At 45.0% G+C, this 144,179-nt stretch overlaps 1 protein-coding gene across 4 annotated transcripts; it reads left to right on the top strand.

The window, feature by feature from the left end:
• Positions 1–38,994: 38,994 nt before the first annotated feature.
• On the top strand, positions 38,995–116,896 carry LOC110485974 (axin-2). Of its 4 annotated transcripts, XM_036940640.1 has the most exons (12): positions 38,995–39,360; positions 49,845–50,057; positions 84,084–84,143; positions 100,168–101,098; positions 103,932–104,072; positions 106,871–106,973; positions 108,907–109,047; positions 109,754–110,169; positions 110,487–110,915; positions 111,151–111,246; positions 112,094–112,261; positions 114,934–116,896. In XM_036940640.1, the coding sequence occupies exons 4-12, from the start codon at positions 100,275–100,277 to the stop codon at positions 115,058–115,060; spliced, it is 2,445 nt and encodes an 814-aa protein (XP_036796535.1). In that variant the 5' UTR covers positions 38,995–39,360; positions 49,845–50,057; positions 84,084–84,143; positions 100,168–100,274; the 3' UTR covers positions 115,061–116,896. The 4 variants fall into 4 exon arrangements, with proteins under 4 accessions (XP_036796535.1, XP_036796534.1, XP_036796532.1 ...); XM_036940639.1 differs by lacking the exons at positions 38,995–39,360; positions 49,845–50,057; positions 84,084–84,143 and adding an exon at positions 98,118–98,707; XM_036940637.1 differs by lacking the exons at positions 38,995–39,360; positions 49,845–50,057; positions 84,084–84,143 and adding an exon at positions 98,824–99,263.
• Positions 116,897–144,179: the final 27,283 nt, after the last annotated feature.

Below are 144,179 nucleotides of genomic sequence, written 5' to 3'. Positions count from 1 at the left end.
TGGACAGATTCAGGTTGGTCCCTTCCTCTTTTGTTCCATTTGCTCTGTTTGCTTCAGTTTGGTTCCTAGATTAAATGATAAACGGTTTCCATGAGCAAAACAAACAAAACGTTTTGCAACGGAATCCGACGACTGAATACACCCCCTGATGTTTGTTAATTATTGGAAGAGAACAGGAAGTAGTTGAGCTGATGCATGGCTGTGGGAGAGGTGTATCTTGTCAGTATATCAATCATCTTTGGTTTTGGTGCCAGTTTTTGCAGTGGGACCTCTTACTTGGTGAATGAGTTGTTGGTGAGTGAGAAGTTTGGAGGTATGACAGCCGAAATGGCGGTGACTATTGTGGATGATATGGAGAAAAGGTTGGAGAAGCAACAGCTGTGCAGGAATGCGAACAACATGGGTGTCAGTTCTGATGATATGGAGCGGGAGGATGAGAGTCAAGGACCAGAGTGGTCTGAAGTGGAAAGACATAGGAAGAAGAGAGATCATGAGACTGAAAGCAGTGGAGCGTCAAGTAAAGAAATCATAAAAGAGGGCCAAGGTAGGAAGCAAGAGTAATAATGTGTCGGAGTGGAAAGTGGTGATGGTGTTTGATGAGACCACAGGGCCTCATTTACACCCTATCCGACCAACCAATGTTGTACAGAAAGAGAGGTGAAGTGAAATTAGCCTGGTTCATTGGAAATGGTAGATTGTTAATCTGTTGTGGTATCCGGGCTCAGCAAGAGAAGATCCTGCAAATAGAAAAGCTTAAAGGGTAGAATCATTTTTCATATATATTTTTGTAACCTTTATTTAACTCGGCAAGTCAGTTAAGAACAAATTCTTATTTACAATGATGGCCTAGGAACAGTGGGTTAACTGACCTTGTTCAGGGGCAGAACGACAGATTTTTACCTTGTCAGCTCAGTGGTTTGATCTAGCAACCTTTTTTTGTTATTGGCCCAACGCTCTAACCACTAGGCTACCTGCCTCCCAAAGATGAAGAGCCATGTCCCTGATGCTTGTGCTAGGTTAAGGGCAGTCATCACTTGGGACCCCAATATCTATGTCCATAGATGATACTCAAGAAAATGTGAAGGGAGGCAGAGTGATTGAGGCCTAAAGTTTGATCAAGTAGGAAAGAGGGTCAAGGAAGTGAAGGCTTATCAACGCTGGTGAGGTTTGAGAAGGTTTTTTTTGCCTGGAAAAGTACAGATAGGATTCGTTAGTTTCAATGTCAATGTGTCCCCATCCCCGTGGCAGTGTTTCAAATGACAAAGAAGTAGCTGTTCAGTGTAAAAGAACGAAAAGATGTGCCAAGTGTGGAGGGGAACATGGTTGTTGTTGAGAGGGAACATAGTGAGAAGCATTTGGTGGAGAGGCTTAGAGAGGTTCAGAGATAAAGAATCAGTTATGTTGTATCATACTGTGTGCAGAGGGTGTAAGACTGATTGGTGGGACTACAGTGTGGAACAATGAACCTTCTATGGCTGCTCCTTTGCTAAGTGGACCTAATGGTGGTCTTCTGGCGGTTCTGGTATGGTTTCCAGACCTGTTCAGAAATCTGGCGCTCGTGAATGTGCCGGGTCAAAGGACACTTTGATAGTGAAATAAAGTTAACCTTACCAATGAAGCTAGGAAGCTATCAACATGACTTCGGGTTGTGGGAAGCAGAAATGCCAGGTTGAACGTTAGTGTGGATACGGTAAGAGTTATTGGGGGTAGCAGATGTTACTGTTGAAATGGTCGTAAACATGCAGAATAATCCTAAGGGTGGATTGTTTCAGCAGATCAAGTTTAATGAGTTGGGGCTTGGTAGAGTTTATGTTTATTAAAAAACATATTATGGGGGGAAGTTAGTAGGGATTTATTATTAGATGTTTTTCTTGTTCTTATTCTTTTCTTTCTTATTAATACAGAATTAGGCAGACCGTGACTGATCACACACTCCAGGACAGTAGGTGGTGCCATGCACCTTAAACATTTGATATCATAGAAGAAGAAAAGAAGCAAAGAAGAAGAAGAAGAAGAAGAAGAAGAAGAAGCATGGCTGTAAGTGGAGTCAGTTCTTCATTTAACACTGGACTAATCAGTATCCATCCAGTGTTTGTTTACATGGAGAATCACCCATCCTCCTTCAAAAGGCATTTTGGCATTTTGGCATTTTTCCTATTTTGTTGCCTTACAACCTGGAATTAAAATAGATTTTTTTGGGGGGGTTTGTATCATATGATTTACACAACATGCCTACCACTTTAAAGATGCAAAATATGTTTTTATTGTGAAACAAACAAGAAATAAGACTTGAGCGTGCATAACTATTCACCCCCCCCCCCCCAAAGTCAATACTTTGTAGAGCCATCTTTTGCAGCAATTACAGCTGCAAGTCTCTTGGGGTATGTCTCTATAAGCTTGGCACATCTAGCCACTGGGAGTTTTGCCCATTCATCAAGGCAAAACTGCTTCAGCTCCTTCAAGTTGGATGGGTTCCGCTGTTGTACCAGTCATACCACGTATTCTCAATTGGATTGAGGTCTGGGCTTTAACTAGGCCATTCCAAGACATTTAAATGTTTCCACTAGAGTGTTACTTTAGCAGTATGCTTAGGGTCATAGTCCTGCTGGAAGGTGAACCTGTCCCAGTCTCAAATCTCTGGAAGGCTGAAACAGGTTTCCCTCAAGAATTTCCCTGTATTTTGCACCCTCCATCATTCATTCAATTTTGACCAGTTTCCCAGTCCCCGCCGATGTGATGAGAGGTGTTGGGTTTGCACCAGTTTTCCTTGATGGCCAAAAAGCTCAATTTTAGTCTCCTCTGACCAGAGTACCTTCTTCCATGTGTTTGGGGAGTCTCCCACATGCCTCTTGGCAAACATCAAATGCGTTTGCTTATTTTTTTCTTTAAGCAATGGCTTTTTTTCTGGACACTCTTCCGTAAAGCCCAGCTCTGTGGAGTGTACTGCTTAAAGTGGTCCTATGGACAGATACTCCAATCTCCGCTGTGGAGCTTTGCAGCTCCTTCAGTGTTATCTTTGATCTCTTTGTTTGTTGCCTCTCTGGTTAATGCCCTCCTTGCCTGGTCTGTGAGTTTTGGTGGGCGGCCCTCTCTTGGCAGTTTTGTTGTGGTGCCATATTCTTTCAATTTTTTAAAATAATGGATTTAATGGTGGTCCGTGGGATGTTCAAAGTTTCTGATCTTTTTTTATAACCCAACCCTGATCTGTACTCCTCCACAACTTTGTCGCCGACCTGTTTGGAGAGCTCCTTGGTCTTCATGGTGCCGCTTGCTTGGTGGTGCCCCTTGCTTGGTGGTGTTGCAGAATCTGGGGCCTTTCAGAACAGGTGTATATATACTGAGATCATGTGACAGATCATGTGACACTTAGATTGCACACAGGTGGACTTTATTTAACAAATTATGTTACTTCTGAAGGTAATTAGTTGCACCAGATCTTATTTATGGGCTTCATAGCAAAGGGGGTGAATGCATATGCACGCACCACTTTTCCGTTTGACATTTTTTACATTTTTTGAAACAAGTCATTTTTAAAATTTCACTTCACCAATAAAAAAATCTATTTAAATGACAGGTTGTAATGAAACAAAATAGGAAAAATTACCAAGGGGAATGAATACTTTTGCAAGGCACTGTATGTGGGAAACAGACACCAATGGCCACTATCTGTCAGCAGAGCCCATTATGAGCACCATCAAAAGGGGGCCAAAAAACCGCAGAGCAACACCCCTGTTTAATAATTAACCAAGGTGTAGTTCAGGGCACATATGGATGAAGGAGCCGTCTGTCAGGGAAATAAGCCTTCCTATCGTTCCGTTATTGCTGTTAGTTTAGGCTGATCTTCTTCATGCACAGCTCTCCTTGCTCCACCTCCTCCTCATCCCCTCTGCTCTCCTCCTTCTTATCGTAAGTTGGTTGTCAACATGTCAATTAAAGTGAGACTGCTGTATGTTGCGTCATCGTCCACGAGCATATGATGTCTTGATATAAAAGTGCTTTGAAAATCAGTCTATTTTTCTCGCTTTCCTTTTTGGAGGCTGCGCTTTTCCCCTCCCTTATTGGCACGCCAACGGGCCGGTCCTATCTTCCACGCTGAGAATGAAAGGCCAAAATGCCTCCAAGGTATACAATGCAACAATGTGGATGATGTCATAGCTCACAGAGTCCTAATGACTAGGGCCCATAGTAGTGCACTACATTGCCATTTGGGGCGCAAACCCAGCAGTTAGTGTTAGCTGGAACATAACAAACCCGTAGCCTTATGCTTACATGGCCATTACACTTACGCCCAGAGAAATCACTGAATAAATACCATGTACCGCTGTGGGTATTTGTCCAGTGACACATGTAAATCACCTCGATGTCCCCGTTAACCTTAACCAATGATGCTACGCTAGCTGCTAGCACATGCCCATATTACGACGTCATTTTGTGATACTTGTGATACTGGCAGCTGAGATGCCAGAAATCCCATCTGTTATTTGTGCGGGCTGTTCGAAATGTACCCCTTCCCCTCCAACAATGGACATGGCCGGAGGTCCAAGGGCCTGTTTTTTTAATGACTTTTACACTATTTCTCTTTTGCTCTAGTGATCTATATTGAGCATTTGGCTGACCAGTGGGCAACGGACGGACGGTTTTCCGATTGGCTGAGCTGAAGTGGCGCAAATTCACATTCAAAGTCAAACACGCATCATCAAAGAGAACGAAACCCGTTCTGACTCTATCAGTCACTCTGGAAAAACAGGAAGTTGATGCTGAAGAAGTTAGAGAGACCAAAACAGAGCTCTTGTGGCCGACACTCCTAAATGTGTGAAATGAACTAACTTATTTGCTTAAAGTTCTGGTTAGAGTGCCGTGCCTGTGAGAGATATATTTCATACCTACAGTATATCGAATTCAATAGGAGAAAACGGAGAAGGGAGGGAGAGAGAGAGACTTCCAGTTCCGTAATGCAGCCATTGACTGTATTATACAGCCGAAACATTAAGGACATGGCAGTCTCTCTCTCTCTCCTTCTCTCTCTCTGTTTTCTTCTATTGAATTATATGTAGCCTAATATTTAAACACTTAGCTAAGTGGGCAGGGGGAACACTTGAAATGCACTAGTTTGCCATCTGTAGTTAGGCTGTTATAAGATATTATATAAGCCAATGGTAATCTATTCAGTGATTTTCTTCTTTGTCTAATATATACTGAACAACAATATAAACTCAACATGTAAAGTGTTGGCCCCATGCTTCATGAGCTGAAATACAAGATCCCAGAACGCATAAAAAGCTTATTTCTCTCAAATTTTGTGCACACATTTTTTGCATCCCTGTTTAGTGATGATTTCTCCTTGACAAGATAATTCATCCATCTGACAGGTGTGGCATATCAAGAAGTTGATTAAACAGAATGATCATTACACGGGTGCACCTTGTGCTAGGGACAATAAAAGGCCACTCTAAAATACACAATTCCACAGATGTGTCAAGTTTTGAGGGAGCGTGCAATTGGCATGTCGACTGCAGGAATGTCCACCAGAGTTGTTGACAGAGAATTGAATGTTCATTTCTCTACCATAAGCCGCCTCCAATGTCATTTTAGAGAATTTGGCAGCACATCTAACCGGCCTCACAACCGCAGACCACATGTAACCATGCCAGCCCAGGACCTCCACTTTCGGCTTATTCACCTGCGAGATCGTCTGAGCCACCCGGATGAAACTGAGGAGTATTTCTGTCTGTAATAAAGCCCTTTTGTGGGGGGAAAACTAACTCTGATTGGCTGAGCCTGGCTCCCAAGTGCATGGGCCTTTGCCCTCCTTTGCCCAGTAATGTGAAACCTATAGATTAGGGACTCATTTCCTTATATGAACTGTAACTATGTTGCGTTTATATTTTTGTTCAGTAAACGTGTTTATTCATTCACAACTAGGATAGGTGACACTTAATTTGAAGTATCTGTTATAAACCATTTATAAGGCATTTATAAATTGTGTGGTCACCATTAATCATTACTCCCACGTTAATAAACCATTTACTAATCATTACTAAAGTATGTTTGCGGTCCCTAATCTGAAGTGAGGGCTATTTATACTTTTTTTTGGAGTGACAAGTGTCATTTCTCACAACAAATGGGCATGCCATTGGTACACAATCCTGCAGTACCTGGTAAAAGAACAAGCACACAACACGGGATGTTTAAGGAAATGTATGTACATGTGTGAATAACTCACTTACTAACATTTACAAATGTGGGAGCAATGATTTTATGAATGCTAAGCATATGGTTTGTAAATGCCTTATAAATGGTTTATTATGGACCATTAAAATAAAGTGTTACCCTAGGGTGTTTCTGGGCCCAGCACAGGCAGTGTGGTCCCCTGGTCTTCTGGTACCAATGATGCTAGGCTTGGCAGCACAGACATCTCAGCTTCTGCAGCAGTCAAGTGTGGTGGACGTGGGGTGAAAACTGAGAGGGGGAGACACATGTACTGCCAGTTTATTGATATGTTGGCTCTGTATTATATATGTAATGGGAATTAACCCTTAGGATAGGGGGGAGGGACATGTATTAAAATCAGGCACCTATTTTTTGCAATAGAAGTAGTCCGGCTTTCATGGGGGGGGGGGGGGGGGGGGGGGGGGGCTTTTGTCCCAGTCCATCAAGGAACACAGTATACTGTATCCTCTCTGTCCATTGTTTAACTCTTCCATCAAGATTGCATGTTTTATGGAGAGCCTCTGTTGGTCCTGACTCAAAGATGAACAATGAGTAGCCTCTGATGTTTAGAATGCATGTGTGTGTGTGTGTGTGTGCCTGTGCACACTTGTGTGTGCTTGTGTGTGTTGAGGACATTTAACCCCTTATCGTGTCTTTTCATTAGAAAAGGCTCCAGGGTGTATTTGGGCTGAGTGAGTTCCCAGGCAGCAGAGCAGCAAAGCAAAAGCCCCAACTGAAAGGAATATTATGTGGAATTGTAAATCTATATATAAACTCTCTCATGGCTTTAGATGCTTTGAAAAACTAACTTCAAGGTTCGAAGGCTCTGAAAGTTGTGCTTATCCCCATTGGTATTTGAGTATTGGCCTTGAGGCCCCAACCAACCAACACAGTAAGTATAACTTATGGGTGAACATATTGAAGGCGGGCTGCTATATTTGACATAGCAAAGGTTATTGGGATCCTTGTACAGTTGGGGACTGTTCTGACTTCACCACTTCACATGGTTTTTCCTAAAGGGCCTAAGTAGCTGGGTTTCCATCCAATTCGTGACAGATTTTCATACGAATATTTGAAGAAGAAAAAATCTGCATCAAGAAAATGTCTCCACCGGTGGTGTGTTTCCTCCAAATGTACTTGTCGCAGATAAAAGTCGCGTGCGTGATGACGTGGTGCTTTTTCGCTTACGTTTTCATGTTCCCGAATAAAAAAAAAAATCTCAAGCTCAATGTGTTTCTAAACTCTACCGATAGTTTTGTCACAAAAACGGTTGTGTTCAATGGCAAATGTGCCCACTCTGGTCTTGGGACGCGCTCTCTAGCCAACAGCTCACAGATACAGTAGGCTAGTCGACATGATGACACTGTTGTGGGGAAGAGCGAGAATATTTTGATTTGACAAACGGCAGTCAAGCCTCGATTCATCACGTCACCAGAGTAAGACCCTCGATGTTTATTGGAAAAAGGAGTGTTTATGTTACCTTTATTTAACTAGTCAGTTAAGAACAAATACTTATTTTCAATGACGGCCTAGGAAGAGTGGGTTAACTGCCTGTTCAGGGGCAGAATGACAGATTTGTACCTTGTCAGCTCTGGGGTTTGAACTTGCAACAATCCAGTTACTAGTCCAACGCTCTAACCACTAGGCTACCCTGCCACCCCTGCCACCAGGCTACCCTGCCAGCGTCAAGATCACTGTGCACTTTCACCAGCCCGGGAAGTTCGTCACTTTAAAAACTGTGGATGGAAACGTGGTTAGTTATAGCTAAGACTTTATCTCAGAGTCCAGAATGAAAAAGAAACAAAGGAATGTGAGAGATTTGAGTTGGAGACATGTGTGGGCGTGACCGTGTGACACTGTTGCTCCTTTAAAAGTACCCGCATGAGAAATCTGCTGAGAGACATCATGCTGCGACGTGCAACGTTGATTTCACATGGAGGGAAAAGGTTCACAGAGACATCAAAGGGAGCGTTTAGTAGAGAACAGATCGGATTAGAACCACGTCCAAAATGGCGCTTCTGTTCCCTTTATAGTGCACTACTTTTTGAACGGGGCCCATAGTGCTCTGGTCGGAAGTAGTGCACTATATAGGGAACAAAGTGACATTTGGGACTCTTTCCTGGATCTGGACAGGATTCAGTGCAAAGGCCTGTGAAGTTGAACTAGAACAATATGTAGATATGAGACAGAGAGATCTTTATTATTTTGGAACATTTGTAAGTGTAATGTTTACTGTTTATTTTTGATTGTTTATTTCACTTTTGTTTATTATCTATTTCGCTTGCTTTGGCAATGTAAACATGTGTTTACCATGCCAATAAAGCCCATTAAATTGAATTGAGAGAGAGAGAGAGGCCGAACAGCAATGGAGCAACTTCTGTATAGTTTTATTTTCAATGGGGCCCTTGTGGCAACATTTGGCCCTTGGGGGCCCTAATTAGGACATCTTGGGATATTTTGAGAAAGGAAGGTGACAATCCTGATTCTGCAGATGAACTTAAAAGGCCGGGCATCCATGCGCAAAGTGCGAGAGGAAGCAACCCTGCTTATCATAATTAAGCCTTCCTCATACTCTTATTACCGTGAATTATGATTTTGCTATATGACTTGGAACTCAAAACCACATCCTTTCTGTTTGTAAGAGAGCAGCAGGCCTAATATGTAATAAATATTTGTTGGATTGCAGTTCTTTGAGTCACAATATGGAAATGAAACCGATGCTATTCCCGATGACATCATTATGGGTGGCATTGGGGAATTAGTGGGATGTTACATCGACTGTATACTGTATGTGTTGATCTTTATTTATGTATTCATGGTATGCATTGCAAATGTCTTTGTGGATGTTATGTTTTTCCTAAATGTATAATACATTTACTTGCATACTGGATCCTCAGTGTGATAACCATACACCATCGATCCTCATAGGAGACAACCATAACAAAGATATGTTCCAAATGGCACCCTATTCCCTACATAGGTCACTACTTTTGATAAGAACCCTATAGACCTTGGCCATAGGGCTCTAGTCAAAAGTAGTGCACTGTGTAGGGAATAGCGTGCCATTTGGGGAACGCAAGACACAGGGGCCACATTGAAATAATCATTTGGGGCTGAGCCTCTCTCTTGAGAGTCACTCTCCTCTCTGTCGTTATTGATGGTGCGAGGGTGTGCTGGTTAGCCGTTACCCCTGGGGGCTGGGGTTAAGTAGAGGGGAGGATAATTGGGAACGGATCAGCGTCCAGAACCCTATGGTCTAATACAGTAGTGCTGTTAACAGCCTCACTAAACATCAAATGCGCTGCGGACAGATCAAAGCAAACGCAGGGCTGTTTTAAAAGAGGGAAGAGAGGAACCAAAGCCCAAATTAATTAGGGCCCTCTATTCAGCGAGTCAGGTGGTGTGGGGGGACAGGTATGTGTGCAACGCAGGGTTGACACCTGGTGTCAAGGCATGGGCTGATGACTGAGCAGTGCGTCAATTAAGTTGTAAAAGGAGAGAGGAGGAAGTGTGTGTGTGTGTGTGTGTGTGTGTGTGTGTATGTGTGTGTGTGTGTGTGTGTGTGTGTGTGTACACCTATCAGGGTTCTTGGATTAGCACCAAGCTCCAGCTCTTAACCAGCACCTGAGGTACCTGCCTTGTTGGCCTGAATTTGAATGGCCCTGGTGGAATGAATTGACAAAACAGTCCTACAATTTAACAGGAATAGGAATTTATTCCATTTGTAGCAGTTTATAGGGCCAATCTGTGATATTAACAACAGTTTGGGATAATTTAAATTATTGCTAATACACATTAATTCTTTAAGAATATCACTTATAAATGCCAAGTGTTTTGTTGTTTTTCTTATTAATGTATTAAGGATTGAGCCTTTAACTAGTCAGATGCATTATAGGGACATACCTAAGAAATGAAAGAAAGAACAATGGAATATATTTGAATTGAAACCTTACATTCTGTATATTTTCCGAGATGGTCTCCTGCGTAGAGTGTTGGTTAGCCCAAACCGCTACTAGCCTTGCTCTGTCTATACTCCAACCTCCAAGTTTACCCGCTGATGTCATGCTTGATGAGTTCCCATGTATGATATCATCAGTGTTTACGCATGATGACTTGGCTGGGGCTTGAGACATATCACACCCGGCTAGCACGTAGTCTCTCTCTCAGCCAGCCTAATGAGTGTATTCTGTAGTCATCAGCTAAACAGGCTCATTTAGTCAGCAAAGCTGTTTGGCTGGGGAGGAAACAAAGCTGACGTCAGCCGATAATATCGCCGCCCCTATGTCAAGAATGGGACCTGGACTTCATCTGGGCATTCTTTCCCTATATAGTGCACTAGCTTTGACCAGGGCCCATAGGGCTCTGTTCAAAAGTAGTGCACTCTGTAGGGAATAGGTTGCCATTTGAGGCGCACATCCCACTTCTCCTTCTGACTCCATCCACCCATTCTGGGATATTCTCTCTTGGGATGAGTAGAATTCTGTCACCACATTCCCAAACATTCCTCTTTGTGGATTTGCCAATCTCCCCCATTGAAACTTAACCCAGCTAGCACATTTGGTTCCTTGGAAGTTGTGGAAATGTATGTTTTTGGTTTCCCATTGGTTCTGGGAACGAATCCATGTGTTTCCTGACCGGTAAAACAGAATGTTTATTTTTTATTGCTGAAAACTGAAGTTTTTAGGTTGCAGGGAGGTTATAAGAACATTTTACAATGGTTCCCTGAAAGTTTTCCTGGGAGGTTTTATTAACATTCTGAGAATGGAAATGAAAGGTAATTTGAAGGTAATTCATTAAGGTTCTTAGAACATGTTTCAATAAGTATTTTAATATCACTGCTAGCTTAGTTTGGGTTAATTGTTAAGAACTCCAAGCACAGATAGGACACATGGAAATTAATTTGGTTAGGCATTAATCATGCTAACACATTTCTTTTTTATTGTGGCATGGCGTCAGTGAGATTTAAACCTATGACCTTCTGTTCCCTATACATAGAATGACTCCACTGTACCACCATGAAGGTGTTAGCATTTTACTCATAAAAAGCTGTTCATTTTAGTTTATTCAAACAGACCCCGTTTCAAAGGAAACAAGCACTCATTGAGATCAGGTGTTAGTGGGCACGACAAACACACCTGAACACACTTAACAAGACAGAGCATAGAGATAATTTTGTTGATGCTGAGAATGGATTGTATATGTTTTTTAAATAATGTTCTTTGAACGTTACTAATGTTTTCGTATGGTTTTTAAGAAAACGTTCTTGATGTTTTGAGAACATGACCTTAAATAGAACCATGTGGAATCCTGCAGAAAACGTTATGCTGAAGTACTGAAATTCCCAGCTAAGAAACATATGGTTCTCACAATGTTATTTGCTAGCTAGGTATCCTTCACCATTCCCAGAACTTTGTGGGAATGTTGTATGCAAAATAAGCATAGGACAACCATGTTCTCACCAAGCTCTAAGAAACATATGGTTCTCAGAACATTATGTGCTAGCTGGGAAGCCATTTGACACTCAAGGGTCCTATGTTGCAACATGATGATGACAAAAAAAACTATTGATGTCACTACTGTAATAGCTCCCATACATCTCAGGGCCCTGTAAAGATTAAGAGTGCTAAGCGGAATCAGAGGGTGTTCTGGGTAATTACACGCCAGCCTTTAACAAACACCATGTTGCTTTGGGCTGCAGCCAACCTGGGTTAGTTTCATTCTCCCACATCCAAAATGGCACCCCTACTACCTATATAGTGCGCTACGTTTTACCAGAGACCTATGGGTCATGGTCAAAAGTAGTACACTTTCTAGGGAATAGTGTGCCATTTGGTACACAACCCTTTCGCACTGTGCTGTACTGGGTTAACCCCTTGCTGTTATACCTAAGGGGGTGCATGATGCAAGTCCTCAGTTATGTCCCATGTGGCACCCTATTTCATATATAGTGCACTACGTTTGATCAAAAGGAGTGCACTATAAAGGGAATAGGGTGCTATTTGGGACACAGCCTAGAAATGTCATAGCACTGGATTGTTTTTAATATCTAAGGGATTAGTGTGTGTTTTAATGAGTTCCTTGTCTTTCTCTTCAATCACAGACTGTAGTTTTGAATCACAGGCCAGAACTAATAAACGAATATGTAGGCCCACCCATTTATGTACTGTAGGTTGGGTCCCATCTACTTGTTCTACTTCTATCAGGATCTGTATGTGTCAAGCTTCTCAGATTAGCATTACTGATCTAGGATCAGATTAGCAGTACTGATCTAGGATCAGGTTCCTGCTGTTCATATAATCTTATTAGATCAGCACTCCTACTCCAAGAAGCTGATACATAGAGCCTCTGAGCCCCATCTCCTCTTTGTCCTCTTCCCTTCTCTCCATACTGCACTCCTCCTCTCTCCTCCAGGTAGAGGATCGTTCCGGGTACAAGTTGCCCGTAGGCACAGATCTAGGATCAGCCTACCCTCCCCCCAACGAACCTTAACCAGTAGGTGGGAGAAACACACAACTAATCTTAGATCAGCATCTAGGCTGAAGGCAATGTTATCCTTTACCCCTGATCACTAGCCTATATCCCAAGCTATCATGTACTGTAGTGAGACGCATTCGACAAATCGTCTGATGCATGGGTGCACACAGTCTTTACCAGAGCAGGAGCATAGCTGCTACCTCAAACGACAAACAGATTGGGGTGAATAAATTAGCCAGTTCATTAAGGGGCGCGAGGAGACTCAATCTGGAATTCTGATGTGGCGAGATACAGCGAGTGTCACGTTTAGGCACCGAGCTAATTACCAACTCATTAAGCACTCAGTAGGCTAATAAGACCAGCATCACAAATGGCACCCTATACCCTTTATAGTGCCATAGGGCCTTAGTCAAAAGTAGTGCACTATATAGGGAATAGGGTACCATTTGGGGACTCAGATGGAGATTCCGAGGCAGAAATATTAGAAGAAGCGCTTTGGTGTTTGGGATGGCTTGTGCTGCAGATACCAGTGTAGCTTATAGCTCATAGCTCACACAGCCTAGCAAAGTTCTGGAGAGAGAGGGGGGCTGTGTGGGGCAGTTTAATCATAGCCATATAGCCCTGTGCACAACTTCAAAGTCCAGCGATCGCATGCAGGGCGCATATCAAGTGAACGCTGCCTGGATAGGATGGAAATGAGGATGGCAGTGTTGGCGTTTCTACTAAAGCAGAGGAGCTGTCCTTTTGAGGGAACAGTGAAGCTACGTAGATCATACTTTGTGTATTAGTTCACTATAACGGGAAGCATCAAATCAAATTTTATTTGTCGCATGCGCCGAATACAACAATACTGTGAAATGCTCACTTACAAGCCCTTAAAACCAACAATGCAGTTCAAGAAACAACATGTAGTGTATTTGACAGTGTGGAGAATGTGTTTTCTCCACGTGTAAATATTGGTGGTAGTTCCTGTTTTTTTTGTTGACTGGTTCGTCAGTTGGAGATGGTGCACTGCAGAGAGAGATGGCATTGGTTTGTCCTCTCTTGTTCTCTTTTTTTTTGTTCTCTCTCTCTCTCTTTTCTGCATTCTCCTTTCTCTCTTTGGTCCTGTTTCAATTCTCCATTTCTCCATGCAAATGAGAGCTGGCACATTGATTTGGTTTCCAGTTTCAAGTTACTATGGCAACGACATAAAAACTACAAAGTGCTTAAAGCGCAGTACTTTCATCCCTCCGTCCCTCTGATCATCATAAGAAATTAGCATGCCGGGAAACGAGAGAGCGAGCCTCACAGAGCAAAGCAATTGTGCATTTGGAAGGCTGTCCGCGCTGGCTGCCTAAAATAAAAATGGGGCGTTTGGGCTTGGCAATAAAAATAAAAAATCACGAGGAGAACAAAAAAAATGAATGAGAGACAACATCCACACACACACACACACACACACACACACACACACACACACACACACACACACACACACACACACACACACACACACACACACACACACACACACACACACACACACACACACCTCTCTCTTTCTCAAAACCACAGTGTCTCAAAGTGCATTGATGCCCCACGTCCACTACTGGACTGGACAGCAGACCGCTGTACGGTGATGCAGGGCCAGTGGATGGATGCCCGGATGCCTAGACGGGGGTGTGTGTATTGGGGGATGGAGGTGGACACTGAGGGCCAAAGCACCAGAGGAGATTTGAAGGGCAACATCAAACGCTGCATCAGCTCATTAATGCATGTAGGAGTGACCCGGGTCAAAGCTAAACAACAGAGCAGGATCACATAACAGACAGAAACTGCGTCCTAAATGGCAGCCTACTCCCTACATAGTGCACTACTTTTGTCTTTGCCAAATGTAGTGCACTATGTAGGGAATAGGGTGCCATTTGAGACACAGGCAGACACATCACAAACCCCCTCCAGAGCCGACATCTTTCTTGACCATCATCACACAGCCAGAGAGAGGAGAGGACGGCTCTGAAATCCGCTCACAAGCTCACAGATTCTGACTGTGTCCCAAGTGGCCCCATATTCCCTATGTAGTGCACTGCTTTTAATCAGAGCCCCCATAAGGGCCCTGATCTGAAGTAGTGCACTATGCAGGGAATAAAGTGCCATTTGTGACAAAGTCTCTGTCTTCCGTTTTCCTCCTGTCAATCCTATTTTTCTGAGCTTCAAAAGAAGACAAAGCACAGAGATTTAGGCTTTGTGTTGTGTTGAATGGAGAAACCACAATAGTATAAAGTGTCTCCTTTCGCCCTTATACTGTAGAAACAAATGAAACACAAGCGTGCCTATAAGCGTCTATACACGCGTCCCCAGAGTGCAGAAAATACCAACAAAAAAAGTGATGCTTTTCACAAACTGCTATCTTAGCTTTTCAAGTGGTCAGATATCAATATTGTTTTCCAATCTTCTCCGCTGAAGAGGCTGGTTAGCCATGGATTTCAAAACAGTCTCACTCACGGGATATGTCTGCCTGACGGCTACCCAGCATGCAATTGTCTCCTTTTTTTATTTCAACGCAGCGTGACCTTTTTTGATTGGGTGAAATTGGTTGGCATGGAAATCACTATGGAGACACGAATTTGATTCAGCCTTATCTCTTCTCCACACTGTCTGCAGGTATAGACAGAGGAGGAGGTGTGTGTTTGTGTGTGTGTGTGTGTGTGTGTGTGTGTGAGAGAGAGAGGGGGGGGGGGGTTGATGCCTATTCACTGAGTAGTAATAGAATATCTCACATTGAGGGGAACTGCCCTGATAACAACATCCAACTGATAAAGCCAGTTCTACTGACCAAAGAGAATGTGGTCAGAAAATGAGTGGGTCAGAGAACATTTTGAATATGCTGAAGCCGGTATCACTGCAGTGTGTTAGCGTTCAGCTACACTATCACCTTCTATGTGGCACAGTCTGCAGGTGATAATAAGCTAGAACTATCTGCTAGCCTTTCCTTTGTGTTCAGTGGACGTGGTTTGATTAGTGTTGGGAGTTTAGCGGCGTCAACCCCAGGCAATGTAAGGAGGGGTCATAGGTGAACGGGCTAGAACTGAGCTCTGATTGGCTGTTCTCTCTAGGTTAGGAGGGTTCACTGTCTCACAGTATTACTCCTGCCGGCTGCTGATTCCCAGATTCCCCCCCTCTATGCTCCCACTGTGGGTCAGTCCAAGCAGAGGGCCAAGCCAAATGACCCGGAAGGAAATTTAACTTCATTGGAACTAAAAGAATATCTCTCTCACCTCCCCCTGAGCGCATGCAAAAGAAGAAAGCTTTGCAGTTGAGTACCTTGAAAACTTTTTTTGCTTAAAATGAATCACTCAATGAGAATAATGCATTGGAACCATCGTGAATTTAGGGGTACTGGCTGTGTCTGTGTTCTAAGATGACCCAAGGACACACTACAAACACATCCAATAAAAAGTAATTGAAAGTGTTTTTGAAGAGTTTTCAAGGAGGCACATTTAATTATTGTGGCAAATTCAGTGGAGGATAGAATTAATGCTCATTGTTATAGCTCCTTAAAGCTTTCATTTTGGGTTTCAAGTTTCACACTGTGAGCTGACGCCATAGCAGCTCTGTTTCCTACTAATAAGTACCGCAGTTGGTGGACTAATTGATGGACCCATGCAGTTAACATACAGGAAACGCATCTGCAACACATCAATAACACATCATTTCATGATAAGCTGATAAGACGGAGAAAAAGGCAGTGACTTTTCAAGGTCCTGCCAGTTTTTGAACCCGGGGAGACCCTTCGCTCTGTTCGTTTGTGCATATCAATAGCCGGAGCAGCCAGCTGTTTCTCGCTGCGTGCCTCCAAAGGCGCATCTGAAACCATTTAAATCAAAAGCAGTCACAGTTTCCACAGCGCATTATAGGCATTCCAGCAGGCCCCTTGCTCAGTGCTACGTAGTCGCTCTCCGCAAGGGGCACATTATAAAGTGGGCACACAGCAACAGAAATATGCAGCCCACTGTGCGCTCCCTTCAGGATCCTTCCATAAAGAAGGAGAGGAAGAGGCAGAATAGCCCTCCGAATTTTCCGGGGCCTGGCTCCGGGGTTAAAACCTTTCTACCGGCATCAAATAAGACCTCGTCTTTGAATGGTTTGTGTACCGCCTCGACGGGGAGGAGGAAGAAGAAGAAGGGAAAATTAGGCGGTAGTTGTGTGTTGTGTGAGCTCCCCTACCTGTACACCCCTGTGGTGGTTGCTCCACACTGTCTGCGGTATCAGAAGCGAGGGGGAGCAAACAATGGTGGACGGTCTAACCCTAGGAGATGGACTTCACCGGGGAAGTATATGGGCATGCTAACATCGCATGAAAGTGGAATATTGAGAATAAAGTGCACAAATACTTGAATAAAACTGAGTGTGCAAAGAAATACATGTTCCCTGTGAAAATGGGGGGGGGGGGGGGGAGGATCTTGTATCTGTTCCTTCATAGCACAAGTAAAGCATTGATGTTTTTAACCCATTTAATTGTACAAATTCGGTTTTAGTTGCCATTCTGTAGGTTGCCCTTGTTGCCAAATATGTACAATAAGGTGCTTAAGTGATGCAGTCTCGTTAGTTCATTGGTTAAGTGAAATTAACCTTGGAATGCCTTGGAATACTTGAATTACAAACTACCTGAACTCTAGGGAACAATATTATCCTGAAAATCTACCAGGTTTCAACACTGTGAGTAATTCATATTCATCCCTATAGTCCTGAGAAATACAGCAAAAAAAGTGCCCATTTTAAAGCTTTTAAAACCAAGATATATATGGTAACTATGCCAGGGTTCTCCCTTAATAAGAGGGGTGCTGCACCACCTTGTCGGCTTGGCTGGCTGTGTGACTATGTAACTGATATTTAATATTGATAGAGTAACTCTTTGATCACCAATGACGTTTCAAATTGCGAAGCAGGCCGTCCATTTTTTCCTAGCGTTATCCTGTTCCTCAATTAATTCAGCGCATTTCAGCAGTAGGCTATCTCGACACAGAGCTCTACAGAAGCTCTCATATGGGTAGTAAGTACAAGACAGCGCAGAGAAGCGGGTGTTGTAGCGGTATTTTCACATGCATAGGCAAGCGACGTACTTTGACTTTCATGCGAGAGTCAGGATTTTGGGTTTTAGTGGGATTGGATAGGAAAATAGCCTAGGCTCTAGGACAGGAGAAGATAGAATATTGTGCTATTTTATTTTTTTGCTAACCTGCTGCGCATGTTGTGTATTTTGTGGAATTGCAACATTGTGTAGACAGTTCATTTCCCTGGTCTTGTCATACATTTTTGGGGAGAAACGTGAATTGTTCCCGGGACAGTTAATCCCTACTGAACTTGATATAGCTCCAGCCCTGAAGAGAGAAATGACACATTGAGGCATTGCCATTGAAACTGATTGAGAAAGGCCAAGGGTGAAAGAGGTCAACCTTGTCACGTCCCTCCAATAACTGTATTACCCCCTCCAGCCCTCCAGCTCCATCTCTCAGCCCTTGAGCCAAGTTTAGGCCTCCAGATGACTGCAGTTGTCGGCCCCCGCTGTGTGAAGACATCCCTCCCTCGCCCGGTGGTCCGTTGTCATCTCGTCTTTCAATGAACACAGGAGGCAGCAGGAAGTGTCAGGGGATCAACACATGCCAGGGAAACCCACAAAATGGCTCCTCCTGTGCGGGACCTGCTGTGGCATCTTGGACAGTACATTTTTAATTGAGGACCCCCCAAAAGCTACAAAACAAGAACTTGAACTGTCGAAGAATGGAGGATGCCTCTGTGTCCCAAAAACTACTTTTTTAGGGATTTCAGGGTGCATTTTCGGGAAATTTGTGCGACAAAATGGAAGGGGAGAGTATTGGAGTTGGAGGCTTGGTGTGTATATACGAACTCTGCATGAGACAAGCTAACGGTGCAACTCCGGATGCGAGTGAGGCAATCAGCGCTAGTCACAGAGAATTTGACAGCATCTGTAGAAAACATTATGGAGTGTCCAATTGCCTATTCAACTGGCTAGAGAGCTTTTGGTAGAGCGGCGGCACAGACAGGAAATTATTTTGGAGAGGGAAGGGAGGGAGAGAAAGAAATCTGCTGAATGCCAGAGTAAATAAATAGAGTAAATAAATCGATGACTAATGTGAGGCAATTGTGGGGTGTGCATAATCAGGGATTTGGAGTGAGTTCACTCTCCTCCTCGTCTCTGACTACAAAACCAGGCCTCTCTCTCTCTCTCTCTCTCTCTCTCTACAGCCAGCAATAATCTGTTCTAGTGCACTTGCCATGAAATGTTGCGATGCAGTACTCGTAATGCCCTGGACAGGCAGAGCCTAACAGATAACATAAGCCCCCCTCCTCTCCATCCCTCTTCTCCACTCCCCATCCCCTCTTCAAATCAAGACTCTTGTTGATTGCAAACAACAAGCAGAAGATTGGTTCATTACAGTAAGGTCTGTTTTTTCCCTCCCTTCTCCCTTCCGTCAGCTGATGTGTGGCGAGCTGTCTCGTCTTTTCGTGTCGGCGCTCTATTTCGTCTTGGCTCCCTTGACCTCCTTTGGTGTGTGGGACAATGAGATGGGGGGGGGGGATTTTTTTGTTCCCATCTCTCGTTTGTATTGTCGTGATTGTCATTTTCCTAATGTATGCGTGTATATACACATGGGTGTAGAGCAAAGAAGCACAGAGCTGACAGTACTGTCTCTCTGTAGTCTCATAGGAGGAAGAAAGAGGGCTGTTTTGACGACGATGAATAGGATTTTTGCATTTCTCTCGGTGGCGCTCTCTCTCTCTTTCTCTGTCTCTGCCCCTCTCAATACTTCCTTTGATCTGGCTTTGGGTTTGGATGTCATTCCATTTGGATGAGTTCACTCAGGATGAGACTTACTCCCTCCCAGAATAATGGCATTTCCACAGATTCAGTATGTTCCTGCGCATCATTCTCCATATTTCCTCCTCCCACTGGGTGAATCACAAAGTTCACAAAGTTCTGTGTCTAATATAGACATTTTGGAACGGCGTTCAGACACCCCAGTTGGAACGGCATGCAACGCCCCAGCTGTGGATCACGCTGATCATCCACAGCTACAGTACGTGAGGCGATGTGGTCGGTCTGAGTATAACCAGGAAGTTGATGATCCTCTGTAATAATGGGGGGAACATTAAGGAATGTTTGATGTCATGGAGATCAGGCTCCGTAAATTGTGAATATACTGTGCAGTCGTTGTATTGCCTCTAATTAGCTGCATGCCTATGGAGCCCAGCTGGAAATACAAAGAGATGAGAGATTCCCGAGACACAGAATTGCCTATTTGAGTTGTAGTACAGAATAGATATGAATTAGTGGCAAATATGCTAAATTGAAGGGCTTTATAGCATACAACCCTGCGCAGCGATAAAGCGTGTGCTAAAATATTTTGACACAATTATGTTTTTAAACATAGACAGCATTGTCAATTTGAAATCAAACTGTAGCTTTGAGTATAAAAAAACATATTTTCCAACACCTTTCAGCTTAGAAGACTTTTGAGCTAAGCCACCATCTTGAATACTGCACTGAAAAAGTGGGAAGACGTTGTTGTTCATCTGAAGTGCTTTAACCAATTGGAATGATTTGAAAATGACGTTTTGGTTAGTTTTAAATGAATGAAAGCTTCTAAATGGTTTTTAACACCACACGCATATGCACATTGAATAGCGGTGGGGGTATGTAGTGGCGGCAGCCTAACAGAAGAGTTGGAGGCGTAGCTTATTGGGTACATGGTATTCAGGTTGTTCTTTCTGCCCGCCCGTCAGAGTGAATGTCATTCCAGTTAATGTTGTCTATTGTCTATTGTATTCATCATTTAACCTTAAACGTGTACACAGCCAGCATCTGTAGTCATCTTTGCAAAGGTGTATGTTTTAGACTGTAAAAACTGTTGTTCATCTTAAGTGCTTTTACTGATTGGTGTACACTTTGGCGAGGTTCGTTCAACCTATTCCGTTTGTCTGGAATCAAACAATGTATTTTGTCGGATTAATGTTTTTAAATTGCTTTCAACACCTCATCCACATGTGCATAGCGGTGGCGGCAGTATATCAGAAGTGGAGGTGTGGCTTATTTGGGGCGTGCTTTCAGTTTGTTCTTTTTAGCCACCCGTCTGTGATGAACACGGGGGGAGAAAGAGAGCTGGTTTCAAGCGCAGCAGGTGTTTATTGCAAAGGACCACAGCAGGAGGCAGGTAGCTGGGTCCAGTGACAGGCAGAAGGTCATACACAGGGGGTCCAAAAAGGCAACAGTACAGGCAGGGAAAAGGCTACTTACGTCGTCCGGGAGATCAGGCAATAGGTAGATAACAGGAAATCTGATAGGCTAAAGTACAGGCAGGGAACAGGCTAGTAATGTAGTCCGGGAGATCAGGCAATAGGTAGATAACAGGAAATCTGATAGGCTAAAGTACAGGCAGGGAACAGGCTAGTAATGTAGTCCGGGAGATCAGGCAATAGGTAGATAACAGGAAATCTGATAGGCTAAAGTACAGGCAGGGAACAGGCTAGTAATGTAGTCCGGGAGATCAGGCAATAGGTAGATAACAGGAAATCTGATAGGCTAAAGTACAGGCAGGGAATAGGGCAAAAACTGTCATACACGGGAGGAGTAAATCACAGGAAACCCAGCGCTCCGAAAGACATGTGTCACAAAACTACCTCACAGTGATGGAGTGCAAAGAGCTGAACTAAATAGTGTGTGAGAATGACATACAGGTGTGTGAGCAGGTGATCAGAATTCAGGTGATTGGGATCTGGAGAGTGAGCTGCGTTCACGGGGATCCACGTGTTTGAGGGTGTGAGTTGGAAGCAGACGTTACACCATCGGAGTGAATGTATTTACGTTAATCTGTTCTCTTGTATTCACCAGGCAAAGTTCTGTTTGTACACTGCCCGCACTGCATCTGCAATGATATTTCCATAAAAATATACAGTTTGTGATTACATTAAATATTAGTTTGTATTTATGTTATTTATTAGGTTTAACCAAAGGGGGAAAGCAAGTTGAGTGTTGAAAGAAATAGGTTGCAACTTCAAATATCGGTTTGTTGATAATATAACATAACTGTTGATATTGAATCATACTGTATTTGGTTTAAACACGTTGTTTATTCAATTGAGAACCTGATTTATTTACCTTTATAATCAATATATTTTTTAGGTCAACCAAAGAGTCATTTTTTACAGGGCATTTTGTGAACTAAAAATAGTTCAGTTAAGTTAAGTTACTCCAATCCAATAATTGTCTTTAAGCCTAATTTTTGTAATTGCATAGTATTTCAGTTTTAGGTAAAGCATATAATCAAGTTTGAAAAATATTTAAAAAAATTCAGGTTTAACTGAGGTAAATTGTGGATTTGATTGTAATCAAATGATACAAGTATCATTGACCTAATAATATCATGTTATCTAAAGTATTTGTTTGACCTGAAAAAACTCTAGGTGTTACCACTTGAAGTCATTTATTTACGTTTATCCCCAAAAAGTTTTTTCAGTGTGTAGCTACTTTGAAAAAGTTTGAAACGCCCTTAGCCTGGCAAATAAACAACAACTTACATCTCAATGCTGTGGGGGCTTGTCTCTCCAACCAACTGACTTGTTACAGAGAGAGCAAAACAGAAATCAACCCTGTGATCAATAGACTCTGACTGTCCGACCCTACGAGCTCTGTCTTCTAAAGTGCATTGTGGTTTCGGAGATTTTGGAAAATCCGCCACGAAGCCGGGGCCCTCCCGTTTCATCTGAACCAAACAACGTCAGGCGGCACCCACTCCCATGTCGTTGGGCCTGGAACGCCAGTGCTCCGAGGATGACAGGGTTTCCAGGGATCTGACGGGTTCCTCTCTAATTTGGGCATCTACTTCTGCCACTTCCCCTGACCAGAAACCACTTTAAGTCAGCAGGCGGCCACATGGGAGCTGGCATTCCCCTTTTTCTTTCTCTCCCTGTTCACTTCCGTGGCTCCATCTCTCTCTCTCTCTCTCTCTCTCTCTCTCCATCTCTCTCGCTCTCTCTGTTTTCTGTCTCTGTCTCTCTTTATCTCATTATTTTCTTCTCACTGTCTTTCTCTTCTTTTATATCTATATCTTCAGATACATTAAGTCATTTGTTTTGTGTCATTTCAGCACTCATCCTCTTAGACTGTAATGATGGTCATTGTTCACACACACACACACACACACACACACACACACACACACACACACACACACACACACACACACACACACACACACACAAACAAAACAACAAAAGTTCAACCCATGCTCTCTCTCTGGTTTCTCCCCAGCAGGTTCCTCCTGCCAGTGTGAGTGACTGACAGACTTCCCACCTGTTCTTGTTCCTGGTTCCTAATGTGAGCATGGCTTGGTGGGAATAGCACTTAATGGGATTTCCCTATCAGGATCTCAGAGGGGCCGCCGTGTCGTTTTTGCCTCTCTGCCACCTACATAGTACACTGCCAAGACCGGCAAGGCAGAAGAGCTCATTTCTCAATGGTCTTAATGGTGAAGACTGCTCAGGAAAGACCTGGTTAACTTAAATAAATGCATTGCAATTTAGATGTACATTAATTACATGCGTACATTCATGTAAAAGCATAATACTGTTTCAACATAGCTAAAGCATGTCCCTGCCGAAACCAAGGAGAAACTCTATCTGTCGAACTGGCTGTTAGGGTCCAATAGACACATTTAACAGCTATAGGGCAGGAGTCACCATCCACCTGAGTCATAGAGATAAGGATCTATGACTGCATCCCTAATAGCACCTTATTCTCTACATTGTGCACTACTTTGGACCAGAGCCCTAGAGGCTGGGGTTGGGGTCAATTCTGAATTGACCCCAACCCTGCTATATAGAGAGAATAGGGTGCCATTTGGGATGCAGTCTATGAGGAGAATGGTGTCTGGCTTGTCTAAAGCCAAATACTGCAGTGTGACATGGTGAAGTCATTCAGTGTAACGTTAAGTCATTCCGGTGTAACTTTGCCACAGTACACAGGCATGCAATCCACAGTGATGGGAAGCAGCAGAGCAGTGAATGGTGACTAATCTTTTCAAGGTGATATGAATAAATGTGTGGGAGATGAGTGTGTCTGGAAGAAGTAAGAGGAGCTCGTTACTGCATCCAGTCACTGTTGCTTTCGCATTAGCACTGTCACAACAGCACAGCTTTTGGAGCTTTGTTTTCAAGTCTATTTCTCTCTCTCTCACTCTCTCTCTCTCTCTCTCTCTCTCTCTCTCTCTCTCTCTCTCTCTCTCTCTCTCTCTCTCTCTCTTTCTCTCTCTCACTCTCTTTGCTTTTCAGTTTTTCTCTGCTTGTCTTCTCTCTATCTTTTAAAGTTTTACAACTGTTGTCAGAAAGTTAACACATGGGTTTGGTGGCAGAGTTCTGCTTTTCTTCTTGTCTTTTCTCTCTCTCTCTCTGTGTTCTTTTTTGTTCTTCTGTGTTGCTCCACATCAGAGAGGGGCCTTTTGTGTCTGACTTTGCCCCGAAGGCAGTCGTCTTGCAAGGCAGATTAATAATTACAGAGTACACAACATTGAGGGAAAAAAAATCTGGATCTTTGATGTCAAACATGAGACACTAAAATTACAAAGAAAAGGGTCTGAAGAGGAAAGGTCCTGAAGTTTTGGTATTTCTTTCTCTCGTTCTTGGCAGTATTTCCTGTTATTGTCGCTGTCTACTGTTTGGCAGTGCATTAAAAACACAAAGAGAACTATAAAGGGGGGGGGGGGTTGCCCCTTGGAGAGGGAGGGCACATTTGAGAGGGGCGCGGCGGCCATATTTGTGACAAATGTCAGCAAGATGAAGAGAAAGAGTTGCATTTCATGTTGTTAAGGTTTTTGATCTAAATATTTACATGGGTGGGTACATCAGCGGGATCACTCCCTCCCCCCTCTCTTCCTCCTCCCCATCCCTTGTTATGTATCTATGATATAGACAGGATTCAAGGCCAGATGTAGGACTGACTGTGGCTCCACGGTGTTGTGGTTCACAGTTACGATTATGCTCTGTAACTGAATGGTTGTTAGTGCTCTTTACTGTGCTTTAACATGTAAGTAACTTTAAAAGCATGCATCATTGGAATGAACATTTACAATCCCTTCTGTCCTTCGTGAAGTACTTTACCATGCCATTTTCTAACCTCTTACAGCTACCCCCCTACTTTTTTCAATTTCCGCCTGAAGACATACCCAAATCTAACTGCCTGTAGCTCAGGCTCAGAACCAAGGATATGCATATTCTTGATTTAATTTGAAAGAAAACACTCTGAAGTTTGGGTAATGACCCATCAGGTTTGGTTGTGTTACAAATAAACCAGTTGATTGCAATGAAACCAAACATGACTGGAAAAGTCACGTTTAGTGTGTGTATTTACATCGAATGTGTCGTCGAAAATGGAATGAGACGGAATTCACGACACAAGCGGTTCACAAAATGTTTCGTGTTAGGCTATAAAAATGGATTTTATCAAACAAAAGACCATTCATTGTGTAACAATGAGCATTGGGATTGCAAACAGAGGAAGATCGTCAAAGGTAAACAATTTATTTTATTGCAGTTTGTGATTTTGTTACGCCTGTGCTGGTTGAAATAGTTGTTTTTTATGGGGCTCTATCCTCAGATAATCGCATCGTATTCTTTCGCAGTAAATCCTTTTTTCAAATCTGACAACGCAGTTGGATTAGCAACATTCTAGGCTTTTGACCCATGTGAGGCACTTGTATTTTCATGAATGTTTAATAGGACTATTTATGTAGAGATCACAGTATGTTGTCGAATTTCATCCCGCGGTTCGGTGCGCAGAGGTTAATGAATCAGTGATGCCCCCCCCCCCCCCCCCCCCCCTCCTAGTACTATGTTGAGTAATTGGGGAGATGTTTTTTGATCCCCTACGTTTAGAGAATAAACATGTGTTGTCAGATCTTTAGTTCATGTTACTCAAGCCCAGTTGGACAGTTGTGTTATTATGCTGATCGAGTGTTCGACTACTCTGAGCGATAAGAACAACTTTTATTCTCCTTCATGGAACATCTTCCCAATGCGGTAGGATTCTATTTGCCGCCCCCGTGTAGGTAGGAGGGAGAAGCCTGGCAAAACATCAGTGACATGACGGCTGCTTTGTAGCAATTGCTTCTCAACGGCAGACCTTCTGGGGATGCAACAGTGCGCTTGACCAGTGTCAGTCAGGGCGAAGACTGTGTTCCTCTTCTATAAAAAGCTAAGAGGTGTCACACCGTGCCTGTTTGAACGGCGACGAACGGAGCTGCTGCGTCAACGAGGAGTTGCCACCTGAGACGGAAAACCGTATCCGGGAGGGAAATTCTGAAGAATGAAGCGCGTTTCGCTCAGCCGGGTGTTGTGTGTGTGTGTCACGCAGTGTCTTGTGTTCAAAACACGAGGGTCATCTTCTGAGACCACGATAGTTGATGCCTCCTCTGTTTACTTCTGTGTGTCCTGTTAAGGTGGGAAAAACTCAACTCAAAATGGAATTCACTGAAACATCCTGATACCATCATTGGAATTATAATCTCTCTGTCCCTTTTCCGGATTCAGTTCTTCATAGTTGTGCCACCACCATTCTACTGTCGTTGGTGCTAATGGATTGGAAATAGGGATTCTGGAGGTAGCCGAGCTGCTGAGAAAAACAGGAGTAGATCTGTACTCAACGCCAGTGATTGCTGATAACAGTTGACGGAGGATAACAGAGTTGACGGGGGGGTAACAGAATTGACGGAGGGTAACATAGTTGATATGGGGTAACGTAGTTGATGGGGGGTAGCGGAGTTGACTATAATGGAAATGTGGCCACTGTGTACTCAGCAGGTCGGAAGTGTGGTGAAACTGTTCAGAACAGGTGGGGAGACGCTCTGAGGCAGTTGACACGTAACATCTGGTGGAACCGAAAGGCTCAAAGCCCTACCACGAGGCTAGGGTTCGAGAACTATTCAGCGGCGTCACACTACACCGCTGCCTCTCGCTCTGGGATACATTTACCATGTCTGTCCCACTAGGGGTTCATCGAAAAGTGACGCCGTATTAGGACTGACGTGCCACCCATTTCCATGTGGTGGCCAAAAGTCATTTTGTTACAAGAGTTAACATGATTGACAATGAAAACAAGTCAACACCGTCATGAGCTCTCCTACCACATGTTGAGTGGATGTGTTACTAGTTTACCAGAAATGCTCAAGGAACAACACAGTGTTAAGGAAAGTGGGAGGGGGAAAGGGAGGCGGTGGGGGGACATTGACAATTGTGAAAGTTGGCATAAACAAGACAAGTTGTTTGTTTCCACTAGCTGCGTTTGGATATGGGGGGTAATGTGTAAATTTGTCAATGTTGTTACTCACTGAAGCCCTCTCACAGAGGCGAGGCAGATGACAGGGAGATCATCTTTTACTTGTGACGAAGTGAGTTGTGATGTCAGATGCCTCATGGTTGTGAAGACATGCCTTCCTTCACCATCATAGCTGACCGAGATGTTACAACCCCCTGCGACCATGCAGTGAGGTTTGGTGGTTTTGTGTCACCCAATCAGATCTACACAAACATATGCCAGACACCTGTCTTGCTGCTTGACTTTAACCTCAAGTTCAACCTTCAGCTCTGTTAGTTGAAGGTACCTCTTCCGAATCCTAACTTTGAGGACAAAATAAGGAAAGTTGTAAGAAGGGGTGGATGAACAACACAGAAACAAACAACGTGGGACAGCTGCACTCTATTTCCTCCCACATACTGTTTCTATCATGAGGTCTTTGTCAGACGCACCCAGATCAGAGGTTACAGAATGGCTGTGAATCCAAACTAGTCTCTCCTGTGAATGCACTTGATGAGGGCTCCATGCAGGAATCCCTGTTCGCACCCTCCACCACCTCCCAAGGCTATTTGATAATAACTAGGGGAAACTAAGGTATTTTAATGGGAAGTACAGCCCACAGCCGTTTTAGCATCTGAGAGTCAGTGGGAGTTTCTATTGATGTTCCGTTGAGATTCTGTTGTGTACAGTAGTGATCCATTCTGTTAGTACAGGGATCACTAGACAAGAATGCGGACGAAGAAATGTCCTATCTGTCCTAGCATTTTGAAATGATATGTTCCATCTGGTGCCGAGAAGAACGGAATTGTTTTGTAAATCACAAACATCCCCTCCGCCCCAGAATGCCGCAGTAATTATTTTTAAAAAGCATTCTGTTTTGAATAACGTTGGTTATGAAAGAAACGCCACACTCTCGTAAAAAACAACAGCCCCTTGGTATGGCAAAGGTCCTTATAGTAAGTCAACATGGTTTCAATCATATAACACTGGGGGTATTACCCTGAGATCGTCCATGAAGCTACACTCTTAGGAAAAAGGGTTCCAAAAGGGTTCTTTGCAGAGGGATAGGGTTCTACCAAGAACCGTTTTGATCAGAAGAACCCTTTTAGGAAGACAATGGTTCTTTGTAAGGCAAAGGGTTCTACCTAGAATCTTTAACATCCTAAGAACCGCTTTTGGAAGAAAGGGTTCTTTGATGATTCTTTGGAAGGCAAGAAGGGTTCTACACACAGTGGCTTGAGAAAGTATTCACCTCCCTTGGCATTTTTCCTATATTGTTGCCTTACAACCTGGAATTAAAATTGAGGGTTTGTATCATATGATTTACACAACATGCCTACCACTTTGAAGATGCAAAATATGTTTTATTGTGAAACAAACAAGAAATAAGACTTGAACGTGCATAACTATTCACCCCCTCAAAGTCAGTACTTTGTAGAGCCACCTTTTGCAGCCATTACAGCTGCAAGTCTCTTGGGGTATCTCTCTATAAGCTTGGTACATCTAGCCACTGGGATTTTTGCCCATTCTTCAAGGCAAAACTGCTCCAGCTCCTTCAAGTTGGCTAGGTTCCGCTGGTGTACAGCAATCTTTAAATAATACCACAGATTCAGGATTTAGGATTTAGGTCTGTGCTTTGACTAGGCCATTTAAATGTTTTCCCTTAAACCACTCAAGCATTGCTTTAGCAATATGCTTAGGGTCATTGTCCTGCTGGAAGGTGAACCGCCATCCCAGTCTCAAATCTCTGGAAGACTGAAACAGGTTTCCCCCAAGAATGTCTCTGTATTTAGTGCCATCCAACATTCCTTCAATTCTGACCAGTTTGGCAGTCCCCACCGATGAAAAACATCCCCACAGCATGGTGGTGGCAGTATCATGCTGTGGGGATGTTTTTCATCGGTGGGGATGGTGTTCTTGGGGTGAAGTGAGGTGAAGGGAGGTGTTGGATTTGCACCAGACATAGCGTTTTCCTTGATGGCCAAAAAGCTACATTTTTGTCTCATCTGACCAGAGTAGCTTCTTCCACATGTTTGGGGAGTCTCCCACATGCCTTGTGGAAAACACCAAACATGAATATGCTTATTATTCTTCTTTAAGCAATGGCTTTTTTTCTGGACACTCTTCTGTAAAGCCCAGCTCTGTGGAGTGTACAGCTTAAAGTGGTCCTATGGACAGATACTCCAAACTCTGCTGTTGAGCTTTGCAGCTCCAGGGTTACCTTTGGTCTCTTTGTTGCCTCTCTGATTAATGCCCTCCTTGTCTAGTCTGTGAGTTTTGGTGGGTGGCCCTCTCTTGGCATGTTTGTTGTGGTGCCATATTCTTTCCATTTTTTTAATAATGGATTTAATGGTGCTCTGTGGGATGTTCAAAGTTTCAGATATTGTTTTATAACCCAACCCTGTTCTGTACTTCTCCACAACTTTGTCCTTGACCTGTTTGGAGAGCTTCTTGGTCTTCATGGTGCTTCTTGCTTGGTGGTGCCCCTTGCTTAGTGGTGTTGCAGACTCTGGGGCCTTTCAGAACAGGTCTATATATACTGAGATCATGTGACAGATAATGTGACACTTAGATTGCACACAGGTGGACTTTAGTTAACTAATTATGTGACTTCTGAAGGTAATTGGTCGCACCAGATCTTATTTAGGGGCTTCATAGCAAAGGGGGTGACTGCATATACACGCACAACATTTTTGAGACAAGTAATTTTTTTCATTTCACTTCACCAATTTGGACTATTTTGTGTATGTCCATTTCATGAAATCCCAATAGAAATCTATTTAAATGACAGGTTGTAATGCAACAAAATAGGAAAAACGCCAAGGGGGATGAATACTTTTGCAAGGCACTGTAGAACCATACATAATATTTCCCAGCATGCTCTATTTCAGAATAGTTTGTTTTACTGTAATATCTGTGTTTTTGCATATATATTGATTGGTTGTTTACTTGTGTGCTACACAAATATAAATAACATCTAAACGAATCCAATCTATTAGTAATTGGATTCATTGCACCCGTTAGTTACTGAGATGGCTGTTCCAGTTTAGATGATTGAGGTAGTCTCAGTACTCCATTTTTCCTGGCAGTCATTCTGAATGCAAGTTGCGGGTGATTAATAATTCCACTTGTTGGATATCCTAACTCTGCCTGGATTCCAATAGGAATTGCAAATCACTTAACATGCCAGCATAATGTGATTTGCAGGCCTGATGTGGCCTGTAAATCAGAAGATTCCTAACACCAATTGTATAACTAGGCCTTCAAAGCAAGGCCTTATGATACATGCAATGTATTGTCATAAATAATTACATTTTAAAGGCTAATAAGGCTTATGGAACCTTTCATAGAGCGGTTTAAGAAGAACCCTCCAAAGACAAAAAGGTTTCTCGGTAGAACCCTTCATAGAGGGTTCTAGGTAGAACCATATATAGGGGGTTGTTTGCAGGACCCTACATAGTGGGTTTTAGAACCCTCTGCAAAGGGTTCTACACAGCACCAAAAACGGTTCCACTATGTGGACAAACTAAAGAATCATGTATGGTTCTACTTAGCACCTTTTTTTCTAAGAGTGCAGCTAGCTAGCGCCAGCTTAATAATTGTGTGTGTGTGTGTGTGTGTGTGTGTGTGTGTGTGTGTGTGTGTGTGTGTGTGTGTTGAAGAGTTTGAAATTAGAATATGAGTAGTAAAAGAACACGTCCTTCTTTAACCTTGAACAAATCTACTTTGAAACAAAAGTATACACCTCACACACATGGTTATGGGATAAAAAGGAAGAAGACTGTACCATGTCAGATATTTAACTTTTATTTAACTAGGCAAGTCAGTGTAGAACAAATTATTATTTTACAATGACGACCTACCCCGGCCAAACCCTGCGTTTAAAAAAATGATAACGTTTATTAATGATGAAAATGTATAACATGTATAACATTCCACCCATGAGGCAACTAGGTCATTTCCCCATCCAGGTGTCACCCATCTTCCCCATTATCCCCTGTGTATTTATACCTGTGTTCTTTGTTTGTCTGTTGCTAGTTCGTTTTGTTCATAGAACCTACCAGCGTTTTGTTTCCCTGCTGCCACCTGTTTCCTTGCTCCTGTTTTCTAGTTTCCCGGTTCTGACCGTTCTGACTGCCCTGACCCTGAGCCTGCCTGTCGTCCTGTACCTTTGCCCCACTACTCTGGATTACCGACCTCTGGCTGACCTGACCCTGAGCCCTCCTGCTGTCCTGTACCTTACACCCTCTCTGGATTATTGACCCCTGCCTGCCTTGACCTGTTGTTTTCCTACCCCTGTTTGACGAATAAACGTTTGTTTGCTCAACACTGTCTGCACTTGGGTCATACCTTAAAACGGGATAGTATGACCTAGCATTGGACACATTGCGGGAGCAATTCTGTGGGTTGTCTACTAGGCAGCCTACCACGACAGTAACCTCCCAGCCTCTCAGTAACCCGGCTGGTAGCAGCGTCGTCTACCTGGTTTTCCCGGGAATCCCGCTTACCTCCCATGGAGCGCTTCGATGGAGAGTCGGGCACCTGTCGGGCGTTTCTCCCTCAGTGTTCCTTCGTCATGGAGCTGCAGCCCTCCTCCTTCCCCTCGGACCGCTCTAAGATAGCCGTGTGCTTCAGTCTGAAGGGATTCTACTGCAGCTTCGGCAGGACTCCCTCAGTGTGGCAGACCATGCAGTGGATATCCGCACACTACCAGAGGAGGGTGCCTGGAACCCGGAAGCGCTGTTCGACACGTTCCTGCATGGATTATCAGAGGAAGTAAAGGACGAGCTTGCAGCCCGGGAACTACCGACAGATCTCGACTCACTTGTCGCTTTAACCATCGATGGTTGGCTACGGGAATGTATGAGGGAGAAGAGGTCTGATTGCGGTCCCAATTGCTCACTCAAGGATCCCACCTTGCATCTGATGAACTCCGGAAGTCCCCGGTGTCTACGTCCCCGAGAGGATCCGAGCTTACCCAAGTTCCACTATACAAAAACACAGGGTTGAAACCCAAACAAAAAAGCGAGGAGTACCTCGAATAAATAACACACACAAACAATGATTAACACACGGGACGGGACCCGAAATCATCTGCGAGATCCACAATGGCACGAAAGCCAAAACACACAGCACAGGTACTCACACGCACCAACTGACATAGTAACAATATTCGACAGCTCAATGGAAACCAAAGGGCACACTTACACAATTACTAATCAGTGGGAATAGGGGACAGGCGTCCGTAATGAAAGTTCCGGAGGGAACCGAGACACATATTTTCATAGTTTTATCATATTTGTACTGTGTACTTGAGCTTGTGTCCTCAAAAGTGACTACACCTCAGCAATTTATAACAATTTTTACCAGAAAGGTGAGATTTTAACCTTTCTTTGAACATAACTACTTCTAGCTATTGTTAAAGGCCCTCTCATGATAAAGAATTACTCTTGGGGATTACATAGATTACATTTTAGATTACATGTAATTACATGTAACTGTTTTTAACTGTCTCCACATATCAAAATAGTACTCAGCATTAGTTCTGCCACATAAAATTGGGCCCTATGGTGTCCATTGCATAGGCACCAAGACTAATTCTAAATTCACAGGTTCCTCCTGGCTCCCCAGGGTTCCACAGTCTCTTCCTCCATAGTGACAGAGACACGACAAACACCATGTCGCTGCAACTGAAATAGGTCAACAACAAAAAAAGAAGAAGAAGAAATTATAGATGAATTACTCATTCTCTTTCAAGGCCTTTGTAGATGGAGGAAGCGGATGCCGATGTAGAGATCAAACAGTGCCCCGTGAGAAACAAGTGTAAACTGCCATCCCGGCTACTGGGAGAGCTGATAAGACTGGCTCGTTCAATAGGTTGGTGGTGCTCCAACATCATAGCTGCTAGTTACTCCTTTTTGGAACATCATCCCACTGTTGTTACATTGGTAAAGTCATGATATCATGGCTACGCATCCACACCGCTTCGGCCAGCTGACGTTTTCTCTCCACAATGAGTCTGGATTTGCCTCCCTCCCCGATGACTTCTGGAATGGGAACACATTCTGATTGTTCTGATTGGTTCCCAGAATCCGAAGGGTTGGGCCAGAGCTGGCCTTCATGAGGTAGTTATCAACTTTGATACTCTGATTGGTTTCGATTGGTTGGACACGATCAAATCGCTGTCTAATTTGTTTTGTACAGCGCCCCTCACTTTGAACACCCAAAAACGACTTCTAGGATGGCAGTTTCATACTGAATGTATATAAGTAGCAATCGGTGGAGCAGGGGAATTCAATTTAGGGTGAGTCGTCAGGCAAGTCATCCTGAGCCGTTTGTTCATACTATTTGGCCTCATTTACATAACTTGTCCCAACGTTGTCATGTGGAAATGTCTGCCCCGGTTCCTATCATTGTGAAGCAGAATTCACCAAGCGTTGGATTGTTCACCCACTAACAGGGAACGTGAGCTGGGTTTAGACCGTCGTGAGACAGGTTAGTTTTACCCTACTGATGATGTGTTGCTGTAACACTTAAATTGGATTGTCCATCTGTAGATGTTACTGACAGGCTCCTGATGTGCTGTTGAAATGATGCTAATCGTCCACAGATGGTTTGTTAAGCATCTGTAGATGGACTGTAGACTGACCGCTGAGATGTGGACCGATAGTTTGTAGAACGTCTACTGACAAAGTGTTACCCCGTTTACACCCGACACAAAGTGTTACCCTGTTTATATGTCATCGCCACAACTGTCACCCTGCTTGCCCGACAGAGAGACAGCTGAGCAATGTATTTGCCGATCTACACATCAGCTCAAGACGATGGCTGCTACAGAACTGGTTCCCGTTGAGAATATGTCTCTCACGCAATGTCAAATAGATCAAATGGTGAGATCTCAATCTAAACCTCAAAAGCAGTTGTGAAAATCTATGAGGAATCCGCATTCCTTTGGACGAGTTACGAGTCGAGAGTTCTGCGTGTCTTAGGAATAGATGGCTGAAAATTGCAGATCTGACTTATTCTCCATTCATTATTGCAGTATCTTTGGATAATGAATCAAAACTCAACTGATAATCTTTTCCACTGGGTTTTTACTTAAACATGTAAAGCGTTGCATTTGGTGGAGGCTGACTGAAGTATGAGGGAAATAGGATTTCTGGAGACTGCGAAGGCTTAGTCCAATAATTATCATACATATAATTCACCCAAGTTTCGAAATATATGACATGCATTTACCACCACCCTTATCAATCATTTTATCTTGATTGGTAATCTCAACTCATTTCATTGTATGATTGAAACGTATCATGTTGATAATGATGTTGTAATTGGTGGAAAAAGCCATTCTTTTGTTTGGCCAAATGGTTATTTGATGGTGGCACAACTGCAATTAAAGTCCTTACCTGGACATTATCTCAAAGTCTGTGTGGTTTTGAGAAGTACACTGCTCCAATCCTATTGGATTAATTCAAATGAACCGTTCACTTCCATTCGCTTCAGGGCGAGGTTGCCCTGGCAACTCAATACCTGCAGGCCAATTTGGCTGATGGCATCCATTTTGAACTGCACATTCTCAATCAAATGTAGCAATTTCCCTATAATATTATAGCTTCCTTCAAGGTTACCAGCCTCTACCATTGACTGCAGAGAGAGAGAGAAGGAGAGAGAGAGAGAATGCAATTGAAGTTGTAGCTGTCATTTTAGCCATACTGGAACTAAGTGAGAAAACACATTTCGAAAAGAAGAAAATGAGGGACTGCCTTCGATGTGAAGGGTCCATCAAGGATAGAGAGACTGAATGTGTGTCAGATCTGTGGCAGCTGTAATTTCTGGTAGTATTCCTGCGTAATAAGTGTGTCAAAGTCGTGACTGAATTCCAGTCAAGGAGAGTGTCAGACATGTTTAATCCAGTTTGCTAGTATAAACCCAAACATAATATCTTCTTTATTCATACACACACTAAGCAAACAGCATTCTAAGAAATACTTGGAAATCTCATGTTTGTGTAGATTTGTGTAAGGTTTAGCTTCATCTTACCCACAAGGCCTATTTATTCAAATCAGCACATCAAAATACACGATTAATCAAGAAATACATGCTTTTAGATACAATAAATCAACTGCCAATAAACTGCCAGTGACTAATACACGATCCTCACATCTCCCAATCCCACAGACCGAAACTTAACCGTTAATACATCATCTGTACAATGTCATACTTCCCAGTCGTTTGTGGGCCGTCACTCATTATAGCCACTTACCAAATGAGCCTCTCCCATTTCCTCTTCATCCCGGACCCAACGTGACCCAGCCAGGCCCTTGTAAATTCTCCTCCCATCTGGCTTTGCCTTAAGCAGATGTCCAAGTGTCCATATTTAATCGCCTCTGTCAAAATGGCCTCCCGTCATCGTGCAGCAGTCTGTCGCTCTGAGGTAGAGCAGACCAGGTCTACATCCTAAATGGCACCGTATTCCCTGAATGGAGCACTACTTTTGACCAGGGACAATAGGACTCTGGTCAAACGTAGTGCCCTATATAGGGAATAGGGTGCTACTTAGGACACCGCCTGAGGGAGACATTCCAGTCTGAGCAGCCCTCCTTGTAACACGAGGAAATGAGATTGTGTCCGGACTATTTCGGAGAGCGCTTTGAAGTCTTATTTTACACCGCCTGGGGGGGGGAGGGGGCTGCAGCACAGAGAGGTAGGGGTATCAACTGAAACGTCTGAAATACCCCAGTAGCCCGAAAGACTTCATCTGTCTGATCCAGACACCACGTAGGTGGTCAGAGGGCGAGAGAGAAGCAGGGAGCAGTAACGCAGGGGTTGTAAGATCATATGTCACTTACTGTATGCCACTGGTTCCCTTGATTTCACATGGTGTTTCGTCTTACCACACCAGTATGATGTCTACATAGGGAGTAATGCTATACACATGCACGCAAAACACTGCAGGAAAGAAAGAGGAAACAAAGAAAGTGATGATGAGAGATGTTTTACTGGCTGTGTTATTCACTTACATTCGTCATTTTCAAGCATGGATACCTCATGAGATCGTCTATCTCAACGTCTACAGGCCAGAGAGAGACGTTCGAGGGTAAATATAATAACGATAAGAATAAACACGTCTCAGTGTCGCTGGGAAACATTTGTTGTATGATTTTTAAAAAATAAGAAAAAAGAGAGAACGATGTAGGCCTAGAAGAGCTAGTGGGAGTTGTCTCTCTTGATGAGTCTACCAAGTTGTTGTTTTTTCAACTACTTTTTTTTTTTTTTACACATAGTATATGGTATATTGTGTTTCAGGTTATGGCGGCAATTGTTTTGGAGGTATACAATGATGTGAATGTCATTAAATGGTCAGTATCATCTCCAGTGATTCTCAAGGACAAAGACTTGTTCCGACAACATACGGCAGCGATTTGACATTGACCTGACAAACAGAGGTGATGAATGGGGGTAGGAGACACACACACAGACAGACAGACAGACAGACAGACAGACAGACACAGACAGACAGACAGACAGACAGACAGACAGACAGACAGACAGACAGACACTCACACACATATCCAGGAGCCTCTGCTGCAATCAGGCAGACCTGACAGTGACCAATTGATGCTCTCTTCACTATAACACTAAAAGCCAAATTACACACACACACACACACACACACACACACACACACACACACACACACACACACACACACACACACACACAACAGAGAGGGAGAGACCCCCGGTGTGGATGGTGGACACCCTGGCCCCCCTCCCCTGCTGCGTCCAGAGCAGGCTTCCAGGCGAGAGGGCATCCCGTGGTGCCATTTGAGTGTCCTTGCCAGCTCCAGACAACTTCACTATCCCTGCACTAGCAGGGGGCGGTAATCGCATCAGAACCCCCTGACAAGAGGCATTCAATTCTGCTTCGGCTCCCTTAAGAGTCTGACACCCAGCAGTCTTCTCTTCTCTCTACAGCGTGGTGACGTTACAATCAGATGGTTGTGTGTTTGTTTTTTTTACCGCCGTCTAAATGTATTTGGAGACAGATTTATGATCCCGTGTCACCGGGCAAAATCTGAATTGGCAGAATCGAGCATTGCTGCCAGCCCCGGTTTTTCTAGATGTGTGAATGATGGAAGGAGTGGGCTTCTATATTCCCACTATGGTGAATTTCAAACACGATCAAACCCCCACTTCTGTCGGCCAGGACTGAGGAACAGTAATGAATAGACTTTATGGATCTTAGGAGGTTCTCATGGTGTCGTGTGTAATTTCCGCAAACATTAGCGAGTTATGGTCATTCTCGAAACAGTTCTAGTATATTCCGTGACGTTATATGAATGCATGTAGATGATAAAGGATGAGACAATCCATACAATTCTGTGACAACAGGGTCATGGTTAAGGTTGGTTCTGTGGCTTAGCTGGACATAAGTCGGTCCCCTCTTGCGTCCCTAAAAACAGTGGGGCGTTGGTCTTGAGAAAAAGGATGCTACCGCTTTAAGAGGTCCATCCGCTGTCCCTTACCACCCTCGATCAATTTTGGCCGGCTCCTACTGTTAGCAGCATTCTGTATTTTTTTTCCCCCTGTTGTCTTGAGTGTGCAGGTTTGTGTGCGTCTGCATGCGCGTGGTTGTGTCAGATTTGCCTTGGTGTGTCTGCAATGATGTGTTGACCAGTGTCTCCAGGTATACTTTGCATCTAAGGACGGCTGGTGACTCGTTGTTTACGTTTTTTCGAAAGCCTAACCACCGTTCCCGCAACCTCAAATTCAGAGAATGATATGCTTTCGCCAAAAGCCCAAGACAACAAGGACTACTTGGGGCATCTTTCTTCTTATCCCGAAATCCACCAAAAATGAGGAAAAAACGCTAGTGGCTGTTTTAAGCAGCTTTTGTGGCCTGCACTGTCACATGGGCTTCGTGGGGAGCCAGGCTTCCTGCAGCTACGCCTCCATTCATCACCTTCATTTCAATGGCCGCCCGCGCTGCCTCTAGGCTAGCGAGCCAGGTAGGGTGCCGTGCTAGCACAATGTAAGGGGATTAGTATCAAAGTAGCTCGGGCTAGGCCCCGCATCCCGGGCCGCCATTCAGCCCTAGCAGGGGAGCCATAGCTGAGGAGCGCTGTGGGGAGCAGCCAAGGTCACCGTGGAGTGAGACTGGGAAAGGAACCCTGGGAACCAGCCGTCTCCCCCTGCTAATCAGAGAGCTAGCCAGGCTAGCAGCACAGCAGGTGTCTCCCCCGCTAAATGTACATCTGTTTGGACCGCGGATAACGTGGCTGACAACGAGATAATGCCCCATGGCTTTACTTTTTTTCCCTCTCGCTCTTCTTTCTCTACTCTCTTTTTCTCTGTTCTCTCTTTTGCTTCGTGTTTTGTCTTTTTTTTGGTTTCCTTGGGGTTTTCATTCACATCTTTTCTTTTTGGTTGTTTCTACCGAAACATTAAATGTATGCTTACTTCTCAGACTTATGCATACTTACCGAATGCTTTGTACTTGACTGGAAATCAGTCCCAAGTTATTAAAGAGAGATTTGGGGGGGTGGTGGGGGGGGCGGAAAAGGTTAGGGAGGATCCAATTAGGGGGGGGGGGTAGAGAGCGAAGCAGAGTAACTTTTTTTGTCAAGTTTCTTTTAAACACAAGATATACAGCCACTGTAATGGTTCCATGGATATTATAAGCCCTATTGCATAATCCTCTGTATTATAACCAAGTTCAATGATGCAATCTCAAAGAGAGAACTGGGTTACAGGTGAAAGTGGCTGGTAGCGGAGTTTTTTGGCTCCTTCGTCCCTCCACCGAGTGATTGAAGCGTATAATAATGATTATAGGCATCATTTTTAAGCCGATTGGGCATTCTGGGAAGCGAGGAATAGGACTAAGGAACTCCGATGGGACATCTGCAGGCTTCAGTAGCACAGTGGCCTAGTAACTCTCAAAGAGAAGACCGACCGGGAAATTAGCAACGAGGTTGGGAAAGAAAATAAGAAATGAGGTAACGAGGATGTAGAAGTTAACTACCGTTGACGTCAGCCATGTTTTTTTTCCCCCGCCCCTCCACCCCTGTTGGGATATTGGCAAGTTGTCATGACGACAGGGATGTTCTGCTGATGAAGTCCCGCTCCTCGTTGTCCAATCAGATTGTGGAGTCTAAAACTGCAGTACGAAACAGGAGAGGACGCACCTATTCCAGTTGCACAATGCCGAGAAAGGACAGCCCGATCCTGGACCACCTACGGACGGAATGGACGATTTGGGGGAGAGCGTCAATGGGGCCGCCGTGGCTCGACAAAACACAGCGGGGGTCGAGGATGAGGGGCTGCCAGGTAGGGGGTCCAATATCGTGTCTGATGCTGTTCATGTCACAATTCATCATTGCTATCAACACGATGGTCGAAGCGTTGTTTACAATTCTTTTCATGACCGATGCAGATACTGGTCACTGTGTAACGCTATGAGTATTGGCGGGTATGTTTTTGTGAAGATATTGTTTCTGGTGGGGGTTTTCAGGTGTACTTTTCCCAAATTCGTAATCCACTCCTGCAGGTGGTTTTACGGATGCGAACGGAAAAAAGAAAACAAATGTTTGACACAATTCTGTATGTGTTGGTTTCGTGGTGGGTTGTAAGGCTATTGTAGAGTAGGTTAATATGCAGAAACCACAGGTAGCCAAATGAACAGAAAACTCTCCCAGTGAAGTGCGATTCAGGCCTTTTATTCAGAATCCTGGGCTACATTTTCCTATTATTTTCGTCTTTTGGCTGGCTTCAAAACTGGCTGAGCTGAAGCTGAGCTGTTTATAGCCCTGTAAAAGATGGAGCGCTTAAGGGGGGCTCCCTCTGTTTTCCTCTGAGCACTGCAGGTAGCCATTGCGGTCATCATCCTTTTAAAACGCGCCTCGTATTCTTCTTATTAAATCACAGCTGCCCACAATTAAATATCGGCCGCCTTGGAGTTTTTAAAATGGGTTTGGAATACGGACCTGGTCATAAGATGATTATAATTTGCTACTCTCCCCATCAGCAGGTCTGTTTAGCACCATACTGCCCGGCCTCCCCCTCCTCGTCTTCCCCCCTTCCCCTCGTTCATCCCCAATCCTTCCATCATGGGGTCTCTGTGGGAAGCCATTTGTCAGACTGACCCCCGACGGTGGATGTGTTTGACGCTTCAAACCTCCAAATGAAATGGATGTTGTCAGCATGGAGAAACCATCTTTATTGGCTCCTGGCTGGATATCAGCGGATATATTTGTTTAATGTTGCGGTGTTGGACAGTTTTGCAAATGGCGGTGGCTCCACACTGAGATGGTTCACCGTAGTGGCCGAGAGATCAGGATCACAGTGTTCTAGGAAATTACAGACAGACTCTTTTTGAAGTTGGGATTATGTTGAACATTTTGGACCACATAACCCCATTCATTAAGATCTTCAAAATGTCTCAAATGCTTTGAAATTATTGACAGATTGACGAGCAACAACATCTTGTGACTGAAGTGATTGTAGAGCGCATGTTCCTTAAAAGTTTATAGAGTTTGAAGAAGGCCACATTGCTGGTAGGATAGAGCAAGGGTAGAACTTTTTTTTTCTCCAATTCAGCATTTCTAAAACCGTGTGTTTTTAAATCTGTCACTTTTAAGAGCCTGTTCTCTTCAGCCTTCACAACAAAACACACCAAAGCAGCATGAGGCTAAGTCTAAGCTGGTCAGTTGGACCTCTGGTTGGAGATACCGAGGCCATTTGGACAGGGGAGATAATCTGCAATAATGGGAAGTTGGTTTTGGAGAAACAGCCCCAAAGCCATAGCGATCACTCTAAGCTGATTGCTGGGTTATTAAGTCGTTTTAGATGGCAATCACTGTCGCCAAGGGCAAAGTCAGAAAAACATGCTTCAACCTTGATTCAACCTCCATTCAGGTTCCATTCAGCCTCCATTCAACCTATTAACAGTTTAAAAAATAGTTCCACCCACCAGTGATTGACACATAACCTTGAACAGTATCGGAGAGATACAACAGAGCAAGTTGTAGATGTCATTTTGGAAAACGAAAGCGTGTCGGCCAGTAGTTGAAACTCATGTCCAGAATGTTTGCTGTTCTATAAAAGGATTGCTTCCTCAGCGTTATAACAATGGGAAATGGGTTTTCAACTGCTTTGATGCTGTGTGCCACATGTGTAATAGGTTTGGTCCCTCAACGTTAACAACCAATGACAGCAGTCTCTTACGATGGATGTTTCATAATGGTCTTAAAGGCTTCGAACTCTGAGCAGCAGGTCAATCACAACACGCTGAGGTTTTTTTTTTTACCAGGAAACCGATGCAGGGGGAAAGACCAGAGGTGTCTTATGATGCAGATTAGTAACACTAGGTTTGTGAGATTTGAGGTCAGGTGTGGTGAGCAGCTCTCCACAGTATGAACCTCATGACCTTGGGTCTGAGGAGGAAGTGAGTTGTTTTTAGAAATGTTCTGCTTTATGGACCAGTGTCCCCTTTTAGCAATGAAGAATGGTATGTCCCGGCCAGAACCAAGATGTAATAGGAAATATGGAGTCAATATGCATTTCAGTTATTCACCACAAGCTTCTTATAAGGCAAATGTCTTTTGGTTTGGGGAGTGTGAGATATTTGTACCCGTTTTACTCCCTAAGCCTTAGACCATAAGTCTTATGAATCCAAGCCTAGATGAAGCTGTCAAAAAGCCACAAATCCCGGAGAAAACCAGCGCAACCTGTTTGGAATTCCTTAATTTGCATCATGTAATCAAGCGACGTTGCCATCTGGATAAATCAACATTTGAATCATCTGAAGAGGAAGGATAATAAGCAGCCATTTCCAAGTCTGTCATCAATCGCCATGGACTCCATGTGTCAGTAAATGTCATCTTGAGGTTGATTGGACCACCCAGAGTTCGGCCCATTAAAAGCCATGCTGTTTTCATTCAGAACTTCCAGCGCTGTAGCCCGACCATGTTCCCCCCCACCCACCCACCCCACGGTTCCCCCCAGCTAACCCACATAAAGACCTCTGATCTAAGGCTGGGGTCCCCGTAAATTACTGTGTTTAAAGGAACCCGAACATGATCAGAAAGACCTAGGGTCCCCAGAGCAATGGGAAGCAATGGAAACATCGTGTTCCATACAGTTAGTGTACATTCCTCCCTGGAACAAACCATAACAAGAACACTTCAGATGATCCCAGTGATACCAGGGCACCTTGAAGGAGTTGGTTGGTTTCGGAGCCGCTGGCTTGACGTATGCCTGATGCGTCTTGCAAGTGGAGATTGCAGGGGAGGGGTTCTTCTGGCTCACTAATTGCTCATCAGTTGTCAGTACAGAAAAACTAGCGCTGTCTAACGCTGTCAGCAAAGGACAATGAATGCATACAGTACGATACTTCTTTCTTTTCATTTAATAGAGGGAGACCACAGACCGAGCTCAGAGAGAGCATGGTTAGAGCAACTATGTGCAATGTGTCCACATTGTTAACATAGCAGACATAAAGAGAAAGAGCAAGATTTCAAACCGGTTTGATCACCGTGGGGCTGCCCAGACTACTCTGACAGAGGAGGAGGAGATGGTGATGGTTGCCTCTTCAAGGCACGTTTCTCCTGTCAACTAATGGTTGCCAACAGCGCTGTGGTGTCCATTTGCGGTGTCCAGTCAGTAAAGAGACAAGCACTGACACCACAAAGACGGGAGCTACTAGACAATAGACGATACCGTCTCCAATTGACCAATGGTGTACCTGCTTGTTGCACCAATTATTATTCAGGGAAAGGCTAGAGATTTGTACTTTGTTGAGAAGTGGTGCATTGGTCTAACGAGAGTTCAAATTCACTTGCTCCATAATAAATAAGAAGAAGATAAAAAATAAAAATAAAATGAAATCAAAAGGAAGTGTTAATTGTAGTGGGGAAAAAAGGTACACGTAAAATGTAATGAAATTGGCTTTCCTTTATCTAGTCAGATTTTAATATTATGCTATTTGTTCAAATCCAATTGGTCTGGGACTGCTCAGGACAGGCAGATCATGAGATAATGGACACATTCTTCATTTCTGATGAGACTATAGATCTAGGATGACGCAGTTCTGTAACGTCTGCTCCCAGCTCACACTCTCAACCATGTAGATCCCCTGAACGCGGCTCACTTTCCAGCCCACCTTCCAGCTCACACTCTCAACCACGTAGATCCCCTGAACGCGGCTCACTTTCCAGCCCACCTTCCAGCTCACACTCTCAACCACGTAGATCCCCTGAACGCGGCTCACTTTCCAGCCCACCTTCCAACTCACACTCTCAACCACGTAGATCCCCTGAACGCGGCTCACTTTCCGGCCCACCTTCCAGCTCACACTCTCAACCACGTAGATCCCCTGAACGCGGCTCACTTTCCAGCCCACCTTCCAACTCACACTCTCAACCACGTAGATCCCCTGAACGCGGCTCACTTTCCAGCCCACCTTCCAGCTCACACTCTCAACCACGTAGATCCCCTGAAAGCGGCTCACTTTCCAGCCCACCTTCCAGCTCACACTCTCAACCACGTAGATCCACTGAACGCGGCTCACTCTCCAGATCACCTGAATTCTGATCACCTGTTCACACACCTGTATGTCATTGTCACACACTATTTAGTTCAGTTCTTTGCACTCCATCATTGTGAGGTGTTTGTTTTGTGACACACTTCTGTTCGGAGCTCTGTTTTTCCCGTAATTGAATCCTCATAGTTTTTGCCTGCCTCACTAACAACACCTTTAGCCTATTCCCTGCCTGTACCTTAGCCTATCAGATTTCCTGTTATCTATCTATTGCCTGATCTCCCGGAGTACATTACTAGCCTTTTCCCTGCCTGTACTGTTGCCTTTTTGGACCCCCTGTGTATGACCTGCCTGCCCCTGGATCCAGCTACCTGCCTCCTCCTGTGGTCCTTTGCAATAAACACCTGCTGCGCTTGCTCTTGAAACCAGCTTCCTGTCTCCCATTCTACTTCGTGAATATTTTTCATTGCCAGAGCAGACTAGATGGATCTGACTGTTTCTTTTTCGAGTAGTTGCAAGTCAGTCAGTGTAACACAGAGTTCAGTCGATGAATGTTATTTTAATTCCCCACATCCCTCTTGCTCATCAACATTCCTTTAATGCTCCATGACGGTTTCGATCTCCTCAGTGTAAAATAACAATTAGAATACTTATACCCTGGTTCAATTACTAACATGTTATTAGGCTAATTGGTCGGCCCAAAAAACTCGGCTGTGTAATGACTGCAAGTCAGTTATAGAACATGTGCATCTCTCTTTCTCTCTAAACCGACAGACGTTGAAACATTGGCATGCAACTCCCACCAATAAGGGCCATTCTTGAGCTGCACCAGGCATCCCTCCCACCCACTTTGATATGAACTGTGAATAATTCAAAACTTGGCTCAACTAGGAGGATGCTACATGGCTCCATGTATAAGGAAACCCTCTTCCTTGGTTCTACGGACGGATGAATTCCGTTTACTGTCCACGCGATAGAGCCGTTTGAAGTGAGAAAGCAGAGTTTGGTGGTGAAGGGTGATGACACCTGGTACACTACCCCGTAGTCATGTTTCAGTTGTCGTACCGTCATTTTACAGCAGAGGCTGCAACTGCGTCCTTAACGGCAGCCTTAATCCCTACATAGTGCGCTACTTCTGACCAGAGCCCTTCGGGGAACCGAGTGCCATGTGGGGTGCGGCGTAGCTTCAGGAGTGCGCGGGGTTCAGCTGTTATAACACTTTATCCAATGACAAGTGGGGGTTTCAAGGACGTGTCGAGCTGTCCAGGCGATGTGCTTCACAAAAGAGTGGCCCCCCATTTCGAATGACTAAAGACTACGGTGGAGGAGAAAAAGAAACAAGGGTCTATAGGGAGGCCATTCCCTGAGGTCTGAACTAATGACAGCTTCCTGTCTGTCTCTCTGCCTTGCCTCACACATCTGAGGGAGGGAGGGGGAGAGAACATCTGTGGGGTTCTGGACCACTGCTTCGGTTAAAAGAAGGGAACGGGGGGGGGGGGGGGGGGGGGGGGGGCTGCATGGCGGATGGATTGCTTTTCATGTATTTTGCGATGGTGCCCATTGGTTTTGATTATGGCTGCCTCTTTCAAGTTGGAAATAGGCCCGGTTCAAAAGACAGTGCTGTCTTTTTCTTGCGTTTTCTCTTTGTGTCTTTGCGACTGGGTGGGGATGGGGACATGTGTCTGTGTTTTGGTGTGTGTTTATAAATCACGTGCATGTATGTGTGTGAGTGCAGATGCTTGTGTAACGAAGGGGGTCGATGGGTTTTTGTGCTCCATACATGTGTGTGTATATGTGTGCATGTGTGTGTGTGTGTATATGCGTGTGTGGGTCTGTCTCATTTCCCCAGCACAGCTGCAATAGGAATAGATTGATGTGAAACACACACATGTTTAAAGGCAAAAGGCTGGACAGACGTGGTCTTGGTACCAGATGGGGGTTTGTAATGAAAAGAGTAATCCCTACCCAGGCATCACTTCCATCAATCCAGCACTACAAAGTGATTCATAGAGGTTTCACAAGAAATCTCTCTCTCTGCCTCTCTCTCTCTCTATCTCTCTCTCTCTCTCTCTCTCTCTCTCTCTCTCTTTCCCTCTCCCTCTCTCTATCGAAGACTTGCAAATGTAGCATTAACTAATATTCAGAGAGCAGCTCGCCTTTTTATGCACCAGGGCCCTTCTCTGATTGAGCTCCAGTTGACGCATTGCAAATGAGTTGCAGTGCCACAGCTAGCTAGTGAAGCAGGCAATGTCTCTGATTTGTATTCAATATACATGTCACTTCAGGACATGCTAGTTTGGAGACTGTGGATTTTCTCTCTCTCTCTCTCTCTCTCTCTCTCTCTCTTCTTTTCTTTGCCTTTTTCTTCTCTTAATTCCACTCCCCAGCCATAAAAATGTATTTCTTTGCCACAGTTCCTCGTTATTACAAAGACGCAGCAAATTGGACACAGAAGCAATTAAGGGAGCGGCAGCCTTGCAAGTGTGTTCATAAGCACAGTCCTTTTCATTCCTGTATGCAAGGCTCTTCCTCCGTCTCCGATTCCACACTCCCACCCTCTTTTTCCATCTCTCTCTTCCTCTCACCCTCCCTTTCTCAGTAAATCTATATTTCTCTCTCCCTCTCTCGACATATCTATTTCTCTCTCTCACTCCTGCGCTCTCTCGACATATCCCCCCCCCCCTTCTCTCTCCCTCTTTTAGTAATAGTGTATGTTTAGCTCGTTCTAAGCAACTCTATGCAGGGAGTATGGGAGGGAGATGGAGTTCTCTGTCGTAGACTTACATCACATTTGCACAATATGTCAAGAATTCAACATGCATTACCATGTGGTGGAGTGGAATGTTTAAAGTGCTGGTAAATGCAGGCGATGAGATTCTTGTGGGACTTTGAAGACAGCGATGTCTAAGGGAACACCTGAGTCTATGGGAGACAATGGGGGTATGTTGCCTCTCTCCTTTCTCAGCAGCAGCTTCCATCAAAATCAAAGCCTTGGGAAGGCAGATACCGTCCAAAGCTGAGAATACATATGGGAATTCATTTCCAGCTCTTTGCTGAAAAAACAACGAGCTCAAATTGTGAAGACAATACTGGCTGCTTTCTCTTCCTCTTTTTTTTAGGAAGACAACTTCCATGTCCTCTTCCCCTCTTCGTCTTCCCCTCTTCTCCTCTTCCTCTCTTCTCTTATCATGGGGAGTGTCTCCAAACACAAGTATTCCTGAATACCCAACGGTGAAATCCGAGGTGCCTTGATGCTCAGTGGAGCGTTTGGGTTAGAGGGAGGTTTGGCTTGGCCCTCCTCCAGGTGGGAGAACTGGGGTGTAAAACAGTTTACAGATCTATGTGTGTGTCTGGGTCTGGCAGGTTGGGGGAAGGCTGGGGCTTAGCCTGGAGGAATGTAACCTGAACACCACTTCGCAGGGGGAGCAGGAGTACGAACCGGCATTCATGCATATTGTCTGGCTTGCAGGAAACGGCCCTCCATGTTCAAGGGGAACCACGTAAACGGCTGACGTAGGCAGTCAGGGGGTTCTGTTGGCCTGTCGGAAGGACTTGGCTGTGGGCCGCCAGAGGAGGAGGAGGCTCTGGGATTACATAGTTAGTTTAGACCCGGTTCCAAAGAGGTAGTGTGTGTGTGTGTGTGTGTGTGTGTGTGTGTGTGTGCATCCCCTTCCATGTGTCTGTAAATCAGCGGACTCAGCATTATGCATGTTTAAAATCACCATAGTCACGTCACCTTCACTGCATAATGAGCAGGAAGCGGTAAGCAGGAAGCTGTTGCAGCAGAGAGCAGATCTGGCTGGCTTCAATGCAGGAAGAAAAATCAGGTGTTGGCAACAAAGAGGTTGGAGGAGGAGAGAGATGAGTATCTCCAAGGACACATACCACCCAGCAGATCAAAAGACCCAGAGGACACGATTGATGGGAAGCCACACTAGCTAGCTAGCTGCTGTATGGTTGAGGTTGAAAGCAGTGGAGGCTACAGCCAACACATGATAGAATTCCTAATGCTGTCCCTGTCTGTCAGTTAATTGAAGCCGTGTGTCTCTCCCAAGGGATAGTTTGGGGTTGTCTTTGTAGTGTATCTTTGTCCCATTGTGTGCTTAGCTAATCATTTTCCTCAGTAACTTCAACAAAAATACTGTCGTTATTTGCATTTTTCTCTTGTTTTGCGGTAGTCTTAGTCTAGCTACTGATGTTTGACAGAGTTTGTATCAAACCATATTCATTTACATGATGGTACCTTGTAAAAAAACAATGTTTTTCTATAAATGTTTTTGTCAACATCAGTTCACTTGGTCACATGGGAATCGATAACACCATCTCCATTGGTTGGACAAATAATTCAACGGAGACTTTAGCGCAAAGACTATTCATCATACATCCTTTGATTTATGGCAATTAACTATATGTGTACCAGCGCAATCACGACGCACACACGGTTTGAGGAAGCGGTAGCGGAGGTGTCCGCTAGTCATGTCCCCCCTAACACGTCCCCTTCCCCAGAGACGGGAAGAAAGTCACTCTGTCGTTCTGTCTGTCTGAGGACGTACAGGGTCTAAGTCAAAATACACACGGCTGACAGTCTTAAAGACCATGTGAATATCTGCACCTTTCTGTCTGGATTGATATGATAGAACCCGCCCATTTCAGGCACCTGTACTACATAGCAGCGACCTGCTTGGACAGTTATGTGCCTGTGTTCTGATGGGCTGTTGTTGTGTTGTAATTGGGGACCCCATTTATCTGTTTGCTCTGGGTTCTACGGGGTCCAGCATGCCAGTCCCCCTGCTGTCTGCCAATCACGTGAATGCCTGGAATGTGCTAGTGCCAGGTGTCCTTGTGGTTGGTGGAACAGGGGGGATGGGGGGAGGGGGTTGGGCACTGCAAAAGTTCTAAGACCAGGCCTTTTCTTTGTTCTCTCTCTTTTCTTGTGTTACATGTCGCTGTTCCTTTAAGGGCTTGTTTGGCGTGGGCTACTGCCAGACAGTAGCCTGTGAACGTTTGGGTTCAGTAAACCGTTTTCATTGGACAACTCGAGAAGTGTTGTTTCGAGGAGGGGTTTTAATTGAAGCGCTCAGACAAACAGACTTAAACAATGCTTAATAGGAAGATAAATAGCCCTTTATACTAGGGATAAACAGCACTTGGAACTCTTGAAAATGAAAAGTTTCTCTCACCGCAGTTCACAACCATGAAGCAAACCATTTCTATCGTTTTTTTTTCTTCTCTTCTTTATGGCACTCCTATCTCCGCTAACCAAACGAATGGGTCAGGGCTTTGAAGAGGAAATGGCATGCATTCCTCCGCAACTCTAAGAGGTATTTACAGATGCTCTCTGAGTGATTATGTGGCAACAGCGGATCGTCCAATGAATCTTTCACAAAAGCGCATTCTATTATTTACGTTGTCTCAAATGTCATGTGGTTCACGTCTGCAACTGGATGCCGAAGGAAAGCAGCCATTCTGTGAGGGAGTCGATGCCGGGGAAAAAAAGGGAAAAAAAGAAAGTTCAAAGCCGTGGAGAGGTCAAGCATAGGGGTCACAGTCTCTCTCGGAGCCTTTCGCCGCCTGCATGAATACATAACCGCCCGTTGACTTTCTAATGGGGGAGGGGGGGGGGGGGCTGATAAAATATGCTGTTCAATAACCGTTATCATGGGTCCTTTTTTGTTTCCACCCATCTTGTTTTGGTCCACCAGCATCTAAGCGGCGCTGCTGATTGATTAATGAAGAGCTGCCGGCTCCCTTTGGGACCCTTTTGGCCCAGCGTTCCACCTCTGAAATTCACAATGGCAGCCCACTCCTTCTCATGCACGAAAGGGCCTTGAGATTTCCTCTGATATGATCAAAGCGTTGACCTGTGTTGCCCGGGCGACCTTTCCATTCCCTTGCCGAAAACCCTTGAGTGGGGGGGGGGGGGGGGGGGGGGGGGGGGGGGGGGGGGGGGGGGGGGGGGGGGGGGGGGGGGGGGGGGGGGGGGGAGGGGGGGGGGGGGTCCTGGCTCATGGCAGACACCGGGGAATTGTGCGGCGGCGTCTTCTGCTGTCATCTTAGGCCTTGTCTATTTGATGTGACCTTTCACCCTCGACCGCTGTAGCGGTCATGTGGGAGATCTGACTATAGCCCTAGCAGGGTCTGAATAATAAATGACCTAGAATATTATCTACCTGGATATATGTCCCCAATGCTCCCTTTGCAGCTAAGATGTGTCCGAAGGTTCTTCAATTATACTAACCTCAAGGGGGATGTGCTCTCTTCCTTTGTCTTTCAGGCTATGGCACAAAGGACCACTCTAATGTTGACCCATGGAAAGGAGCTGTCAGAAGATTGGAAGCGGTCCAGTGTGGGCCACTGGGGATGGGTTCTGTCTGGAGAGGCTTGTCAAGGAACCAGGCTTGTGTCTGGATGACAATGGGACAAGGGGACATCTGGACCAGTCGAAGACTGACTTTTTCGGTCCAGACTGACATCGGCCATCTTGAAAGTGAGAGGCATGAAGATGTGACGTTCAGTGTCCTCCATTTTGTTTTTTTTTATCTCATTGTCCTGTCACTCTTTTGGCCCCGCCCCAGGACCCATTATTGAGTGCATGACTTTGCATGTTGTAATGTATGTTGTCAACATGTTGACGTATTGTGAGTGTTATTGTTCATATTCGGGTCATTATTGGCTTCTAAAGTTGAGCTTTTTCAGTTTTCTACTTCATATGAACCTTTTTTTTTTCTATTTTTCAATCATTCTAACCTCTTTTGTCAATGAACGTTACTTTGTGGGGGGCTATTCTTCAATGTTTGTTTATTTCTCTGTCAATGTTAGACCCCGGTCCTTTGACGGTGTGTTGGGCAAACTCCACAGTCCTCTAGGATTGAACATCCCCTCAGCTGTGTAGGAGGTCGATATTCCAACGTCTCCACACTGCAAACTAGGCCTGCGCCTCTGAGGATTTGGCAGGGGCGAGGCAGGGACGGCGGTAGGGTCGGACTGGGTTTAGTTTGGCTGCCGTGGGGGGGACTGTGGTTTGGACTGATGTGTCGCTGCTGCCTTGACCCCTGTCACTCTTCATATCAGCAGACCATGAGGAATGTTGAGATCTGTTGGCCACCGATGTGACATAACCCCTCACTTCCTAATCAATGTACCGTTACTATAACACATCTGGTTGTAAAGGGGTTACACAATTGCTCTGAATATTCATGGATACGTTGCAGGCACAGGGTCTGTAATCACTATAGTTACATATGAATAATCATAAACCAGGTAGTTTGGGTCCTGGATGCTGATTGGCTGAAACAGCAGTTCAGCCGTGTGTGTGTATCAGACAATATACCAAGGTGATGTAAAAATACTGGTTTTACCGCTCTAATCATGTTGGCAATCCGCTTAAAATATAAATAAGGCACCTCGGGCCAGTATACCACGGCTAAGGGCTGTATCCAGACACTCCTCGTTGCATCGTGCCTAAGAACAGCCCTTAGCAGTGGTATATTGGCCATATACCACACCCCTCGGGCCTTACTGCTCCAGTATAGTTATCTATAACTACCAGCACATGTACCTATGCTATGACATGTTTATTTATATAGGCTTTATAAACCCTTACTAAACAGTCCATAACAGTCATATGGCTTTGTGAAAGAAAAAGCAAATTGATTTGTGTGGCATTCATCAGGACTCGTGGTCTTGATTGGTTCCCACCAAAGCCATTGTCCTATCGATGGAACCCATGTGCCTGTGTCGCCACGTTCTCTCAATGCATCTGCATGGTTTTATTGTGCTTTGGGAATGTCTCGAAATCCAGACTTCATTTAGGTCCGTATGTATACCGTACAGCCGGCCCCTCCCATCCTGAAGGTCCGTAATGGATATTAATATGAACAGAACCTAATGCATAACGTGCACAGAGTGATCATTTCACAGTTTCGCCATCTCAAGCACTTTAAGGCCGACCGTGCGTTTGAGCGCCACGCCCAGCGTGTCCAAATGCTCCAATCTTTTCGTACTCGTTATCCAATCATCTCAAAGGTCAGAGTTCGACAAGGACACGGGAGAAAAGGCGAGACTGACGACACCACAGTGTCACACAACTGCCTGTGATGCACGTGGTACTTAGAGCTGAATCTACACTGGCAAATGTGCCAGGTTAAAGCCCTCACAATTTCAGCTCCCCCGAAATAGGTGCTCGCCTTATCCTGGTATTTCAGTAAGGGTGTGCCTCAAATGGCACCCTGTTTCCTATGTAAGTGCACTACTTTTGACCAGGGCCCATAAGGCTGTGGTCAAAAGTAGTTCACTGTACAGGGAATAGGGTGCCATTTGGTGTGCACCCTCGGAGGCCCTAATAAATGGTGGGTGGTGCTGCTGCTCCATAATGAGTTGGCTGACTGGGTAGACCGGAGTTCTCCTAAGCTGATCTGTAGTCCTCATTCCTTGAATGCAGACAGGAACGCCGGATATTCTCCGGTGTCAGCGCTTCTCAAAGTGGGCTGCCGGAGTTTCAGCACTTTCCCCAAAGCCTAGGAAAAGACTGGATAAAATCCGGTTAAATCCACACAACTCTGGAATGCATTTTCATTAAAAGGCGTTTGTTTGAAGGGATTGTGTGGTCCAGGGAGAGGGAATATCAGAAGAGATCAGATTGAAGGGCTGATTGCTACGTACTGTAGTCGGAGAGCTACTGTTAGAGACAGGAGGGTGAGAGAGGAGAGAAATGACCTGACCAAGACACATTTATTTGGCTGCCTGGTTGCCAACAAGGCGTGAGAACTGTAAAAAAAAAAAATGTATTCAAATCCCTGTTTGTGTGTGTGTATGTACGTGTGTGTGCATGTATGTGTGTGTGTGTGTGTGTGTGTGTGTGTGTGTGTGTGTGTGTGTGTGTGTGTGTGTGTGTGCGTGTGTGTGTGCGTGTGTGTGTGCGTGCGTGCGTGCGTGTGCGCGTGTATGTGTGTGTGTGTGTGCGTGTGTGTGCGTGTGTGTGTGTGTGTGTGCGTGTGTGTGTGTGTGTGTGCGTGCGTGTGCGCGTGTATGTGTGTGTGTGTGTGTGCGTGTGTGTGTGTGTGTGCGCGTGTGTGTGTGTGCGTGTGTGTGTGAACTCCTGGACCACCAGATAAAGCCACTGGCTGTCTAAATCTCCTATTACTCAGTCCCTACACGTCTCCTTATTTATTTCCCTGTGTCTCTCTTTCCTCAAGAGGTAATTACAATCCAAGGAGAGACAGGGCTTATCGCAATACTGCCTACCCCCATCCTAGAATGTGTCTGGCAAGGGGCTGCTGAAGTCATGGAACTCCCCCCCCCATCTCTCTCCACTGTCCACTGTGTGTTACTCCAGCAGTTTTTTGTTACTCTGTCTGTCTGTCTCTCTGTCTCAATGTTTTACACCAGTCACCCAACAGGTGAAATGATAACAGTTAGAATAGTTCAGTTCACACAGTTCCAACCCATAATACGTCCCAAATGGCACCCTATTCCCTATATAGTGCACTAATGTTGACCACAGCCCAACTGTATGTTCTGGATGACTGAGATGGAACCCACACACCAATGAAAAGGTCTTCATTTGGTCTTCGCCATGCCTCAATAAGCACTTGTGCCACAACACTGTCAGGCTCATTAAGATGAGCACGAACCACACACTACCTCTCCTTCCCGTTCCTCTCCTCTTGGTTGGTTGATTGTCCTCATGTTGGATGATTGTGGACCACCCCTGGATAAAAGAGATACAAATCCATCTTGTTTCTTGCAACCCCCCCCCCCCCCCCCACACACACACACACACACAACCCTCACATCCCAGTCAGGGTGTTCCATTAAAACCAGTTGTACCAGTGGTTTATGGTCAGAGCGGAGGGTAATGTAAGCTGACACCCTGATGCCTTGATTACTGAGACGTTGCTGCAATCTGCAAGCCAGATGAGCCCCAGCCTCTCGCTCCTCTTCTCATCATCCTCACATTCTACTCCCACCAGACCTGTGGGTTCCGTCCATCAATCTCAACTGCTGCTGCAGAGAGAGAGAGGAAAGGGGGGACGAGTTGTTTGAAGGAGGGGGCTGGTGCAGCCACTGAAGAGAGAGGAAAGGGGGGATGAGTTGTTTGAAGGAGGGGGCTGGTGCAGCCACTGAAGAGAGAAGGAAAGGGGGGACGAGTTGTTTGAAGGAGGGGGCTGGTGCAGCCACTGAAGAGAGAAGGAAAGGGGGGACGAGTTGTTTGAAGGAGGGGGCTGGTGCAGCCACTGCAGAGAGAAGGAAAGAGAGAGGGAGGGAGGAAGGGAGAGAGATATGGCGAGGAGTGGTGGGGTATTAACATTTTATAGTTGATATTTTTTAAACAGATATGGACACCCTCTGTGCTTGGCTGACAGCACTGGCACATGAACACACACACACGAGCACATGCACACACTCATACACACATGCACACACACACACACACACACACACACACACCCTCCCTATGCTCTGCATGGCAATCGCCATGGTAACAGAATGCACAGAACAGAACACAATCGGGCCAGGGTAATTTTAAGTTTCAAAGGGATGGAAAGAACAACAGGGTTGACAAAGGGAGGAAGAGAGGAGAGGCAGGAAGAGAGAGAGAGAGAGAGAGAGGGAGGGAGGCTAAGCGTGAGCAGATTGAGGTGTGTGTGTGTCCAAGGTTGTTGCCTAGAACCGTCTGAATAGGGGGAGGAGGGAAAGAGAGGAGAGGGTAGGGCTTGACAGGCAGGACCTACACCATATCAGAATATATCAGAATATATCAGAATGGGAAACGACCTTGGTTAGAGTGAACCAACTAAATCCGTATATCTGTGTATAAAAATAGAAACATTCAAAGCAATCTACGGTCAGGGGACGTGACAGTACCCCCACAAAGGTGTGGACTCCGGACGCAAAACCTAAACCCATAGGGGAGGGTCTGGGTGGGCATCTGTCCGCGGTGGCGGCTCTGGCACGGGACGTGGACCCCACTCCACCATAGTCTTGGCTCACTTAAGTGGCGCCTTAGGAGCGGCGACCCTCGGACGGGGTACCCTTGCAGCGGGCCCCGAATAGACGGGAGACTCTGGCAGCTCCTGACAGACGGGTGGCTCTGGCAGCTCCGGACAGGAAGGAAACTCTGGAAGCGCCGGACAGGAGGGAGAACCTGGAGGGAGGAGACGGAGAGACAGCCTGGTGCGTGGGGCTGCCACAGGAGGCCTGGTGCGTGGAGGAGGCACCGGATGGACCGGACCTTGGAGGCGCACTGGAGGTCTTGAGCACAACCTGTCCTGGCTGGATACTCCCTGTAGCCCGGCAAGTGCGGCGGGTGGAACAGACCGCACTGGGCTGTGCTGGCGAACCGGGGACACCGTGCTTAGGGCTGGTGCCATATAACCCGGGCCGAGGAGACGCACTGGAGACCAGATGTGCTGAGCCGGCTTCATTATTCCTGGCTCAATGCCCACTCTAGCCCGGCCGATACGAGGAGCTGCGATGTAGCACACTGGGCTATGCCTGCGCGCTGGGGACACTGTGCGCCTCACTGCATAACACTGGTGCCTGCCCGGTCAACCTCTCTAAGCATGGGGAGTTGGCTCAAGTCTCCTACCTGACTAAGCCACACTCCCCGTGTTCCCCTTCCCAATACATTTTTGGGGCTGCCTCTCGTGCCTGTTGCGCTGCCGTGCTAACTCCTCATATCGCTGCCGCTCGGCTTTAGTTGCCTCCAGCTCTTCCCTGGGGCGGAGATACTCCCCAGCCTGTGCCCAGGGTCCCTTACCGTCCAAAATCTCCTCCCATGTCCATTCCTCCAGATAGCTCCTCTCCTCCTTCTCACACTGCTTGGTCCTCTTTAGGTAGGTGATTCTGTAATGCTCCTCTTTCAGAGGAGGAGTAGGAAATATCGGACCAATGCGCAGCAGTGGTAAGTGTCCATGTTGTTTATTATAACCGGAACACTGAAACAAAAACAAAAGTAGACCAAAACGCAACAGTTCTGTCAGGTACTCACACAAAACAGAAAACAATCACCCACAAATCAAAATGGGAAAACAGGGTACCTAAGTATGGCTCTCAATCAGAGACAACGATCGACAGCTGCTTCTGATTGAGAACCATACCAGGCCAAACACATAGAAAACGAAAACCTAGACCTACAACATAGAATACCCACCCACATCACACCGTGACCAAACTAAAAATAGAAACTTACAAAGCAATCTACGGTCAGGGCGTGACAGGTTTTGAGTTTGCAAGAAAGGCGTTAAATGAAAGATATTAAAACTTGAATACTGAGAGCTCAAACACACACACACACACACACACACACGTGTGCAAGCAAGCAGACACACACACACAGCCGACACTGAGCCCCTCTGCCAACAACAAGCCATAAAGTCCACATCTGGCCCACTTCTCACCACCACTTTATAGGACATGCCAGTATCTCAGGCTATATCTTACTGTAACCTGTCTTTGGATGTGGGATGTAATCCATCAACCTTCATCAGTGTTTTTACTACATACCAGTATAGAAATAAATCCAGATGCTGACTGTGAAGAAATACAGTACACTACTCTAAATAAACACCATGCACGCACGCACGCACGCACACACACACACACACACACACACACACACACACACACACACACACACACACACACACACACACAGTCTACAGGACTCCACGTTCCCCATCACAGGCATGGCCATCATGCAGAGTTCAAAGAGTCACTAGGAAGACTAGGTTCAGCTGAGTTTGGACCAGACCAAATAGAGAAGGGGGGAGAAATCCAGAAACTTGCTCATAGCTAGCTTTGCACCATTTAAGCTGTGACAGAAAACCCCGTTGTTTTCTGAGAATGGTTGGAGCCAGAGAAGATAGGCCTGGGTAATAGGAGAAATGCAAGGCTGTTGTTCCGTCTGAGGTTGACTTTCTCCATACCGATATGCCTGACAGATGATTGGATGATTTGTCTGTTTTGCTGCCAGGTTATCCCCCTTCCTTCTCCTCCACCACCTCCTCCCCCTTTTTCCTCTCTCCTCACCCTGGTAACTTATTCATTTCTGTCAGCTGTTTTTCTGTCATTTAGAGATACAACAAATCACATTATTTTTTGGTCATGGATTATGTAGAGGCAATACACTTCAGCGAAGAGAAAAAAAATATCAAAGATGTTTCACAATCACCTACTAGTGGTGAAGGAGGGTGTGTGTGTGTGTGTGTGTGTGTGTGTGTGTGTGTGTGTGTGTGTGTGTGTGTGTGTGTGTGTGTGTGTGCTCACGCTTGTGTGAACATGCATGTGAATGTTTATGTGGCACATGTGTGAGCGTGTGTCACTCATTTTAATGATGAAGACCGTGTATTAATTAAGGGAGAAAGAGGTCTATGCTGGCAGATAGAAAATGGCTGATATGCCCAGAGTCTTGGTCAGACTGTTAGATATTATGTCTTCTACACCTATCAACTTCAGAGTTTCTCACTTCAAAAGAAACGTAATTGATTCGGTAAGACCCTTGGTCAGGTCCCAGGATTCACGACACCCAGTAAATGCTTCTGGAGGTCATCAAATAGGCTGACCTGCAGGGGGTCCCAGCTTCTTAAGACATGGGGATGGGGGGGATACACACTCTCTTACATCTTCAGAGAGGAAGAGAGGGGGAGAAAAGGGGGATGGAAAATCGAGAAGATGGAGTTCCCCCACAAATCTGCTGTTGAAGGCATTTTCTTTCTGTTTGTTGCCTTTCCGAGCTTCGGAAGCTTACCACAGATCCATGATACACACGGATGCACACATGCATTCCCCCCCCCCCCCCCCCCCCCCCCCATCCTCCACAAACACACACCAAAAAGGCCGTCCACCCTCTGCTAAGGGATGTAGGGCGGATCCATGCTCGACAGTGTCACAGTAGCAAAAGCCCCTCAAAACCAGTCACCAGCGGGGCCTCTGAAGCGGAGGTGGCTATAATGAAGAGTGTGTGGCGGAGGATTTGAAGCTGTCACTTTGTGATTACCTCAACATACACAGGCTTGGATAGGGAGGGAGACGGAAGGGGAGGGGGACCAGAGTGACTGAAGCCAGCTAAGAGGAAAGCTGTGGTAGAAAATTGGAAGTGACAGACCAAATAACACCGCGTGGGACGTAAAATCACTTCTTTTTTTCCCTCTTCCTCCGTCTTTAAAAAGAAATAAATCATGCGTTAGTGTTACTTCAAGGCTTTTCGCGGCGACGGAGGGAGAAGAGCTGAGCTCTATCCCTCTCTGAAACGAGAGAATATCCCTCGCTTTCATCTCGGGAAAGAATCTCTCACATCCCTTCCTTTGATGGGCTAGTCTTTGGTGTGTGTCCTTATCCTTTTACAGGAGGTGTGTGTGTGTGTGGTGTGCATTAGGTCTTAGACGTGACACACTGTGACATTGACACGCCGTGATATCACTTCCTCGTCGAGGAGGACGGGGCTCGGAGAGTGTTGACGGTGCTGTAATGGATCGTCTGTAGCCAGACAAACTCTGCACAATGAGGAACTGGGCCTTGAATGCGCATTGACTTAGCAAGTCTCTCGTAATGGACCGTCTGTAGCCACACAAACTCTGTAGCCAGAAATGTTTCTTCTGTCGCCAGGTTTAAAAAAGCACGGTGGACGAGAGAAACAAAGCCCTTGGAGGCCCGAGACTCGCTCAGCCGACGGGCACTCGAGGGCCTCGTTGCTCTTCCTCGTTTTTCCCCGCCCTACGTGTTTTTCAAGAAGGAAGTGAGGGATTCGTGAGGACGCTCTAGCCTAACGGCGATGCCCACTTAGATTCATTGTGTAGGCGATTACATCACCATCCTGTGCTTAAGCTCTTGGCAGTGTTGTGAAGGTCCTGGGACAATGCTCCTGTAGGACATGAAAGCGTGTTGCGTGAATGGAACATCAATCCCAAAGAAACGGCCTGTTTCCTCGTCTGTGGCCATATTTCAAATTCAGGGAACAATATGGCCCTGAGTGATCTGAGATGTGTTACTCAGAGCCCCATTATTTTCTATGTGTGTGCGGTGTTGTGTGAGTGTGTGCGTGTGCGTGTGTAGATTTACACGCGTGTGAGTGTGTGTGTGTGTGTGTGTAGATTTACACGCGTGTGAGTGTGTGTGTGTGTGTAGATTTACACGTGTGTGAGTGTGTGTGTGAGTGTGTGTGTGTGCTTTTATGCTTCACTAAACTTCCCACAGCTCTGTTCCTCCAACGTGTTTTATATTCTCCTCCTCTCTATCTCTCTCTCTCTATCTCTCTCTCTCTCTCTCTCTCTCTCTCTCTCTCTCTCTCTCTCTCTCTCTCTCTCTACCAGTGTAACCTCTACCACTGCGTGTCTGGCCAGAGTCCAGCTATAGATTGATTGTTAATTAAGGTTTGTAAGCGATGCATGGTCCTGCCTCCAAATACTACCCCAGTGTTCTTTCACATTCACCAGTGTCCATGTTCCATTCCATTGATATTAGTGATGGTAGTGTCTGATAGCGCCCCGGTCTGCCTGCACAACTGAATGCATGTGGCTGGTGCAGGTATTCAGGTATAATGTGCATTCACATGCACACATACACACCTGAATGTATATGAAATCACACGTGTGGACTTACATAAAGATCAATGTACAAATACTCAAACAGAGCTGTACACAGCCACACGTACACACACACACACACACACACACGCATTAAAACACAAATGCAGACGTATACAAACAGTACTGTTTTCGAGTGAGTGTACCCTTCACTCAACATCTCATCTAGCACCTCCCATGGCGAATTGGATTTTTAAACGGCTTCCTTTTGATCATTCCCTACGCCCTAATTGACTGACGTTTTTTTTTTCTCTCCCCTCTCTCCCTCACTAGAGAAGCTAATGAAACAGAGAAATGGTCTCTATAGCAACTCTAGCAGTGAATGTCTAAAAGGACCAATGACAAGTGTTTAAAGGGCTTGAGGGGTTTTTAATGTTCAGTTTTGTTTTCTCTCGCTCATCGGCTGAGAAGGGTCTCCGGAGAAACACAAATAAACAACAGCCACGGAAAAGAAAAATAAAACTCAGAGAGAGAGAGAGAGAGAGAAAGAGATATACATCTGTGGTGATCAATGTCTGAGCTATTGTCAGTTATTTTTCCTCACAACGACGAGAGGGGAGAGAAGAGGAGACGAGTACGATGCATTGCAGTTGTGCACAATGCTTAGGCCTGTGCAAAAGGGCCGTTTGCAGAAATGATAAATGCACTAGTCTTGTCTGTGAGGATATTGTGTCCTAGTGTAACCTACCATACCTAGATATCTGTGAGATGGAGTATTTTAGCTAACAGGTCATGCACTTTTGATAATTCCCCTTAGAATCTTGCTTCAGAGCTTCGTAATAGGAACTAGTGCTTGTCTATGAGTGTGTCTCTGTTGACATACAGTGGGGGAGAACAAGTATTTGATACACTGACGATTTTGCAGTTTTTCCTACTTACAAAGCATGTAGAGGTCTGTACTTTTTATCATATGTACACTTCAACTGTGAGAGAAGGAATCTAAAACAAAAATCCAGAAAATCACATTGTATGATTTTTAAGTAATTCATTTGCATTTTATTGCATGACATAAGTATTTGATCACCTGCCAACCAGTAAGAATTCCGGCTCTCATAGACCTGTTAGTTTTTCTTTAAGAAGCCCCCCTGTTCTCCACTCATTACCTGTATTAACTGCACCTGTTTGAACTCGTTCCCTGTATAAAAGACACCTGTCCACACACTCAATCAAACAGACTCCAACCTCTCCACAATGGCCAAGACCAAAGAGCTGTGTAAGGACATCAGGGATAAAATTTTAGACCTGCACAAGGTTGGGATGGGCTACAGGACAATAGGCAAGCAGCTTGGTGAGAAGGCAACAACTGTTGGCACAATTATTAGAAAATGGAAGTTCAAGATGACGGTCCATCACCCTCAGTCTGGGGCTCCATGCAAGATCTCACCTTGTGGGGCATCAATGATCATGAGGAAGGTGAGGGATCAGCCCAGAACTACACGGCAGGACCTGGTCAATGATCTGAAGAAGCTGGGACCACAGTCTCAAAGAAAACCATTAGTAACACACTACACCGTCATGGATCAAAATCCTGCAGTGCATGCAAGGTCCCCCTGCTCAAGCCAGCGCATGTCCAGGCCCGTCTGAAGTTTGCCATTGACCATCTGGATGATCCAGAGGAGGAATGGGAGAAGGTCATGTGGTCTGATGAGACAAAAATGTAGCTTTTTGGTCTATACTCCACTCGCCGTGTTTGGAGGAAGAAGAAGGATGAGTACAACCCCAAGAACACCATCCCAACCGTGAAGCATGGAGGTGGAAACATCATTCTTTGGGGATGCTTTTCTGCAAAGGGGACAGGACGACTGCACCGTATTGAGGGGAGGATGGAATGTATCGCGAGATCTTGGCCAACAACCTCATTCCCTCAGTAAAAGTATTGAAGATGGGTCTTCCAGCATGACAACGACCCGAAACACACAGCCAGGGCAACTAAGGAGTGGCTCCGTAAGAAGCATCTCATGGACCTGGAAGGGCCTAGCCAGTCTCCAGACCTGAACCCAATAGAAAATCTTTGGAGGGAGCTGAAAGTCCGTATTGCCCAGCGACAGCCCCGAAACCTGAAGGATCTGGAGAAGGTCTGTATGGAGGAGTGGGCCAAAATCCCTGCTGCAGTGTGTGCAAACCTGGTCAAGAACTACAGGAAACGTATGATCTCTGTAATTGCAAACAAAGGTTTCTGTACCAAATATTAAGTTCTGCTTTTCTGATGTATCAAATACTTATGTCATGCAATAAAATGCAAATTAATTACTTAAAAATCATACAATGTGATTTTCTGGATTTGTTTTAGATTCTGTCGCTCACAGTTGAAGTGTACCTGTGATAAAAATTACAGACCTCTACATGCTTTGTAAGTAGGGAAACCTGCAAAATCGGCAGTGTATCAAATACTTGTTCTCCCCACTGTATGTACTCATGTAGGTGTCATTATAGTGCGCTTTGACGTACTATAACAAACTGAAATGTCAACTAACAGGTGAGCATGTGTGAATACTAACGGACCGATGTGGTCTCATGAACAGTGTCGTCTGAAATGACAAACTTGGATATAATTATGTCTTCTGAATTGACATACTTGAATATAATGATTGTTTGTTTGCATCAGCTTCCCATACAAAAACGTGCAGTACATGAATGGCTATCAGGAGCGTTGCTAAAACCAAGGAGACGGCTGCTGAATTCGTACCACCCGTATGATTTACGACGTGATATTTATCTGTTCTTCATAGGTTGACAAATCTGTTTGGCTTACGGCAAACATTTGAATCCTCTCCACTGTTGTAGTGGCCATGTCCCTCATAATTTAGTGCAGTTGACACGCTTCAAGTCATAGTGGTTGTCTCGATGCTGACTTGTTTGTTTGATTATGTGTATATTGAATATGGATCAGATGAATGTGAGTGTGTACAGTATATATTCCCTTATGCTTTTATTGACTGCACACCAACAAAGAGAGAGAGAGAGAGAGAGAGAGAGAGAGAGAGAGAGAGAGAGCAGACCCATAGATATTGTAAAGGGTGCGTGTTGGTGGCAGGGAAGTCAGGAGCAGGAGAACGAACTTGGAATAAACAGAGTCGTTAAATAAGTGCTGACAAAACTCCAAAACCCAACATATACAAAATAACTAAAGTGGGTACAAAACCCGTCGCACACCAACACATAACTTGTACATCACATCCAATCAAACAATCTCCGACAAGGACACGAGGGGAAACAGAGGGTTAAATACACAACATGTAATTGATGGGATTGGAACCAGGTGTGAAGGAAGACAAGACAAAACCAATGGAAAATGAAAAATGGATCCGTGATGGATAGAAGGTCTGCGACGTCGACCGCCGTCGTGACAGATATATACACCTGTCCGTAATGACCTCCAGCAGGTCAGCCTCCCGATAGCCTCTATCACCAGAATCCTCCAACTAACACCAAGTCAAACTATCAAACCCTTTTTTTATCTGTCTTCCCTCTTCTTTTCTCTTTACACAGAGCAGACCTTGATGTTTTTCCAATAATTGGCAGCAAGAGGTAGCTTTTTTTCCTCCCTCTCTCTCTCTCTCTCTCTCTCTCTCTCTCTCTCTCTCTCTCTTCTCTCTCTCTGTTTTCTTCTCTTTCTCTTCCTTTGGAGAGATGAATAGTTGGCCGGGGATCAAAGGCGGACCCTTGCGCCACTCCAGCCACCACAAAGGGGCGTCGGGGGGTGTGGCATGGGGCCAGGTGCTGTACAGCTACACGAACAGGACAGACACACAGGACAGCCAGACAGGATAGTCAGATAGACAGACAGACAGACAGACAGACAGACAGACAGACAGACAGACAGACAGACAGACACTGGTGTGCATGGGGCAAGGGGTGGTCCTCACACAAAGGTCAATGGCAAAAAGTGGCTGAGTCCGGTTTCACATTACTTATACTCTCTCTGTCTCTCTCTCTTTCTCTCTCGCCCTCTCTCTCTCTCTTTCTCTCTCTCTTTCTCTCTCTCCATCTCTCTCTTTCTCTCTTTCTCTCTCTCTCTCTCTCTCTCTTTCTCTCTCTCTCTCTCTCTCTCTTCACCTTTCTATCGCTCTCTCTCTCTCAATCTGTCTTCTGTTTGTGCTCTAGCAGGTTGAAGGTGCAGACTGAAGCATAGACTGGGCTGAGGCCCACGCAGCTATGGGTAAACATCTCTTCCCCATGGAGAAACCCTGTTTAAATGTTTGAGAACTTGACTGGAGTTCAGTGGAACAACAGCCCTTGTTCAAATATATATATATAAATACATATATATATACATATATATATATATATATATATATATATATATATATGCTGTAGCCCCAGTCAGATGTGTGTAAGGCTAGAACAAATAAATTGAGGTTGTGAAGACAAAAAAAGCGAGGTAGGTAAAACAAATGAACAAGCCCTCGTAGCCCAAACATATCCCAAGACCCCTGTTAGTTTTCAACCCTTTTCATTTGACACGTTTGCGGAAATGTGGTTAGAAGAGGATGGGCAGGGCGCAGAGTAACTATTACTTCCATAGCCTTGATCTAAGGCTACTATTCTAGCATCTACAACATAACTGACTGTCACGGCTTCAATAAGTAGTGAGTGCAGGAGTCAGGCGCAGAGAGCAGGGTAGTTCAAAAGATGTGGATCTTTTAATATTCCAACAAAACCAGAGAGACGGTCACGCCACAGACACACAAGGGCGCGCAAAGTCCCAGTCCAAACAAACAGGACGAAACTGATCGGAAAAAAGAAACCACAAGAATAATCAAACACCACAAACAGAAAAACAAGCCCGCCCGAACAGGAAGAGGCACCATCTTCAGCGGGATTCGTGACACTGACAGAATGTACACGTATTATACAGTCTTCCAGAATGTACACATATAATGCACATGTATAATACATGTTGGCCAACATTTGATGAAAATAAAGTCTTGATTATGCTAGCTTACTCTAAAACATAGTATTTCCCATTTTAAGGCCTTAAAGGCCCAGTGCACTCAAAAACGTGATTGCCCTATGTTTTATATATATTTCCATACTATGAGGTTGGAAATAATACTGTGAAATTGTGAAGATCCATTTTAGTGTCATGAGCTGTTTGAAAAGACCGCCTAAAATTTCTGCCTGTTTTGGTGGGATGGTGTTTTGGCCTACATTTGTGACATCACCAGTCGATACATTTGTTAATAGACAAATAAGAAAGATAGTTCCAAACCTCTCTGCCAATTACAGCTAATTTTCTGTTTTCTCATCCTCACTCAAACTACTCCCAGACAGTCCTAGCTAAATTATTGCTTGAGAAATTACTCTTTGCTAAGAGGCAATTTTTTTAAATGTAAAACAATCCAAATAAAATCAAATAAAATTGTATTGGTCACACACACGTGATTGTTGAGGGTGTAGCGAAATGCTTATGCTTCAAGCTCAGACATTGCTGTAATATCTAACAAGTAACATCTAACAAATTACACAACATATACCCAATACACACAAATCTATGTAGGAATGAATTAGGACTATATACATAAATGGACGAGCGATGTCAGAGCGGAACGGACTAAGATACCGTAGAATAGTATAGAATACAGTATATACATATGAGATGAGTAATGCCAGATATGTAAACATTATTAAAGTGATTAGTGTTCCATTCCTTAAAGTGGCCAATGTTTTCTAGTCTATGCTTATAGGCAGCAGCCTCTAATGTGCTACTGGTGGCTGTTTAACAGTCTGATGGCTTTGAGATAGAGGTTGTTTTTCAGTCTCTCGGTCCCAGCTTTTATGCACCTGTACTGACCTCGCCTTCTGGATGATAGCGGGGTGAACCGGCAGTGGCTCTGGTGGTTAATGTCCTTGATGATCTATTTGGCCATCCTGTGACATAGGGTGCTGTAGGTGTCCTGGAGGGCAGGTAGTTTTCCCCGGGAAATGCGTTGGGCAGACCGCACCACCCTCTGGAGAGACTTGCGGTTGGGGGCGGTGCAGTTGTCGTACCAGGCGGTGATACAGCCCGACAAGATGCTTTCAAATGTGCATCTGTAAAAGTTTGTGAGGGTTTTAGGTGACAAGCCTCATTTCGTTAGCCTCCTCACCTCACAGTAATTGTTACCCAGAAATTATTTGATATTGGGATACAAACGGCTGCATTGGACCTTAAGTATTCACACAGTGTACAAAATATTTTGAAAACATTATGCTCTTTCCATGACATAGACTGACCAGGTGAATAGATGTGAAAGCTATGATCCCTTATTGATGTCACGTGTAAATGAAGGGGAGGAGACAGGTTAAATAAGTATTTTTAAGCCTTGATAAAATTGAGACATGGATTGTGTATGTGTGCCATTCAGAGAGTGAATGGGCAAGACAAAAGATATAAGTGCCTTTTAAACGGGGTACGGTAGTAGGTGCCAGGCGCAGAGGTTTGTGTCCAAAACGGCAACTCTACTGGGCTTTTCACGCTCAACAGTTTCCAGTGTGTACTGTATCAAAAATGGTCCCCTACCCAAAGAACATCCAGCCAGTGTATTGGAGTCAACATGGGCTAGCATCCCTGTGGAACGCTTTCAATACCTTATAGAGTCAATGCCCCAACGAAATGAAGCTGTTGTTGTTGGGGGGGGGGGGGGTCTCCATTGCTCAAAATACTTGGCATGTGACTCTCTCACCTGTAACACATTTGGTGTATTTGAAGTACGTTCAGAGCATATCTGGCCCTGTCTGATGACGAGTCCCCTGGTCCTCGTTGCTCCTCGTGCCATCTGTGGGAAATACTTCCTTTATCCTCTTTCTCAAGGTGTTTCATAAACGTGAGAACTGTAAAGGCATTCATCCACCTGCTGTGTTCGCGTTGCTCGTTCGGATATTTCTTAACATCTTTCTTTGTATTTCCTTGTACTTGTGTGTTATTTTTGTATTGTTAGGTATTACTGCACTGTCGGAGCAAGCCTTTCACTGCACCTGCGATAACATCTGCAAAATATGTGTACCCAACCAATAAAATGTGATTTGTCAGAAGTCAGAATGTCTGAAATCGTTTAAATGTTTTCCTCTTCAGACTGTGGACTAAGCATCCATTTTAGGAGGAGAAAGAAAGGACACCAGCTGTGTATTTTTTCCACATCTTGCATGCGGTCATGCGTGAATCCTCGGCTCCCGCCATATGTTTAACATTATATGTACTCTATGTCAGAGCTGAGAGCAGTCAGCAGAGTTATGCTCCTTCTTCCCCGCTGATGGTGAATCCTCCCCTCCTTATGGTTTGTTGTCGCTCCTTCCCTATTAAATGCTGAGCTAGCACTCATTGCATAGTGTATGTACATCCAAGATAAAGTATGATAGCATGGAATAGGTCTGCTGATCCAAAGTAAACTTGACGGTATAGCCTTGGTTTTGGTGTCATCACTTTCATTCTGAAGCGATACCTGAGTCAGTATTATTGGCTGTAGTTGTTTTATTGTGAAGCACTTGAATATTACAAGGATGCACCTGCGTGTTAGCATCCAGTAGCAATGCTAATCCAAAGGTAAACTATGCCAGCTAGCATTAAAAGGCCATGCTTAAAACTATGCATTCGGGTAGGTGTACACAACGTTTTGGATAGCATGCTAACTATGCTAATCCAATTAACTACACTAACGAACAGGTGTAGCATTCCATTTTAGCAGCAATCTATCTGTATGCTAACGTTGTGCGAGCACAAATGTGGCCTGTTGGCTTAGTGAGTGCCTAGAGCGTTACCACTATAAAGTTGTAATGATTTAACAGTCTCATCTGAACCTATTTCTTTGATAAAACATTATCTTATTAGGTTACATCACAGACAGAATGGCTAACATCAAAAGGTGCAAAAAACCTATTGACCAGGTGCCAAATCTTATTTTTCTTTTACTCAAATGGAAGATAAGAAAATGAGTCAAAGCCCTTGGGCTTTTGCCTATATAGTTATTGAGGCTCAATTTCCTCTCTCTCTCTCTTTTTATAGCTCTCTCCTCCCCCTCTCAATGGTTTAAGTTTTAAGAGGTATATTTTGTGAGGAAGTTAATTTTGACATAGTGTTAGCAGTTGGTGCATAGGTGAAACTCACTCCTGCTGGGGTAAGGCAAATATATTCAACTAAATAAAAGGAAGTTACAGACTTAATGTGGCCACTATGGAAAAAGTGTTAAGTTAAAACTCAGCTAATGGCTCAATCATAATAATATCGCTAATTAGCAATGAAAAATGCTAACACTATTAACACGAGGGGGTCGAACTGGTTTGCCTGTTAAGTTCTGAGTGGTTAGAAAATCATTCTAAGAGAAGTCTCATGTTGTTGCGTCATAATAATGGGCATTATTTTCACTTTTATGTGGTTCTCCTACAGAGAAAATAAGCCTGATCTTTGCCTTTGTGGTTGCTCCAACTGTTGACTCCCACCTCCCACACAACATATTATTCCCAGCAACACTGTTCACTCCAAAGTTTACACACAATAAATAATGATATGCCCAAAGCAGTTAGCAGTTAGCCGGCTCTCAGTTTCCTGGCTGGAGTTGAAATGAAATGGTAATTTTGACTTGAGGAGGATTTCAAAGGAATGGCGTCCACTTTTCATCTCCGCACATACCACGAGCTAGCTCTCTCGCCGACACATTCATGCTGGGTTCTGAATAAAAAAGTGGAAATGTACATTTTTCTATGACTTTTCTCTCCCTTTTCTGTTATAGCCCTAAAGACGCTAGATGTAAAGATGGAGGTATCTGCGGGACCGATAGACTGATGTGTCATTGTTATTGATGTGTCCTTGTTTCCGCCAGGCATTTGAATAGATAATATTATGCATTTGCTTTGAATCTCTTCATGGGGTCAAAGTTCGTCTTGAGTGCAGTTGCGGGTACAAAAAAATATTGTATTCTCTCTCCCTGCTATTGTTGTATCAAGCTTTTCAACGAGTCAAAGGATATTTTATGAAAAGTTTGTCAAAAGAAACATTGACCGACACATTTGATCCTCCCTTTTTGCTCCTGTAGTGTTTCCGTTTGTGTGTCAACAAGTTTTACGATTACAAGATCTCCAACCGCATGACGTTCTTTACAAACGTTTCCCACCTAACTGCTGCTCATTGTAGTTCTGTATTGAAAACGTTATCATCCTAATTGTGTCTTTTGTCTTAGAGCTACCATGCTGTCCTGCAGTGACGATGTGGTGAACCTCAAGTCACTTCACTACTATAGCAGGGGACAGAGGAAGATGGATGTTCAAACAATACAGACAAGGTGTGGAGACAACACAACAAGTCAGTCACAATAGCAGTCTGGGAGAATAACGCAGGAGTAATAACCTTTGGGGAATCTGACTGTTCCCCAGTCAGCCTATTTATCACATACCGTGCCTAGGCTTTAGCTCAGCAGGCTAGCACAGTCTTCTGGCACACAGGACACCTGGGTTCGAACCCAGTCAGTAAACAATAGCAGTCTAGGTAATAATGAGGGTGTAAAAACAGGTTACCCAGTCAGCCTATAGGTCTGCCTATTCCATTCCATTTGACAAGCAGCCATGCGGTTGTGTCACCTTAACAAAGGTTGGGTGGAAAAAGGCCTGGCTGTAGTCTAGTGTCTTCATTATCTCTGGGTGACCCGTCACATAAACACTCGGTGGGTTAATTGCACTTGTTTTAAAAGTGAGCAAGGAAGGAAGCTGCATTCGAGGAGAGGGAGAGAGAAGACATTAGGGACTTCTCTAAAAACCCATGTGAGAGAGTGATATTCATGCAAAATGTGTTGCACTTTCAAAACTTCCTTAAAAGCCTTTTACTGTTGTAGTTCTTCTTTTTCCCCCCCTTTGGAAATAATAATACACAAACTGAAGTGGAAACGGTTCAAAAATCCCCTGCCTCCTTAAATACTGTATCAAATAAATACTGTGTTTTATAGAAGTGGATGTGAATCACTCCTACTTCTATGTCTTTCAAGTGATCCTCTTAAAGGGGAATGATACCAACGCTGCGTTAATTTTTTTAAATTCCAGCCTTTGTTGTGTGTAAAATACTGTTACCGCACAGTTCACTCCATGTGACCACAATACTTACCTTACCTTACCTTACCTGACCACAATACTTACCTTGGTTCAAAGTTCACCTCTAAATTATGAAGTTAGTCTCTGATGTCTGTTTTCACCCTTTGCTGCTTTTTTAGCCCCCGATAATCTCCACTGTAGAAGTGGTTTTAGCTGGATGGGAGGGAGGGAGGGAGGGAGGGAGGGAGGGAGGGAGAGGGGAAGACTATAACCTTCATGCTTTTTGCATAGCGGGTCATGCTTTGTTTAAATTTCCCAGATCAAAGAGCTCAATGCAAATTCCTCCAGCTCCAAACCACCATTTGATGTTCTGGGAGCCAAATTATTGTGGTGATTACCGTTAGCCGTACACAACGGTTAGCGCCGGGCCAAACAATCTCCTTGTTGTGTCTTGCAATTAGCGCTGTGACTTTTTAGGCCTAGCTAGCGTCTGAAGTACATCCGCAATAAGACTGGCTGTTGGGGTTGATAAAGTGATTTGGCTTTGCAGTTCCTTTCATCCTAGCAAAGTCGGGATGTTGCAGGGCTCTTGCGGGTACCATATGCATATTCACACCTCCTCCTTATTCTTCTTCTGGTGACAACAGCACCACTGTGTTCTATAGTCTGAAGCTAGCGCTACGTGCTCTCAGTGTCTTAGAAATAGTATTACAGAACTAGAAAAGGTACATTTCTTTAACGAAAATGTGTGTGCTGATTTAGTGGATTTCTATTTCTAAACTGAACAAAAATATAAACGCAACATACAACAATTTCAAAGATTTTACTGAGTTACAGTTCGTATAAGGAAATCAGTCAGTCTAAATAAATTCATTAGGCCTTAATCTATGGATTTCACATGACTGGGAATACAGATATGCATCTGTTGGCCACAGATACCTTAATAAAAACGCATCTCCTTCGCATTGGATTGATCGGGCTGTTGATTGTGGCCTGTGGAATGTTGTCCTACTTCTCTTCACTGGCTGTGCGAAGTCGCTGGATATTGGCAGGAACTTGAACACGCTGTCGTACACGCCGATCCAGAGCTTCCCAAACATGCTCAATGGGTGACATGTCTGGTGAGTATGCAGGCCATGGAAGAACTGAGACATTTTCAGCTTCCAGGAATTGTGTACAGATCCTTGTGACATGGGGCGTGCATTGTCATGCTGAAACATGGTGATGGCGGTGGATGAATGGCGTAGCAATGGGCCTCAGGATCTCTTCACAGTATCTCTGTGCATTCAAATTGCCATCGATAAAATGCAATTGAGTTCATTGTCCGTAGCTTATGCCTGCCCACACCATAACCCTACCGCCACCATGGGGCACTCTGTTCACAACGTTGACATCAGCAAACCGCTCGCCCACACGACGCCATACACGTGGTCTGCGATTGTGAGGCCGGTTGGACGTCCTGCTAAAACAATGTTGGAGGAGGCTTATGGTAGATAAACTAACCTTGCATTCTCTGGCAACAGCTGGTAGACATTCCTGCAATCAGCATGCCAATTGCACGCTCCCTCAACACATCTGTGGCATTGTGCGTGTAAAAAAACTGCATATTTTTGAGTGACCTTTTATTGTCCCCAACACAAGGTGCACCTGTGTAATGATCATGCTGTTTAATCAGCTTCTTGCTATGCCACACCTGTCAGGTGGATAGATTATCTTGGCAAAAGAGAAAAGCTCACTAACAGGGATGTAAACAAATGTGTGCCCAACATTTGAGAGAAATAAGCATTTTGTGCGCATGGAACATATTTTATTCAGCTCATGAAACATGGGACCATGACTTTACATGTTGCGTTTATATTTTTGTTCAGTATGATCTGTTTAAAATACTTAACCTTAATTGGGGAACCTGTTGACATGTATACAATTGGTGCTCAACCACATGTTATATCCTAAGGCTTTATAGATACCTTTTGACATTATACATGATACATACAGGTACATACCTTTCACATACAGTATACCATTACACGCGAAAGCAGTAATCCACCTGACCTTTATTAACTCATACAGTCTCTAGCCACAAGATACCACAAGCTGGTAGAAGTAAACAGTAAAATAAACATTGATATTTACACACAATATATTTTGGTACTGTTTCATGAGCACAGAGGTCATAAGTAGGGCCAGCCTTAGCCTTTTGGGAGCCTAAGCAAAAATAAATGGTGGGGCTCCCCCACCTCAAGAGCAAAACATTTCTGTGTCCCTTCCCCCCTCTTGAAGGCAGAGAGAAACACATTTTAGAGTTCATTTCCTGCAATTCTACACATTTTGCCATGACTTATGCCATGGTAAGATGATATCTGAGTTAGAATGACTATCAAAATCAATAGGGGCCTCCTGGAGGTCAAAGCCCCCGGGCATGTGCCCTTTACGCCTGGTCGATAATTCAATCATGATTACTGCAATTTTAGATAGCTGGCTAGACTAACAAACAAAAAAATGTTCGCTGACATGGGCTCATTGACCGACTGTCAGTGGCTGACATAACAAGAGAAAAACGTGCACCACCACATTTTGAAATTGCACCTTGTGTATTCTACAATTATAACTCTCAACAGTAAGTTGAGACCCCAACTGAGTTCCCAGTCGGCCTCTTATGTCGCTTATGCCCAAGGCCGGCCCTAATCTTAAGTCCCGGAGAGCCACAAAGACAGTATGTATGCATGCCTTTGTGTTCAAACCTATTCAAACCAACACATCAGATCTGAATACACAAAGTCAATAATCAGTGCGTACTTCGCATTCTGACACGTTCGCCTACTCATCATCAGCACCCAATCCGTTTGTGAAGTTTTTTTGGCGCTGACATTATTTTTGTTTGGGGTTATTGAAGGCAGCCGGTTGAAAGGATAACTTTGCCTGTGGGAAGGACGGGCACAGAGGATCAAGTTCAGCTGTATTTCTGATAACACTTTCCATTCCAGAGGCACTAGCCCAGCTCTGATGCCTCACTCTTTGATTGTCTCTTTAATGTTCGAAGCCGCTGATGCCTCCGACAGCGGAGCCGTGCAGGGGTGGAGGTGAATGAATGGCCAAGGATTACAGCAACCAAAATGGAGATGGATTTCTTCCAAGTTGACAGACACATTGGAGGATGTTGGTTTTCAAGGCCTTGTATATGTAACAATGTTGTCAGAAAAAAAAAATGGCTGTATTTCTGAATGTGTCACGTACAATTAGCACTGTGACATAGATACAGTATATGACATAGCTAATTGTACGTGACACATTCAGAAATACAGCCGTTTTTTTTCTGAGTGGGGAGAACAAGTATTTGATACACTGCCGATTTTGCAGGTTTTCCTACTTACAAAGCATGTAGAGGTCTGTAATTTGTATCACAGGTGCACTTCAACTGTGAGAGACGGAATCTAAAACAAAAATCCAGAAAATCACATTGTATGATTTTTAAGTAATTCATTTGCATTTTATTGCATGACATAAGTATTTGATACATCAGAAAAGCAGAACTTAACATTTGGTACAGAAATCTTTGTTTGCAATTACAGAGATCATATGTTTCCTGTAGTTCTTGACCAGGTTTGCACACACTGCAGCAGGGATTTTGGCCCACTCCTCCATACAGACCTTCTCCAGATCCTCTAGGTTTCGGGGCTGTCACTGGGCAATACGGACTTTCAGCTCCCTCCAAAGATTTTCTATTGATTTCAGGTCTGGAGACTGGCTAGGCCCTTCCAGGACCTTGAGATGCTTCTTACGGAGCCACTCCTTAGTTGCCCTGGCTGTGTGTTTTGGGTCATTGTCTTGCTGGAAGACCCAGCTTTTAATGAGGGAAGGAGGTTGTTGGCCAAGATTTCGCGATATATGGCCCCATCCAGCCTCCCCTCAATACGGTGCAGTCGTCCTGTCCCCTTTGTTTCCACCTCCATGCTTCACGGTTGGGATGGTGTTCTTGGGGTTGTACACGGCGAGTGGAGTATAGACCAAAAACTCATCAGACCACATGACCTTCTCCCATTCCTCCTCTGGATCATCCAGATGGTCATTGGCAAACTTCAGATGAGCCTGGACTTGCGCTGGCTTGAGCAGGGGGACCTTGCGTGCACTGCAGGATTTTAATCCATGACCGCGTAGTGTGTTACTAATGGTTTTATTTGAGACTGTGGTCCCAGCTCTCTTCAGGTCATTGACCAGGTGCTGCTGTGTAGTTCTGGGCTGATCCCTCACCTTCCTCATGATCATTGATGCCCCACGAGGTGAGATCTTGCATGGAGCCCCAGACTGAGGGTGATTGACCGTCATCTTGAACTTCTTCCATTTTCTAATAATTGCGCCAAAAGTTGTTGCCTTCTCACCAAGCTGCTTGCCCATTGTCCTGTAGCCCATCCCAGCCTTGTGCAGGTCTACAATTTTATAGATAGAAATCCTGATCGAAATTCTGATTCCATGTGCTTTTTGAGCCTGCTGTCGTAGTGTAGCGGCCTACACTTAATTCAAGCCAGCAAACTCAAGTTTTGGAACCTGGCTATTTAATTTCCGCCGTTTTGAGTCTTCTCTGTTTCTCTGTGAGCGAGGCGTATTTGTGGCGACCTCAACAAAGAAGCGCCGGATTAGCGACAGAGAAAGAGCCTTGGAAACGCTCCTTTTTTTGTGTATTTCCGAGCAGAAATGTAACAGTATTAGATCGACTTTAATTACACAGGCTCGCGGATGGGCCTCTTTTCTCTCAGCGGTGAAAACGCTTAGCGTTTGTTGTCGTTTCAAGGCTCTCAAAAGGATGTGTTGGCATGTGCAGGGCCCTGGCAGAGGAAGCAGAAGGGGGAAGCATTGAACTGTTATTGTTTGAAAAGCGTGTAAGCGGCCTTCACAACGGCACAGCCACATCCACGAAACGGGCAAGAAAAAAATTGAGAAAACCCTCTTGACAGACGGCTTAACAGGCAAAACCGAATTTTGTCTTTTGCCGGCTAGACGTCAGATGCCTTGCCAATGAGAGGGAGCGAAAGCACACCACAAAATCTCTCTCCCGCGTCTTTCTCGCCCTCTCTTCTCTCCTCCGCTTGAAGTCGGTTTGGTGAATGCAAACATCAAAGGACGAAGCGCTCCGAATGTACATTGTTGTTCCCAGTAACCACATGAAAAAGGAGAGAGGAGTGAGGAGACTGGGATCCCCCCCCCCCCCTCTTCCCGACAGAAATAGGCAGCAACGGAGGATTGGGTTTGAAATGGGGAAAGATTGACTCTTTTATCTCTTCATTTCAAACGTCTTCCTCTTCTTTCTAACCACCTTCTTGATCTTAACGCCTGACCAGCTCTGCGACAAGGCAGAGGCCTCCTGTATGCTGTGTGTTAATCTTCCACAAACAGAGAAGCCGATGTGAGCAGAAAAAAACCACAGGGCTTATTAGGAGGAGGCTGATATTAGCTTCAACTAGTCATGCTCCCGACTCATTGTCATTAAACAAGCTCTGCGATGGGATTTGAACTTAGAGGAACACTTCTAGCTCTCTACGGCTCTACAGACCGCAGACGTTCCACCCGTGTTGTAAAGAGGGCGCCGCTGCTAACCTGACACAACAGCCCCAACTTGTGCTTCTACTTAACAGAGGGCTTTAGCAGAGCTCGCCTTATCTTTACACAAGGACCACCCAGGAGTGACAAATCACTTCTCACCTTCAGTCGTTGTGTGTGTGTGTGTGTGTGTGTGTGTGTGTGTGTGTGTGTACGCGTGTGTGGCCTAGGGTATGTGCAAGCTCATGTATGTGTGTTCCTAAACAACGGCAAGTGCGTATGACTGTGTGTCCCTAAGTAACTGCAAGCTTATGGAGTACGTGTGTGTCTGAATGTGTTTTATTTGTGTCACTGTCTACCTCCCACCATCTGGGACCTGTTTGGAGAGATTCTCTGTAAAACCCACAGTCACGCTGAGGAAGGATTACCACTGTGAAAGCAGCACCTGGAAGAAACTCTGCTCTCCTCTCTTCTCCTTGGCTCCTTCAGATGCTGAAAGAGTTTCTGGGTTCTCTGCTGGAGGCACAGGATTTGTGGCTGACCTACATGGGAGTCCTGGAGCGCTGTATCCTTCCATAAAAGCAACAAGCCAACATCTACCTAGCCAGCTTCCCCCCCCCCCCCCCCCCCTCTACCACCAAGATAGATTCAAGTGTGGAATAAACTATTGTTGTGTTGTACTGTACATTTCTTGAACATTGAGTGACTTTTGAGATCCCTAGTGTTGTAATCCTATACAAGGCCCAGTTTTTTTCTTGACCACCTGACCTGACTAGGAAAAACACTGGGCCCTACAGATGTAGGATCTTAATTTGAGCCAGTTTGCTACAGCATGATAATAATCCTGCAGCAACAGGAAATGTGAATTGTTTTGTGGATTCTAATTAATGGACATTTTTTACAAGGGGAAATCAAGTCTGAAATGTTTGTGGAAATTACAAACTTCAGAAGCCTTTTTCAACCTCCAATGCACTACAAGTTTGAAATGCAACAGGGTGATCAAATTAAGATCCTACATCTGTAGTTATAGGTCATAACTCGATGCCCTGAGCTTTTCCCTGGTCAGGTCATATAGCCAGGAAAAACTCCAGGCCCTAATCATAGAGTATTTCCAACTGTGATTGTCCCGAGAAATCCTGCTCTATTGGATGGAGGAACCCTGGTTGGGGAGCTGTGTTCGTATTGCCTGGCCTGGCCTGGGGTGTTGCCTCTGGGGCTGTGGCCTCTCCATGGTGGGTGGTGGATAGGGTGAACGCAGTGTGGCCCAGCATCCAGCGCTGTGTGCTGTAAGAAGGTGCTGAGTTATGCAGAGTTCCTGACCAACCCACACGGCTGGCTTATCGGACGTCACCATGCTACGGTTCAAAGGCAGGAGCCGGGCCTCTCTCTGATCCATGTCTGAAACATGTCTGTGTGTGTGCGTGTGCATGCATGCATGTTTATCTTTGTGTGTCGTCTTTGGACACACTGTCTCCACACTGTCTCCACTATCATGTACCACTGTCTCCACTATCATGTACCACTGTCTCCACACTGTCTTTGCTATCATGTACCACCGTCTCCAAAATCCTGTGCCACTATCTCTACACTGTCTCCACTATCACGTACCACTGTCTCCACACTGTCTCCACTATCATGTACCACTGTCTCCACTATCACGTACCACTGTCTCCACACTGTATCCACTATCATGTACCACAGCCTCCACTATATTGTACCACTGTCTCCACACTGTCCCACTATCATGTACCACAGCCTCCACTATATTGTACCACTGTCTCCACTATAATTGACCACTGTCTCTGCACTGTCTCTACTATCATGTACCACTGTCTCCACACTGTCTCCACTATAATTTACCAAGGCCCTTAATCCTTCCACCCCTACCCCCCTCCAATACCTCTACCCCTCTGCCATCTTCCTCTCCACTGTTCCCCTCCTCCCCCAGCCCTGCCCTGCTCCTATTGACCTCTGTGGTGCCTGGTGTTGTGAGGGGGGGGGGGGGGGGGGGGGGGGGGGGGGGGGGGGGGGGGGGGGGGGGGGGTGACATCATCTGTTACAATGAGTCCACTGCCTCCTCCAGTTCTACTGTGTACTGTTAGAGTCAATGTCACTGTGTACTGTTAGTCAATGGACAGTGTTGTTCTCTGCTCCCTGACATTGGTATGGCACGCTCCTACTGTCATAATGAAAGAGAGAGGAGCATTGTGTGGCTGAAGTCATTATAGTCCCAGTTCTTCTGAAGGGAAGCTTGACTGCTGATACTGTTAGCTCTCTGGATACTGTGTAGGAGGAAGGTGTGTTTTTGAGGCTTATATTAGATAGAATGTACAGAGTTCTAACTTCAAATGTACTGTTTTAATTGCACAATGTCTGTGCATTACAGAACAAATGTGTGTGTGTGTGTGTGTGTGTGTGTGAGTGTGTGTGTGTTTTTTGTTTTACTGTCCTTGAGGGACCAGAAGTCCCCCAAGGACTAGTAAAACTAGGACAAGTGGGGACATTTTGCCAGTCCCCACAAGGAAAAAGGCAATAGAATTAGGGTTAGGGGTTACTTTTAGGGTTAGGGTTAGGCTTAGAGGTTTGTGGTTAAGGTTAGGGTTAGGGTTAGGAAAATAGTTTTTGAATGGGAATCAATTGTTTGGTCCCCACATGGATAGTAAACCAAACGTGTGTGTGTGTGTGTGTGTGTGTGTGTGTGTGTGTGTGTGTGTGTGTGTGTGTGTGTGTGTGTGTGTGTGTGTGTGTGTGTGTGTGTGTGTGTGTGTGTGTGTGCGTGCAGGTGACTGCCCTTGTGTGTGGAGGCAGAGAGTTAAAAGTCAGTGTGTTTATGGAATTCAGTCTTTCCTGCGGGCCTATTTTTATGGCGCTGCCTTGTTTGTGTTGTCTTAATTAGTACGGGCCATGATTAGATCTTCACAGTAGCTAGAACAACCTCACGTAATTAAGGCTTTACTCGTAGAGCAAAATAACCTTTGAAGATGGTAGACAAAACAGATGAATCCTTGAAAAAGGGCAGTTGCCCTTAAATCTATGCAATCTAGGTCTATTTGCCTCCGCTGTTGTTCTTTAGGCTGATTCAGTTGAAGGAGAATACTCACATGGAACATGTTGTGCTGTTTATCACAGACTACTTTGTGTCAAAGTTTAACAAGGACTCTCTCCTCCTCACCAGTGTCATGATCAAAGATATGATCAAGAGCCTCACATACAGTATATCATTTGGTCATTGTGCTGCCACAGAATGAATTGTGAGCAAGGCCTCAAAAAAGCTTTATATACCAGAACATAAGTTAGGTGATAATATATGTATTATTATGATATATGTTTCCTAATCTGTTTTTTTGTTTGTTTTGACACATAAAAGACATTAGTAATCAATCCGGAGGGTGAACTGGGCGTATGTCACGGTCTTCCTCCTCTTCATCTGAAGAGGAGAGGCGAGAAGGATCGGAGGACCAAAATGCGGCGTGGTATGTGTTCATGATGAATATTTAATTAAAGAAAGTACTGAACACTGAATACAAAAACAATAAACCAATAACGACCGTGAAGCTAAAAATGAGACCTGTGCTGACACAAGCCACTAACATAGACAATCACCCACAAACAAACAGTGCAACCCAGGCTACCTAAGTATGATTCTCATTCAGAGACAACTAATGACACCTGCCTCTGATTGAGAACCATACTAGGCCGAAACATACAAATCCCCAAATCATAGAAAAACAAACATAGACTGCCCACCCCAACTCACGCCCTGACCATACTAAATAAATCCAAAACAAAGGAAACAAAGGTCAGAACGTGACAGCGTAGCAGATGGTAAAAACAATGTTGTGAAACGTTTGTCCCTGACCTTCGCATTGTCTCTCGTTCACTCATCTCCACTGCAGACAAAAGTGTCCATAGAATCAAATGAGAAGTATTGTGGACACATTTGAACCTTTATTTACCTAGGCAAGTCAGTTAACCCTACTGTTGTGTGTTGGTTTCATGTTAATTCATTCTGTGTTCCCGGTCCAAAATGACCACCCCATTACAGCTGATTATAAATCCACAATAATACATATATTATCACCTAACTTATGTTCTTGTGAACATTACACGTTTTTGAACTTATATTTGCTATTTATGGCCTGTAGGCCTCATTGACCTGAGCTCATACAACTCGCTTTTGAGTTTCAAAAAAAAGCATGATGTATGGATTATTTAGACTATAACAAATACTCATATGAAACATGTTGTGCTATTTATCACAGACTACTTTGTGTCAAAGTTTAACAAGGCCTCTCTCCTCCTCACCAGTGTCATGATCAAAGATATGATCAAGAGCCTCACATACAGTATATCATTTGGTCATTGTGCTGCCACAGAATGAATTGTGAGCAAGGCCTCAAAGCTTTACATACCAGAGCTGCAAGAAAAGTTCTATATAATTGAAACAATGTTGCGATTGTTTGTGAGAATGCTGACAGGTGTGGTTCCCGTGGGGGAAAGGTTCTATTGGGGAAAGGTTCCCGTGGGGTTGCCATGGAAGCCAAGAAGGTGTGTGTGTGTGTGTGTGTGTGTGTGTGTGTGTGTGTGTGTGTGTGTGTGTGTGTGTGTGTGTGTGTGTGTGTGTGTGTGTGTGTGTGTGCTCAAACACACATGCATGTGGGGGTCTGGGTGAGGAAGTGTGTCCATTTGATGAGTGGGCATGTTTCTGAACTCAATTTTAATTGTAGTCTCACCCATTCATGTCTAATGACAGGTCATTTTTGACCGGGAACACCACAGGTGTACAAAAGTTAAATGTAACACCCAGAATGTAATGAAAATCATCAAAATGTATTTTGTGTGTTCAGATGCCCTGTGTGGACAAAGTCATGGAACCTTATGACAATCAGATTTAAATGAACTACATTTTTCAGAGAGGAAACCCAGACGACGCTGGGGAAATTGTGCGCCACCCTATGGGACGCCCAATCACGACTGGATGTGATGTAGCCTGGATTCGAACCAGGTACTACGGTGACACCTCTTGCAGTCAGACTGCTGCCCAACTCGGGAGCCCACATCCTTGGAGACAATTCCTCAGGAATTTACCATAGGCGTCGCACACACTTATTGAAGAGAAAATAATTCCCCCTCCCTTGTCAGGAAAGATTCCCGCTACTTTCATTCCATATGGAGAATTGTCCTAATTTCCCTTTCCTTTACCTCAAATCGAACACTTTAGAAGTCAAACCCGCCTTTTTTCGTTGCGTTTACCTCGTGTGATTTGAGCTCCTTTGTGCTCTTCTGTGGCGACCTAAACATTGTGAGCTATGTGACTTCTTCATATCCAAGGGAGAGGTGTCTGGCAAGGTTTTGTTACGTTCCCCTGTTTCTGAGAGTGGGCATATTCTTCCCTGCGGGTTCATTAGCATACATCAAGCCCCTGTCGTCAAACCGCAAAGTTCATTTGAATCTTCGTTCGGGAACGGGTGTCTTTCAACAGGCAGCTGTCAGACACGTCAACCGCACGACACACGGTAGAGAAGGAGGAGAAGTTAAACCGAAGTACTCTTTCAAAGGCTATATTTAGATGACATGTCACTTTCTTTTTTCAAGAGAAGAAGCTCTTTCGAAGTCGTCAATACCGAGGGCTTTATCAGGAACCTAAAAAAAACTTAGAACAATTGGAAAAGATGAAGTGATTTTCAGTTTTTTTTTTGCTTGAAAGACAGAAAAGTGAGATTGTTCCCAAGTAGACAGGAGCGTTTAAGGGCCTTGCGTTTCGAGCCGCCCATCAGTCAAGGAGAAACGAGCAGCACCTCCCGTTGGCGTCTGATCGTTAGGTGTCCTCAAAGTGTCTCAAAGTCTCTTTGTTTTCGCTGAGCGCGCCGATTAAAGAGACAAATATAATTTATTCATCCTCGCCATTGAGGGAAAGAAAAAGGATTCAAGAGTTTGTGTTTCGTTTCCGTCAAATTCAGAGGCACCTTGATGAAGTCAGCTTTCTTTGTCAAGCTGTGTGGTGAGACGAGGCTGAAAGCTGTGGCCCATTTGAACATGTACATTTTTTTGGGGGGGGGGGTGAACGGTTTTTTGAACGGTTTTTGGTAAGATAAGCGGTATTTAAACTTTTTTGTGGAACTTTGAATTGTAGGGCAGCAATACTGAGGAGAGAATACCACTAAAACACTGCTCCACTGTTTGTAGAGCAGATGAAGCACGCTAACACGTAACAATAGAACAAGAGAAATGACCTTGTAAGACTATTATGTGTAAGTGTGTATATAGATAAATGTAAAAAAAATGGATTTAAGTGACGTGGACATTGTGGAAGAGTCAGCGTACACTGGATGGGTCTGGTTATCCTTTCAGTGTGGGACAAAAACATATTCATTTAAACCCCCCTTTCCGTGTGTGAAGTCTGATTCTTTAGCATCCTTGACAGTCTCAGTCCCATGTGTTCCGACCGTTTACATTTCAAGATTACAATCCTGTTGTAAAGGTTTCTTTTGGTGGTTGAAAAGTTATTTTCAAGCCGGGAAGTTTTGCCGTCTTCACTTTTCAACTGGCAAGATGAATATCGGTGGGACAAAGCAGAGAAGGGAAGGCTTTTGACTAGACTTCTAAGAGCCAGGAGCGAGTCCTGTCTTTCTTTTGCAGTTCCCCATAACTGGCTGCCTCGCCTAGCTGCTGAAGAGACACTATATCAAATGCAAAGTGAGAAGTCAAAGTCTTTCAAGTTACATCAGTAGATCCTTGTGGAAATGCTCCTCTGCTATGCTTAGGTTTTTCAGAACTTTTTTCCCATTTAAAAAGAGGAGATTGGTTCATTTTCTCCATGTTTTTGGATGGTGGCTTATGAGCAGTTATGAGCAGGAAATGTTATAATAAGCCGTTATAAGCAGAAATTAAGTAAGTTATAAGCAGGAGGTGTTATAATTAGCAGTTATGACCAGCTATAAGCAGAAAGAAAGTAAGTTATGAACAGAAAGTGTTATAATAATCAGTTATGACAAGTTATGAACAGGAAGTGTATGTTGTTTTTACTGTACTGCCATTAATGGTCAGCACTCTTGTTTTAAAGAGGGATAAAGGCCTCTGTCTGTATCATATTCACTAAAGTATAACCAAAGGACATTCACCTTAAAAACTCCCTTGAATTAAGTGCAGTGGCTGTCATCGGATAGCTAGGTGTCAACAGAGAAATGGCAGATGTTGTAATAAGGAGATAACACGATTTAGCAACAAACCAAAATGTGGATCTTTCTTGGGTGTGTTCACATTTTTTAGTTTTAAGTATTTTGGTCAATGATAAGAAGCAAACCGTTCTTTCATAGAGACGCTAACTCGATTTGCCCCTGACACTTGCAAGTATCTCAGATCAGTTTAAAGACCGTCCAACCACATCAAGATTGCCTTTATTTTCCCCCAAATGCAGTATGGTTTCTGTTGAGAACTTGATGTCGGAACATTCTGTGTTAGATATTTTAAGTCTAAACAGTCCGTGTCTTGTGTTCACCAAGGTCGGGTGGCCAGTGGGTAACACTCTGGGTTAGAAACTGGAAACAGCATGTAACTAGACCTCACTGCAAATAATCACCCCGGGCTCTTTCGATGTTCTTAGCCCGTTTGTTTACACATTGTAAATCGTGAACAGAAATGCTTGGACAGTGTGCGGCATGTATATTTCAAGGTTTGAACATTATATGGCATCTGAATTTCTGCCACATGACCGCAGGCTTTTGGTGCTTTTTCCTCTGAAGTCTTACTTAGATTCCTGAGGACAAAAAAAAAAAAAAAGAGTGATGTGTTCCGAGGTTTTGCAAAGAATGCATCTCCGACTGTTTCCCAAGGGGAATTTCCTCAGAGCGCAATATATAGGCTCAGACATTGGCTTCTACACAAACTGTTGTGTCCACATAACTTTCTGACCCTTTTGAGAAAGTTTATGAATCCGTTTTGGCACCGTGCAGCAGCCAAACAGGCACACCGGTTCCCAACACTGGTATTCACCTCGGAATTCTCTCCCTTTGATCTGATGTAGGTTCTAGTTTCGTAACGTCTTCCTCTACTCCCTGTTTACCGTCCGATAGACTAAACCTCTTCAATAAGCGCAGCCCCGGTGATGTCATTATAGGTGACACCACCACCACCGCACCTGAGAGTATACTTGGCCATTACATCATCTCCGGGCTTCACTGAGCGCAACCCTGTGTGTGTGTGTGTGTGTGTGTGTGTGTGTGTGTGTGTGTGTGTGTGTGTGTGTGTGTGTGTGTGTGTGTGTGTGTGTGTGTGTGTGTGCGCGTGTGCGTGTGCGTGTGTGTGTGTGTGTGTGTGTGTATGTGTGTGTGTGTGCGTGTGTGTGTGTCCCTCAGTGTCCTCCCCTGGTCTGCAGTATCACAGGGGGGGAACAAAAGAATCAAAAGCGTCCCATCACTCCATGCCCCCGGATAGTGTTACATGGTGTGTCGTGCCAAAACACAAGGGCATAGAACAGGAAGTCTATGAGAATCAAAGGACACTGAGGAGGGTAACAAACAAGGGGACTACCTTTGTACACTCTGACAGGGAGGTAGTGTGTAAAACAGGGGAGATTTGGGACTGGAAATATTCTAACCTGAAAAAAAAAAAAAATGCCAATCCCCCCGAAAACTTGGCATTTCGTCAATGACCTTCTTCCACTCCACATCAACACACACAAAACAAGTGACATCCTCTCTGTCGAGAGGCCAGGAAGATTTATATTGGGGAGAAAAGCAAGTAGGGTGACATTTTGAACCTTGGAGGATGATTGAGGCATTGAAAGGAAATATGATAAGGTATGCCTGTGGAATGTCTTTGAGAGTTGGCGCCTGGATCTGTTACTCATTTTGCATCCCAAACAGCACCCTATTCCCTATATAGTGCACTACTTTTGACCAGGACCCATATAGTTCTGGTCAAAAGTAGTGCACTATGTAGGGAATAGGGTGCCATTTGGGACACATCCCTCCGGATTCCTAAATGTAGTTGTTGAACTCTGACTACACTGGGCTGTGCATCCCTGATAATTAAGTGTTTGGTTGAAGCATTTAAACAAAATACTTATGCAAACCTCAAAGTATGTCACACATTATCGGGTTTTTGTGACACTGACACACGACTACTTGGATCAAAGAGTGGAACTGCAAACTTGCAGGGCCAGTAGAGCCAATTCACAGTAAAAGTCCAGTTCACAGTAAAAACAATGTCTCTTTCCCTGTCTATGTCTTCAATCTTTAGATCATGTCAACATCTAAGAGATTTTAGGCACTTATACTGACCTTTACATTTTTGGAGTTAGTGAAGACATTTTGTGGCTGTAAACATAGAGTATATCGTACTACCCAGATATTACTATGTACATATTGAGTAATACAATTACTAACTTCTGTATCTGGTTGCAGGTGGACTGTATCTAGAGGAGACTTTTGGAGAAGAGACTGCGGACCAACATACTGCCAGTGGTGAGTACCTGTTTACAAGTGATGCATCAAATAATCACAGATACAATTGGTGATACTGGCTAAAAAAGGCCAGTGACCAAGTCCCCATAGGACACCAATCCTGACATCACACACACATTTTCAAACACTGGCTCTTGCACTGGTTTACATGGACACACACACACACACACACAGACACACACACACACACACACACACACACACACTCAACACACACGCTCTAGAGTCCGAGCCAATCACTTCTCAGAAAGACACAATACAAAGAGAGGGGTGACCTTGCATGACCACACACACACACACACACACACACACACACACACACACACACACACACACACACACACACACACACACACACACACACACACACACACACAGTCTTGTATAACTAACCTTGGGGGACACACAATTCAGACCCATTCAAAATCCTATTTTCCCTAACCCTAACCCTAAACCTAATCCTAGCTCCTAACCCTAACCCTAAAAGCAACCATAGCTCCTAACCCTAACCCTAAAAGCAACCCTAGCTCCTAACCCTAACCCTAAAAGCAACCCTAGCTCCTAACCCTAACCCTAAAAGCAACCCTAGCTCCTAACCCTAAGCCTAATTCTAACCCTAACACTCATTCTAACATGCTGACCACACCACTCATGCTCGAGTTGCAAAATAAAATAAATGTACACATACATGTTATTCAATCATTGCATCCACACTGCTCGTGTGTGTCAATGAGTGTCGGCGTAGCCAGGCGCTAAAATAGAACTTGGTTCTATTTGTGATGCTTGACACGCTGCAAGTCCTGCCTCTCCCATCTCCTCATTGGTATGTAGGAGCATATACCCACGTGGGTGATTGAAAGATGAACTGAGGTCCACACTCCAGTGGGATGGAGGGATATCTTCAACCACCAACTTACCATCCTGAGACAAGGCTGAGTATAGCCCACAAAGATCTCCGCTACGGCACAACCCAAGGGGGGGCGCCAACCTAGACAGGAAGATCACGTCAGTGACTCAACCCACTCAAGTGAAGCACCCCTCCTAGGGACGGCATGGAAGAGCACCAGTAAGCCAGTGACTCAGCCCCTGTAATAGGGTTAGAGGCAGAGAATCCCAGTGAAGAGAGGGGAACCGGCCAGGCAGAGACAGCAAGGGCGGTTCGTTGCTCCAGAGCCTTTCCTTTAGAGATGAACGTACTTTGGTGTGAACCGTGCAAATCAATCTCAGAACAACAGCAAAGGACCTTGTGAAGATGCTGGAGGAAACAGATACAAAGTATCTATATCTACAGTAAGAACGAGTCCTATATCGACATAACGTGAAAGGCCGCTCAGCAAGGAAGAAGCCACTGCTCCAAAACCGCCATAAAGTGTTGAATAAAACTCTATAGGAGTTAAATTAACACTTTTATTTTCACTGTGTAGAAATAGCATATGACCTTGTGGGTACTAACAAATTGTCCCCAGTTGGTCAGTTTTATGTTTGTTTACTATTCTTAAGTCCCCACTAGTATAGTTAAACGTCAGCAGTCTTCACGCACACACACACGCACACACGCACGCACGCACACACACACACACACACACACACACACACACACACACACACACACACACACACACACACACACACACACACACACACACACACACACACACACACACACACGCACTGGCTCCACAACACTACAGCTGCCGTGGGGCGCTAAAGTGAGTTGGCCCAGTGTGATTGAAGGTCCAGCTGGTGGCCACCCTTTTGATCTTCTCCCTTTCATGAGAAAGACAAACAGCATCTCGTCGTCACTCACGCTGGCTGATTGATACATACACACACACACACACACACTAATGGACGTCCTTTCTCACTGTAATCACTCAGCTAATGACCCGATTGAACTCTGAATGGAGCCTGACGAGGATGGTGAGAACAGAAGGCGGAGTCAGAGGGAGAAAGGGCCCAGCGACGGATCAGAAGGGAGAATTTAGGGGGGACGGGATAGGGGAAGGGAGATCAGCGGGAGTGACCATGAACTTGGCTGGGAAAATGTTAGCCTGGATTTAAAACAAAGGATTCTGTTTCACATTTTCTTTTGTTTCACTGTTTGAAATAAGTATTTATCTTGCCATGGTTGCACAGGGTAGAGGTTAGCCTGAGTCTTGGGCCCAAATCAGTGTATCCTCATGGTCCATTCCATCAACAAAGTGTTTCCCTTTATCACAACAGAAGAGTAGTTCTACCGACTGGCCAATAGCTCTACCTATAGCTCGTCATGATTTATGAGGTAATCGCCACCCTGGTGTTTGAAATAGAGACTCAAAACTATTGGCTTTAAAAAAAAAAAGTAATTGTGGGTATTTTTCCCCTTTAGGCAAACAAGATAGTAAGACTGACAACAATGCTAGTGGAACAAGAGGGAGAGGAATGCTCAGCCGGATCCGAGCTTCCTGGGTATCCGCCTCCCTGGAGGCCATTGTGGGGCCTCTTGTTCCCTTGTGCCTCGTGCATTTCCAATGCATTTGTATTCCACTGGGTTTTGATGGAAGTCACTTCCCACTGCCCGTGCCCATACTTGATCACAAATGTTCTTATCCGCTTCTCAGCAGATGTTTTTTGTTCTCATTGGAAGTCGGCCTTTATGAAACATTTAGTTTGGTTTGAAGTGTGAGGATTGTCCCAGTGTAAAAAGTTCACAGACAAGAAGGACAAGAGGGAAGGCCCTTTTAGAGTGGCTGGTGTCATATTCCTTGTGCCACAGGGGTCGAAGGGCTTGAGTTGGTCCGGGATGTTAGAAATAAGGTCTCTAAAAGGGTTATCCCGCTGTCCCCATAGGACAACCCTTTTAGGTTCCATGTAGAACCCTCTGTGGAAAAGGTTCTATATGGAACCCAAACTTGTTCTACCTGGAACCAAAGGGGTTCTACCTGGAACCAAAAACAGGGTTCTTCAAAGGGTTCTCCTATGTGGACATGTAGGTTCTAGATAGCACCCTTTTTTTTAGAGTGTATGTATTTTTTAACCTTATATTACTGTCGTGTAAAATTGGGGGCAGGTGTGTGTGTGTGTGTGTGTATGTGTGTGTGTGTGTGTGTGCGTGCGTGCGCATGTATGCATGTGTGTGTGTGTGTGTGTGTGTGTGCGTGCGCGTGCGTGCGCATGTATGTGTGTGTGTGTGTGTATATATCTGTATATGTGTGTGTGTGTGTGTGCGAGCGTGTTTCAGAGAAAGATTCGTAGAAAGAGGTCTCTGTTACTGTAATCCCCGCAGTAGCAGAGAGCTGTTAGCCCCATAAACCACAACGTTTGTATGAAATACCAGCGGGAGCAGAAAGGTCAGAGGAGGAAATTAGCAGCTGTCTTTTCCTCTCCTTTCATGTTAGCCGCGGGGCTAATCGCCACCGAGCCATCAGCTCATTTCCACTTGAAAACAAACTCAGCAATGATACCGGGGAGGAGCTGTTTGCTCACATTTAATGGCACCGGATTTGATTCTGAAGGCAGGGGAGGGAACGATCCCCATGTTCTCACTCTCCTGTTCTGTCGCTCCCTCGCTCTCTGTCTTTATTTCCCCCACTCTCTCTTTCTGTCTCTCTCCTTGTTCTCTCTCTCTTTCTGTCTCTCTCCTTGTTCTCTCTCTCTTTCTCTCTCTCCTTGTTCTCTCTCTCTTTCTGTCTCTCTCCTTGTTCTCTAGCTCTTTCTGTCTCTCTCCTTGTTCTCTCTCTCTTTCTGTCTCTCTCCTTGTTCTCTCTCTCTTTCTGTCTCTCTCCTTGTTCTCTCTCTCTTTCTGTCTCTCTCCTTGTTCTCTCTCTCTTTCTGTATCTCTCCTTGTTCTCTCTCTTTCTGTCTCTCTCCTTGTTCTCTCTCTCTTTCTGTCTCTCTCCTTGTTCTCTCTCTTTCTGTCTCTCTCCTTGTTCTCTCTCTCTTTTTGTCTCTCTCATTGTTCTCTCTCTCTTTCTGTCTCTCTCCTTGTTCTCTCTCTCTTTCTGTCTCTCTCCTTGTTCTCTCACTCTTTCTGTCTCTCTCCTTGTTCTCTCTCTCTTTCGGTCTCTCTCCTTGTTCTCTTGCTCTTTCGGTCTCTCTCCTTGTTCTCTCTCTCTTTCGGAATCTCTCCTTGTTCTCTCTCTCCTTATTTCTATATTTTCCTTTGTTCTCTCTCTATCACCCCATCGCAGGTGCGGGAGGGTAAACATGGGAGCATACTCCTTTCAAACTGCTCTGTTGACACATCCCAATTCCGTTGGGGACTAACGGTGATTAGTTGTGCTTTGCCTTGGAGGTCTACCAAGTTGAAAGAGGCCACTAGAACGAGTACGGCATGAGTGTTATTGCAACACGGCCTTTTGAACGCTGTTGACCTCAGCAATCAGGAAGCATAATGTACATTTGTTTCTCCATTTTATTCTATGTTACTCTGCCACCACATAGATGGTGTACTATCGTCAGACTTCTGTACCAAAAATCCTTATTTGCCAAGAGATATATACGGTAGCCACAATAGAGCATGGATCTAATCATCGTGAGGTTTACAGTCCTCGTCAAAAGTTTTTTTCCCCCACATCTAATAGCACGATACGAAAGGAATTTGAATGTTTTCCCAGCATGCTTTTCTTTACCCTCTCTCTCTCTCTCTCTCTCTTTCTCTGTGGGAATGTTTTCCCTATCTCCTGTCCTACAAGCACAGAGAGAAGCACCGCACCAATGCCTTTGTTGATGTTCCTTGCCTATCTGTGCGCACTGTTTTTGAAACACTGTTTTTGAACCCCCCCCCCCCCCCCCCCCCCCCCCCCCCCCTATTCACACCTGTGGAAAAGTCTGACACAAAGCAGGGAAGGCAGCAACATCCCACAACACTGGTCTCAGAAGCAAAGCAAAGCTCCCATATTCTCTCTCGTCTTGGACTTTTACCTCAGAAGAAGAGATACTGACGAGATGATAAATCATTTGCAGCTGGCCCTGACCGAGGTCACAGAAGCCTGCTCTGGCCCTCTCTTCTGTGTCTGTAGCTCCCACAATTCCACTGGATCCACCGAACGTGTATCTACTGTTTAGAAAACACGATAACCTTGTGGGGACAGAATTATTTATATACCGTATGCAGTATAGCAGATGTTTAAATGGAAATCAACTTTAAAAAAAAAAAACTAAATTAAACCGAAGGATTAGGGCAATAGGGTAAGTTAAGGGTATGATTTAAGTTTGGAGTAAGTTCAAGTTTAGGCTAAGTATATCCTATTACCAAGTTAAGAACGGAATAGGGCGTATGTGTATTAAAAAAAAAACGGTCACTGAGATATTTAATAGGTTTACGATTAATACACAGTGGTGTGTTTGACTTTGTCGGAGGAGTCACCAACCCCGTGTAGACATTTGATAGGTGTATGACTATTACACGCTGGTGTACTTGACTTGAATTACTTTTCCGGGGCATTCGACACTGCGTATAGACACTGTAAATATGATAAACATCTCCTCCTATTCGGTGGTCTGGTTAAGGTTTGATGTGGTTACTTCCAGGTAACTTCCCAGCGCAGGACAGCCAACTGTAAACATTGTACTTCTACAGGTGTCGGGGTGTGAGTTTGATTAGGTCAACCTCATTGTTTTAGCTCCCTCTCTTTTTACTCTTGGACCCGAAAAACCTGGGTCTAAATACAATTTGATATCTTTCAAATACATTGTGCGTTTGCTCGTCCGCCTGGAGTGGCAGGATGGGTGGGGTTTGCACTTTTGAGACTATTCTATTGGTTACTTTGTACCAGGCAAGCTCAGTCCAGCACAGATCAAGTATCTGAAATGATTTCCAATAATATTTGAACCCAGGTCTGTGGAGAACCAATGCTTGTGCAGTGGAGTTAAGAATGTACCGTAGCTTGAAATGTAGCCGATGGCGCTGTCCAACTGGATCCTTTTTGTATGGCTCAACATTTGGTACGTTGTCACAGGAGGGCGGTCACGTGTGTTGCGAAGAAGAGGGTAACTGGTTCGAGCCCGGTATGGGGACAGGGGCAGTGGAGGAAGCTAAACTGTTAGCAGCACACTGACGTCCGTTTCACTTGTCACGGCGCCAACCGTCATTGGACACTCATTTGATCAATAGGGACATCGCCTCATTGACTTCCTGTCAGGACTTAGCCTCAGAAGCACAAGACGTGGTTAAACATGGTACTTTGTCACTTTAGCAGAGCGGGCAGAACCCAAATGCTGTTTCCGTCTCATTTGTCCGGTTGTTATAGAAAATGAGTCACTGATTGGTTTGTTTGCGCTTAAGTTAACCATGTAGCACCTTTCCACGCTACGTGACCAGCAACCCAACAAGTACTGTTCTAGAGCTGAGGCCTGTGGGTAGCAGCATCCATGCCGGGACTGCATGCTTATTAATACAACAGGGGTCATATTGCTGTAATAGATGGACAGTGGATTTGCAGACACCCTTTTTTCACACAATATGCCCTCTTTAGTATATCAGGATTAAAGGACACACTTTTTTTAGTTCCTGCTCTAAAAGACACCTCTATGTTTTCAAAAGGACACATGAAGGACACACAGGTGAGACTGCATGGACAGAGAGAAGAAAGAGAATGAGAGAGATAGAGAGATAAAGAGCTAGAGGAGAGAGGGAGAGGAAAGAGACCGAGAACGGAAACGAATGCCTCTGATGACCCCGTACCAGACCAGTCTGCCTCCCTTGGCGCTCCCGGTCCTCCACATCAGAGAGTTTTGGCTATTCAAAGTAGATCAGCATCGGGCCAATAATCTCAGTGATCTTTCCAGGGGCATCTGCTGAATGCTGAAAAGGATGGACCTTTCTCCAGTTCAATTCCATCACCCCCACCAGGAAAGAGGAGGAGGATAAAATGGATGCCATATTGTAGGCACACACACAAAGGTTTCCTTGGCCAAACGGATTAGGCTGAACATCAGACATTGTTTCTATACATTATTAAACTTTTAAGCCACTGCAGAACAGGATTAAAACCCCCAAAAAGAGAGTGGGAGAGAAAGCAATTATTTATCTTTGGTGCCAAAAACCCACCCACATGTCCTACCCACGTATGTACCTGCACAAGGACAACCAGTTTTAATACAACCACCATCAGGTTTCTTTCTGTCATGCCAGATATTGTTCACATGTCCACATGTCGCCCACTCTCAACTTATTTGGAAATTAAAGTTTATTTTCTCAAATTGGCCCTTGAAAGAGAATCCTCTTAACAAACCTTAAGGAGGGTATGAATGGCGGGCTTCTCTAAAAGTTAAGGGTGTTATGCACCATGTCCAACTTCAAAGACCGTCTTAACGCCACACTCTAATTGTATCTTCGTTGAGCTAGCTGCCTCGAACGCCATCTGATTCCACTGACAACTTCTCTCCTTCTCTCTTCGATCTCTTCCCCCTCCTTCCTTCTCTCTTTTCGTTTATCTGTCATTATGGATGGAAACTCGTGTCTGTTTTTTCTCTTCTTTCACTCTCCCTCACTTTACCCCAAAAGACTGCCACCAAGAGTCCTCATCTCTCTATTCTTCCTCCTTCAGTCTCTCCCTCCTTCCGTCTTTGTCATTATGGATAAACCCCTCTTCTTTTTTCTCTCTTTCACTGTCCTTCACTCTTTACTTCTTCCTTCCATCTATTCCTCTTTCTCACTTTCCATCTATCCATCATGATGTCTGTCTGTCTGTCTGTCTGTCTGTCTGCCTGCCTGCCCCTACTTGCTATTCCTCCATTCACTTTCCTTAAATTTTCACACACAAAACTCTGTCACAAGTGTCAACTCGGGCACGAGCCATAACATATTTATCTTCCATAGGTGTTGACATCACCCCCCCCCCCCCCACCCAAAAAAAAACAACAGTTTAGGTGTTTCTTTCTCTTTTTCACTCTTGTGGCCCTATATAAACAGACGTTCACGCTCTTCTACATATGGGCTTTCATTTTCCATTGTCCTCCAGATATTACTCCTCGGTCAGGCTCGAGATAAAGGGATAATCACTTCAAAGGGAGCCAGCAGAGAGTAACCCCCCCAGCTGAAGTGGACAATGAGCTAATTGAGAGGGGAACCATCACAGAGCCTGTTCAAAGGGAAGCCATGGCCACGCCCCTTTCTGATACACTTCATTTTATTAGTGTTTACGGGGACGCTTCAGCCAGAGTTATCACTCCTCCAACTGCCACACTCTTTAAACTAGCAACATCGGGGTTATTTATAATGATACAACCCCCCCCCCCCCCTCTCTCTCTCTCTCTCTGTTTCCGTCTGTTCTTTTGGGGCTAGGGTGTATGGGGTGTAGGAATAAGAAGGATGACATGAATGTATTGTTGTGCAATTTATTGTCGTAACTGTTCATGAACATGCAATGTCGGTTAACACCTGGCAAGAAGTTTTCACATTTTATTGCAGCTCGAAGAAACATATAGTCTACAGCTTGACTTGTACCACTTGCAACCTTAGAGTATGCCTGAATAGTAAACAGTGGTGGAAAGAGTGTTCAATTGTCATATTTGATTCAAAGTAAAGATACCTTTCCCGAAAAATACTACTTGAGTAAAAGTCTAAAAGTATTTGGTTTTAAATTTACTTAAGTTTCGATGGTAAATGCAATTGCTCAAATATACTTAACTATCAAAAGTACAAGTAAAAGTGTAAATAATTTCTTATTCCTAATATTAAGCCAACCAGACGGCACAATTCTCTTGTTTTGACTTATTTATGGATAGCCAGAGGCACACGCCAACACTCAGACATAATTTACAAATAAAGCATGAGTGTTTAGTCTTCCAGATCAGAGGCAGTAGGGATGACCAGGGATGTTCTCTTGATAAGTGTGTGAATTGGACCATTTTCCTGTCCTGCTAAGCATTCAAAATGTAACGAGTACTTTTGGGTGTCCGGGAAAATGGAGTAAAAGTTGTCAAAAAATATGAATAGTAAAGTAAAGTACAGATACTCAACTACTTAAGTAGTACTTTCAAGTATTTTTTACTTAACCTCTTAGTTAAGTACTTTCACCAGTGCTAGTAAACCTCTGTTGGTTGTTAGCTACTGTTTTCCATACAGACAGTATGAGCTCTTTCTGTAGGCCTAAATACTCATTTCCTATTTTGAGTACCACCTGTATTTACACCGGTGAAGAACTTTCCTTATGTTGTTCAATTCAGCACCTAATTAGAGGCATTATTTCCAGTCTGTGGTGGTGCAGCAGTTGCTTTTAATTTGACACCGTAGCACGGGGCCTCAATTGGCCCCTGGGTCACCCCGTTTTATTGGGGCTTAATAGCAAGACGGTGGTGGTCTCATCCTGTATTGTGCTTTTAAAGCATTGGGGTCTTCCTGTGAAATGGTTAGGGCCCCTACAAAGGGGTCAGGGTAGGGTCAACATTAAAAAAAAGGGCCACTGCCCCTTTCACAGCACCCTCCTTGGCTGCCACAGCTAGATAGTAGTGTGGGGCTGTGGGCACTGAGTGGTCAACTGGTGCGGTCACATGGTCCTACAATGCAGTATGTCGAGTCCTATTTCTGTTCAATCATTCCAATATTTTGGTTCACACATGCTTAAGTTAATAAATGGATATTTTAGAAACAATGCCCCCATTGAGAAATATTGAGAGAAGAAACAGACTAAAGAATGATACTCGCAAAATGTGCTTGAGCATCTTGGTTTTTCAGTTCTAGCAAGTTCTGTCTGTAGTGCCAACTACAGTCAGGTCCAACATTATTGGCACCCTTCATGAAGATGAGAAAAAAGATTTGATCAAATAAAGAATACAAATACTGAGCTTGATTTGATATTGTATGCAAAAAACAATGGGAAAATCATATTATTATATACTAATACAATTACGTAGAGAAATAGATTTAAAAAGGACACAGTGCATTCGGAAAGAATTCAGACCCTTTGACTTTTTCCACATTTTGTTAAATAACAGCCTTATTCTAAAATTGATAAAATTATTATTTTCCCTCATCAATCTACACACAATACCCCATAATGACAAATCAAAAACGGCTTTTTAGACATTTTTGCAAAGGTATTAACATTTTAAAAACTAGAAATACCTTATTTACATTAGTATTCAGACCTTTTGCTATGAGACTCGAAATTAAGCTCAGGTTAATCCTGTTTCCATTGATCATCCTTGAGATGTTTCTACAACTTTATTGAAGTCCACCTGTGGTTAATTCAATTGGACATCATTTGGAAAGGCACACAACTGTCTATATAAGCTCCCACAGTTGACAGGATTGTGTCGAGGCACAGATCTGGGAAAGGGTCAAAAAAATGTCTGCAGCATTGAAGGTCCCCAAGAACAGTGGCCTCCATCATTCTTAAATGGAACAAGTTTGGAACCACCAAGACTCATCCTAGAGCTGGTCGCTGAAACAAACTGAGCAGTCAAGGGAGAAGGGCCTTGGTCAGGGAGGTGACCAAGAGCCCGATAGTCACTCTGTCAGAGCTTCAGAGTTCCACTGTGGAGATGGGAGAACCTTCCAGAAGGACAACATCTCTGCAGCACTCCACTAATCAGGCCTTTGTGGTAGAGTGGCCAGACGGAAGCCACTCCTCAGTAAAAGGCACATGAAAGCCCAATTGCAGTTTACCAAAAGGCACATAAAGGACTCCCAGACCATGAGAAACAAGATTCTCTGGTCTGATGAAACCAAGATTTAACTATTTGGCCTGAATGCCAAGCGTCACATCTGGAGGAAACCTGGCACCATCCCTACAGTGAAGCATGGTGGTGGCAGCATCATGCTGTGGGGATGTTGTTCAGCAGCAGGGATTGGGAGACTAGACAGGATGGAGGGAAAGATGAACGGAGCAAAGTAAAGCGATACTTCATGAAAACCTGCTCCAGAGCGCTCAGGACCACAGACTGGTGTGAAGGTTCACCTCCCAGCAGGACAACGACCCTAAGCACACAGCCAAGACAATGCAGGAGTGGCTTCGGGACAAGTCTCTGAATGTCCCTGAGTAGCCCAGCCAGAGTTGAACTTGAACCCGATCGAACATCTTTGGAGAGACCTGAAAATAGCTGTGCAGCACGCTCCCCATCCAACTTGACAGAGCTTGATAGGATCTGCAGATAAAAATGGGAGTAACTCCCCAAATACAGGTGTGCCAATCTTGTAGCATCATGCCCCAAGAAGACTCAAGGCTGTAATCGCTGCAAAAGGTGCTTCAACAAAGTACTGAGTAAAGGGTCTGAATACTTACAGTATGTAAATGTCCTATTTCAGTCATTATGGGGTATTGTGTGTAGGTTGATGAGGGGGGAAACAAACTATTGAATCAATTTTAGAATAAGGCTGTAACATAACAAAATGTGGAAAAAGTCAAAGGGTCTGAATACTTTCCAAATTCACTGTAGGTTTCAAAATGATTGGCACCCCTGTTCTCAATACTCCAGCACTCTTCCCTTGTGAGGATAACGGCATTTAGCCTTTTCTAAAAATGTTTTATGAGATTGTAGAACACATTGGGGAGGGATCTTAGACCATTACTTGATACAGAATCTTTCCAGATCTTTGATATCCTTCGCCTGAGCTTATGGACGGCCCTCTTCAATTCAAACCACAGGTTTTCAATGGGGTTCAAATCCAGAGACTGAGATGACCATTGCAAAATGTTGATATTGTGGTCAATTAACCATTTATTTGTGGGTTTTGTGTGATGTGCTAAATGTCCTGGTACTTGGTAAAGTTTATGATGCTCTTGAACTTCACAAGAGCACCAAGACCAGTGGAAGCCAAATAGTCCCATAATATCAAAGATCCACCACCACATTTTACAGTAGGCATGAGGTACAGTATCCGCATTTGCTTCCGTTTTTCGAAGCCAGACCCACTGGTATGTGTGGCCTCATACCTACTGTAAAATATGGTGGTGGATATTTGATGGTATGGGTCTATTAGGCTTCCGCTGATCCTGGGGCCCTTGTTAAGGTCAATGGCATCATGAACTTTACAAAATATCTTTATCTGTGCAATTGTATGAGTACAAAACAATATAATTTCCCCAGAAAATGTACAGTAGCATACAATTTAGCTCAGTATTGGAATGATTTATTGTATAGTCTTTTTTTGCTCATCTTTATATGTACATGCCGTAGGAACACAGTCGATCATCAAATTCATTACATGCAACTTGTGACAATTTCTCCATGTCAGCAGAAAATCCCACAGCAATCTTTATTCAGAGAGGCATGGCATATAATTTAATTTGACTGAAGTTAAGCATCTTATCCTACAAGTCAAGTATCCCACTTAAAGAATATACTCCTATTCAGAAAAACCCCTCTCTATCTCAATCCTCCTTTCATTACTGCCGCTGGAGAGAAGCCACTGGCCGATAACGATGCGGCTTACATGTTTCAAATATCCCATTGACTTAAATTTAGACTCCCAGATCACTGAGTTGGTGCTTTTCACTTCACAGTGTCTGCCAACGACCTCATTTTGCGTTCCGTCGCCCAGACAAGACTGTAGGCACATCCCATTTAGAAGTGATGGAAACCATTGTGTGTTTTGGGCCTGGGTTGTTTGTTTTACAGAGCTCTCTCTCGCATAAACAGTGGCAGTAGATGACCTCCTATGACATTCATCCAGACCAAGCAATGTGGCTATTGTTGTTGGGTTTGAGGAAATATGATAGGCGAAACACTTTCTGGTCATTTCTGGACAATATTTTTGTAATTCTATTCATTTAGGGAACCCATTTAGAGGACCCTGATTGGCTCAGGAGCACCCCTAGAGGCTACAGTTCCGTACAGCTCCTTTATTAACACAGTGGCTGTACTGACTTTGCTACTAAACTTACACAGATACTAAACCTGCACAGAGCTGAAGGTTTAGTGTCAACGGTGGAAAATACTATGGGGGGCAGACTGTGGGGGGCAGACGGCCCAAAAGGTAAGCGCTTCAATTCAAAATGTCCACATGCGAAATTAAATTCTGCTGCAGAGGACAAATTGCTATGGAAATGCTTGGACATTACATCCTGACTCAACATAGAAAAAGTGACCCTCGTCTACAGTGCTTTAGCCTCAAGCATCTGTGTGGGGTATGGAACTAAATACATTTTAGAAGGTCTATACATTCCTCTGTATAGGAGTGACTGGACCAAGTTGAGATGTGATTGTGATAGGAGAAGTAGGGGTTATAGATATTTATATTGGGACCTGACATGGCCAGCTGTCACAACGTATGCAAAGTAGGTGTACTATAGAACCTATAACCTATAGAATGCATGATTGTACAGACTAATGAGTGTCAATGGACGAGTAATATTTGAGTAATAGTATGTTAGTTCTCCTCTCCTGCGCCATGATTCAAGTGTTGTGTGGCTGAATTTTCTTGTATAATTATATTTTTTCCTTCAACATCAAAGGGACAATATAGTCTTTGAAGTACCATGGGATAGGATCACTGTCTAACCCTTCCTTTAAGATGCCTTCACATTGACATTAGTGAAAGTCATCTGAATTAAAAGCCCAGGAAGCATGTCTTGTCTGTCTTCCATAGCCAATTTCAGCTAATGTCATAGTAGGCTATGGATTCTCCGTGTGTGGGAATTTACATGTATGTTATGCTGGTTCCTGAATAGATATGCTAATACAAACAAAATATGTTGAATTATTTGTCAGTATCATCACAGTGTCTCAATGAAAATATTGAAATATATTGCTCGACAACTACCTTGTGATTATTTGATATATTATGATTATTATTTGATATAATATGATATATTATATTATATTCCTTTGGCATTTTAATGGCAAAAAAAAAAAAAAAGAATACATTTGCTTTTGAGAAATCCAAGTGAAATGCAGGCAACTTTGTTTACATAAACGGTTTACAGGAATTTACATGCATTTTGCATTATTGTCTACCATGCAGAAACCAGGAGGTTAAAATACCAAATATTTAGGAAAGGAGGCATGTCTCTTTAAAGTGTATGTAGCAACAGAAGGAGTGCAGGGATAATGCTATTGGGGCGGTAGATCACTTACTTCAGACGTTCCAAAGCCTCGGGGAGTTGGTTCGAGATTGCCAGTCTTTGATAAGGTCCTTACAACCTCACAACTTTGTCGTTCCAGAAAACCTACTGACAGCTTTCTAAATACCACCGACTATTATTCAATCGTGTGTTTTGGGATCTATATATTGACTCGAGCGTCTGGCGATGTCATTCAGTGAATTTGATTTGCTTCTATGTTGTTTTTTTTTTGTTATCGGAAAGATGTTTAGATGTTTTTTATGTATCTTCCGGGACCAGGCCGGCGGTTCTTTACTTTGATGTCCACTGTTAAACAGTCAGCCGGTTCGTTTTGAAATAGCCTAGAGGAGATCTGCTGCTTGCTATGACTGCTTGAAACAGTACCTGGGGAAGGGGAAACGAGCTTTCATTTCAGGGTTGCATTTTATGTTCATCTTCTTTCTGAGATAAAAATCAGAGCGGAGTAGACTAACACCAGCAATCTGGTTGCGTTATTGTAATAATTTCTGGGGTTGTTACTTTGTTTCTGTGTGAACCATTTCTGAGCAGACGGGAAAGGACTCGTGTGCATCGATGGTAAGTTGCAAGAATGCTGTTCTGCAACCTTAACCAAGCCCCCCCCCCACCTCTCTTGGTCGCTTTGATGTGTTTCTGCAATGCTTTGAAGTTGAGAAATGTAGGCTACACTTGTTGTTTGTGGGCGAGAAAATACCGTAGAATGGCTAAGTAAGGCCACTCTGAGACCGGGGATCAATGCTTTCGTGATTGTGACGGCTGTAGAAGAGACTAATATTGGTTGATGTAGTCGACCGTAGTCTGAAAGAAGGGGAAAAGTGGGATGTAAATTCGGCAAGGTCCCCCCCTTCTCCCGCCTCCTCGAAATGTCGACCCCCCCTCTCTGATCTACATAGAAGCAGTGCCAGCGTACTTTGGGGTCAGTTGTTGAATGGGACAGGGTACATTAGACTATTCCTATTGCATCAAGGAGTAAATCTAGTCCACCGTCGGATTACCACTGTTTCCATCGAACTTTTTGTTGGATCTATATATACCACTAAAGAGGACGGGGCAAAAGCAAATGGGAATAGCTTTTTCTTCACTTTCTGCTGGACTCGGGTTTCGTTTTACAATGGTATGTGATGTGGCGAGCTGTTTTCTTTTCGTATAGCACGATGTTCATTTCTGAGTAGTTGGGACACATTGGTTGTTTATGCAAATCCTGCAAACAGACTTAAGCGCTAGTAGAGATGTGACAATGTAACGTTGTTTTTATTGCGCAAAATAGTTTAGTGTAGCGTGGGTTTATGGCAAATTTGGCACAATATTGACAGTTCTACTTGAAAATGACGTAAAGTACTTAATCAAAAAACTAGTCGCCTAGTAATATTTTATTGTGCAGGGTAATCATGTCGCGTTGTTCAGACACGTTGCCTAGTGCTCGCTGCCGCGATTATGTGTTGTAGCCTACATGTCAACTGACATTTAGTGGGCTAGCTTCAAATCATTTCAGGAATTATAAACTACTGTTGATCGTGGTCATTGTACGGGGGGCTCTTACCCTCATCATTATAGGAACCTTAGGCCATTGTGGCGCATAGGATGTGTTTTCACTGTCTTGGATGGCTGGCAACACTGGATGTATGAGGACAAGTGGTTCGTGGGAACGCAATCCTTATGCATAATGCAGGTAACAGCATCGGAAGCACATTTAGACTGATAATTCATTTGAATTGAAAGCGGTTTCAGGTGATCGTTTTGATATGCGTAAAATATATTTCTGGTGCGTACTTGGTGAGGAGTGTTGGCGATGTGAAACGATTGTTGTTGTCAACGGTCGTTTGACGTGACAAATCGATGCAGACTGTAAATATAGGTTGCTAAACCCCCATTTAGATTATAAATAGATTGATGAGACTAAACCTTTCATTTTTCTTTCTTTGCAAACCGGCGGGGATCTGAAAGGGACTGTTTACTTCATGTCTCCCTTTGAAGTTAGCTGGATCTGGCTTTGATTAGATCAACACTTTCTGTTTCAGAGTGAAAAGGAGCAGAGAAGCTCCCCCGCGGATTTAAGAGAGTGAGGAGGATTACAGTGGAGCTCATAGCAGGCACAACGGTACACACGGCAACCGGAGCTGGAGCCATGAGCAGAGCGCTTACAGACCATATCAGCAGTAGCTTCCGAGAAGATGCTCCCCGTCCCCCGGTGCCGGGGGAGGAGGGAGAGGCGTCATGCCATACTCCCAGTAAACATGCCAAAATGAGAGCCCAAAATAAGGCTAAAGCTGTCACCGTCGCGTCTCCCTGCTCCACGCCGAGGAGGAACGAGGATGGACTCGGGGAACCTGAGGGTAGCGCGTCGCCGGATTCACCCCTCGCCCGGTGGACCAAGTCGTTGCATTTTCTCCTTGGTGACCAAGACGGTGCTCACCTGTTCAGGACCTTTCTGGAGCGGGAGAAATGCGTGGACACTTTGGACTTTTGGTTCGCCTGCAACGGTTTTAGGCAAATGGACCTCAATGATACCAAAACGCTGCGAGTTGCCAAAGCTATTTTCAAGCGGTACATTGAAAACAACAGCATTGTTGCCAAGCAGTTGAAACCTGCCACTAAAACCTACATAAGGGATAGTATTAAGAAGCAACAGATAGACTCTGCGATGTTTGACCAAGCACAAACGGAAATTCAGTCAACTATGGAGGAGAATGCGTACCAGATGTTTTTAACTTCCGACATATACCTTGAATATGTGCACACGGGGTGCGAGAACACGGCTTATGCCAACCATAATGGTCTCGGGAGCCTCAAGTTGATGTGCGGATTTCTGCCACCTCTCATTGAGGAAGAGGAGTGGAGATGTGACTTGAAGGCGAAAACGTTAGCCTCTGTGGTTGGACTATCTGCCAATGCGCTACGGGCCACTGCTTCCATTCGGACTGCGGCGGAAGTGCTGGAGAATGGGTACAGGTAAGAAAATGCCTTAATTTAATTGATTATGTTGACTGTCTATCGAGTAATTGAATTGTTCGTTTTTATTATGACTGTTTATCAACAGGCTTATGTCGAATAGAGATCCTAAGGTTACTTAAGTGTATAGTGTTAGTGGATTGATTAGTTATTGGGCGTGTTGTCTGGTAGGTAATAGCATATAACTTACATATAATTCAGTTATTAACGTGTTGTAAAGAGCAGATATGCATTTGAACTAGTTATTGCCCAGCTATGGTAAAACAACGTTTTTTTTCCCCCCTCAAATTCCATTATGAGATCAAAGATGCTTAATGGACAGAAAAAAAATATGGAAGTTTGAAACATGTCTGTTTCTCCTCTCTGCCCTGCTGTTAGTCAGGGGGTGCAAAACATCAACGGATCTGGCCTTTCCTGTCAAGTAAATGGTGTATTGCAGTCAGCCCTTTGTTGGCTTGCTCAAGTTTCCTGTGCTTTGAAATTTCTCCTCCAGTAGAGGCATGAATTCAGACACTAAGCCTGCCTGGCTGGCTGTTGCAGCTAGTACATGAAACTAGTGATTCCATTGTGAAGTTATGCAATATTTCTACATTTTTTTCAGCCTATTATTAAGTAGTCCTATTATTACAGACTAGAATGTAACACAGACACACACACACACACACGCACACACACACAGAGAGAGAGCAAGAGAGTGAGTGAGTAATGCCCAGAAGAGATATTGGCCTCTTTGGTCCCGAGATCAAAGACATTGTTTCTGCAAAGCATTTTTGGGTTAGTTTCTTTTAAGATCTCGTCCCACATATTGTCCAACAGCTGCAAACTCTTCCAAGTCAGGAACATTGTGAGAGTGTGGATTTGTATGCATGAGTGTGCATCAAAGAGAGCCATACCAAAAAACTGTTCCCCTAGTTTGTCCATACAATAAAAACAACATCTGGACACAATTATCACAGAGTGGTTAGAGAGGGGTCCTGTTCCTTTCGGTGCCCATAGGAGAGGAGAGAACAAAAAGTGATTTTGAAAAAGGGGAAGTTTTCAAGGAAACACATTTGTCCTCTTAAACGAATCAGCAATGCTGTGAAGCAAGAGACGGAGAAATGTTTGTCGAGAGGAGGGGAAAAGTGTAAGTGTAGTGTAGATAGTTTCACGACAAGTTTTACATGACTCGCATTTTCCTCTTTAATTCATATTCAACTTTCATGCTAAAATGGTGTGCCAGGTAATTTGACCAGAGTTTTGCAGTGGGTTATGGGTTGACCGTCAGGAATATTAGCTCCTATGGCATGATACCTCGACACGCCACAGCTAGCGATCAGGCTTGGGGACAAGTGTTGCTGTGGCAGATATGATGTTCAGACGGGGGCCATGTTGGGTTGGGAACTGATAGGGGGGACTCGGGGGTTGTTGACATGAGGGCATCTCCTCAGCTTCCTGGTGTGATCCGCACATTCTTGTGTTTCGCTGAAGAAAAGGGATAGCCCCCACCCTTCCCTCTTCTCTCTTCCCCACCTTTCCCCTCTCATCTCTTCTTTCCCCTGCCCCTCACCAACTGTTTAGGTCAACACATTTCCATCTGAAACATGTGGAACTAATTTCGCTACTGCACTCAGATTCAATTCCCCCCCCTTTCAGAAACGTAGCCACTCTCCTCCGAAAATAACGTGAAAAAACATAGCCGGGCGCAATGTCCATCCCCCGTTCTCCCTTTCGCTTGTGGTGTCTTTTCCTCGTCCTTTCTACCCACTGCATTTATCTCGTCTTTTAGAGGAATCCCTCTGACAGAGCCTAAGCATGTGCTTTGGAGGGAGACAGACGCGGGGGAATCATGAAAGAAAGGCAAAAGAGGGGAGGGGAACCGAGAGCCCAGCTGCGCTAAATACCTGACTCTTTGCGCGAACCTCCAAAGGTCAGGCTTGAGCTGGGGCCTACGGCTTTAGTCATCCTCCCGGGCAGTAGGCATTCTCATAAAGAAAGAGGCCCTCCTTCCCCCTTCCCTCTCTCTCTCTCTCTCTCTCTCTCTCTCTCTCTTTATTTTGCGCACTCTCTCCCCCTCAAGCTCAAGGTCTCTCCTCCTTCCTCCCTGTCCACCCCCTTCACTAGTGGAACAGGAATGCAACACAGCAGGAGAGAGTAGAAAGAGAGAGAGGGGGAGAGAGAGAGACTTTAGAAGGATGGGAGGGGGGGTTCGGTTGTAGGAGAAGAAGGAGGGGGTATACAGAGGGGCCTGGATTTAAGGAGAGAAGACGTGAGAGGGAGGGGGGAAAAACACTCTAAGAAAAGAGTACACTGCTTCAGAGAGTGGAAAAGTGCGGGAGTAGGGGCCTTGCCCAAACAAAAGGGTAGAGAGATAGTAGGAGAGCAAGGGGAAGTGTCCATTCACATACAGCTGAGCTGCTCACTTCACTCACCCCCTCCCTCCCTCCCTCACCCCCCCTGCCTGCATGATGGGGGAGGGGACATGAAAGGGAGAGAGAAAATCAAAAAAAGAAAGAAAAACAGCTCCTCAGAGACGGTTGTCACATTCCTGAGGCCCCAGAGTCTTGCGAAAGTGACTCTAATTATTCAAATCTGTTGGAACTCGGACTCTAAACACTTCAAAACAAACTTCAAACTTTTCCTCTAGCTCCAAAGCAAAGACTCTTGCTAAAACATGTACACAAGTCAAAAACACAAACTCCATTTACACAGCTAATACAGGTTCACCAATGTAAGTCTCTGCATGGCACCGACACTCTTGTTTGAGGGTTTCCGTAAAGAAATGCTGGAATATGTCGTGTGAAAAGGACTGTGTCAAGGGCTTCAAGGACAGTTGCTGTTGTGTTTTGAGCAGGTCACACAGACGCGGAGACGCGGCCAGTCCCTACTTTGTCAACTCGGGCTATGTGTTCGCCCCCGCCACCAGTGCCAACGACAGCGAGATCTCCAGCGACACCATGACGGACGACTCCATGTCCATGACCGACAGTAGTGTGTAAGTGTTCTCTCAGCATTCCCTTCCGGGGTTTTCTCTCTGGCGTTTCTCACCGTTTGACCTGGGTCAGGGGGTCAATTCCATGTCAACTCCATGTCCATGTCCAGCCATTCATGAATAGCCTTCACGGATACGTATATGCGGGAAACAATTGGGCTAAATATTAAGTTTATCTGGGAAGCAGGCGCTTGTGTTGTGAAACGGAATGGGATGTTTAGGTTTGAATGATTCTTTCAGATTGAGTTCAGGTAATTCTATTAATGTATAAAGCGCCTCGGGGGAAGGGGGGGTGTGTGTCTGTGAAAGTCATTATGTTGAAAAATCTTTTGATGTCTATTCTGTTACAGGCTAAACTTCTTCATGGGGGGGGGGGGGTGGAGTTGTGGAGTGTTGCCTCAGTTTTCCTCAAAGTAGAAATGTATCCATCCCACCCACCCACCATTCTGCCACAACAGCCTTGATTTTTTTTTTTAAAGAAGGGAAAGAGAGGGGGGGAAGGGAGAGAGAGAGGGAAAGAGAGAGAGCGAGAGAGAGTGAGGGGAAATAGCCATTTGGACCTTAAGACAAACTCATTGAAACATTTTGGCAGCAAATGAAAGGGAGCTTACTCACATGGTGGCGCGGCTTCCTGCTCTGCTACTGGCCCTCTCTCTCTCTCTCTCTCTCTCCTGCAGTGCCGCTGCGATCATGTGTCAGCGAGGCTTTCATGGAAGTTACTCATTCCTGAACCCCAGGATAGGGTCAGGAGGGACTCCCACTGCCCAGATTAGGACACCCCCAAAAATCCACCCCCATCCCCCACCCTCTCTCCCCAACCTTCCTCCAACCCCAACCGTCGCCCTATTTCCCTCCACTCCCCTCTCTCCCGTCCCTCTCCTCCTGCACTCGGAGCCAATAGCAGGGGAACGGTGAGGGTTTGCCGTTGCAAGGGAGTGAGAAAATAAAGTGCACGGAGGATAAAAGGCTTAACCGAATCGCTTTCAGCCTATTGTTAGCCGAGGGGAGCTTAGGGGGATAAGAGGGGTGGCTGTCTGCTTTGAGAATGACTTGCACAACTGAATAGGAGATCCCCATAAAGTAAGGGCCTGTGAAAGAGTGCACGGTCTGTTTTCTTCTTCTCTGCCCGTGCATCGCCACCACAACCGTCACAAATTGCCTCGGCCATCGCGTAGGGCCTGGCTCGCTGGTGACGGGAGCTGGGGTTGATTAAAAACGCAACAGGGGAGAGGGAGAGAGAGGTGTTTTTGTAAGGAGTTGGGTGTTTGTTTGGTACGTTGTTTCGTTGTGGGGAAGTATCGGTTTTGATACTTGTAAGAAGTGCGGCGCTCGTCAATGTGCATTATTAGCAGTGCTATCTAGGCTCCATCTGGTAACGCCAGTGTAAGTAGAACCCCGAGGCATACAAACCCAGAGTCATTTGACCAAATTATCTATTCATTGGGAAAAAATAGATCCCACTTGAATTCAGTCACGTCTTTTTCCTGCAAACGTCTTCAGGTTAATTATTAAAACATCTTACGTTACAAAGTGTAGCGCCTCGCAATGGCCTGCCCTGCACAGAGTTCTTTGAGCCTTTGACAATCTCATGTCCGCCTGCTCACTCTCGCTCTCTCACCCTCTCTCTCTCTCTCTCTACCCCTCACCGATTTGTAATAAAAACCACAGCGTCTTCCTCCTCATTGGGGGGAACAATTTGATTAGTGTGTCCTTTTATAGTTTGTTGTAAGGCACACTGCAAATTTGAATCTCATTTCCTGATAAAGAACAAGAGGGGGGGGGGGGGGGGGGCAAAAAATTCTCTCTCTTTTTGCTTATATCTTATTTATGGATTTACTTGGACGCTAGGGAATGCTGCTGCGCTAACTTCAAACATTACCTTATCTTACAAACCAGCCTTTTGATGTTGCCGAGATCAGAGGCTTACTGGCGGAACACTTGCCAAATGAAGATGGCAGCGGGTGCATATGTGCATGAGTGTGAGATTTCAAAGAGGCAGTGGAAAAACTAGCGCTTGTGCTAGGTCAGACACTTCTGAGCAACCAAAAAGGCCAAGATAATTGGCCAGGCTTAAATGGCAGCGGACTGGAAAAGCACACATTGGAGGGCGAGAGAGGAAAAATATGTATTTTCTTACCCCTTGCCACTGCCTAAAGGATGAACTGTCCAGAGGCACTTTTTTTCAGCTACATTATGGCAATCTTTCTTTATGTCAACCCTGCATGTCTTACACCGCTTTAAAGCAAGATCGCTAGCCCCTCGCTAGCCCCTCGCTAGCCCCTCGAAGTAGCAGCGTTCTAGGCTTCTCCTCTTAGCCAGCGTTCTCAAGGGAGTCCCGGCTGCCATTTTGAAAAATCAGGCCCTTCCAACGTTGACAAGGACTGATGGGAACTTATCAGTGGGACACTTTTGAACCCCAGCGCCGGGATTTTTAGCATATTCCCCCCCCACCCCTCCATTGTCCCGGTGTGTTTTTGTTGCCTTGGCTTCAAGGCCCTTCAAGGGCTCCTCTGGTCTTTGATTTGGGCTGTGATGTGCCCACCCTGGGGGAAAGGGGGGGGTGGCAGTGAGGGTGGTGCTGTGTTGTTCACTTCAGTGATGATCAGCCTCCCCTCACGGTTCTGTCCACATCGCTAGGCTAATGTCTTTCACGCCGCTAATACAGTGTGGGTATTACTTGGCTCTAAGCAAAGAGAAAGGAAATTGAAATGTTTATATGGAGATAGACATGCAGGGGACATTTTGAGTGACATGCGACTGTGTTTATTGACCCTGTTTCCTACCTGTGTCCCTCCTGGCAGAGATGGGATCCCTCCATACAAGCTGGGCACCAAGAAGCAGCTCCAGCGGGAGATGCACCGCAGCGTCAAGATCAACGGCCTGGTCTCGCTACCCCACTTTCCCGTGAGTCCCGCTTCCTGTTTACTTCCTGTTTCTTGATGTCTGCTGTCTTTATACACAGTGTCTTTATGTCTTTAAAACACCACAGACTTTTCTCAATCCCCGTTTTACAAGCGGTTCCCTTTCTCCCCGGTGGGAACTGTGTTTTCTTCTCCTTCTTTTTCTGCTGTTGTGATAGAATACTATATTCTTTCTCCCCCCTCCCCACCTGCTCATTTTCCTATAAAAAGTCAGGGTAAATGAAAGGGGGGATTTGCATATCACTTATTTTCTCTCCTGCTCAACCCCTCCCTTCCTCCCATCCAACAGCTGACATTTTTATAGCTGTCATATATAGACCCCTGTTGCTTTACTTCCTCGTGTTTCACCTGTTGTGTTGTAAATGCATAATATTAAAAAAAAAAACATTGGTAATAATGATGATGGTGGTGGTGATATTGAGGATGATTATCATTAGAGGCCAGGGGTCACAGAACCGAGCCTTGTGATGCTCCCTAAATCAGCCAGCTTACTACTCAGCCCTGTGCTTTGATCATGGCGATGAATGAATGGGACCCAGGTTGCCTGGCCTCTTTATTGACAACCTCCAACAGAGCCCTCCCCACACACACACACACACACACACACACACACTCCCATTTTGTGACAGTAGCCCCCCTACCCCCAACCCCCATATGGCTCTCACCACCCCCACTGCCTGTAGTGTCATGTGCAAGCAGGGGTCTCTAAATGCTTGGTACTTCACGGCACAGCTCCAGGGCTTTGGAGTGGTTAGATTGACACTCAGTCTTGGGGCACCCGTGTCTGAAAACAACCAATGCAAATAGTTTTGTCCTCTTCCCTTCACAATGTGTTTGTGTACCGTCTTGGTGCGTAGGGAAGGCTTTGTGTGTGTGTGTGTGGGTGTGTTGTGTTGTGTAGGGAGGGTTGTAGCCAAGTAGAAGGGGCCCTTGTTGTCTGTTCCTCGCTCTCTCCCTTCCCCACTTGCTCTCCTTTTAATGTCTCCCTCCTGATTTGGAGATGGCTCGGGCTCCCAAGATGCACCAGCCCCAGGCAGCGGGGAGTGGGGGGGGGGGGGGCTCTGCGCGGCGCCGGCGCGCCTTTGCCAGCGGCCCCTCTCGCTCCTTTCTTCTGTCTTCCCTTCATCGTCTCTACAAAGAGATGAGAGGAACAACAACAACAAAAAAAGAAAGAGTCAAATCAAGAAAGCTAGTGCGCCACATAATAATACAGAACGGAAGATGAGAGAAGCCGGCACATATAGTTAGAGAAAAATAGGATAATGCGTCTACGGTACCTCGGAGGTGCCCTGTGTGCAGTCAGGAAATAAATGACCACTTCCCCCTTAGATCTCCCCGGTATTTGACTTCTCTATCCTCCCTCCCTCCCTCCCTCCCACCGCTCCACACATCTCTCAGTCCCCCTCCTTTTTTCTTCTCTCTCTTTTTGTTTTAATATTGTCTCTCTCTCTCTCTCTTTTTTCTTCTTCTTTTTTTCTCTGCCTCCTCCTCTGACTGTCGATATCTGTCTTTTTTTATTTTATTCGGGGAGATTTAAAGCCGCGTGTCCGTCCCACCCCAAGGGTTGGAGTGTTTGATGTTTGACAAGGGCCCCTTTTGAAGTGTGCTGACTTCAGAGGCTGCCTCTGCTGATGGCTTGGTCGGAGTACAGAGGGAGCGGGCGGGGGCCGTCCTCCTCGGAGCCAGGCCAACTGCTACCCCGCCGACAGGGCATGCGGTGCCAAGGACAGCGGGCATGGGGGGGGGGGGGGGGGGATCGGGCTAGGGGTTAGCCCAGGGGCAAGGGCATCAAATGAGGCCTATAGAGTTAGAGTAGAGGGCACTGGAGGAATTGGGGGGGAAAACTAGGGACAACTAACTCACACTCACTCAAACACACACTCAAAAGTGTCCTTCCTCCCATCTCTCCCCTACAGAGGACACACAGGCTTCCTAAGGAGATGACGCCGGTGGAGCCCTTGGCCTTCGCCGCCCAGCTCATCTCCAGACTGGAGAAACTGAAGAGGGAGCAGGACACCATGAGCTCCCTGGAGGAGAGGCTACAGCAGATCCAGGAGGTAAGAACCCCCCCTTCCCACTACATTGGTACATCCCACCTCACCTGCAATGAGCTTTGGAACGTTCCACTGCAACCTAGTTTAGGTGACTCTCCAGTCCTGAACCCTGTCTTTGCTACCTAGAAAGACAATGTAGCTAGGAGGAGCCATGTGAGAAGTTAGTGTTGGAGCTAGCTAGCTGACTCTTCTTCCTTGATTCAAAGAGACTTTGCTTGCGGTCCTGCTTTGGAAAGAATTGAACTGACTAAGGCTCTGCCGTGCAGTTTAGCGACTTCTTCTCTGAAAGTCTCTTCTTCCGAGGAAGTTTCAAACTTATGTTTCTTGACACACTTGAAGTCTATTCAAATGGTTAGCGCTTAGCGCTCAACTCTCCAGTGGCGTATTGCTGAGTGTGTGTCGTGCCGGTCTCTTTGTGTGTCTGGGCTTGCTGTGCATTATAGATGAAGAAAGAAGAAGCTAGCACAGAAACCGAGAGTCAATTCAAGTTACGCCGTAGAGTTTCTCTCAGCTACTTCACAAGGCTATACAGTACATGGTGTTCGTCGCAGCGTTTGCGTTCTCCGCAAATGTCATTTGGTTGGGTTTAGCAAGCGAGCAATGTTTTATATTTGTAATGTTATGGACTTGAGTAGGTTATATTGTCCCTGTTCTTCTATACTGCGTCCACATTCTAACGCATTACGTCTTTGTGTGTGTGTGTGTGTAGGAGGAGGAGAGGGATGAGAGTGACCTCCCCAGTGCCGTCCCGCTCCACCACCCCCTGCTTCACACCTCGTCCGGCGCCGACGAGGACGCCCAGGCCATCCTAGACGAGCACCTGTCCCGGGTGCTCAAGACGCCCGGATGCCAGTCGCCCGGCGTGGTCCGCCACTCGCCCCGCTCGTGCTCTCCCGACCGGCCCTCCGCCGCCTTGGTCCCCTTCCTGGGGCCCTCCTACCCGGGGGCCTCCAAGGGCCCGTTGGCTGGGAGCAGGCAGTCGACCAAGCACATCCACCACCACTACATCCACCACCACACCGCCACCGGCCCCAAGAGCAAGGAGCAGATCGAGGCCGAGGCGGCGCAGCGCATTCAGTGCCTCTGTCCCCCAGGGGGCGCCGACTACTCAGACTTCACCCTCGGGTCAGTTCACGTACAATATCACCTGTACCGGGGTCCGTTCCCCATTCACATCAAGTACACTACATTTACTTTAGAGTTGCTCTGGGGTCATTTCCCCTACACTTCACATACGACCACATTTACCTTAGGGCTGTACTTGGGTCAGTGATGTAAACTGTTCACTTATCTCATGGATATGTCTCAGCATAGCGAGTTGTGATGGCTTTCCGTGAGTTTCATTTTAGCGTCATCGTTCCCGTCACTAGTGCTTGTTGTAGATGTAGCCTCTCCTCCTGGAAGAGTCCCATGTAAACCCTCTCCTCTTTGTCTCCCTCCAGCCACTGCAGCAGTTTGCCCAAGCGGCCGGGGAAGCCGTGCGAAGGAATACGCCTGAGCCAGGCTAACGGCGGCGACGGGGTCACGTCCCCGCCCCACCTGCCCCTGGACGCCACGGACCGCTCGCAGAACGTCTGGCAGTGGATCCTGGAGAGCGAGAGGCAGGGCAAGAACAAACCTCACGGCAGCACTCAGGGGCTGAAGAAGATCCACCTCCCGGACCCCTCCACGCCCAAGACGCTTCCCGGCCGAACGCACTCTTCCTGGGGAGGCGTGGGCGGCGTGGGGGGTCACCTCCGTGGAGGTCACCATCCGGCCCACCCCTTCATCCAGGACCCGGCCATGCCCCCCCTGCCCCCGCCCAACACTCTGGCCCAGTTAGAAGAAGCCTGCAGGAGGTTAGAGGAGGTCTCCAAGCCCCCCAAACAGAGGTAGGCATACACACTCATATAGCCTATCTTTGTCCTAGCTTGCGATGCATAGTCAATTTACAATGAGCCAAATGACTCTCTCCAAATTAAGTGAGGGGTTTTCTGAAAATGTTTGACTTCAGGCGACTGTTGAAGCCTACACCTGTTTTTCCAGTGTTTCCTCCCTCTGTGTCGTGAACACTGATGCCGTCTATCTCATTCTATTGCATCTTTTGTCTTTCTCTCTGGCTGACAGGCATTCAACGTCCAGCCTTCAAAGAGACAGGAGTCACCCTCTGCCTTTCCCCAGTGGATACCCGCCTCTGATCAGCCCCGCACTTCAAACAGACGAGTGAGTTCACCTCTCTCTCTCTCTCTCTCTCTCTCTCTCTCCTACTCTCTCTCTCTCTCTCTCTCTCTCTCTCTCTCTCTCCTACTCTCTCTCTCTCTCTTTTCCCCCCCAGTTGCTCTCGCCGTCTCTCTTTCGCTCTGATTTCCCCTCGATAGGGATATTGTGAGTCAGCATGTCTCTCCCCTTTGAAGTCCTCTGTTCTCCCTCCGCTTTTAATCATTTAAGATTAAACATGATGGGTGTAGTCTGAAACAGTCCTCTCGCATACACACACACACACACACACACACACACACACACACACCAGCGGATGCACAGACGTACACATGGAAGTTAACGACCCCTGGTTGTTATTTATGCCCTCTCTTCGCTACCTCGGCCCTGTGTGTGTGTGTGTGTGTGTTTTTTTGGGGCAGCTTGGTTGTGTTTGATGATAGGGCCGTAGCCACCTGACTACCAGGGTCTTTTTGAGATTTAATTGGCTGACCTTCAGTGGGCCAGCTGTCTAGGGCTAGCAGGCGCCCGCGTCTGAAGTATAGGACCCGAAAAGGCCCCCTGGAAGTGAACGAGGTAGTGTGTGTGTGTGTGTGTGGGATGAAACGCACAGACACACACCTGTAATCGGGTCAGGTTCACCTTACCTGAGCTAATTCCTCACTAAATTCTGCGTATTCAGTTCTGCCTAACTTCCCAACCAACAGTTACACACGGCCTGTGTTAAGAGTGTCCGTCGCTCTGGATAAGAGCTTCGGCTAAATGACTCAAATATAATGTCAGCGTGAAGTCTTGGCTATGGCTACGGTTATGCTTTCTCTATCTAATGTGTTGCTTGTCTCTCTGTTTCCAGGTGGAAAGAGCCAAAGAAGTCGATTAGCGGCGCGAGCGTGTCTGGCTGTGACCTGGTGGTCACCTACTTCTTCTGTGGTGAGGAGATCCCCTACCGCAGCATGATGAAGACGCACAGTCTCACCCTGGGACACTTTAAGGAGCAGCTTAGCAAAAAAGGCAATTACAGGTGAATGCCTAGACTAACACACACACCTGTAATATACCTCTATGGGTAAACACACAGACACACACATCTTTCCTGCACAACACACCTTTAATGCACAACTATAGGTGAACACACCCCTTTCAAACACACATTTCATGCACGGCACACGCTCTCTTTCTGAAGAGCAAGTGTGTGTGTTGTCTATGTACATGTGTGTTTGTGTAGGAACTAAATGTGTGTGAAAAGCTGGAGTTCCCAGCTTTGTATGTGGAGTAGGGGGAAAGAAGAGTAAGGCACTCTTAATAAGGATGGCTTTGAAGTCCAGGCCTTTTATTCTGTGCACAGACTCAACACGCCACTGCGAGGCCCCCAAATTCCTCCGCCTCCCAAGGATTACATCAGGCAGAATCACGGGCACCTTTTTTCCTTCTTAGATTCAGTTGTGTGTTGATTTAACATTTTGAAGAAGGGTTTGCACGAGTTGTCGAAATGACCGGTGTTTTGTTTCGTTGTTGAAACGTGGCTATGACTTCATCAAGTTAAGAATTCGAGAGGGACGGAATCGTTTCGCACAATGTCTCATTCAAGGAACCTACACCTAAAGGGGACACTAGAGTATAGGTTGTAGCACACCAAAGAGACAAACTATTCCCGAGACATCAGTATCTCGATTCTAAAAAATAAAATAAAAAAACATCCACATCTGCCTGTCAGTCCGAGCTGAACCCATCCAGACAACTCATCACACCCCTCACTATACCGTAACTCTTCCGCGGGGAAGAAAGGGCGATTTTGAAGCCGATGGCTCTAACGGCTCAGAATGTGTGGAGTTGGTTCATTTCAACATGGCAGGAGAACAGTACTCGGCCACGCTGCCAGACCATATCGGTGCCAGATGTTGCACAGAGAGAAATCCTTTGCCATATATAACACGATCCAATGGAAATACTCCTTTTCTCTCCCTCCCTATTCTCCATCTTCACTTCTCTCGCTCTCTCTTTCTCCCCCTTTCTCTCTTCCCCCCCCCCCCCCCCCTTTCTCTCGCCCGCTCTTTGAAAAGAAGCGCCAATGCCTTGGAACTGTTTGTTTTGTGAAGATGGAGCCCATTCCTTTAAAGAGTAGGGGTTGTGATTTTAAATGGCAGGAGACACAGTCATCTATTTCGATTTGATAAAACGCCGCGAAGACGCACTTCACTAAGGCCTCTCTGCCTCGTTAGATTCCGTATCTGTAGTTTCAGCGTTCAGGCTTTCAGAAAGGTTGTGAGACCCGTTCTTTCACTACAGCCTTCAACCACGTTGAAAATGCATCATGCCAACAAAACAAAAACATAGCGACACCCAACCATCCAGACCACACCCTAGCAGCTGTACGACGCTTCCTCAACCCTCGCCATTAACCCTCCGTTTTCCAACCCTCTCTTTAAGTACCACTAAAAACACGAAGAAGTGGAGGGGGGGGGGGGGGGGGGGGGGGGGGGGGGACGTGTTTTCCAGGAGATTCCAGGGCACAGGCATACATGCGTAAAGTGAGGCATTTTCCATTACAAAGCTTATCATTAAATCTCCCCCGCTGGTCATCGCTGCCTGTAAGCTAGGGGAGAAGAAATCATTAGGAAAACTAGTCAGTAGACTTCATAGACCTGAGCCGAATCAACCCTGGGACTTTGGGGGGAGGCAGGGGGATATGAGGGGGAGGTGACTCCTTGACCTCCCGGGAGACTGTCTGGATTGGTGTCCTCCTCCTCCTCGTCGTGGGGTGTCGGCCTTCGGGCCCGGCCTGCGTCCAATTTATCACACCCACGGAGGGGGTCTGCTCCCCTCTTCTCCTCTCTTCCTCTCTCGCGCCTCTCTTTCCCTCTCCCTCTTTTCTCTGCTGGTGATCGGAAAGCTGCCCAGAGTTTTTGTGTGTGTGTGTGCGTGCGTGCGTGCGTGTGTTTTATTGCCTCTCTCTCTGTCTTTCTCTCTGTGTGTGTCTCCATAGTTGTCTCTAGCAGTGTGTTAGTAGGTGTGTGTGGGGCGTGCAGTGACAGGCAGACTCTCAGGCACCTGAAATGTCAGCCCCAGTGAAAGGAAGGCCCTTCATTTGACAGTAGGGCACAATTAAAAGGCCAGGCTAGACAAGGGGAGCTCAGTGCTAGGGGTGGGGGGGGGGGGGGGGGGCTTAAGACAGGAGAGGAAGGGGGGGGCTTAAGACAGGTCCTAATTAGCCCTTCAACTTTAATGAGACCTTCCAAGACAGATAGGCATCTGTACAATGGCCGGCAGTCAAGTTCCTTTAGCTCCCTCTCTCTCTTTGGTCCCCGCTGCTGCTGCTAATTCTTTGAAATAATCACTGTCGAGCTCAACCCAACCTGGCAACCCAAACTAGTTGGAGTGGTTGGGGTTGCCAGGTTGGGTTGAGTTCTGTTTGTTGGTGGTGGTGCGTAATGTAGTCAATCATTTGTTCTTTGAAGTGAGAGGGATGGCGCTGAACTGTGTGACCTAAGGCAGTTTGGTTACGGGTTTGAGTCATCGTGTGTGTGGAGTTGGATGTGTAGGTGTCGAGAAACTGTTCTCATGGTACAAATACTATTTTTAGCACTTGCTCGTCCATAGTGTCAAGTTAAAGAGGAAGACACCATGCTAGTTATTTTTTTACTCTCAAAAAACATTTTCTGACCATGCCCCTCTCTCTCTCTTGTTTCTCTCCAGGTACTACTTCAAGAAGGCCAGCGACGAGTTTGAGTGTGGGGCCGTGTTCGAGGAGGTATGGGAGGACGGCGCCCTTCTGCCCATGTACGAGGGCAAGGTCCTGGGTAAGGTGGAGAGGATGGACTGATGCCACCCTTATGCCCACCCTTACCCAACCCTACCTTACCCATCAACCAAATACACAACCTCCAGGGCACAGACTGTCGCGAGGAACTGGAGTGATTGACTTGATATTTGGCGGAAACGCTCCAGACTTTCTTTCCTACTATTAAGCTAAATAAGAGTTAATATATCCAGCACAAGAGGAGTGTGATTGAAGGAACACGAGCCAATGAAGTATGCCGAACCCAGAAGAGCCCCCCCCCCCCCCCCCCCCCCTGACTGTCTTAACCAATCAGCCTTAGAAACACAAGGGAACGACACTACAGACAGAGAGAGACGGCGGCTGGAGGCCTCTAGGCTCCCTGAATTTAACCACTGAAGATGCAGATGACTGTTTGTCTAATACGAGAGACCAACGTTGCGATTAAATAGTGGTAACGTTGTGAGAACGTTGCGTCGCTCCCTGGTCGCCTGCAATGGACTGGCGACAGCGCCACCACCTGCTCTTATAACGTTGTGCGAATGTTGTGCAAACGTTGTTACAACATGAAACGTCTATACGTGTGCATATACATACCTGAAAATATGTGTGTATATACATGTATTACATTATATTGATGCGTTCTTGTCATGATTTGAAAGTTTGTGTATTTATTGAAAAAATGTCCTCTCCCTCCCTCACCTTCAACTTGTCTACCCATCACCCACCCAACCCAACCAACCAACCCAACCCACCCAACCCAACCAACCCAACCAACCCACCCAACAAACCCACCCAACCCAACCAACCCAACCCACCCAACCAACCCAACCCTGTCCCCTCATGTCCAGTTGATGGACAAGCTGCTTCGAGTATTGGGAGAATACTGTGGTGATTTTTTTTTAAATGTACCTTGTAATGTCACAAAGGTCATGATACTAGTCTAGTGCCCCCCCCCCCCCTTACCCCTGTCCAACCTCACTGTACCAGGGGTCTGCTGAGACTGAACCTTCCACTGTCGTAGTAAACCAACCAACCAACCCAGTCTTAATATATGCTGCTGCTGATGTGTTCTCTTCCATTTGTGAGCCAGAGTAAGAGAGTCGTTGGTTGTCTCTCACTCCAGCACCGAGCTCTATCCTTTTTTTTTTTTAGGTTGTTGTGCCTTTGTTTGTGGACCAGGCACCACACAGGGAAAGACGCGAAAGAGAGATGAGAAAAGAGACGCGAATTAGGATGAGATGAACAGAGAGAGGACCTGGAGAAAAGAAGTGTTTACAGTGAGCACACCAAAATAACCTTGTCGCGCTTCTATTGAAATGAACCACCTCTCCAGGAAGCAGCGGCTTAATATCGCCACGTTTCAAAACTGCTTCCGTTCCATATTTATTAGCGTTGGAGAGAAAAGAAGAAAAAAACGTTTTTAAGAAATGTTTCTCCAATAGCTTTTTGAATGTTGTGAAAAGGACATCTTCAAAGACGGAGTTCCTTGTATACATTTGTAATTATGCATTTCTTTTGAAGTCTGGATAAAAGGACACAAACACTGTGGCTAGTGTTTTTATGAGTACAGCACCTGTGCCTACATGGATGCCATACCATGTACTACCCTGAATCAGGGTGTTAATAATTATTCCCTTGGTTTTCAGAAGGGCTTTTTATGTTGAAAATATTATATTTTTAATGCATTTAATAGTATCCTGTAATCATGTCATTTGGTTTTTACGCCCCGGCTTTTGTGTTGTTGTTTTGTTCCATCTAAACTGTAAATTATACATTATATACAGAGTTTCATTTAAAGATTTACATGGACCTATAATTATTGTAATTATTAAGAGATTGTAGCCTTTATTAAAAGTTTTACTATTTTTCAAATGAAAATGGCCGCTTTTGCTTGTCTGCTCATTTCTGTTGCTCAGTTGCAAACGAGAACGGGGGATGCTTGATTTACGTGATAATGCATATGACATTAACGACAGAACTCTCCTCTTTTGGAGAAACATTCAAGACACAAGTTGACATTTCTACCTATTTCTTCAGACCACTCCGGTTTGAGCTCTTCATTCAAGTTGGGATTCCATAGTTCTGTACAGGATTGGAATCTGTCTGATCCAAAGAGTTTGTACAGGACAGCTGCAGAATGAAGGGGCTCAATACTGACGGAAGTGGGCATTGCGTACTCATGGCCCATGGGGTAGACACATGTAACTGTGTGTCCCAAATGGAGCCCAATTCCTTATATAGTGCACTACTTTTGACCAGAGTCCATAGATTTTTACATAGGGAATAGGGTGCCATTTGGGATTCAACAGTAGCCTGGCATTCAAAACGATTTTTCTACGCTTCAGTGAAATGTTCAGTTTGGACGCCAGGCTAAGACAGATGTCTGGGTAGAAATAAACTGCCCGAGTCCTAAATGGTATCCTATTCCCTATATAGTGCACTACTTTTGACCTGCGCCATGGTAGTGCACTATATGGAGAGAAGGGTGCCATTTTGGACGGATCCCGTGTTCAATCCCTAAGTCCCCTCTAGTTACAAGGCAACCGTTGCCTGTTGTGAGATCCCCATGGGCTCTTCTTTATTTTCCAATTCTCTCCATTAGAGGAGAGGAATGGCAGATCAGCATGGCAGCTGGCACCTCACAGGGAGAACCCCCTAGGAGAACCCTACCCACTGGGCACAGACTTCAGTTCAACGTATCATTTTGATTTACGTTTGGTTGAGTTGTCAACTAATGTGAATTCAATGTGAAATTCAATATTTTTTTTAAATTAAAAGTTGGGTGGAAAAAAAGATGAAATGCCCTTTGACCTTTTTGCAAATCCAATTTGTTTTCCACTCATTCTATTTCTATTCATCACATAGATTTATTGGGTTAAAATTAAGTGGAAAAAAATATTATTCAGCCAGTTTTTGCCCAATAGGTAGCTATCCCTTTTCTACTGTGGTCTTTAATCCCTCTTCGCAGACTTGGGTCATGTTCAATAGGGCGCAACCTCTTGTAACGATAAACACAAAGCTGTGCTCTCATTGGACAAGATCTGGTCGTACCTCCCCGTTGGGGGAAAAAAAAAGTCCTGCTTATTGAACAGGACCCAGGTACACTCTGCAGTCTCCACTATGGCCTAATGGGAGACATTAGTGATCAAAATGGGGCCATTGGGCTAATTGGTAGCCTAGAGAGCAGAACTGGGAGAACTGCAGTCAACACAAACATTTAATGAAGTACCCCAGATCCCAACGAGACGGCTCAGCCATATTTGCGTCAATTATCTGTCTTTTATTTGCAGGAAATGATTAAATACCCTACAGAATTAATTCAGCCACCGCAGTCCTGCTACATTAGCGAATCAGAAAGACGTTGTCCAAGCCAAGGCGCACTGACTCAATTGAGCTGAATTTGAAATCACTTAAAATAGCCTTAATGACATGAAAATAGATTTTTCATTGCCTCAAGCAAATGTGCCTGGTGACACACATTCCTGACAAAGTGAGGATTCTATTCTATTATTTTCAACAGATCTAGACACACAGGCACAGGTTGCATTACATGGCATCTTATTCCCTATATAGTGCACGACTTCTGACCAGAACTCTATGGGTCCTGGTACAAAAGTAGTGCACTATAAAGGAAATAGGGTGCCCTTTGGGATGCAGGCAGGCTCTACAGGAAAAAATGTCAATGGTTCTGTTGAAATGCAAGTTTAAAGGGGGCAGATGGAACCTTTCACCCCTCACCCCTGTGCCCTTTCCTCCACCCCTAACCCCCTCCCCTGCTCCGAGCTCTATATTTATAGCCTCTCTGGGCTGTCGCTTTGAAGGGAAACCTAAATTGCTGGCATTTTTCCCCACAAAGGTGTTGATAGACAATGACTGTTGCATTCCCCTCTCCCCACAACAGGCCCCAGACCTTCCCCCATCTCCCATCTCATCTCTCTGGTGAAGTTTAGAGTCCTTGGACAACTCCATACAGGTGCTTTTGTAGTAGAAAGGTTTTCATTTATTAAGAATGACGGAGAACTTCCATTGACTTTCATGTTGACCCTTTGAAACGTTTCCTCATAGTTTGTGTTCTTTCACGTTCATAGTACGAGAGAAATGAATGAGACGGGTTTTTACATTGATTCCGTTGGCAGCGTTCACTTTCCTCTCTCTCTCTGCTTCTCTCTCTCTGCTTCTCTCTCTCTCTCTCTCTCTCTCTCTCTCTCTCTCTCTCTCTCTCTCTCTCTCTAAACAGTGTGCTAACTGTGCCATTCATTTCTCCTTGTGTTGTGGTAATTGGCATTTAGCATGGTTGAGGCTATTGTAAACATGCCCGTGTGAGACTGTTAAAAGCGGCACCACTCGCTCCACGGGCTACGCTAGCTCGCGAGGCAGACGAGGGGGTACTATTGTACTGGTGAGCCTTTGGGCTTTTTAATCGCCTTCTCATACCGCAACCTACTCCGTTTACATATTTAATTGCCAGGTAAAATCATTTGTCAGCAATCCGTTTAATATTTTGATTGTACAGTAACCATAAAGAGTGAAAGAAGAGAGAGAGAGAGAGGGAGAGAGAGAGAGAGAGAGAGAGATAGAGAGAGTGGGAGCAGCAGGCAGCAAGAGGAGAAAGAGAAGGGTCTGCCGCCAGAATACACATCAAAGGCCTGCCTTGATGTTGATGTTGAATAGGCATTAATGGTTTCTGAAGGCAAGAGATTGCATGGAAAAAAATGAAACCTCCTCCTCTGACAATCCCGCCAGCAATCTGAGAAAATGCATAAACATTGGAACGCTGTGCCAGAGAGAGAAAGAAGGAGAAGAGGAGAAAGAAAGAAAAAAAGGAAGAGAAAATAAATGGGTTGGGAAGTTGAACGTACATTCTCATTTACAGCAACGACCTGGGGAAGAGTTACAGGGGAAAAATGAAATGAGCCAATCGGAAGCTGGCCGGTCATGGCTGCATGAGAGGACAGGTTGATCATTTAACCAGGACAACGGGGTTAACATCTCCAGTCTTGCAATACGTCCACCGGGATCTTTAATAACCACAGAGTCAGGACCTCTCGTACTCTCATCCAAAAGACGGCACCCTTTGCAGGGCAGTGTCCCCAATGACTGCCCTAGGGCATCGGGGTTCTCCATTGACCAATCACAGCAGCGTCTGGTCTCCTATACTAACCAAGCCCAAACCTGCTTAGCTTCAAACGGAAGCCATCATAGAGATGCAGAGTTGTATAGCTACCGACAGGATAGATGTAATAGTTCCACAACAGTGTTTATATCAGGAAAATGTTAACGCTATGGGCTGTGAGACCTATTTCAAAATGTATATGCATTTCCCATGCTGTTTTTAGAGTCACATTGTTGTGAACAATAGCAACCGCCGTGGTTATTTTAGGACTTCTTCTCTGTGTGGGAATATGTTGTCTCCATTTTTATAGGTAACATTTCCTGTATAAAAATACCAAGGGCCTCAAAGAGCGCCGGGATGACATCATATCGAGAAAATGTGTTGCCCATCAGACTTCATTAGGTCAAAGTGTGTGTGTGCTTTGTGTTTACATGTGCATATGTGTGTGTGTTATAGTCCAAACTAGTTCCTATTGTGCTCATGGTCTTGCAAGGAGCAGAGCTGGTAGACGGCTTTAGAAAGCTCTGTGTCTTCACCTGCCGTAGTGCCCTTGGTCTCAACCTAAACGCAGTCTCGTTTCATTGTATTTGTGGTGGGACTAAGCTTTTGCGTGTGAATGGTCCAGGCTGGTGGTTTTAACAGGAGCTTACGTCTGAAACTCAACCAAAACCCCCTTTATCCTCCACCGGCGAGCACAGAGATGTTCTCTCGCTCTCTCTGGTTCTCCCTCTCTTCCTCTCTCTCTCTCTCTCTCTCTCTCTCTCTCTCTCTGGTTCTCTCTCTCTCTGGTTCTCTCGCTCTCTCTGGTTCTCCCTCTCTTCCTCTCTCTCTCTGGTTCTCTCGCTCTCTCTGGTTCTCCCTCTCTTCCTCTCTCTCTCTGGTTCTCTCGCTCTCTCTGGTTCTCCCTCTCTTCCTCTCTCTCTCTGGTTCTCTCTCTCTCTGGTTCTCCCTCTCTTCCTCTCTCTTTCTCTCTCTCTCTCTCTCTCTGGTTCTCTCTCTCTCTGGTTCTCTCGCTCTCTCTGGTTCTCCCTCTCTTCCTCGCTCTCTCTGGTTCTCTCGCTCTCTCTGGTTCTCCCTCTCTTCCTCTCTCTCTCTGGTTCTCTCTCTCTCTGGTTCTCTCTTTCTTCCTCTCTCTCTCTCTCTCTCTGGTTCTCTCTCTCTCTCTCTGGCTCTCTCGCTCTCTCTGGTTCTCCCTCTTCCCCTCTCTCTCTCTATATATATATATATATATATATATATATATATATATATATACAGTGCCTTGCGAAAGTATTCGGCCCCCTTGAACTTTGCGACCTTTTGCCACATTTCAGGCTTCAAACATAAAGATATAAAACTGTATTTTTTTTTTGTGAAGAATCAACAACAAGTGGGACACAATCATGAAGTGGAACGACATTTATTGGATATTTCAAACTTTTTTAACAAATCAAAAACTGAAAAATTGGGCGTGCAAAATTATTCAGCCCCCTTAAGTTAATACTTTGTAGCGCCACCTTTTGCTGCGATTACAGCTGTAAGTCGTTTGGGGGTATGTCTCTATCAGTTTTGCACATCGAGAGACTGAAATTTTTTCCCATTCGTCCTTGCAAAACATCTGTAGCTCAGTGAGGTTGCATGGAGAGCATTTGTGAACAGCAGTTTTCAGTTCTTTCCACAGATTCTCGATTGGATTCAGGTCTGGACTTTGACTTGGCCATTCTAACACCTGGAAATGTTTATTTTTGAACCATTCCATTGTAGATTTTGCTTTATGTTTCGGATCATTGTCTTGTTGGAAGACAAATCTCCGTCCCAGTCTCAGGTCTTTTGCAGACTCCATCAGGTTTTCTTCCAGAATGGTCCTGTATTTGTCTCCATCCATCTTCCCATCAATTTTAACCATCTTCCCTGTCCCTGCTGAAGAAAAGCAGGCCCAAACCATGATGCTGCCACCACCATTTTTGATAGTGGGGATGGTGTGTTCAGCTGTGTTGCTTTTACGCCAAACATAACGTTTTGCATTGTTGCCAAAAAGTTCAATTTTGGTTTCATCTGACCAGAGCATGGACAGAGTCTCCCACCTCAGCTGTAGATCTCTGCAGTTCATCCAGAGTGATCATGGGCCTCTTGGCTGTATCTCTGATCAGTCTTCTCCTTGTATGAGCTGAAAGTTTAGAGGGACGGCCAGGTCTTGGTAGATTTGCAGTGGTCTGATACTCCTTCCATTTCAATATTATCGCTTGCACAGTGCTCCTTGGGATGTTTAAAGCTTGGGAAATCTTTTTGTATCCAAATCCGGCTTTAAACTTCTTCACAACAGCATCTCGGACCTGCCTGCTGTGTTCCTTGTTCTTCATGATGCTCTCTGCGCTTTTAACGGACCTCTGAGACTATCACAGTGCAGGTGCATTTATACGGAGACTTGATTACACACAGGTGGATTGTATTTATCATCATTAGTCATTTAGGTCAACATTGGATCATTCAGAGATCCTCACTGAACTTCTGGAGAGAGTTTGCTGCACTGAAAGTAAAGGGGCTGAATAATTTTGCACGCCCAATTTTTCAGTTTTTGATTTGTTAAAAAAGTTTGAAATATCCAATAAATGTCGTTCCACTTCATGATTGTGTCCCACTTGTTGTTGATTCTTCACAAAAAAATACAGTTTTATATCTTTATGTTTGAAGCCTGAAATGTGGCAAAAGGTCGCAAAGTTCAAGGGGGCCGAATACCTTCGCAAGGCACTGTATATATATATATATATATATATATATATATCCTGTCCTTTCTTTCTCTCTCACACACTTATTTTCTCTTCTGTTTCCTTCCTTTCCTCTCTTTCTCTCCCTCTCGCATTCCTCTCTCTCTCCGCATCGTTCTGTTTATCTCTCACTTGTCTATTCTCTCTCTTTCTCTCCGCATCGTTCACTCACACACTCTCTTTTTGTCTCTCTCATGATATGTATATGCCACCACGAAGGGGGAGTGTGGTGGGCGGGGTCTAGGTTCAACACAATCTTGTCTGTGGTGTGTTCTATTGAGTGTCCTTAACAGCACTCCTCTTCCTAAACTTTAGGAAGTGAAGTAAGCAGACCTTCTGTAAGAGGCTCGCCCAGTATTTGAGACACAGTAAACATATCCATATGAGACAGGACATACAGAACAGGGTGGATCTGCCCAGTCCTAGATCTACATAGACCAAAATAGAGAGGGATAAAGAATACTTTCGGGCTTTGTCGATTAAAGAGTTACGTGAGTGCCATGAAGGCGAGCAGAAAGATAGGCCCCATTCGGATCGCTAAACAAGTCCCCCGTGGAGAATTGATAACATTTAGAGTAACGCTGATCACTGGTTCATGGTTAGGTGGTCTCTCCAAACCACACAATGTGACATTGCATTTCAACGTGCTCGAACCGCAATATCTTTAAAAATATAAAGTATTGTCACGCTCCTATGATTCTAGTGAACCCTTTTTGGACGTTCGTCTTCCCTCTGTTTGCTCTCTTTATTTTGGGGCGCATCAATCTTCTCCCTCCTTCTCTCTCTCTCTTATTTTTACCCCTGTCAGTTCTGAAATGAGCCTTAGGCCCAAAACCACTGTCAACAAGGGGGAGCAATTTGGCTGGCAGAGTTAGTATTCACAGAGGGGTGAACCACAGCCGTATTTAGCAACGCGCTAGCTCCGTTCAGCTAAACACCACCGGTCGGTGTGTGTCTCTCAGATCTGTGGATGCAAGCGGAGAAGGGACAGGACTCGGCGGTCGCCGCAGACTGCCGCTTAGGACTCCATTGTTTGGAAGACCGGAGTGCCAAACTTCAGAATGTCCCAAATGATCTGATAACCCAAGCTTTATGGCCCGCAACGAACCCCCAGCATTCCAGACCGAGCCATCGGAATGCGCTTGTCACCAGAATCGACTTCGCCTGTGGCCTCAAATTGATTGTTTTGTGTATTTTAAAACCTACCACCCGTCCGTCTTTTCTCAGACAATCCCAGATATCGAGAACGACCTTGCCGAGAATACGACGATCAAACCGCTGTGGTTTTCCCCTTAAATACGATGTTCTGAGCTTTGCCGGCGTTGTCCATACATTGGTATGTTATGTTAATGTGTAAAGATATCTCAACCTGGTGTCGTGTAAACACCTTGGCCCTACATCACATTGTGGTCAGGCTGGTACGCCATGGGGATTTGGAGTCAAAGCCATAGCCTTAGAAAGCAAGCATACAGTGCTTTGTCATGAAGTTACATAAAACCAATCGAGTCAGATGAGACCAATAAAAACAAGTCAAATGGATCAGAACCGAAACCAGCATGTACTATGGTCCTTGAGGACCAGTTGTGAACCCCGGGCCTAGATCAATAGTAGATGAAATAACAAACCTTGATTGAGTAATACGAGGAGCCACACTTTTACTGATTGATGAACGAAGCACAAAGAAACATAATCTACACGTCCACACCTCAATTACGACTAGTAACATGGGAAATGCGGATCTCTTTGAAGGCCCGTGACCTTACGTTGACATCATACCATAGCAGAGTGATCGGGCGTGGCTGCAGAGGAGAAGAACACGGTGAACACCCCGGGTTCCTTTTGGGAAACAACCAGGGACTTTCTATGGTACGTATGAGCCTTAATCTATGGAGACTCTGAGTTGTGCTGGAGTACTGCGGCTCGCACATACGTACCTCTGGGCCCACAGTCCATTCCCCAGACGGCTGTGGGAGCTGTGGTGAGGCCACTCTGGGTTTGGAGGCCTCCCAGGCACCACAGGGATAAAACAAACCCCTGTCATGTGAGCTGCTCATGTGACCCGCCGGCGCTTCGGGAACTTGCCCTGCAGCTAAGGCAGTATGGCCTTCTTCAGCCAATCGTGTGGGTTAATCCTGCGGTATAGGAAGATGCATGTTCATCGGTCAGAGACAGAAAAGGGTACAAAACCAGACAAAGACAGCGTATTCTTTTTTAGGTAATTTTTTTCAGGACTTCTAGTTCAAGTAGAAGTTTTCGTTGGATGTGCTTTATCTTCAAGATATCATTTCTGCTCATACAGCAGCAGAGCAAACTGACGGCAACCAACCGTCAGTTAAACACGAAAGGACGCGAACTCAGAGTGATTTTTATTGATTCTCGCCATCTAGAAATGCTTTGAGTCAAACGAGGCCTGGTGTTTACACACGGCTAAATTGATCCTCTCAAACCACCTGGGTTGTGTACGTGGGAGTCCTCTGCATCTGACTGGTCCTCATCATAGGCACTCTTCTCTCCGCCCGAAAGACTACAGGCTCTGCCTGCCATTGTTTACACAACCCAGCTGCAAGCCATTTCAGCTAACACCCAAGAAGATAACTACCTCCAAAGCACTAACGATCTGACTAATGAAGAAGTGATCCAGCTTCTAAAAAGTCCAGAGCCTTTTTCAACGATGGGAAAGCTAGGGGACTTAGTAGGGGGCAGACAGTGAACAGATGGATCCACCACACTGTGATTTGGCAGGTAGGAAGGGTGTTAAAAGGAGGGTCCCGAAAGACACTGGGGAGAGGGGGTTACAGACAAGAAAAGGGGGCCTCTGAGAAAATCTATCCATCTCCATGCTATGGGGACTGACCACAGAAGAACAGTAGAACACAGTTGTTCTGAAAGGAGGACTGAAGCGGCATTGTCTTCCCTGTTTGTGTTTGTTCGTCCCACACAGCACTCCCTGCCGTGTGCCCCCCCCTGGCGCGACATAGCCGGGCATTGTGAGGAAACTGCATTGGAGTCTCAGAGTCCACAGCTCCTTGTCCTTTACTCTCCTGCCTCTCTGTCGCCAGTCCTTCTTCGCACACATGCAATTAAGTCTGTTTCCCAACGCTGTCATTTCCCCACGTTCTTTGTTCTCTCATTTTCGTTGTTTTCCTTTATCCGAGCCCTATTTTTTCTTATTTTTTTATAGTCTTGCTTTTGCGGGTTTGTTGCTTGGGCGAAGGGTCGGGGCTGGAGGTGGGTGCGTGGGGGGGGGGACGAAAAAGTACAATTTGCAGGCTTTATGACTCACCACATGTGTTTCTGTGTCCTTGTATTTACATGTTTCTCATGGAAAAGAGGCGGATGGTGGAGAATGAGGGGAGGAGGTAGTGGATAAAGGGGGGGGGGAGAAGGGGGTGGAGAAGAAAGACAGGCATATGGTTCTTGTTTGGTGGGTTAGGACAGAGCTGGTCTGTTTGTTCTCTGCGATGAGCAGGGGATTACGTTCTCATAATTATCTTCGAATATGACTACTCCCGTTCAGAGATGAGACTTTTTCCTTTAAATAAGGGATGTAAATACATCAACAGAAGCTTTGTTTTTGGAGTTGTGAGAAGTCTCCGAAAAGTCTGAATTTGGATCTTTAGGTCAAAGGAGGCAGCAGATTCTTCCGTTATTTGAATGAAACGTTTTGGTAGCTTAAGAGGTTAATTTTTTGGCTTGTGAATCATGAGAATTCTCAAACTCAGAGGTGGGCAGCCTCCTGCTGTAACAGATTCACCCTGGATGCCCTGGGGCACCTAAACACTTGGCACTGAGTTGGCTATTATAAAGTGTTCATGAGAACCAGCACCAGGTATTATGCTCCCCTCTGCCCCCACATTTCTGAGATGGGCCGGTCCAGAGCCATAGAGTTTTGGGCCCACCCAAAAGCCCTGTAGGGGTGAACATTTAATTCCCTTTCGCACACATCTGGCTTGTAATTCTCTCTGAAAGCTCATACCTTCATGTGGAAAAAGTGGGGGAAGCAATCGTGTTTAAGAATCTATAAGTTGTGTCACACTACAGGAAGTAAGGGTCATATCAATTAAGTAGATCACTTTGATAGATGGCTCAAACATACATAATACAGACAAAGGAAGAGCATGAAAACATTTCTAAATGAATTCACAAATGCATATATCAATATGTATGTAAAAACAAAATGTGATAATGATGGATAGAAAGATAGATTGCCCGAAAGAGAAGTAAACCCACTTGTCAGTTTAGCGTTGTTAAATGGCATCGGAGGCCTTCCCGGTTTCCTGAAGAGAGGGGAGTCCCCGGGGCTACTGAAATGGGACACTGGAAAACCAAACAGATCATTAATTTATACTGTAAGTTGCTTTGGTGGTTGTTTGTGTCTCCAATGTCACACTCCCATTTCAAATGTCAAGAGAACTAGGCTACATTTGGTTTGTGTCGAAAGAAGTCACCGGAACCTCTTCTAAAAGAGGGCTGTTACTGATGGAAAAGTTTTGAAGGTGGCGATGATGAACTCTTTGAGTCACTTCCTGAATTTCCTGAAAGTGGACCAACTTGAGAATAGAGGAGTGCGGGTTTTAGCTGGCAAGATGAGATCTCTTTGTCAGGTCTCGATGTGGGGGCGTTTCTTGGAAAAAGAGTAAGAACAGGTACAGTGAGGAGGTGTAAAAAATAGGGGAGGGGGAGCTCATTTGAGACGAGGAGGGACACGAGCCAAAAAAGTGAAGGGGAAAGATAATCAGTGTGGCTTTCTGCTGGGGTGGAGGCTGATGTAAACAAACCCAGAGCTTATGCGAGCTTTTGATCTCGTGAACCGTGAAATCTTCCCAGCAAAAACAGGAAAATTAGGCCTCGCTGAGGGGAGGAGGGGCACCCGGGCAAAGGCTCATGGGGAAAAAAAAGATATTTAGCCTGACATGGAGAGTTTCCTTAAGCTATTAATTGAGCTTTTTTTCCCAACATAATTTTCTGCTACTTAGTGTTTTACCCTGTTTTTCCTCAAGTGTTTAAGCCCAAGGTATTCCAACTGGGTTGGTTTTTAGATTAGAATTTATTATTCCCTGATGCAAAAGTGGCGGACTTGTAATCGGGCCCCTTTGTAGTTTAATTGTCTTTATTCAATGTCAAGTCCTTACTGCTAAAATACCATTGGGCTAGGGCATATTGAGAATAACGAGCCAGATGCCAATAACTAGAAGATTAGTTCATTTTCACTATAGAAACGGCTTATGATAATGATAGTTGGGGGAATCTGTTTGTTCTCTGGCGCTGTTCTTTTCATGTGAGAACCCCATTGAGCAAGCTGATTTTCATCAGAGGGCCACATTCCCACTCCCAATTTTGTTGACATTCCAAGGGGGGCTTGAGGGGATGGGGGTGATAAGAGGAATGGGGGGGGGGGGCAGCGAGAGGGAGAGAAGAGAAGAAATCGACTGCTTTGCCCGTGAGCTGCACTTTTAATTCTTCCCCCCCCCCTCGCGCGGTTCCCTGGTAGGATGTGAGTCGGTACAGAGGTGAGGTAGCTTCCCTCCTACCCCCCTGCAATGCTCGTGCCCGAGAGCTATCCATTTGAACTTCAATGAGAGGCTGCCTTCTTGTGAGGACTTGAAACGGACGTCTTTGGGAGGCTGATAGAAGTGCCCGGGCATGCCTTCTTTACCTGATGTGATGTGAAGCTTACTTTTGTTTGATGATTTGATACATAGATACAAACTGGTAGACCAGGCTAAAAAAAAATGTGTGAAAGGGAGGGAGGGAAGAGATGGATGAGAAAAAGAAGGAGGGAGAAGAAGGGAAAGTGGACAGAAAGATTGACACTTGCGCCACCACACCTGCTATTGAGTTGTGACCACGATGGAAGGGTGTTTCTCGACATATCCCTCAGATCAGTGGTTTCCAAACTTTTTATAGTCCCGTACCCCTTCAAACATTCAACCTCCAGCTGCGTACCCCCTCTAGCTCCAGGGTTAGCGCACTCTCAAATGTTGTTTTTTGCCATCATTGTAAGCCTGCCACACACACACACACTATACAATACATTTATTGAACATAAGAATGAGTGTGAGTTTCTGTCACAACCCGGCTCGTGGGAAGTGACAAAGAGCTCTTATAGGACCAGGGCACAAATAATAATATAATAATATTCAATAATTGTGAATAACTCACCATAGGTTAATGAGAAGGATGTGCTTGAAAGGATGCACATAACTCTGCAATGTTGGGTTGTATTGGAGAGAGTCTCAGTCTTCAATAATTTCCCACACACAGTCTGTGCCTGTATTTAGTTTTCATGCTAGTGAGGGCCGAGAATCCACTCTCACATAGGTACGTGGTTGTGTCGGGCATCAGTGTCTTAACAGTGCGATTTGCCAAGGAAAGAATCTCTGAGTGTCGCCCTATCCCGAAATCTGGCAGTGGCTTCTGATTAAATTCACTTTTCACAGAAACGCTTGTTGCAATTTCGATGAGGCTCTCTTGTTCAGATATCGGTAAGTGGACTGGAGGCAGGGCATGAAAAGGATAATGAATCCAGTTGTTTGTGTTGTATGTTTTGGGAAAGTACCTGCCCACGTAGCTCACTCAGGTGCTTCGCTATATCACATTTGACATTGTCCGTAAGCTTGAGTTAATTTGCACACAAAAAATCATACAATGATGGAAAGATTTGTATGTTGTCTTTGTTAATGCAGACAGAAAAGAGCTCTAACTTCTTAATCATAGCCTCAATTTTGTCCCACACGTTGAGTATAGTTGCAGAGAGTTCCTGTAATCCTAGATTCAGATCATTCAGGCTAGAAAAAACATCACCCAGATAGGCCAGTCGTGTGAGAAACTTGTCATCATGCAAGCGGTCAGACAAGTGAAAATGTTGGTCAGTAAAGAAAACTTTAAGCTCCTCTCTCAATTAAAAAAACGTGTCAATGCTTTGCCCCTTGATAACTAGCGCACTTCTGTATGTTGTAAAAACGTTACATGACCATATCATAGCATAATGCAGAAAATACACAAGAGTTCAGGGGCCTTGCTTTAACAAAGTTAACCATTTTCACTGTAGTGTTCAAAATGTCTTTCAAGCTGTCAGGCATTCCCTTTGCAGCAAGAGCCTCTCGGTGGATGCTGCAGTGTACCGTCGGGAGCAACTGCTTGCACGAGTGTTACCACTCCACTATGTCCCACTGTCATGGCTTTTGCACCATCAGTACAGATACCAACACATCTTGACCACCAAAGGCCATTTGATGTCACAAAGGTGTCCAGTACTTTAAAAATATAGTCTCCTTTTGTCCTGGTTTCCAGTGGTTTGCAGAAGAGGATGTCTTCCTTAATTAACCCACCATAAACATAACGGACAAACACCAGGAGCTGTGCCCGCCACATCTGTTGACCCATCCAGCTGTAACGCATATAATTCACTGGCTTGTATGCGAAGCAGGAATGGCTTCAAAACATCTCCTGCCATGTCACAGATGCGTCGTGAAACCGTGTTGTTTGATGAAGACATTGTCTGTATAGTTTTTTGGGGTCCTTTTCCCCCAGCATTGTCCCAGCCATATCCGCGGCAGCAGGAAGAATGAAGTCCTCCACGATAGTATGGGGCTTGCCTGTCCTAGCCACTCGGTAGCTCACCATCTCACCTCGACGCTTCTAGCCCTTTCTTATTAATGGTATCTGTTGCTTTTATACATGTCTTACTACTCGTCTTTATACTCACTCCAAAAAATCTCCTGTGGAAAAGTGTCATGTTTCGTTTCTAAATGTCTGTGCAAGAGTGAAGGTTTCCCACGAGAGAGTAACGGTTAATGTGATTGGATGTTAAATATTTGACTAGGCTACCTGTATTTGACATTGTGTTGTTATTTCGCTGAACACTAGATGGCTTAGTTTTATTTTTGTCAGTGAATCAAGGCTACTTAGGCGATGGAAAATATAAATGTACTGTTTGAAAATGTAAAAAATATACAATTAAAATAAATAAATACTAATAATATATATTTAAAAAAAAATGTGAATCACATTTTTAGTTGGTGTACCCCCGACGGCATTGCGCATACCCGTACCCCAATTTGGGAATACCTGCCTCAGATCCTGCTGAGAGGTTGAACGAAGGAAGTGGGGTAAAATGTATGTAATAAACCTCAGACATGGTTTTGTAACAGGTTTGAACTGCTGAGATTGTTGTTCTTGTCAGTCCCAGGTGTGGCTTGTTGTAATTAAGGGCGTGGCCCAAGGTATAAATGCTTGTCTGTTTCTTTGGTGGTTAGAGCGTTGGGCCAGTAACTGAAAGGTTGCTAGATTGAATCCCAGAGCTGACAAGGTAAAAAAATCTGTCATTCTGCCCCTGAACAAGGCAGTTAACCCACTGTTCCTAGGCATCATTGTAAATAAGAATTTGTTCTTAACTGACTTGCCTAGTTAAATAAAAATTAATTCAGGGGCTCCTCTTACTGTGCTGGTCACCTTGCCTTGGGATGACGGGAGTGGTGATGGTTGTTTTTTTTTTAAAACAAAGTTAAATAAGAGTATGAGAAATAGGAATTATTGTACATGTAGTGTTTTTAGGCGTTGGCGCTCATATTCCACCTAGACCTGCTCTCTTTCTCTCTGGGCACTCCCTCCCTTGAGGGTTGCAAAACATTTATTATTGTCTGTTTTGAGTATACAAACCCTATTGACCTAGTTTGTTTGAGAAATCTGATGTGGCTATCTGTTGCAGTCTATTGTAGGACAGTTTTATGGAGCTCCTGGAGCCGATGTATGTCAGTGATGTAGGCCTATGGAGATTGTGCCTTTTTTTTTATGCTGAGAATTCAAATAAATTGTTGCATCCTGGCATTGTCTGATTCCCATGCTCCACTCCATAATGCAAATAACCTGTTATGTTTAGCTTAGTCTTGAGTACCTCACCTCGCGTATAAAAAACAAAAAAGGTGGTGTATTACAGCTACAGGAAATTGATATTTATGTGTAAATCCCCCACGTTATATTTAGTGTAGTCGGCGGGATCAGGGACCTGAGCATGGGGAAAATGTTAAGTGTTTATTTACTTGGCAAGGGAGCGTGTTACTATATGTTTTGGTGCACTTTGTTTTAGTATGCAGCCCTGGTTGGCCTTGGTTTTGGTGGAGCCTCTGAAGCCTGGTATATGCAGCTGTGCCCTGTGTTTTTTTTTTTTGAGTGAGTGTAACGGAGTTGCCCTGAGGCCCTGTTGGGGCCACAATGGCTGTGCCTTCTGCTGCTGTATATGTGCGTGACCTGACAGCTGGGTGAGTATGTGTGTGAGGTTTGCAGTGTCACTTCCATGAGTGAAGTCGGATGGGAATGTGCTGAGAAAAGTGCGCATCCCTTGGCACCAAGCTTACGGCTGTCTCGGTGATGGTGAATCATGGCTTGTAGAGGAGCTGGGTTCAGTTGCTCTAGTGTTTGTTCGGCTGAGGGGTGGAGGACTTCAAAAGGCAGTACAGCCCAGTCCAGGGTCCTTGTCATGAGAAACGTGTAAAAAAGCCCAATCACTACACCCAAAAGGGGAGGGGGTGCAATGCGCCCTGGCCAGTGCCATGAGTGTACCCGTATGAGTTGTTCTGTGAGCATGCATGTAGTTGACAGGAAGTTCCAGGTATGTGGCAACTGATTTAATTGCACCAAAAATACTGAACCAAAATATAAACGCAACATGCAACAATTTCAAAGATTTGACTGAGTTACAGTTCATAGAAGGATATCAGTCATTTGAAATAAATTCATTAGGCCCTAATTGATGGATTTCACATGACTGGGCAGGGGCGCAGTCATCGGTGGGTCTGGGAGGGCATACAGTAGGTCCACCCACTGGGGAGCCATGTCCAGCCAATCAGAATGAGTTTTTCCTCACAAAAGCGCATTATTACAGACAGAAATACTACACGTGGCCGGCCTATGGCTGTGAGGCCGGTTGGATGTACAGACAAATTCTGTATAACAACATTGGAGGTGGCTTATGGTAAAGAAATTAACATTCAGGTAGCTGGCCACAACTCTGATGGACATTTCTGCAGTCAGCATGACAATTGCACGCTCCCTCAAAGCTTGAGACATTTGTGGCATTGTGTTGTGACAAACCTGCAGATTTTAGTGGCCTTTTATTGTCTCCAGCACAAGGTGCACCTGTGTAATGACCATGCTGTTCAATCAGCTTCTTGATATGCCACAATTATTTTGGCAAAGGAGAAATGCTCACTAACAGGGATGTGCACAAAATTTGAGAGAAATGAGCTTTTTGTGCAAATGGAACATTTCTGGGATATTTTATTTCAGCTCAAGAAACGAGGGACCTTGTTGACATGTTGCGTTTTATATTTTTGTTCAGTACATTGTAATGTATTTTCACATTATTGTATGGAGAAAGAAAACACTGAAAAATGTATGAATTTTAGAGGTGATTAATAACAATGAGTGAGACATTTGTGCAGTGTGACTATCCAAGTTCATATGTTGCAGAATGGTGAGCTGTGGTGACGGTCCCCTGGTAAAACCTGAAATGGCAGTGTGAGAACCAGTGGAGAAGCCATGCTTCCCCCCCAAAATTTACAACAACAAAAAAATGATTAAAATGTATCGTTCGTCTTTCTGTGTTTCATCATTTTCTTTCAATTTGCAAGATGCTGAATGTATCTCACAGGAGAAAGCATCCAAGCAAAGAAAACAGAGCCCCTCTGTCTCTCTACTTGTAGGACATCTACAATGCATTCGGAAAGTATTCAGACCCCTTGACTTTTTCCAAATTTGTTACATTACAGCCTTATTCTAAAATAGATTCAATTGATTTTTTCCTCATCAATCTACACACAATACCCCATAATGACCAAATAAACAAGTTTTTATAAATGTTTGCAAATTTAAAATACTGAAATATAACATTTACATAAGTATTCAGACTTTCTACTCAGTACTTTGTTGAAGCACCTTTGGCAGCGATTACAGCCTCGAGTCTTCTTGGGTATGGCGCTACAAATCAAATCAAATCAAATTTATTTATATAGCCCTTCGTACATCAGCTGATATCTCAAAGTGCTGTACAGAAACCCAGCCTAAAACCCCAAACAGCAAGCAATGCAGGTGTAGAAGCACGGTGGCTAGGAAAAACTCCCTAGAAAGGCCAAAACCTAGGAAGAAACCTAGAGAGGAACCAGGCTATGTGGGGTAGCCAGTCTTCTTCTGGCTGTGCCGGGTGGAGATTATAACAGAACATGGCCAAGATGTTCAAATGTTCATAAATGACCAGCATGGTCGAATAATAATAATAAGGCAGAACAGTTGAAACTGGAGCAGCAGCACGGTCAGGTGGACTGGGGACAGCAAGGAGTCATCATGTCAGGTAGTCCTGGGGCATGGTCCTAGGGCTCAGGTCAGTTGAAACTTGAGCAGCAGCACAGCCAGGTGGACTGGGGACAAGCTTGGCACACCTGTATTTGGGGAGTTTCTCCCATTCTTCTCTGCACATCCCCTCAAGCTCTGTCAGGTTGGATGGGGAGCTTCGCTGCACAGCTATTTTCAGGTCTCTCCAGAGACAGTCTCAAGACTGGGCTCTGGCTAGTCCACTCAAGGACATTCAGAGACTTGTCCCGAAGCCACTCCTGCGTTGTCTTGAATGTGTGCTTGTAGTCATTGTACTGTTGGAAGGTGAACCCCAGTCTGAGGTCCTGAGTGCTCTGGACTAGGTTTTCATCAAGGATCGCTCTGTACTTTGTTTCGTACATCATGGTGGTCACTGTGTTCTTGGGGACCTTCAATGCTTCATACATGTTTTGGTACCCTTCCCCAGATCTGTGCCTCGACACAATCCTGTCTCGGAGCTCTACGGACAATTCCTTCGTCCTCATGGCTTGGTTTTTGCTCTGACATGCACTGTCAACTGTGGGACCTTTTATAGACAGGTATGGGTCTTTCCAAATCTTGTCCAATCAATTGAATTTACCACAGGTGGACTCCAAGTTGTAGAAACATCTCGAGGATGATCAATGGAAACAGGATGCACCCGAGCTCAATTTCGAGTCTCATAGCAAAGGCTCTGAATACTTATGTAAATCAGATATTTCTGTTTTTAAATTGTTACAAATGTGCAAAGAATCTACAAACCTGTTTTCACTTTGTCATTATGGGGTATTATGTGTAGATTGAGGAAAAAAGTGAATTTAATCCATTTTAGAATAAGGCTGTAACGTAACAAAATGTGGGAAAGGTCAAGGGGTCTGAATACTTTCAGAATGCACTGTACCTGATGCTGTCTGGTCTAAATGAGTTTGACATTGTTGCCACCCTTAAGGGAAGGGGAAGCCAGCAAGCAATTGGCCTACCTTGACAAAAAAAGTTTTAAAAACTAACTAACAATGTTGAGCTAAATTGAGCAAGTTCAACTGTGAATGGTCCTGCTTTGATTTTGGTGTCACTACTATCAAATCGCATTTAGAGCATACAGTACATCATTAACAGAAACAACTTAAATTGTTACATCCCCTTGTGTTGTCCTCCGGTGGCTAGCTAGCTAGCTAAAATTGGCCCTTTCCTAAATTAGCCATAGATTGAGATAGGGATTTGGACTTGTGGTTTAACTTAATTCTCTGTACTGCCCAATGATTATAATGGCGATTCTGATCCAACCATTAATTCATACATTGTTGTGCCCCTGGCCGGAGAGTATGGGAGTTCAATATGTAGCTAGATGTAGAAGGCTAATGTTAACTAGCTAACGTTGCCCATGAATTGAAGTCAGGCTAGCGAGCAAGCATTTTATCCAGGTAGCATAGGACAAAAAAAAGTGTGTACTGTATGACAGTGTGATATACCGTTTCGTCAACATGAAAGAGAGGAGGATGGCATTGGCATTTCTCTACAAGTAGGTTCAACATGTTTTTCTACTAGCACAAATGCGCATGCACACACACACACACACACACACACTCAGACAAAAACAAGAACCATGGACAGCCACATCACATTTAGCTTACGTTGATTGGACTAAATTGTTTTTGGTGTACTTTATTTGTCACTGTATTAGACTATGCAGAGGTGATTTGATGTTGAAGTTGAAATGGTACTGGAATAGTGGAGGCTGTGGTAATGGATGCTGCGGTAACTCTCTGTGGTTCTAAATCAATAGTTTTTCAGTGGTCTGAAAATGTCTGAAACACTAACTTACTTGACATGCTGTAGGTTATGTAATTGTCTGTTACATGCAATATGTTTTCTGGACTTCACTGGACAGGGGATGCTATCCGGTTTTGTGATGAAACACAGGTGTGGTTGAATTGATTCCACCACTGTCTCTTCTTGTTGTCTCAGCAAATATATCACGGTCGCAAGGCATATGAATTAACAGGTTAAAGAGCAAACAACGCAATGATCACAAAATATAGGCTGTAATTTGGCTTTTTTTTTGGGGGGGTGGCTTCCCTAGTTGTTTTTTCCCCCTCCACGCACCGCTACTGTGTGCATTGCATGTTTAGTCTCACTTATTTTGCCAAGGCCTTTTGTCTTTTTTAAAAATTGTGTGCCATTGCATGGTTTGCGCAGTGGTTTGATTTATTTTCTGTCAAGTGTGAGGACACCATTGAAATTAGGAGGGAAAGTAACTGGGTAGAGCCGTCAACCCACTTTGAACGCATGTATGTGATTGTCAACGAGGGTGTGGCCTTTTTATAAAAGACTTCCCGTTTGTAACACTTAAGTATGACAAATAGGAATGATTGTAAATGTATTGTTTTTAAGTATTTAGTGCCCGTATTCCACCTAGACTTGCTCTCCTTCTCCCTGGGCACGCTCTCCATAAGTGTTGAAAAAAAACATTGTCTGTTTGAGTGTGTATGAGTAAACCTAATGATGTTTGGTTGTAAGAAATCTGATATTGCGATCTCTTGAAGTCTGTCGTGTAGGACAGTTGGATAGCACTCCCGGCCGGAACTGAAGATGATGTAGGCCTGTGAGCCTTTTTCTTTTTACGCTGAAAATAAATTGTTCTTGCATCCTGACATTGCTGTCTGATACCCATGCTCCACTCCTTGACGCAAAGAACCTGTTATGTTTAGCTTAGTCCCTTTTAGTACATCACCTCGCATATTTGATTTGATAAGGATTTCCCGCAGCCGACGCCAATGGCGACAGCTAGTCTTAATGGGTCCGACGCATATCGAAAAAAAGACACTTACAGACAAAATACTTAACATGTAGTGTGCATGTGTTTGCATCTATCAGTTACACATGGAGGTCAGTGCATGCACACAAAGTAGGTCACATGGGGAGAGGCGTTGAGTTGCTTTGTTAAAAAAAAAAATTAAAAACAGTTTTGCTGTTCACTTGTGCTATATGAGATAGAAGGGAGCTCCATGCAATCATGGCTCTGTATAATACTGTACGTTTCCTTGAATTTGTTCTGGACCTGGGGATTGTGAAAAGACCCCTGGTGGCATGTCTGGTGGGGTACGTGTGTGTCAGTGCTGTGTGTATGACTATGCAAACAATTTGGAATTTCCAATGCATTAATGTTTCAAATAAAAATAAGTGATGCAGTCTTTCCTCAACTTAGCCAAGAAAGACTGGCATGCATATTACTGATATTAGCCCTCTGATTACAATGAAGAGCAAAACCTGCCGCTCTGTTCTGGCCCAGCTGCATCTTTACAACCATTGAATTAATATGTGTTGACCATGACAGTTTACAATCGAAGGCAACACCACGTAATTTAGTCTCCTCAACTTGCTCAACAGCCTCACCGTTCATTACCAGATTTAGCTGAGGTTTAGAATTTAGGGAATGTACTTTAATTAATTAATTTATTACTGGCCACCCATTCTGAAACTGACTGCAATTCTTTGTTTAGGGTTGCAGTGATTTAACTAGCTGTGGTTGCTGATGCGTATAGGGTTGACTCATCAGCATACACGGACACACAGGCTTTGTTTAATGCCAGTGGCAGGTAATTGGTAAAAGTTGAAAGCAGTAGAGGGCCAAGAGAGCTGCCCTGCGATACACCAAACTTTACATGTTTAATAGAGAAGCTTCCATTAAAGAAACCCCTTTGTTCTGTTAGATACTGTAGAAATATCTGAATCCACAATACAGCAGAAGCTGATAAGCCATAAACTTGTTTTAACAGGTTTGGTCCATAATATCAAGGCTGCATTGAAATCTAACAGTAGAGCTCCCACAATGTTATACATTTCTTTTAACCAATCATCTGTCATTTGTGTCAGTGCAGCACATGTTGAGTGCCCTTCTCTATTAGCATGTTGAAAGTCTTAATTTGTTTCCATAGAAATACCATTGTATTTGGTCAAAACATTTTCCCAACAGTTGGCTAAGAGCTCGCAGCAAGCTGATAGGTCAGCTGTTAGAACCAGTAAAGTCCGCTTTATCATTCTTGGGTAGTGGAATGACTTTGGCTTCCCTCCAGGCCCGAGGACAAACACTTTCCTCTAGCTCAGATTAAAGATATGACATATAGGAGTGACTATAGAGTCAGCCACCATACTCGGTAGCTTTCCATTTAAGTCATCAATGTCAGGAGGTTTGTCATTATTGATTATTAACAATAATATTTCCACCTCTCCCACACTAACGTTACAAAATTAAAAGTTACTATGCCTTTCTTTCATTATTAGTTTTTTTTATGCTGGAGTACGATGGCTCACTTTTCAAAGTTTGCCCACTTAGCCACTGAAGTAATAATTAAAATAATTGGCATCATTTAAATGGTTTTGTGATGAAAAAGCCATCTGATTTCATAAAAGATGTAGTTTAATTTCTCAGGTATCAAGGTAAGACCCAGATGGAGACCGTAGAAGTAACAATTTTTATTACAGCAACAGGGGCAAAGGTACCAGATGGCAGGCAGGCTCAGGGTCAGGGGCAGGCAGAGTGGTCAGGTGGGTGGGTACAGGGTCAGGACAGGCAAGGGTCAAAAACCAGGAGGATGAGAAAAAATAGACTGGGGAAAAGCAGGAGCTGACACAAAACGCTGGTTGGCATGACAAACAAGACAAACTGGCAACAGACAAACAGAACACAGGTATAAATACACAGGAGATAATGGGGAAGATTAGGGGGGGAGACAATCAAAGACAGGTGAAACAGATCATGGTGTGACAGTACCCCCCCTCTATGTGCGCCTGGCGTCCTACCTGGGCGCATACCTGGGTGACCGGGGTGGTGGCGGTCGGCGTTGGGGACCATCATCTCTCCTCCAGGCCATAACCCTCCCACTCAACCAGGTACTAGAAACCCTTACCCTGTGGTCGAACCCTTACCGTCTACGCCAGATGGCAATCGACGACATGGGAAGGAGGGGTGGGCCTGAAAATGGAAGACAAAGGGCTGTGAGACACGGGCTTAATTCTAGACACATGGAATGTAGGATGAATACGAAGGGTACGGGGCAACAGAAGGCGGACATCAGAGGGGCTAATGGTCTTGGAGATGGGAAAGGGCCGATAAACCGGGGGTCAGTTTGCGAGACTCCAACTGGAGGGGCAGGTCCCAGGTGGACAGCCTTACGTTCTGCCCGAGAAGATACCAGGGAGCCGGGGTCCGATGGCGATCCGCTTGTCGTCGATACCTGGAGGTGGTCTTGAGGAGGGCCGGCCGGGCTCTCCTACAGCAGCAGACAAACATCTGGGCAGAAGGAATGTCGACTCCTCTTCCTGCTCAGGGAAGAGCGGAGGCTGATACCCCAGTAAACACTCAAAGGGAAATAGGCCTGTGGCATTGCGGTGTGCATATTCAACCCATACAAGCTGCTGGCTCCAGGTGGTGGGGTAGGCGGAGACCAGGCAGCGCGGGGTAGTTTCAAGGTCCTGATTGGCTCGCACCGACTGGCCGTTGGACTTGGGGTGGAACCCGGAGGACAGGCTGGCCGATGACCCAATGAGGGTGCAGAACACCTTCCAGAACAGGGACGAGAACAGAGGACCCTGGTCGGAAACCATGTCCACGGGCAGTCCATGGATCCGGAAGACGTACTGCACCATCAGCTGGGCCCTCTCTTTGGCAGAGGGTAGTTTGGGGAGAGGAATGAAGTGGGTTTGGAAAACCGATCCACCATGGTCAGGATGGCGGTATTGCCATCAGACAGAGGAAGACCCGTGACAAAGTACAGGGAGATGTGAGACCAGGGACGGTTGGGGATAGGCAGAGGTTGGAGGAGACCAGCCGGAGCTTGCCAAGGAATCTTGTTCTGTGCACACACCATGCAAGCGGTGACGAATGCGGACACATCAAGAACCATAGTAGGCCACCAAAAGTGCTGTTGTACAAAGGCCAGGGTCCGGGTGGCAGGCAAGGCTGAAGGAGTGGGCCCACTCCAGGACAGTGGAGCTGACGGCGTCAGGAACAAACATCCGGTTAATAGGGCCCCCCCAGGGTTCGGCTGGGAACGCTGCACCTCACACGGACCTGCTTCCCTATTCCTTAGCTGAGTGCCGTCACCAGGCATGAAGTGGGAAGGATGGTCTCGGGTTCCGGGGTAGTAGTCGTGGGGCTATAGCGGCGGGACAGTGCATCCGACTTGACGTTCTTGGATCCTGGCCGGTATGAGAAGGAGAAGTTGAACTGTGAGAACAGCAGGGCCCATCTGGCTTGCCTGGAGGTGAGGCGCTTGGCAGTGCGGAGATACTACAGGTTCTTGTGGTCAGTCCATACGATGAACAGATGTTTTGCCACCCTCAAGCCAGTGCCTCCATTACTCCAACGCCATCTTCACTGTGAGAAGCTCACGATTCCCCACATCATAGTTCCTGTCCGTGGCATTGAGGCGAGGGGGGAAGAAAGCGCAGGGATGTAGCTTGAAGTCAAGGGCAGAACTCTGGGACAGGACAGCCCCCACTGCGACATCCGAAGCATCTGCCGCCACCACGAACTGACGAGATGGGTCAGGATGAACCAGGATGGGAACTGTGGTGAAGTGATGTTTGAGGTCCCGGAACACCCGGTCAGCAGCTGGAGACCACGTGAACGGATCCTTGGGCGAGGTGATTGCTGACAGGGGGTAAGCCAGGGTGCTATAACCCTGGATAAAGTGGCGATAGAAGCTGGCGAACCCCAGGAAATGTTGCAGCTGCACCCTGGACACTCTCACCTTCCCGAGATCCATCTGGACACTCCCAGCAGATAGGATGTAACCCAGAAAGGGGATGGTGGTGTGATAGAACTCCCACTTCTCCGCCTTCACAAACAGCTGATTCTCCAGAAGGCGTTTAAGGACCTGCCAGACGTGGAGCACGTGTTCTTGAGGGGAGTGGGAGAAGACGATTTCATCAATGTAGACTAAGACGAACCGGTTCAACATGTCACGGAGGACATCACTCACCAGAGCCTGGAACACAGCAGGGACATTGGTGAGGCCAAAGGGCATGACCAGATGCTCGTAGTGGCCACTTGCTGTGTTGAATGCGGTCTTCCACTTGTCCCCCTCTCGGATCCGCATGTGGTAGGCATTCCATAAATCCAGTTTGGAAAACAGTGGCCCCCTGGAGCGCATCGAAGGCCGAGGAGATGAGTGGTAGCGGGTAACGGTTCTTAACCGTAATGTCATTGAGTCCTCGGTAGTCAATGCACGAACACAGGGTCTTGTCCTTTTTTTTCCACAAAGAAGATCCCTGTGCCGGCGGGAGAGGAAGAGGGATAAATCCAGCAGCTAGGGAGTCCCCATAGCCTTGGTCTCCGGTCCCGACAGAGAGTACAGACGTCCCTGGGGTGGCGTGGGGTCAGTGCCGTGGAAGCGACGTGGCCCAGGCCTTGCTGAACACGTCCCGGAGGTCCTGGAATTCCACGGGAATGGCGGAGAGGTCCGGGGCATGATCAAAGTGTTCAGAATTTGTCATTCTGCCTATAATTTCATTTAAAGTACTCAAGTGTTTTTCAATCATACTTCATGTCATTAATCTTTGCTTCATAATACAGTTTCTTCTTTTTGTTGAGTTTAGTCACATCATTTCTTAATTTGCAGTAAATCAGTCAGATGTGCAGCCAGATTTATAAGCCACTCCTTTAATCCCAACTCTTTCAACCTTAGTTTTTCAATTCCTCATCAGTCCATGGAGTCTTAACAGTTCTAACTGTCAGTTCTTAACAAGTGCATGTTTATCAATAATTGCAAATAGCAATTTCATAGATTCTTCAAGTGCAGCGTCTGGATGCTCTTATTAATCACATCAGACGAACAAGTATAGAAAAGGTGGCATAGTACGGATACAGGAATTACGTTACTTATTGTTAGATTTCCGACATTACAGAATCGTCACATCTTCAATGGGCAGCATGACGGAAACTTAGATGTCAAGAATCAGATGGTTCTTTTCCATCTTTTAACTTTTAAACCGCTGTCACTCCCAGTCTTCTCCTCTTAAATAACCATTTTGTAATTCCATGTGTTAAATTTTGCTCTGCAAATATCTGGGCCAATTTCTTTACCAGATGATTAGAAGATATTTCAACACTCAAGATGGACGACCTGATTTCACAAGACAAAGGAGCTATGAATACTGACTTCATCTTGTTACGCCTGCTTTGGTCCCTATTCAGGTTTGTTTGATATATTTCAAAGGTTTCCCAATTTCAGTCTGTTTGAAGCGATGCCTCTTGAAAGCATTGAATTCGAGCCGTCCTGCTTGTGCTCTTTGCACAAACAAATGACGCCTTTTTCAGATCAAATTAGTTCTGTTGAAAACGATACGCGTCAACTCCACTGTATAGATGGCCAACTAGTGAAAAAATCTCCCAAAAACATTCCACGTTACTTTTGATGGTTTCCTTTCAAGCTCTCTTCATATCAAAAGAGAAAGAAGAGGGCAAAAGACAAAAAGACAAAAGAATCCCAAACGTTGAGGCTTCACTTTCCCTTGAAGATGTTCAAATTAGCTTCGGAGAAAATAAATCTAAGCGAGCTGTAGCCTGAAATGTCAACACTGTAGTGTTTTTAGGACTAAAGTCACTAAGATGAGAGATACCAGTGGCTGGCTTTGGTGTTACTTCAAAGGCTTGACTTTAAGAAAGTGGGTTAATACTGTACTGATATGAAGATCTCTACCTGGCTTCGTGACCCCATCTTTACGTTCTTAAGCCGAGCCACAGATCTTGGAACAGTCCTTACCTGCCAGGAGGCAGGGGTTGTGAGGGGAGGGGAGGCAAGGGGGGGGGGGGGGGGGGGGGGGGGGGGGGGGGGGTCATAGGGGCAGGTTTGACGTGTGACCCAGAGGTCGTCTTTGGTCTTCTTCCCTTCTGTAATGGCAGTAGCTCTTTCTTCTCTTATTATGCCCAGAAAAAGATGGCCTCCTTTGAACTCTACAGTAGCTATAGAAACGGCTGGAGTTTCTCCACTTAATGCGCAGCTGTCAGTGTCTGGCTGGGCTGCTGCTCTGCGGGTTGAAGTCATTAAAACACAGACATACACAGGACACACATTGACACATTTGCTGACACGGGCTAGATAAACAAGAGCCTGTGTAAGTGTGTGTTTTTTGGAGGGAGGGGGGGTTCGTTTTAATTGGGGTAGTCTACCCACTGGGCACAGACTTCAGTTCAAGATTTACATGTTTTGCGGGTGAAATTTCAACTACAGAATAATGTCATCAGAGTAATCAACATAATCAACAAACCTTCTATAAAATGTGTTTACTTTGTTCCTTTGAAACATCTTCAGATCTTCAATGTCATATCTATTATCTGGGTAGCATCTCCTATTGGACAGTTTTTCCTAATTTCAGAAATAATACATTTTTAAAGTGCGTTTTTTGATGCGTTTTACTTAAATGTTTAACCTTTATTTATCGAGGCAATTTCAGTTATGAACAAATTCTTATTTACACATTCTTACTTACCAAAAGGCCTCTTGCGGAGATGGAGCAGCACGAACACAACATGGTAGCAGCACGAAACAGGATACAAACAGGATACAAACATTGTTGGGCACAGACAACAGCACAAAGGGCAAGAAGGTAGAGACACCAATACATCACGCAAAGCAGCCACAACTGTCAGTAAGAGTGTCCATGATAGTCTTTCAATGAAGAGATTGAGATAAAACTGTCCAGTTTGGGTGTTTCTGTCAAATGGTTTTGTTATATAGTTCAGTATTCTCTGATGTTTATAAAGTTTAATATTAGGATGCAAACTCAAAATTCAGTACATTGAGTGGCGATTTTAGCATGTAAATCTTGGTGGGGCAAACAAACAAGAAACACGTTGATGCATACCAGCAAAGCCTCTACACAGCACAACACTAAACAGTACATGAATTGCTCTATAACTATGACAAACGGCGTCCACAAACTGTTAGGGCCCCAA

The sequence above is a fragment of the Oncorhynchus mykiss genome, chromosome 13 (assembly GCF_013265735.2).
Source record: "Oncorhynchus mykiss isolate Arlee chromosome 13, USDA_OmykA_1.1, whole genome shotgun sequence".
NCBI classification, from domain to species: domain Eukaryota; kingdom Metazoa; phylum Chordata; class Actinopteri; order Salmoniformes; family Salmonidae; genus Oncorhynchus; species Oncorhynchus mykiss.
Note: the sequence above shows the minus strand (reverse complement) of the source record. Positions and strands in the feature narration are given on the sequence as shown.

Coding starts and splice junctions, on each gene's coding strand:
- LOC110485974 (XM_036940640.1), top strand. CDS start 100,275: ATGAGCAGAGCGCTTACAGACCATATCAGCAGTAGCTTCCGAGAAGAT. Junction 101,099..103,931: donor GTGCTGGAGAATGGGTACAG/GTAAGAAAATGC, acceptor TGTTTTGAGCAG/GTCACACAGACGCGGAGACG. Junction 112,262..114,933: donor AGCAAAAAAGGCAATTACAG/GTGAATGCCTAG, acceptor GTTTCTCTCCAG/GTACTACTTCAAGAAGGCCA.